Genomic DNA, 144,179 nt, shown 5'->3' on the forward strand with positions numbered 1-144,179 from the left:
AACCACTTTTGCATTCTTCTATATCGCCCAGTTTGTTGTTAATTCCTTCTAATGTGTTTTTCATTTCAGTTTTTGTATTCATCAGCTCTGAGTAGCTCTTTTAAAATATATTTTAGCTCCTGGTTAAGATTCTTACTGTGTTCTTCTTTTCTTTTCCCAAGTTCAACTAACATTCTTATTACTAATGCTTTGAACTCTATCTGGTAAATTATCTCTCTTTTATTAATTGTTCTTTCAGGGTTTTTTCTTGTTCTTTCATTTAAAACAATTTCCTCTGTCTTCTCATTTTGTTTAATTTTCTTTCTCTCTTTGTAAACAGCTACCTATCCTGGTCTTGAAGGAGTGTCTTTGTGTGGGAGTGTTCCTGTGCAGTGTGCTTGTGGCCAGTGACTGTGGTGGGAGAGCTGGATCTGAAGTGAGTATGAGTTGAGTCTTCCCCCTGGGTTTTCTGGCAACTGTCACCTTGGGGTTGGTGAGGTTGGAGAAGGAGTGGCTAGATCCAGGCCAAGTGTGACTAGGAGTGTCTCCTCTGCTCAGTGGCTGTCACTGTCTTATCAGGGGTGGGGTCAGGTGCCAAGGTGTTGGAGAAGAATCCCTGAGGATTGTATCTGATTTGGTTCTGCTCCCTCTAGTATGCCATCCTCCTGGAAACAGCACATTTGCCAGAGGTGAGCAGCACTAGAGCAACAGTGCCCAGAGCTGGTATCCAGTATAGGTTGAGGTGCACAATGGGATGGTCCTGGCACACCAGTCAGAGCTCCAGATAGTTCCCAATTTACTGTCTCCACCTGCAAAAGCTATGGCTACCCTTGTTCAGATGCAGTGTCATGTCTGAGCCAGCTCTGTTCCCCCTGGTGTGCACTCTCCCCGGTAATCACAGCGTCACCCTAGTGGGCGCTGCACCAGAGCTGGAGGGACCGGAGTGGGCATTTGTCAGAAGCCAGGACATATGCTGGGGCAGTCGTGGGACACAGGCCAAGCCCCAGGTATTTTCAATCTGCTTCCTCCGTCTTGTTTCTAGGAGTATGCAATCATGTGTGTGCATTCCTCATGCGTGGTGCTTCAGTTTTTTACAGCCCTCCTGAAAGTCCCACTGGTTTTCAAACCAGTTAAGGGAATTTATCTTCCAGGTGTTAGACCTCAGGGTTGGGGTGCCAGATATGTGATTTGATCCTCTCACTCCCCAGGGAGAATCTTTGAGCCATTGACATCCTTCATTTTCTGGGTCCCCTTCTTGGGGCACAGGTCTCTAATTTATTACTTTTTGCTTCCTACCTGATTTATGTGGATCTTTCCCTTCCTACCTGACTTTGTGTGATGAAGGAATTTGAACATGATATAAAGAAATGGAAATATATCCCCTACTCTTGAATTAAAAGAATTGATATTGTTAAAATGGCCATACTGCACAAAGCAATCTGCAGATTTAATGCAATCCCAATCAAAACATACATGATGTTGTTCACAGGACTAGAAAAAAATGATCCTAAAATTTATATGGAATCACAAAATAGCCAGAATTGCCAAAGCAATCCTGAAGAAAAAGAACGAATCTGAAGGCATAACCCTCACAGACTTCAGACAATACTACAAAAGTACAGGAATCAAAACAGCATCATATTGGCACAAAACAGAAATACAGATCAATGGGACAGAATAGAGAGCCCAGAAATAAACCCACAAACTTTTGGTCAATTAATCTTTGACAAAGGAGGCAAGAATATACAATGGAGAAAAGACAGTCTCCTTTTTATTGTTTGTTTGTTTTTTAAGACAGTCTCTTTGACAAATGGTGTTGGGAAAGTTGGACAGCCATATGTAAATCAGTGAAGTTAGAACACTCTTTCACACCATACACAAACATAAACTCAGAATGGTGCAGGCACCTACGTATAACACATGACACTATAAAATCCTAGAAGAGAACATAGGCAAAACATTCTTGGACAAAAATTGTAGCAGTATTTTCTTAGGTAAGCCTCCCAAGGTGAAATAAATAAAAGCAAAAGTAAACAAATGGTATCCAATTAAACCTAAAAGCTTGTTTACAGCAAGGGAAACCATCAAATTAACAAAAGGACAACCTAAAAAATGGGAGAAAATAGTTGTAAATGATGCAATTGACCAGGGGTTAATATCCAAAATATACGAACAGGTCATACAAGTCAATATCAGGAAACAACCCAGTTAAAATATGGGCAGAAAACACAAAGACATCTCTCCAGTGAAGACATATGGATGCTGAACAGGCACATGAAAAGATGTTCAACATTGCTAATTATTAGAGAAGTGCAAATCAAAACCACACTGAAGTATCACTTAACACTGGTCAGAATTGATGTCATCAGAAAGTTCGCAAATAATAGGGAGTTCTGGTCAAGATAGCAGAGAAGTAGGACCACGAGCTCGCCTCTCCTTGCAACTACAGCAAAACCACAACTGACCGTTGACAACCATCAAAGATAAAAAGACTGGAACCTAGCAAAAAGATTTTCTTCAACCCTAAAAAAAAAAGAGGGAACCACAGGAGGACGGTAGGAGGGGTGTGCTCGCAATAAAATCAGACCCTGTACCTCCTGGGTGGGCAACCTACAAGCTGAAGAATAATTAAGTCGCAGAGCCCCTCCCACAGGAGTGAGAGTTCTGGGCCCCACATCAGTCTCCCCAGCCTGGGGTTCTGGCTTTGGGAGGACGAGACCCCAGGACATCTGATTTTGAAGGCCAGTGTGGCTTTACTCCAGGAGCCCCATGGGGCTGGGGGAAACAGACTTTCTTCTCTTGAGAAGTGCACACAGAATCTCATGTGCACCAGGTCCAAGGGCAGAGGCAGTGATTTCATAGGAACCTGGACCAGACCTGCCTGCTGGGTTTGGAAGGTCTCCTGGGGAGGTAGGGGTGGCTGCGGCTCACCCTGGGGACATAAAAGCTGGTGGCAGACCTTCTGGGAGTGTTCATCTACATCAGCTTTCCTGGAGGCTGACATCTTGACTGGATTAATACCAAGACTCAGCCCCACCCAACAGCCTGTAGGCTTAAAGACTGGGACGCCTCAGGCCGGACAACATACTGGGTGGGAACACAGCCTCACCCATCAGCCGACTTCCTGAGCCACAAATGCCTCTAGGCTGGGCCCTACCCACCAGAGGACCAGCACCAAGCTTCACCCAGCAGTGGGCAGACATTTTTTCCTTCAGCCAGAAAATCTGCATAAGTCTCTTGTCCAGCCTCATCCACCAGGGGGCAGATACCAAAAATAAGAAAACAAACAATCCCAAAGCCTGAGGAAGGAATCCATAAACACAGGCCAGACACTGCCCTGGTACTGGCTGGACCCTGGTCCTTGGATGGCAAAGCAGGTGTGTATTTCTATACACTAACCACAACCATACAAACAACAAGAACTTATTGTATAGCACAGGAATCTATATTCAATATCTTGTAATAATCTCTAATGGAAAATAATCTAAATATATATATATTTTATATGTATATGTAACTGAATCACTTGGCTGTACACCTGAAACTAACATAATATTGTAAATCAACTATACTTCAATAAAAAGAAAGTCTAGCACACACACACACACACAAAGAGTAGAAGTTTAATGTTCTCATCAAAACACAACAAATTCTAATTACTTTAAGTGAATAATGTGTTGACTTACCTTATTATGATAAACATTTTGCAATATATATGTGTATCAAATTATCATATCGTACACCTTAAATTTACACAATGTTATATGTCAATTATATCTCAATAATACTAGAAAAAAAGATAATTGAATAGACTGACACACAAATGTACACATATATAGCAACTTTAGGGTCATTGTTTATTTTACCAAAATACAGACATTCATTATAATGTTTCCCCCACAAACCTTGTCTTCTTCCCCGCAAAACTCCTTCTGGATATCTTTCTAATTATATTGTGTATTTTTAACTCATTCTTTACAATAGCTTTGTAATAGCTCTTTCCGTCATATGGATGAACCACAATTTATTCAGCCATTGTCACATTGGTTGTTGCCAGTCTTTGAGAAAAAAATTCCACAAAAATACATGCAAGTACATATGTTAACTATTGATACTTTTATTTCATTTATTTTGGAAAATTCCCAGAAGGAGAATTCCTGAAAAGAATGTAAAACACAATTTAATTTTAATAAATTGGATTCCAAAAAAGCCATAATAGGAACATTATTACCAGCAACGCTCATAAATGCCATTTTCCACACATCTTATCGACCAATAGATTTTAGTGTGCTTTTTGATGAGCTGAGGGGTGGTAAACTACATATACTATAATTTAAATTTTTTCCTGTGGGGCACAACTTTTGCAATATATTTCACCCATAAAGTTTTATTATGACTCATATGGGCTGATATCAGGACTATTTACATATTTACAGAAAACGAAAGAAAAAACTCTGCATCAAACCTTAGGCCTTATTACTGAGACTCTTACTGCACTACCCATGAACTTAGGACTCTTGCCAAAAAACTTCTACCCAAGTCAAGCAGGGAGAATGGGGTCAACATATTGAGTTTTCTAGGGCATTTGAAAGGAAAAAAAAAATGTGATGTTATCATTGCCCCTGATAAAAACCAATTCTTTTTCACATATCAGTCACATGTGTCTTTCCTAGGATGTTGGTGTTTCTAACAATGGGAATGAACAAGATCTAAAGCACTAATAATACCAAATAAGGCTGAGCCTCAAGGACACTGAAAGATGTCTAAATATTTCAGGTATAAAAAGAAGATTGGAACTTTTTCTATGCTTATGAACTGGTTTCAAGAACAGCAGTTAAATTGATCCATTTTGGAAACAAATGATTAGAAACTGATTGCAAAAATGCTCCTCACAAAGTATTTATGATCGAATTAATATTATCAGTTGAATTCCACAATATGGGGTGCCTACAGAGCTACAGCAAAGTTCCTCACACTGGAAAATGCAACTGTGGATGCTCCTGGAATCTTTGTTCTTGATCTTCCAGATTATTATTCTCCACCTTGACATTTATGTTTTCCATTTAGAGACTGGATGTTTCCTCAGGACTTTCTGAAAAGCTCCAACCACATCTTTATTTCTCAGGCTGTAGATGAGTGGATTGAGCATGGGTGTGAGGACAGTGCAAAATACAGACACAGCCTGCTCCTGATCAGGGGAATGGGAGGAACCAGGTGTCATGTACATATAAACACATGGTCCTAGATAAAAACTTACCACTGTAAGATGGGAGGAGCAGGTGGCCAAGGCTTTGTTCCTGCCTTGGGGAGATTTCATATGAAGGACAGTGAGAAAGATGAAAGTATAGGAAGACATAATGAATCCAAAAGGGATGATGATAAATGCAATGCCCATCACAAAGACCACCACCTCATAAGTGGAAGTGTCTTTGCATGAGATCTTCATGATTGCTGGCATCTCACAAAAGAAATGGTGGATTTCTCTGGAGCCGCAGATAGGCAGATTCATGGTATAGGATGTGTGGACTGTGGAAACTAAAATGCCCCCAGTCCAAGACACTATGACCATTTGCAGACAGATCTCGTGGTTTATGATGACTGCATATCTCAAGGGGTTACAGACAGCTACATATCGGTCATAGGCCATGAGGGTCAAGAGGATACATTCAGCACCCCCAAGAGTGAAAAAGAAAAACATCTGGGTTCCACAGGCAACAATTGTGATATCCTTCCTTCCAGAGAAAAAGTTTACCATCATCTTTGGGACAGTGCTGCTGATGAGGGCCAGGTCTATGAGAGAAAGCTGGCTGAGCAGAAAGTACATTGGAGTGTGGAGCCTCAAGTCCATCCATATCAGAAGAAGCAAGATGAAGTTCCCAATTACTGTGACAAGGTAAATCAAGATGATGATGTAGATAAGGATACTGACATACTTCATATTGGGGAACAGTCCTAAGAGAGTAAAATCTGTTGTCAATGTCTTGTTTTCTTCCTCCATGGCTATGACTGTTCTGGTTGAACCAAAAGAGGAAGAAAAGGAAAATACAAGTCAAATGAAATGCTTTAAAGCCTTTAAAAATATTTTTATTGGTCAGTTATTGCTCTAGTGATGTGAGGTGAAAAATAACTCCACAAATTTCTGTGGCTTTTGACAACAAACATGTATTTTCTTGCTCCCCTATCTTTGAGGCAGGTGGGGCATTTTGCTTGAGGCTGCCAGCAAAGTACGTATATATATACTCCACCATATATATATGTCTCTTGTTCTGGGGCTTGCTCTTCTCAAGGAAGACAGCAGAAGCCAAAATGGGCAAGCAAAAATCACAAGATTTGCCCCTAAGGCCTAAACTTAGAACTGAAATCTATTACTTTCAATCACATTCCACTGACTAGAGCAAGTCACACTGAGAAGTCCAATATCAATGTGGCCAAGAAGTTAACTCCACTCACAGTGAACCATGAAAGGATGAATGAAGAAGGAACTGGAACCAATTAATATGGTCTATTATGTTTCCCAGAGTTCCTTCCACCACCATCCTCAATTTCATGGTCTTGATGCTGGGTTTTCAGATATTTCATAATTTAATTCTTAGTCTTCTGTTAAGCCCCCAAAATAAATATGGGTTTCCTATAATCATAAACTATTTTCACTATGGCAAATGCCTTGAGGTCATATGTAGCCATTTCGATATCCACGCCAAGACATGCAACAGGTAAACACATAAACTTTATTTCTTTGCAGTGCTCTGCCTGTGGATCTGGAAACTATAGATGGGTGCAAAATAGAGTGCCGTGAAATGAATCTGTCCTTCTGCTTGAATAGAATTTGGGAGGTCATTTTCTAAAATAGTACACATCAACCGAGAAACGAAGCAATATACACTGTTGCATTTTCTTTTAGATTTATTCACAGACACTTATATGAACCACATCAGGATAAATTCAGAAATAATAATCAAATCAGATTCCAGAAGCTCTAAGTCAGAAATAAGACTGTGCCTGCATTCAAGAGGAAGAATATACTCCTCCCTACAAGTTTATGGAAATCGAAAAGGAGAATTTTCTACCCTAATCACTAGTTACTCAGATTGTATTTAGGCATCAAAAACCAAAAATCAATCCACAGCAAATCTATAGGGTAGGAAAGTGCAGTTAAGGGATGGGGTGAGGGTCAATTTTTGAAAGGAAAACTCTGATTGGAACAAGAAAAGCCCATTAAAATTTCCCACTTTTCCTCCCTACCAAGTGGTACCTCCTGGTGGCACCAGTGGTGATGTGTAAATTCCTACTGAAGATGAAGATAACACTGAGGATTTACTGTTAATGCTGCTGCTTTGATGTTTACTAGGTTTACTTACCTCTGAGACCCAATACTTATGTTTTCCCACCTGCTGGCTACTAAATTTCCAGGTAGAGATTATGGAAAGCTCCTACGGACAAGGGGGCAGAAATTGAAGAAAGAACCAGATCCAAGAGGTGATTTAATTTAGTAACATCATTCTTAATGTTTGTTCAATACTAAATATTCACCCCTGGCTTCTCAAGTTGCTACAAAGAACTCTATTAAGGGGAAATATTATCCTGAAGCAAGGCAAACCAGTAGATATGATTATTGGAAGCCCAGCCAGTCTGTTCTTCATTTTACCTGTGCTCACTTAAAACCTACACACACTGGATTTTCAACACATCACGCTTGCCCCACGTAGTGGTGCTCCTGGTTACTTTTTGAGGAAGGCTTGGTGTCAGGAGATGTGAGCATTTTGGTTTCCACCTGCAGGCAGTATTTTTGAGGTCATACAGACAATTAAAAGCACACATGACAACAGCAGGTGACCCCAGGAGAATCCTTGAGGCAAATAGGAAACCACAGAGGAAGTGAGTCCCTAGACATCCATTAAAAGATTTGTTTTCCTCTGTTGCGTTGGGTTTTGCTTTCATAATAAAATCTCTCAGCAAATTAGATATAGAACAAACATGACTCAACATAATACAGGCCATATGTGACAAACCCACAGCTAATAGCATACTCAGTGGTAAAGGGTGAAAGTTTTTCCTCTAGGATCAGGAACAAGACAAGGGTGCCCACGTTCACCATTCCTATTCAATATATACTGGAAGTCCTAGCCAAGACAATCAGACAAGAAAAAGAAGTAAAAGGCATTCAAATCACAAAGGAAAACATTGTCTCTGTTTGATGATGACATAATCTTGTGTAAAGGGAATTCTAAAGACTCCAAATTAAAAAGACTTTGACTACTAAATAAATTCAGTAAAGCTTCAGGATACAAAATTAACATGCAAAACTCATTTGCATTTCTATACACTAGCAATGAACTATCTGAAAAAGAATTAAAGAAACATTCTCATTCATAATAGCATCAAAAACAGTAAGATACTTAGGAGTAAATTTAACCAAGGATTTGAAAGCTCTATGCATTAAAAAGTATAAGACATTGACAAAAGAAATTGAAGAGGACAAAAATAAATGGAACTACATCCTTTATTCATAGATTTAACATTGAGTTGATACTGTTAAAATAGCATACTACTCAAGCCATCTATATATTCAAAGAAATCCCTATCAAAATTCTAATGGCATTCTTCAAAGAAATAGAGAACACAATCCTAAAATTTGTAGGAAATCTCAAAAGACCCCGAGTAGACAAAAAAGTCTTGATATAGAAATACAGAACAATATGGAGACATTGTACTTTCTGGTTTCAAACTATATTACAATACTATAGTAATCAAAACAGTATGGCATATGTCTGGCATAAAATCAGACACATAGACCAAAGAAACAGAATCAAGATCCCAAGAATAAATCCATGCATATCTTGTCAACTAACATTTGACAAAGGAGCCAGAAATATTCAGTGGGGGAAGAATAGTATCTTTAACAAATCATGTTGGAAAAACTAGATCTCTACATGCAAAAATAAAATAAAATAAGACCCTATTTAGTTTACCATAATGTATTACACACTTGAAAGTTGTTAAAAAAGTAGATCTTAAATGTTCTTACCATAAAAAAAATAAAGGTAATTATATGACTTGATGGAAGTGTTAGCTAATGGTGGTAATAATTTCACAAATATATATGTGTATCAAATTAACACATTGTACACCTTAACTTACATAATATTATATGTCAATAAAGCTAAAAAAGAACTGATTCCAATTTTATACCACTCACAAAACTTAACTCAAAATGGTTTCAGAACTTAAACCTAAAGTTAAACCTGAAACCCTGAAATTCCTAGAGAAAAGCATAGAAAAAGGGACAGGATTGATACTTGCCATCAGTCTTGGCAACAATTTTTGGATGTGACACCAAAAGCACAAGCAACAAAAGCAAAATTTAAAGTGACTCCATCAAACTTAAAAAGCTGTACACAGCAAAAGAAACAATCAACAAAATTCAAAGACAAGCTACAGATGAGGAGAAAAATACTTGCAAAGGGTTTAATACCCCAAATATACAAGTTTCCTTTGATGTGTGAAAATAGAGCATTCCTGTGAAACCTTTGGCAAGCCAAAATGGCATAAAGGGAAAAGTAGCCCTCACTTTCTGAAAGTTTGTGTTATGCCACGTTTCTTGTACAAAAGACCAGCGTTAGTATACGTTTTCACTAACTGAAAGAAATACAAAAAGGATTTTCACTTTTATGGAAAAAACCATTACTCTACTCATGTATAAGGAACTTTAACAACTCGATAGCAAGAAAACAAACAGTCTGATTAAAAAATGGGCAGAGGAACTGATTAGATGTTTTTCCAAAAGAAGACATGCATGTTGTCCACAAACATACAAAAAGGTGATCTGTATCACTAATCATTAGGAAAATGCAAATCAAAACCACAATGAGGTCTTATCTTACACCTGCCAAGATGGCTATTATCAAAAGGACAAGAGAGAACAAATGCTGTCAAGGGTGTGAAGAAAAGTAGACTGTTGGTGGAATGTAAACTGGTACAGCACTATGGAAAACAGTATGGTGACTCCCGAAAGCATAAAATTAGAATTACCATATGATCCAGCAGTCCTACTTCTGGTTATATATCCAAAGAAGATGAAGTCATTCTATTGAAGAGACATCTCCACTCCACGTTTATTGTAACGTTATTCACAATGGCCAAGATACGGGAACAGTCAGCTGTGTTACTTTTACATTGCCGTTTAGCAAATTAGCATGAACTTAGCAGTTTAAAATTACTCCAATTGATTAATAGTTTGTGGTCAGGAGTCAAGAACGTTTTAGTTGGGTCCTACAAAATCTGAAATCACGGTGTTGTCTAGCTAGGTACTCAGGATCCCTGATATATTTGGAGGCATTATTTTGTCTTCTTGCTCTCAGTTCTAAGGATTTTCTCTTGGTTCCTTAGCATTTGGTTCCTGCATAACATGGTAGCTAGCTGTCTGAGGGCTAGCAGAAGGACCTCTGGTGCTGCCGTTTTCCTCTTTGAAGGATGTTCCTAACAATAACAAGCCACCCAGGACGCTCTCCCTTTTGCTTCACATTAAAATCAACAAATTAGGTACATTAATAGAAACAAAAAACCCCACTTGTCAAGAAATGCTTTCCTACCAGATTTAAGACGTAAATGCATACAACAGTATAATCTGTGAAAACAACAAATAAAGGGGGAAGACTAGAGCTATAAAAGAGCAGAATAATTTAATATTGTCAAAACTGAAGCGTGCTTTAAAGTATAGCTTTTATTATTATTATTTAGCTATGGAAGATCAACAGATTAGGAGACAGTTGTCATTGAAAAAACAGTATGTCATACACAGAGATACCATGAGAAGTGGCCAAGCCATGTCACAGGGGGACCACTCAGGAAAGCAGGAAAGCACTGGTGTCAGTCAGGAGGTACAATGAGCAAGGGGAAAATGTAGGCAAGACGTTTATTGTGGTTTCTGTGAGAAGAAAAGGATAAACCAGGATGAGCGAGCTTAGATTTGGCAAGCTGGGATAATTTCACAGGTTGTGGGATGTAGGAGCTATTCTACTTGTCTGGTATCTGGCCCTAGGATGATTCAAGCAGGTGGATTGTGTATCAGAACGCAAGAGCCCAAAAAGGAGGGAGATGGGGTAAAGTAAAAGGCATTCAATGAGCTCTGGATAGGCTGATTTCTGTTTGAATGGCACTCCCCCAGGAAAACTGTGTACTTTCTTTAGAAACGGGCCAATTATCTAAAGTATCTTGTCCCACCACAATAAAATAAAATGAAAAACCATTTATGTATAAAACCTAGAAAATGCACAAATATGTGGAATTAAACAACATGCTCTTAACCGTGTGTCAAAAAAGGAAGAACAAGAAAAATCAGGAAAATAATTTCATAGGAATGAAAATGAAATAGAACGATACTTATAAATGCAGCACAAGCCATGCTTGGAGAAAATTTTGTCATTGTAAAACTCTGTATTAGAAAGAAAAACAGACCTAAAATCAATAGCATAATATTTCACTTTAAGGAACTAGAAAAAGAAGATCAAACTAAACAAAGATAGAATAAGGAAGAAAATAATAGAGATTAGAGCAGAGATAAATCTTGAAGAGAGAAAATCAACAGAATCTCATGTTGTTTCTTTAAAAGATCAACAAAATGGACAGAACTTTAACTAGACTGATTAAGAAAAGAGATGACTCAAATTACTAAATCATAAATTTAAGAGGGGACATTACTATCCACCTAAAATAAGTAAAAATAATGATAAGAGAATAGTAATGATGAATTATACAACAACAGACTAGATAACTTAGATGAAATGAACAAAACCCAAGAATGATGCAAATTATCCAAATAGTCTCACGAAGAAATAGGCAACCTGAATACACTTACAACAAGTTAGGAGACTGAATCAGTTGTCAAAACCTCCCAAGAAAGAAAAGCCCCGTACCAGATAGTGTCACTGGTGAATTCTGTCCATCATGTAAAGAAAAATTAACATCAGTTTTCTAAAACTCTTCCCAAAAATAGAAGAGGAGAAAAGACTTCCTAATTCATTCTGTAAAGCCAGAAGTATCCGGCCTAATATGGAAGCCAGACAAAGACATTAAAAGAAAAGAAATCTGTAGACCAAATCCCTTATAAATATAAATGCAGATGCCTTAACGAAATACTAGCAGACTGAATCTGGCAACATTTTTAAAAGATTATGAAACATGACCAATGGGACTTATCCCAGGAATTCAAATCTGGATGAACATACAAAAATCAATCAATGTAATACACCAGATTAACAGAATAAAGGAGGAAAAAACCCACATGATTGTCTCAATTAATGTAGTAAAAGTATTTTACAAAATCCAAAACATTTTCATAATTTAAAAAGTTAAACTAAGAATAGAAAGGAAATTCCCCAACATGATGTGGGCATTTGTAAAAAGCCTGCAGCTAACATCCTACTCAGTATTGGAAACTGAAATCTTCCCTCTGAGATCAGCAAGAGGATGCTAGTTTCACCATTTCTATTTAACATATACTGAAGCCATAACCAGAGCAAGTAGGCAGGAAAAGGAAATAACAATCATTCAAAAGGAAAAGAAGAAGTAACTTAACCCAATTCAAAGTTGGCATAATCTTATACATAGAAAATCCTAAAGAATCCACAAAAACCGTTAGACCTAATGAAGAAATTCAGTAAAGTTGCAGACAAGTTTCTTTTTACCATACAGAAATCAGTTGCATGCCTGTAGACTAGCAGTCAGCAATCCAAAAAGGAAATTAATAAAACCATTCCATTTTAAGTGTATTAAAAAAAATACCTAAAAATAAGATTCACCAAAGAAATGAAAGAGTTGTACGCTGCAGTCTACAAAACATTGCTGAAAGAAATTTGAAAAGATGTAAATAAATCAAAAGACAACCCATGTTCATGAATTAGAAGAGTTATTATTGTTAGAATGGCAGTAATACATAAATTTATAAATGCATTCAGTGCAATTGTTATTAAAATTTCAATGGTCTTTTTTGCAGAAATAGAAAAGCTGATGCTGTATTTCAAGACGACCCTCTAACAGCCTTGAGACTTTTGCCTTTATAAACCCCTTACTCTTTCTCTTCCCCAGAATACTTCGTTTTACCCAATATGTCTCCTAAATTGCAATTTCTAAGATTCCCAAATAAAATAATTTGTACCCTTCTGTGTGTGTGTGTGTGGTTGTTTTTTTTTTTTTTTTTTTTTTTGTGGTCAACATTATGGTGTCAGAAGTGAGATACAGAGCAACCTGTCCCCTCCTCCAGCACCACCACTGATTTGAGTAAGGGACCTACAAGAATTCATTGATAAGATAGCATAGAGAGCCTCCTCAGTGATCCTGGATTGTAGTGGTAACTCCTCCTACACCTGAATGCCCTGCCTTGGTAGAGGTTCTAGCTTGTTTAGATGTCCTCTATGGTGGCTTCTGTTCTCAGGACTATATTTCCTGTTTTGTCTTTGTGAGTAATTATTTTTGGAACGATGGGAAGTTCACTGTATAAGGGGAAGTCTGCAAAGCAGCTTCTTCTGGAACTTGCTTTATATACAAGACTTTGGGCCCTCATTCTGCAAGTATTAATCTCACCAGACTATAACTACCTGAGATGACTTACAATTAAATTGGCCAACTTGAGGCTCATTTGGGAATCCTAAATTAGTTTATTTGTGCACTCAGAGAAAAGCTCTGGAACAAAACAACAAGAATGGGGAACACTTTTTTAATTGAAGTATAATTGGTCTACAACACTATGTTAGTTCCAGGTGCACATCATATTGACTTGATATTTCTATACATAACACAATGATTACCATGAGAAACACATTTCAGTTGGTGTTCTGAGGCCTCCAAATGTAATAATGAATCCACTATTGCTTCCCTCAGAGAAAGCAATAATTCACAATTTTCTCAAAGGATTTCTAAATTGGAAAAATCCTCTGAGGCTTCTGAGCAGAATCTCTCTCTAGCTTCCTCTGGTCCTTCCTCTTCCTCTGAATGTCCACCACGATGCTCTTCTCTTTGCTACTCATCTCTCTCTGAACTTCCTTTTTATAATGCTGAGGTCGATCCTCCACGGAAGGTTAGCCGTACTACCCCTCCTGTAACAACTCCTTTTAAAACCAGGCATAACGCAGTTGGATGGGTGGATCTACCAATGATGTAATTTAAGTTACAAATCACAAATTTTTGCAAGACTGGAAATGCAGCTGTAGAGGAAATTCAACTTTCACCCAAAACATCCTCTGTTTATCTCAAAAGTCTTGTCACCTCTATAGGAACCCTTACCTAGACCATCTCCAAGACCTAATACTTACAAGGGGGGAAGAAAAAGAAAAGAGGCCTTTTAAAACACAAACTACTAAAAGAACCCTCTTTCCCAAGCAGCCTTCTTAAAATTGCTTGTCAAGGTTATATACATATGTTAAAAGTCTTCACAAATGCCTGAGCAAGTAGATGATTTATTCTACTGTTATTTATAAACTAGAGAGTTCTGTATCACACCAGATTCATAAGCAAAGTTTTAAAATGAAAACTTAGATCTCTGTCTGTGTCTGTCTGTCTGTCTGTATGGGTATGCATGCACATTTTATTATTATTTTTTATAATTTTGTTGATGTTTTTAATAATTTTATTTTTCTCCATGTGTATTACAAATAGTTGTGTTTCATAAAATTGTCAGCTTTTTTTTTTTTTTAAATGGAAGTACTGGGGATTGAACCGAGGAACATGCACATTTTAGATACGGCATTTTCCCACCTCTGGGAAATTATCAAGTATTATCAAAGTTAATTTGAAAATGATTTCTATTTAATTGTTTTAAAGCAAACAAGTGCCATATAAATTGAGTATACTCTCAGAAATATAATAGAAATTAACTCAAATAAATGTCAGGTTCACGTGATCTGAGAAAATATTTGGTACTAAAGAGAGTTTGAGATTGTTGTTTTAATTAATATGGACATTAGAGTTATCAACACAAAGTATAATACTTTGATTATACCTAGGTTTACTAAAAGTCAAGTAAGTTTATGTTATGTGTTAATAAAATTTGCCTCCAAGAAAAATAACTGTATAATGAGATTTTATAAGTAAATTAAATGTAATTGGTATACAAGTTTTTAGGTGAACTCTTTAAGAATAATTATGTTTTATGCTATGACTACTTAAAAATAACTTCCATAGTCTTTTGGTGACTTGAAACTTTAATATTTTGCTAAGTTAAATATTGGGAATTCATTGAGTGGCTAGATCATTTCCAAATAAGATAAAATACTGAAATAATAATTGCTAAGCAGGTCTAAATTGACCTACTTTTGTCTTATTACAGAAAAACTAAAGATATTTGGGTCTATTAGAAACCTATCTTGTACCACATTGTAAGAAAAAATTATGCTTTGAGGAAATGTCTATGTCTAGAAATAATAAAATGTATTCATAAGTTTGCCAATCCAAAAAAATATATATAACGAACAGTTCACAATTGCTTGCTTCTTAGTTTTTACTATAAATTAAGGTTTCTAAGAGTTAAAAATCCTAATTAATATATGTAATTAAAGCTGCTAATATTAATAAGGATAATATCTTTGTGTGTAAGGAATTTTTTAAAAGTATAAGGAAAGGAAATGCATTTGTTAAGGGAAAAGAATTTTCTTCCTAAAGCTGGTTATTTCTAAATGGGAAGGAAAACAAAGTACAAATAAAATGGATATATAAAGTTGTACAAGGTTTGTGAAAAAGAGAATCTTTATAAAGGAATTTTATGTGTTGTCAGGACTAGCTAAACCTGGAATACATTAAATTAAGTAAATGAGTTTTAACATCAAAAGTAACCTGGTGTAAAATTAAAATTAGCTTTTTCTCTCTGTTCAAAGGAAGAAGTTTTCTTAGATTATTGTTCTGGTCTTAATGAGAAACTGTAATCAAAGGTTTTCTTTACCTTTAGGTAATATGCCTAGGTAGAAAAAAAATCTTCTGTCTTGTCAGAATACTTGTGTTCTGTATTGTTTTATCAGGTCTTTGATTACTTAAGTAAACCTAGTCCTCTTGATATTAAAAGAGTTAAGTTTTTCTTAGAACCATATAACCTTCTATGTTTGTGAAGTCTTTGCCATTTTGGTTGTTTCACAGTGACCTGTGATTCTATCTAAGTGTTTTTAAAACTTTTAGGTATTTTAACAAATTTCCAAGAATCTTAATGCTAAATGAAGAATTTTTGACTTACAAGTAACTTTGAGATATGAGCTATTTCACAGGGCCCCTGATATATCTCAAGATCTGTTCTCTCTCCTTACAGAAAGAAAGATGTTAAAGTAACTAGACTTGATCTGTTAAGTTACATGGGAAGCATTGTCAAATAAAAGCAAACAAGCCTTCTTCATGTTGTGTCTGTATACAGGTATATGTTACAGTATTTCAGAAAGTGTGTGCGATCAGGAATCCGGTATGTCCTGGTATAATGTTATTATTTATAATTCTACTTATTATTTTAAAGTAGTTTGTCCCAGAAATAACCAAACTGCCTTGTCAATTCCGTTACAATGAACTCTCGGATCTTCAATAATGAAAAATTTTGTCTTCTGTCATTTACAGAGAGTCATTGTTTTGCTCCGATGCTTTTACAAATATGTTTTAAATTCAGTAAGATTCATGAAAAGGACACTTACTCTAGAGTACAGGTTTCTGATAAACTTTTGGATCATACCATTGAACTGGTTAAGAATTTATAGAACTCTAACAGAGAAACTGATGGCTTCATAAAACTGCTAACAGAAGATCAAGATCAAGAACAAATTGCATGGAACTGAATAAACTGATGAGGACAGAATAATTTGTATGACGTTTTGTTTTAAGCATTGCTGGTTCTTTTGTGTTTTGCTCTTCCAGATTTAAGGAAACCTTTTCTCTCAAGCTATCTATGACATGCAGTAATTTGATAAAGCAGACCTTTGTAAACAAAGATAAAACATCTATCTTTTTCTTCCTGCCTATTCCTCTAGAATTTGGAAACTCTTAATAAGTGTTCTTATTTTCATGGCAATAGAGTTATTTGCATAAGCTCTTTAAGAATCTGTTCTCTTTATAACAGGACACAGTTGGAAACAATGGTTATAATACCAAGGCTTTGGCTGGTGCGTCATATTTCACTGAGACATGCATTAACTCACATACGATCAGTCAGCTTTAAGGAACAAAGATTGACTTTATGGAGTCAATAAAGACCCTTGAAAAGTCATCCTGGTATCTTGCTTACAGGGTTCCCAGCAGCTAAACCAGGTGAGTAAGGAAAGTCACTTTATGGCAGGTGCAGGAACTCCCAAGATATTGTGGGAACCTAAAGAAGACAGGAATTCTCCCAAATCTATAGTTATTGCAGGTAAAGTCTGATGGCAATTGTTGGCTTGGCTTTCCTGGCCTCGAGAGGCCTTTAAAAGTTCAATCTGAGATTCCTTGGGAAAAGTTCTAATGAAGTAAATTTAAAAGAGCCTATATGATTAATTCCTATTCTTGTTACACTTATGTAAATTATCAGGCCAAGTTTATTGAAACTAGACTAATTTTTGAATCATATTAGTCTTAATTTGGGTATATTTGGTACAAATGATGGTGATTTTAGAGAGAAAAAATATTTTTCAGTAATATAACTTTGTGGATATGAGATTCTGTGCTCATAATTATCTCTGAGGTTTTGGTATTTACCTGAAAACTGGAATAGGTCCTGAATTCTAGTTTCCTCCAATACCTGTCTAGGACAATCCAAACTAATATTTCCAATTTTTTCTCCCATCCTTTTGACTTGGAATTATTAAGAAGTAAAACTGCCCTTTTCCCAAAGCCATTCATGCCAAAAATAGGACATGACATAAAAATCAGAGAAATCACTGTAACAAACAGCTCATATATAGAGACAGTCTTCATGCTGTATGAGTCACTCAGAAATTTTTCCTAAACACCCAGTGACATTATCGGAGACATTTCAAATGGCAAGAGATGCTTTGACCCTAGAAAGCTTCTTCAGTTGGCTTCCCTCTGGACTTGGTACCCTATTGTGATCCAGATTGCAACTAGCTACATTGATTATTGTTTGAATTTGTTCCCTCTTTGCTGTCTTTAAACTGTTTATTCTTTGTGTCTCTCACTGCTGTGCTGTGACATCCTCCACAGGAATAATGATGGGTTGGTGTCTAGAGAGAACTGACCACTCCTGTAAGCTTCCTCCTTATGAAGATCATTAATTCCTCCTATTTCGAACACCACCTAAGACTCACTTCCTAGATGGCTCCTTGCTGCCCAAATGTGGCCAAAAGCTCTCTAAAAGCATACCTCTTTCTTCCTCCGTGGGACATGACTCTCTGATAATGAGCCTTCCCAGCATCAAGGAAGTGGACGCCAATACAAAATAACTAAATGGTTTATCGCCAATGCTTTCCAAAGAAAGGTCTCAGTGAAAAGGGAGAAATGTGGGGGGGAAATGGGGTCACTGTTGCTAAGAGAGCTCTCTACAACGGAGCTGGGAGGAAGCACCTGGGCTGTTGCACTGACCTCCTCAGGAGGGAAGGGCCTTCCCCAAAGGAGATGAGCTCTGGTTCAGGGACGAGGAGGCTGTCTGGCTTCAGACAAGCTTTTGTCTTCGGCTTCTTCCCAAGTGGCCAGCAAAAAAAAGTAACTTGTTTTCCTCTGCCTCTTAAAACCCAACTCTAAAAAAAAAAAACCTCACCTCCACCCAAAAGAGTGACAAAAAATAAAACTCATGTGTTCCATGATCTCAGATTATCCCTCCTAATGGGGCAGTGAACACAGGCATCTCAAGCTAATGATTTTAGCACTTTTCTAAGTATGGGAAGATGCAAGAATCTGGGCTCAGTGAAATTATGCCTTAGATATGCATCTTAACATACAGGGCCAGTGTCCAAAGCACATAGTTCTTCCTGTTTTTCTCTATCCTGAATTCCCTTCAGGGTGCACAGTAGGAGGGTGGAGCTGCAGTAGCTGGCGGCTTGACCCTTGTTTTGCAGAATAACGGGCAAGATGCTTTGTTTACTGGAATGGTGGGCAACACTCCTGGTCCACAGCGGACACCCGGTTGGTGTCAGAGAATCGGTGTCAGGATGGCAGCAGGCTCTTCTCAGCACCTGAACAAGCTGGTTTCCAAGCCCCTGTTCCACTAGGAGTCCAGTCTCTCTTGGGAGGGCAGAAGTGATGAAGTGCACCTTTTACAAGATCTCATTTTGTACCCAGTCCTGAGCTGATGATGTAAACAGGTTAACGCAAGGAGGTCTTTGCCTGTGGTGGTAAGCCATGGAGAAAGCACTGAGAGAATGAACCAGGTATGTGCCCACCCTCTTCCTTCCGACTACGACCTGTGTTCATGCTCAGCCTCTCTGAACCCCAAGACTGCCCACCTGCTTAACACTTTCTCATAGGACAGAGTGTGCCCAAGCCGAAGTTCTCTGCTGTCACCAAAAGCAGCCACATGAAAACCTCCACAGGGACCAGAGACTACCTTAAGGTTGTGGGGTCCCTGGGCTCTCCCACCTCAGTGGCCATCTTTGCTGGAGCACCCGGTTCGGCTTCTATAAATTTGGTGAGTGCACATCTGGTCAGACTCTGCTTCCTGAGCAGATGGTTAGAGGAAGTTGCTAGTTAGGTTTTCAGATCATGACCATAGAATATCATCTTAACATCAGTCGAGACATTTTAGGAAAATATGAGTGGCCAAAGAGGAGACCAAGATAAAATTGGTCCAGCTCCTCTTAGCAACTCCATCCGCAACTCCGTCCCCAACTCCCCTTGCCTGTAACTCAACAAGTTAATGTTTGCTGAAGATACAAAGTGTTGGTATGATTGCCACCTGAATTTATACTCTTTCCTACCTCAGATCCTCTTCTGACGAGATGTAAAAAGACCTGTATACAGTAGGCTAGCATAGACACAACTGTACCAAATTGGTTTTTTTTAGCAGATAAAGGGAAAAGGGTAATCCCCTGCCATGTAGTTGTGTGTGAGGAGACACTGCTTTGTCTTGCGGGGGTTACCAGCCTGCCTGTGACAGCCTTGGCCATAGCCAAGTTATGCAAGGTAAGCCTGGCCTTTCCCACTTCTCTGTATTTCTGAGGAATCTGCTCTTCCATTTCTTCTTAAAAGAGTTCTGCATCTTCTTATGGAGAATTGATAACCCTGCAGTGGACCTTGGTGATTATATGCACGTTAATCCCGGTACCTTGGTTATAGGCTATGGCTGAGAGAGAAGATGAATTTCCCAGTCGGTATGGGATGGTCAAAGTAGGTATAAATGGAACCCCAGGCTTTGCCCTTGAACTTACGATCCCTAATAACCAGCCTGCAGACGCGGGATGCCTTAGCCGTGGGACAGGACTGCAGGAGAGCCTGGTCATCCAGTCTTCCCCCCAGTGCTCCCTTCCTGGCTACACTGCCTTCTCATGCATGTTACCTAACCTGTAGACTTGTTTGCGTTGGAGCACAGATGGGCACTGACCGTTACTTTTAGGACAAGACAGTTATCAAATTTTGTTGCTAATAAGAAATGCACCTGAGCTTGTTTGAGGGAACTGAGGAGGTGACGTAAATGTCATCTAATTCTCTACATTTTGCTGCAAGCAGAAGCGTTTGTGCCTGATCAAAACTCCACTTTCGACAGAGGGAAACCATCTCATGGAAGAAAAGCAACCAGGACCAACCTCCAAGTCCAAGGCAGACCTCGTGCCTTGTCTTCCACTTGTGCAATGATGTCACTTAGGAATGACAAGGTACCTTCTCACTACTGGCCTCATCTTTGTTCTTCCTAGCTGGGGCAAGAGGTTGGGAGACAGAGGATTCATTAAAACGGCAGAGGTTGGTGGCTGCGGTGCGACCAGGAATGCGTCCAACCCCTGGTGTAAAGAAGCAGCTACTTCCTCTCTCCTCTGGTGAGAAATCATTTCAGGTGGCCAGAGCTATCTGAGGCCTAAAAATTTCACCAGATGATGCCTGACATCCAGAGGGGCCGTTTTCAGCACCCTCCCACCTCAGGTTCTCCTTGTCAAGTTAACTCTCTCTCTCAGCTGTGCTGCACATTTTTTAACTAAAATGAAGAGTCTGACACGAATATTGATTCATCGAGTCAAGTTTTTATTATGCACCTGTGAGTTTATGGGAACAATGACAAGGGATCAGAGGAACAGGGGGGACAGATGATTTTCAGTTGTGGGGTCTCTGAACATCCGTGACGAGGTAGAGACGTAGCCCACCTGTCTGCCCAGCCAGCCAGGGAGGGTAAGAAAGGACCAAGCGGGTCGGCTCTCCTGTCTTCTGGAGGAGCCCTCTCCAGCGCCGGTAACCTCACTGGCCGCTTCTGCGTGGGAAGAGCCTGGGATCTGAGCTACATCACCCAGGAAGGTTTCTGAACCCAGGGGCAAGGTGACCTTCTGATTAGTGAGGTGCCTTGGTCAGGTGTGGGTCAATGAGTGGGGGGCTCCCTCAAAATATTTGGTGAGTACTGAACAGACGTACAGCCTCCCCATAGGTCTCAATTCCATTACTTCCCTTTGTCTTATTTATGATACGATTTTATATATAAAATAAACCAAGTAGAGCAGTGTTTCTCTTTTAGACAAATGTTTGAAGTGAGTGGGTTCACAGCCTTCCCCTTAGTGGAATCCTTGGGCAAGAGTGCACAGGTTGGTGGGGGTAAATGTACAAAGAATCTGGCTTATTTGGAATTTTCCACTTCCTTGGCCTTCAGGATTCGTATTTTTCTCTTTTCTTTTGGCAGATCAATCCAAAAGGCAAACTGTTTAGAAACAAAGAGTCCCAACAGTTTTTTCTCGTGTAAGGTATGATTAAATGATTTTATTGCATTTCCTGTTCCTGGGTATACAGACGCATCTACCCCTGCAGAGCAATCGTAAGACCCTGCAACTCTTTCATTGGGTTTGTGGTAGCAGTGCCTCTTACAGTGACAATGAAGTGGGTGACAAAGAGCAAAGGGCCTTGCATTCATGCACCCAGTCTTCCTGCCTGCTGATGGGACCTGACAGACCAACAGAAAACACATGCCTGGTGACTGGCTTTCTGATTCAGCCACTGTTGATTCCACAGCCCCCCTGGTTTCTCTCCACTGAGCCGAGCCAACGTTGCGTCTTCTGGGAACAAGACCATGGTTTTCATTGCTTGAGGTTTCACTACCAATGGTCACTCCCAGTTCAGAATCCCAGGCTATGAACTTTACAGGCTGTCATGCAGAGGACACCCACCCTGGGAGAAGCTTGGGTCTGAATCCTGCTTCCAATGAATTGGGAACAAGCTAACTCGAGTTTGTATTGACTCATCTGTGAATCAGGAATGATATAGCAGCACCTCAGAATTATCTGGTGGTGTGGGCTGGATTGTGTCTCCCCCTTCCCCAAAGTCACACTGAAGTCCTAACCCCAGGATCTCAGAATGTGACCTTATTTGGAAATGGGATCATTGCGGATACAACTAGTTAAAACAGGAAGATACCAGAGCGAAGACCCTAATCCAGTGTGACTGCTGTTTTCATAAAAAGGGCAAATCTGGAGACAGACACGTACACAGGAACATACACAGGAAGGCAGAGACGGGGTGATGCTTCAAGACGCCAAAGAGGATCGATGATTGCTGGCAACCACCAGAAGCTAAAGGAGAGGCATGGAACAGATCCTTCCTTCACAGGGAACCAACCTGGCTGACACCTTGATCTTAGACTTCTGGCTTCCAGAACAGAGACGATGAATTTCTGTGGTTCTAAGCCCCCCAGGTTTTGGTCCTTTGTCACAGCAGCCCTAATGAACCAACAACAGGCACACTAATAATGCATACATAGAACCTGACTTCACCCGCTCAGCTCACCCAAGGAGCCCCTCGTTCACTGGGGCCTGGGCTCCCCTTTCCTAGACAGGACAGAAGCGGAAGGGGGAGCTTAAGTGCCTTCCAAATGGCGGTGACTTCGCTTCTACCCCACAGCCATACACCAGTGACCTTCGGGTTACAGAGGACAGTGTAGAGAGCGTGTTGAAACATAAAATTGGAAGTGTGGGCTTTGCCTTGGATGAGCTCACAATCCCTAATTAAACTACCCGCCATCACAAATGAAAGGTACGACACAGTTGCCCTTCGGCAAGAAGAAACTGTCAAGCCCGCACCAAAGCTTCTGAGCGGGAAAGGGCTATCTGAAAATTGCGACGCGTTCCAGTGGACCAGATGGTGACAGGGACTTGATGACATGGCTTGTTGTGCTTGGCCCTGCTGCCCTTGTGCCCACGGGAAGCACCCTGCCTCACTACCTTCCTCCACGCCCATCAGCCCACCCGCAGCCTCCTGCTGTCAGAGAGAAAGTGCGGTCACCCCCAGGCCTCGGGACGCGGCGGGCCTTCGGACAGGGTGGGGCGGGAGTGTACTGAAAGTGAGTTGGCGAGCGACGGACCTCCACAGGGCCACCGCGGCAGGAGGCGCCCTGGTCCCTCCGCCCGCTTGGGGACCACTGGACTGGGTTCTCCAAGCCCCCAAACCCCAGGCAAGTCCAAGCTGCTGGTGACACGCCCTCCCGGCTTTGGGCACAGCAGAGACAGAACAAATGCTCAGTTGGCCACTATCTCACTTCTACCTGAGAGGAAAGAGCAGGAGGCTGTGGTCTCTGTCCTGGGGAGGAGGCTGGAGCCAGTCCGTCCCAGGCGTGCGCAGGGCGCACTCTGCCCAGGCTGGGGCCGCAGCTGACTCAATAGGAGTTCAGCGCCTGCTTGGACCGGCGTTTCATGTGCAGGCGCTGGTGGCGGAGGAGGTCAGAGTTCTGGAAGAAGCTTTTGACGCAGTACCGGCACTGAAAACGCCGGGGCTTGTCCATGTGAATGTTGCTGCGGTGCCGGGCCAGGTGGTCGTGTCGCTGGAACACCTTCCCGCAGTCACAGCACTGGAAATGCAGCTTGGCCTTGCCCTTGGCCAGCAGGGCGTCGGGCTCCCCGCCCAGGGCCCCTGGTGCCTCCTGCTCTTTCTTCTTCACCACCTCCAGTTTGTCCGGCTGCAGGTGGATCCGCCGGTGGGAGAGCAGGTGGGAGTTGAGGCGGAAGCTCTTCCCGCAGGCGCCGCACCTGAAAGGTTTCTGGGCCTCATGGGACTCCAGGTGCCCGTCTAGGTCCTCGCTGTCGCTGAACAGCTCCCCGCACACCGAGCACTCGTGCGGCTTCTCCAGCTTCCTGCGACTCCGCAGGTGCCGGATGAAGTTGACCCTCCAGCGGAAGATTTTGCCGCAGTTCGGGCACACGTAGGACTTTTTGGAGGAGGCCTGCACCTCGCCTGCTGCCTCGAGGCCGCTCCGGGGGGAGGAGGGGAGGCTGCGCTGCTTCTCCATGGGGCTCCGGGGCTCGTCTGCGCAGTACGAGCCAAGCTGGGAGTCCTCCTCCCCAGAGCTAGACAGGACAATCTCGATGGTCACCTCCTCATCCAGGCTGTTCTCGGGGAACGGCGCACCACCTCCGGCTACCAGAAAGCAAAGTGGAGGTCAGTAGTGCTGCCCCGGCCACGTCCTAGCCCCTGGGAACCCCGCCCAGGGAGGTCCAGCTTGGGTCCAGAAACCCACATTTTTGCAAGCGATCCTCCCCCTGCGTATTACCTCTGGTATAGCCTGTGGGAAGGGAACCCTCAGCACGGGCCACACTGTGCTAGCCCATTCTGGGTACCACTTTCTTGTCTCTGCCTCTTCCCTCCCTTTTATCCTAAGCTCCCAGACCCAGTCCTTTTTTTTTTTTCTTTTCTTTCCTAGCCACTGAAACTCCTCCAAGCTCTAAGAATTTCTATTTGTGTTAAATTAAGTCTTGGCCATCGACACATCACTTCGCAACTGCCTGGCTTAACTAGGCATGGGAAAAAATTCTGTCAGGGCATGTTAAGGGCTCTGAGATAGAAGACGACCCTACATTCTATAAAAAGAGTACCAGGAAGCTGCCAGCTACCATACTTTGGGAACTGAAATGTCCCAGGGGCTGTGCGAAACTGACAACATGCACAGCCCCATTTGCTCCTGCACACAACCTAATACATTATTTGCCACATTATAAACATAGGCAAACTCAGGTGATGTGCCCAAGGGCTCAGGGTTGAAGCAGGGCTGAGCCCTGCTGTGACGTCAGGGCTGTTCAACGGTCCAGGACCACCCAAGGTCATCTCTCCCTCTCAGTGTCGCATCTGAGGCCCACCAGCAGCCACCAGTGGTGATGGGTAGAGGTATTTGGCACTTTATAAATTACACTGAAGCTGGCTCAATGGATCCTGAGTCTGTGATGATGGAGAGCAGTCCGTGGGGAGAAGGTGGGTGAGCACTGGGGAACCAGGTATGAGGGCCTGGCCTACGACCCAGAAGCCCACTGCACAGCTCTCCTCAGGACTGTTTCCTTCCTTTTGTGAAATGTGGGGCTCACGTCTAAGGGGCAGGGGGCAATGCTACCAGGTTCTTCAAGAGACCAGCAGGGCTTCATTGCTGGAGGGAGGAGAGTTCTGGCAAGTTAGGGAAACTAAGGGCAAGTGGAACTGGACAGAGCACGGCAGGAAGACCCAAAGCCACAGAACGCAGGAAAGACACTAGGCTGTGGGCGATTTGTCCATACATCAGAAGACGAGTGTGAGGGGCGCTGGGTAGAACGTGAGACTGCGGAGTGGGAAAGCAAGACTTGAAGATTTAGAAAAATTTCGGTCTATTTATATTGCGAAAAATGAGAAAGTATGTTCTGGAGAGAACACCAAGGGTGGCTGGACAACCATGGATTCAACCATCTCAGAAGCTAGGAATGGAGATGAGAAAATTCAGGAAAGATCTGTAGAGGACCCTCTTGGGACCCTCTTGCCTGACAGCCTGGACCCCTATAAACTGCGTGAGGGGCCAACAATGTTTCTGAGAACGTCATATGAACAGACACACTGACATCCTGGACTTCAAAGGACAGAGACAGGATGACCTGAAGGAAGGCTATCGGACTTCTAGAAAGAACTAGTAGAGCTAATTGGCTGCAAACATGCATTATTCTTGAAGAAAAAGGAAGATGAGCCCCACGGGCAGTTAAGAGGTTGACAGAGCTGTTGCTGCATCTACAGGCCCAGAGGGCGGGCAGAGCACTGAGCAAAGATGACTCCCAAGCCCTAAAATCTAACGGAATCTGCCCTGCTAGGGTTCAGACTCGCTTGGGAGCCGTCAGCCTTCTTTCCCATTTCTCCCTTTTAGAATGAAAATGTCTGCTCTGTGACTGCCTCACTGTTGCATTTTGGAAGCACATAACTTGATGTCTGGTTTCACAGGTTCACAGATGTAAGTGAATGTACCTTGAATCTCACCCAAATCTGATTTAGATGATATTTAGATTAAATTATGGACTCAGAGTTGATGCTGGAATAGATTAGGGGATGTTGGGATAGGGTGAATGTATTTTGCACTTGAGAAGCATGAATTATGGGGGAACAGAGGGTGAACTGTTACATACTGAACTGTATCCCCTTAAAAAGTCATGTTATATGGATCAATGGAATAGAACGGAGAGCCCAGAAATAAACCCACACAACTACAGTCAATCAATCTTTGACAAAGGAGGCAAAAATATACAATGGAGAAAAGACAGTCTCTTCAATAAGTGGTGCTGGGAAAGCTGGTCAGCTACATATAAATCAATGAAATTAAAACATTCCCTCACACCATACACAAAAATAAACTCAAAATGGCTTAAAGACTTAAACATAAGACAGGACACCATAAATCTCCTAGAAGAGAACATAGGCAGTACATCCTCTGACATAAATCGTAGCAATGTTTTCCCAGGTCCATCTCCCAGGGCAATAGAAATAAAAACAAAAATAAACAAATGGGACCTAGTCAAACTTACATAGGTTTTTGCACAGCAAACAAAACCATAAACAAAACAAAAAGACAACCTACAGGTTGGGAGAAAATATTTGCAAACAATGCTATTGACAAGGGTTTAATTTCCAGAATATACAAACAGTTCATACAGCTCAATAAAAGAAAACAAGCAACCCAATCAAAAATGGGCAGAAGACCTAAACAGATACTTATCCAAGGAAGACATACAGATGGCCAACAGGTAAGTAAAAAGATGCTCAATATCGCTAATTATCAGAGAAATGCAAATCAAAACTACAATGAGGTATCACCTCACACTGGTCAGAACAGCCATCATTAAAAAGTCCACAAATGATAAATGCTGGAGAGGGTATGGAGAAGAGGGAACCTCCTACATGGTGGGAATGTAATTTGGTGCAGTCACTATGGAAAACAGTGCCTTAAAAAACTTAGAATAGAGTTACCATATGACCCAGCAATCCCACTCCTGGGATTTGAAAAGATACATGCACCCCAAAGTTCATAGCCGCACTATTTACAATAGCTAAGACATGGAAGTAACCTAAATGTTCATCAACAGAGGACTGGATAAAGAAGTTGTGATATATTTACACAATGGAATACTATACAGCCATTAAAAAGAATGAAATAATGCCATTTGCAGCAGGATGGATGGACCTAGAGATTACCATACTAAGTGAAGTAAGTCAGAGAAAGACAGATATCAAGGATATCACTTATATGTGGAAATCTAAAAAAAAAAATGATACCAATTAAGTTTTTTACAAAACAGAAACAAACTCATAGACCTAGAAAACATACTTATGGTTACCAAAGAGGGAGAGAGAAATTAGGAGTTTGGGATTCACAGACACAAACTACCATATACAGAATGGAGTAACATCAGGGATGCCTCTCAGCTCAGCACTGATAAGTACAAAAGGGTGTGAGGAGGGAGATTGGGGGGAGGGAGCAGAACTGGCTGTTAGGCTAACAGAAGGGAGAACAGGGAAGAGTTACTGGTCTAAGTGCTTTTATATGTATTAAATCATTTAATCCCCAACAATAACTCCACAAGGTGGCTATGGCTCCCATCTCTGACTTACAGGGGAAAATTTAAGAGAGAGAGAGAGAGTTGCCCAAGGTTTCAGGAGAATTGAGCTCAACTGGAAGGGGGTGGTGATGAGTGCGAAAGCCTGTGGCCATGCTGGACCATGGCCAAGGAAGGACCAGTCTGCTGGGTGTGTTCAAAGAGGTTTGCGGGGCAGGCAAAGGCCCATGCCCAGGTGATGGCCAACTCCTCAAGAAGGGCACTGTGACCTGGGAATAAAAGGTCCCCTGTCAGCTGGAGGGGCTAAGGAGAGAAGCAGGGAGAATAGGAAGCTAGACGTGGAGATAGATAGATAGATAGATAGATAGATAGATAGATAGATAGATAGATAGATAGATAGATAGATAGATAGGTTATTAAAAATATATTCTTAAATATTAGGATGGGGAGACTTTCCTAAGCAAGACATAAAATCAAAAAAGAGATGAATTATATTTACAGATTAAAATTACTCTAAAAACTATGTGCCAAAAAGGCATATAAACAAAGTTTAAAAAACAGGAGGAATTATGTGCAAATACACAAGGGACAACAGATTCAAACCTGTAATTTTGAGTTTCTACGAATTCATAGAAAAGGCAAGCTAATGGGGAGCAAAGAACAGTCTGGAGCCCAACCACATGGGTTCAGCTCCTCAGTCTGATACCCTGGGCTGGTGACTTCAGCTCGGGTGCCCAGGCTGCAGAATGGAGACATCATCGTACCCATTATGGGCTGTCTGTGTCTCCCCAAAATTTGTATGTTGAAGCCCTAACTCCCAGTGTGATGGTATGAGGAGGTGAGCCTTTTAGGAGGTAATCAGGTTTCTATGAGGTCTTGAAGGTGAGACCCTTGTGATGGGATCAGTACCCTCATAACAAGAGGAACAGACAAGAGCTCTCTGTCTCCCTGAGGAAGCACCAAGGAAAGATCAGGTGAACACATGGGGAAAGGCAGCCATCTACAAGCCAGGAAGAGAGGCCTCACCACACACCGGGTCTGCAGCTGACTTGATCTTAGGCTTCCCAACCTCCAGAACTGTAGGAACTGAATCTGTTGTTGAATAGAAAATACCTCCATGGTATTCTGCTATGGTAGCCCGTGCTGGCTAAGACAGCGTCTGTCTCAGAAGGTGCCGAGAGGATGCGATGTGTAAAACCACGTGAAGACCTTACACCAGTGCAGTGCTTCGACATTTTAGAGTTAACCAAATGTGAAGGGAAGAAAGGCAAACAAGAAAAAAGGGGCAAAAGACTACTAACTACGCAATTCACAGAGAAAACACGAAAAGATATTCTATCTTAGTGGCAGCATTACAGTGTGCTGGCCGTCTGGACAGACACAAATGGAACTGGCTGGAAGCATCCTTCCTGAGTGTGGGTGTGGGGTGTGGACCCGTCACCTGCTGTCAGAAGGTGTGGGAAGGGCTACCAAATAAAACTGGTGCCTATTCTTGGCAACCCATCGTCTCTCCCTGTTCTCAGATAGCAACCTTTAGCTTCTTGCCATTTCAAAGGAGATTCGGTGTCAGAGCCCAGCAAAGGGAGACTGGAGCTGAAAATTCCTCTGGGGTAATGAACATCCACATTCTAAAAGTATGCTGCCATGGCGGAGAGACATGCTGTGGGCGGGGCAGAAGCCAGAGAGGATTCAAAACGCGTCTTGAGAATGGAGCACTCATCAAGCCTAACTGAGAGTGGGCCACACGTGAGTGATCACCCCGAGCGTGCAGAAGCAGGCTCCCGAGAAAACCAGGGGCGAGCACCTAAGCTTTTAGGGAGGAAGCACTTACTGTCCATCCAGACCTGCGGTCACTTACATAAACGTACAACCCCTCTTGTCTACATAGTACGGGGCGGGGGACGCAAATGGCTGTGACCCTGCGTGGATGTAGGTGGAAATTCCAGAATATTGTGTAAATCTTGCCTCAAAAGGGCATCACAGGTAAAACGGACTGTGCATGAGTCAGTCTTCATAGTTGCAAAAACCTCTATGATACAGTGGGTTTAAGTGACGATCAGAGACTTGAGCATGAGGTTTGGAAGAACTCCTGAACCCAGAGGACATTAAATATGGCGGGATTTTTGTCTTTGCCTCCGGAGGTGGTGATTTTTAACAACATGACTCAGACTCTGAATGGCGGCTACACCTGAGAGCAGCTGGAGTGCACTCTGCAGAGGCGCCCTGCCCCTTTCGGCACCCTGCAGCTTGCTCCTTAGTTCCACTTTGTCCAGGGACTCGGCTCTTCCACGCTCAGGGAGGAAATACGCAAACCCCACACCCTGCCACAACCCACCAGGTACGGCAAGGAGGGGAGGGCTCAGACTGGGGGTTAGCGGGGAGATTCCTAGCAAACAGAACCAGGGCAGGCAGCTGGTAACCCTCCAGGCGCTGCCAGCAGGGATTTTAGAGTTCAATTCCCGAACCTACCACCACCGCCCCCCAGTAGCACAAATGGATATACACACACCACACACATGTATGCATCAACACAACACGTACTTGTGCACACACACACCAGGCACACACACTTTCACAGACACACACATGTACACACACAACACACCAGACACACTATGCACATACACACCACACCACACATGCTGTTACCACATGCATGCACACACATACACAGATGCACACTTAGGCACCACATCACTCCCCAAACTACATGCAAATATGAGCTCACATACACACCATGTACATACACACGCGCAAGCCACACATCACACACATCACACACACACCCACACCCGCCCGGCCCTCCTTTACCTGAGCAGGTGCTCTGAGCAAGCGCTGTCTGCTGGCAGGTCTGGAAGTCGGGAACCTGCAGCTCATCCCGTTTTCTTCTTTCTTCTACCTGGAATGGCTGGAGGCCTGGGAAGTCTTTCCCGAGAAGAAAATGAAAGAATTGATTTTTCCTGCAGCCGCAGCACTACTGGGGAAGGCACCTGAACAGACGCCAGGCTGTGATCCGAGAGCAGGCCTGGGCTCCCGAGAGGGAGGGAGGCCACTCAGTAAATGTTTGTTGAGCATGTGAATTCTGCAGGCAAAATGGGCCAACGCTACGAATGTGGGTTTTGAAGCTAGATCCAGGTTCAGCCCCGTCTACTTGACGGTGGACAAGTGACTGCCAACCCTGTTGTCATTTCCACTTTCTCTGTGCAGACGCTGCCTAAGTGCAGCCTGGACACAGCTTGCTGGGGCAGAGATGGGATGGGAGGCTGGCCACACCAGAGGCCCTGGATGCTTGTTCCAGGTGGGGATGGTGAGCGAAGTCCTGATCTGCTCTGTGCCAGCTTTAGGTCCCAAAGGAGGAGGGGAGTGGGGCTGCTGCCTCTACCATACAAAGGCTTTTCCCCTGAAGGCGCAGGCATCTTGAGGCATTCAGCATGGTAGTTCTGAACACAAGCTCTGGTGACACAGAAAGCTGGGGGTGTGGAGGGTGCCTACATGTGCATCTGTGTATTTCAACTTAGCCCCAGCACCTGTCCGCTTTCCCCACACGACTTGCAGTACGTGGCTGGAAGGAGTAGACAGGTGAGGCGTCCAGAGGCACTGTGCCCAGTGTCCAGCTAAGAGGTGGCATGCCCTCCACCTCTCCTTCCTGACTTTGGAGAGTCCCTGACCTCACTCGTGGAGGGGGCCACTGGGCTGTCGGCACAAGCCAGGTACCACTTATAACAGAGGAGATTTTCCCATCACATCCTAGTCTGTGGTTGGTGGAGTGCAATCCGCACACCTGGCAAAATTAAAACCCCACGTTCTTTCTGTGAGGGATCAGGGAGGAGGCAAGACACATTCTACCAAGACGTGGTCCAGAGGTGACAGAGGGCTGCAGAGAGATGGCACAGGGAGCAGGCCTGCCTCTGGCTGGCGGCAGCCCTCCACCCTGCTCTAGCCGCCCAGTTCTGATGTCATTACTCACCCGAGTAGGACACCTGGGACATGTCCTTCCCCTGGAGGTCCTGCAGCTCTGGAACACGTGGCTCATTCTCCTCTCCCTGGGAGAGACCCAGCTGGGCAGCCGCGTCATCTGTTCACAGGAAAGGGGAGGACACACATTCATCCGTGCTCTGCTCCCCCGGGAAGCCAGGGTAGGAGGAGGGTGGTGACTCTGGGACAGGTCCAGAGGGAGAAGCCAGAGGGGCGCACAATAGGCCATGACATCAACAGGGGCCAGGCAGAGCCACAGAGAAGTGGAAAGTCCAGACAGAGCGAGCAGAAAGAGGGCAGGGGAGGGAGGACGCTGAAGGGCCAGGTGTGGCCTGAGGCATCTTTTAGGCTTATTAGTTTAAAAACCAGCTATAAAGAGAGCCTTCGGATAGGAATGACAGAAGAAAAGCAGTAAAACAGCCAGGCAATAAGCCCAATTTACATGGGACTGCAGCAGGGATGCTCACTCTGCAAAGTGGCCTTGGGGCCACTATGATAGTGACCGCCCATGGGGCTGGGGGGAGGGGTACAATGAGGTCTGAAATGGGCCCCCTCGCCCTGTTCCTTGGTCTCAGGAAGAGAGGGGAGTTAAGTCTTACTTGGAGGCAGTGAGACCCCGCAGTCCTCCCCAATGATGAACTCTCCGTAGAAGCCAGTCTGGGCAGGGTCTAGAAGGGACCAGTCCTCTTCCGAGAAGCAGAAGATCATGTCCTTGAAAGGAGAAACCCGGTTCTGAAACCACAGGAGAACAGGTACACCTCAATCCAGGGACAAGCTAGCGGAGGGATGCTACAAACAAGTGGGAAGCAAGATGGGGCTGAGGCAGAGCTCCCAGCAACGTGTGCAGACAGGAGAAAGAGAAAGCAGGCAGGCTGCTCCGGAGCTCACACTGCTTCCCCAGTTCTAGCCTGAGATCTACCTCGTATGTATCTAGTTTGGCTGGATCCAAACAGTGGATGTCTCCCAGGGTGGCCAAGGATGTATACAGAGAACGGCCCTCCTACGCAGTGCTGGGGAGGCTGCACAGCCACAACTCCCAGGCGGCCAAATGGGGAACACCCACCAAATTAACAATGTGCTCATCCTTCAATGCAGATTCCACTTGTAGAGTTTATTTTTTGCACATGGGCAGTGTGAGGTCTATATGAGCACTTTCACTGCAACATTGATGCAATAAAGATGGAAAACATCTGTGCTTGTCAACAGAGAACTGTGTAAGTGAGCAACAGGACATCCCACAAAGCATGATCACAGCCCTACCAGAAGTAATAAGGGACTCTCTGCACTGAGTAGGAAGCTCTCCAAGGTGTTCTGTTACATGAAAAAGCAGCTGTGCAGAAGGCTGTCTAGATGGCCCCCGTGTGCACCATGCCTAGATATCCTGACTGCTGGCTGCTTCTGTGGGGGTAGCTGGGACCCCCAGGGTCAGGTGCAGCAGGGAGGCTTTTCTTGCACTTCGTGTTACGAACCGTGGGAATGTGTCAAAAATTAACTTTAATTTTTGAAATAATGGCATAGCCACATAATACCAGGAGACCATAAAAATAAAAACATCATTTACAAAATAGAGATATACATTCTTGCCAGTTAGAGCAGGAAGCTAGGTTCTCAAGTTTCCTGCAAATACTAATGAGACAACAGATTGACAGTAATGTAAATGTCATTGAAAAATTCTTCATTTTGTTTGTAATAATCTGGAGCCTTGGTCATTTAATAGAATATCTGGGAGAAGTAAAATGTGAAAGATGAACAACTATTGGTCTAGTTGACACTTGTTTGTACCTTCTAATCCCAGAAGAACAGAAATACATAAATGTATTGTTTCTACTAAGCATGTCACTATTTACTGGCTTCACAGCCACACAGTTTCTGTAGAGTGTTTCAGTCACAAAGCATTTAAAATAAAATTCCATTTTGGGTTAAAAGAAAACAAAACAAAACAAGTCCTTTATAAAGTTAATTGGAAAGGACTTCAAAATAAAATTTTGAAGGGAAAAAATGCAACCCATAGTACTTCTGTATAATATACTAACATCTTTTTTTTTTTTTTTTAAGAATTCATAATAGACACATATCCTTGTATCTAAATCTCTGGAATTACCAGTCCCTGCCATCCGGTTGGTTGCCCTAGGGGCCGGGTGTGGGGGGTGTGGTGCAGGCATGGGAAAGGAGAGTTTTCAATGACTCTGCTCTGATACCTTTGGACTCTTCCTTCTTCACATATACCCTTTAATTTTTAAAATTAAACCTAGAGAAAACAGAGCAATACAAGGAATAGGAGGAGCATACAACTCTTCGACTAGATTCAGTAAATTAACATCGTGCCCTTTGGTCATTTTCCCCCTCTCACATACGTGGTAAGTGGTACGGTGGGTATGTTTACTCATTCTCCTGGATCCCTGGGGACATGCAGGCACCACGACATGGTACCCCCATGTGCCTCAGCATGAATCTCCTGAGAAAAAAGTTACTCCCCTACATCAGCACAATTCTTGTAGCACAGTGGTTCTCAACCAAGGGGGATTGATTCTACACCCAGAGGATATCTGGCAATGTTTAGAGAGATGTTTTTCACCACTAAGGGGTGGGCATTACTGACACTGAGTGGGTGGTGGCCAAGGATGCTGCTCCACACCCCTGGGGCTGCACCTAAGACAGCCCAACGCGACCAAGAACCATCTGGCCAAAATGTCACTAGTGCCACTCTAATACTCCCCAAATTTAATATCAGTTCAGTAATATCATCTAGTGTCTCCTGAATTATGAAACAGCATTACCCTTTCAAGGAAAAAAAAAATTATGAAGAGTTCCACAAGTGACTGACAAGAAGTCAAGATTGGGAGCTGTTGGGTTAAAGCTGTCTCGTGGGCCCCTAGAAATCTTGCCAACCACACATTGTGTCTTAAAATGTCAACCATCAGAATACAAGTGAAATTCAACAGTCTTATATTTACATTACCGCGGGCATACGTTTACAATTATTTATGAGGATTTTTTTTTTTTTCGCCCAAGTCCATTTGATTAGAGAAGATTCAAAGTGTGGTGCTCCCCTGGGCACTTCAGGACGTAGGAAAATAGGCCTTCAAACTCGATTGGGAAGATGCACATTTCTGGGCAATATCTGGGAGAACACAGCAGAAGCATACCCATGCATACGCTGCGATCCAGTAATTCTATTTGTAGGAGATTTTCCTAAGGAAATCATTAGGGATGTGTGCAGAGATGTGTGTAAAGGACGGAGAACACACTGCTTGGCAGAATCGTACGTGAGGTTTCTTTTCTTCTTTACGCTTTTCTCTAGCATCTGAAGGCTCACTCTAAGCATGTATCATTTATATTTTATTATTAAAAATTGAAACAAAATACCCAAGTACCCCCACTAAGGTGTAAAAATTATTAACAGGTAATAGTCTTTGCTTCAGGTTTTCTTTGAAAGGGTGTGGTGCATCACAGGTGGCATTATGGTTTCCTCTGAGCTCCTGGTCCCAGTCTCATCTCTAGACCTTCCTAGAGGTCGGCTGCAGCCTGGATTTGGTGTTTAATATTCTATGTGTGCTTTTTAGACTCCCACTACATCTGAATATAGTTTGAAGTAACAGCCCTGTTTTGTATGTTTTTAATGTTGAACTTACCTTACACTCACCATTCTGTTTAAGATTTATTCATGTTGATACATGTAGGTGTAGTTCACTGACTTTCATGTATTTAGTTTCATAGAATTATTCTACTGTTGACAATGTTCATGTTTTCCCCAGTACTTTGCTATTACAAGCCAACAGCTCGATGAACTCTCTTATCTGTCACCCCATCCATGGGCATCTCTCCAGAGCAGAGATGCAGAGGGAGCATTGGGAATACACATCTTGATGGATATTAAGGATTTCCACATCGTTCTTCAAGTGGGGGACGTAAGGTACACTCCCACTGGCAATGCACTGGCATGTCTGTTTCTATACACATTTGCCAACAACACTGGGTACTGTCAAATGTCTAAGCTTCTAGCAACACTGTGGGTATGAAGCACTCATAAAAGTGTAACTCCTCTTTCCTTGAAGAATAACTCTCTTTGGGGTTTACTGGCCAATTGAATTTTGTCTTCTTTGAGATGCTCATTTATTTTCTTTGCCTATGTTTCTATTTTCTAATCAGTTGCTCTTCCTGTTTTTTTAACCAATTTCTTACAAACTGAAATTCTTTACTATCATAAAAGAAAAGATGACACTATTTCAACTAAAAAAATTGAAACATGTTTCAATCACCTTATGGTGGTATAAATAATCAGTAATATTAGCAATATAGAAAGAACTGCAAGAAAATGTTTAACAAATTGGTAAGGTGACTATTTTATAAAAGAGTACAAAATCAGAAATGTGGTTTGGAACAAAAAAAGGCCAACACAGAAGAGGAGGAAAAGTTCAGAAACAGAATGTGGTACACAAAAAAATTTAACCTATAAGAAAAAACAGAACCTAAATGCTAGAGAGGATGTAGAGACAAGGAACCCTCCTGTACTGTTGGTGGGAATGTTGGTGGGAGTGTAAACTGGTACAGCCACTGTGGAGGACAGTATGGAGTTTCCTTAAAAAAACTAAAAACAGAGTTACCATATGATCCAGCAATCCCACTTCTGGGCATATATCTGGAGAAAACTATAATTTGAAAAGATACATGAACTCCAATGTCCACAGCAGCATTATTTACAATAGCCAAGGCATGGAAACAAACTAAATGTCCATCAACAGATGACTAGATAAAGAAGATGTGGTACAATGGAATATTACTCAGCCATAAAAATAACATAATGCCATTTGCCACAACATGGATGGACCTAGAGATCATACTGAGTTAAGTAAGTCAGATAGAGAAAGACAAATATCATATGATATCACTTACATGTGGAATCTTAAAAAAAAAGATACAAATTCTATTTACAAACCAAACCAAAAACAGACTCACGGACACAGAAAACAAACTATGGTTACCAAAGGGGAATAGGGGGGAGGGATAAATTAGGAGTTGAGGATTAACAGACACACATTATTATACATAAAATAAATAAACAACAAAGACCTGCTGTATAGCACAGAGTACTATATTCAACTTCTTGTAATATATAATGGAAAAGAATCTGAAATGAAAAAAAAATGTATACATATAACTGAATTACTTTGCTGTACACCTGAACACTGAACACAACACTGTAAATCAACTATACTTCCATAAAGATTAAGACAAAAAAGAAAAAAATTTAAGTAAAAGATTTAAATAAGATCCAGAGACTCATAATGCAACATAAAGACATCTAGGTTTCAATAGAAGATCACTCACTATATCAAGAACCAGGAAAATGTCAAACTGAATTTAAAAAAGGACTGTCGTCTAGGTGCCAATAATGAGATGGCAGAGATGTGAGAACTAATGACAAAGGAAGAAGCTGTGATAAAAATGCTGTAATGAGCAATTACAAGAATGCTTAAAACAACTGAAAAAATAAAGAGCAAAGAAATAGAAGGTCTTGGCAAAACAAAAACAAAACACAGAAGATTTAAACAATAACTGGATACATCAACAATATATGGAAACATTAGAACTGAAAACCACAATACTGAAATAAAGAGCTCAGTAGATGGGCTCAATAGCAGAACAGAGGGGCAGAAAAAAGTCAGCCAACTTGAAGGAAAAAAAAGAGAAATTGTCCCAATCTGAAAAACAGAGAAAACAGACCAAGAAAACATGAACAGAGTCTCAGGTTAACTCTGGAATGGCAACAAAAGATGACATCTGTGTCATCAGAGTCCCAGAACTCTCAAGTCAGTGGGACTGAAAAAGTACTCGAAGAGAAAAATGACGCAAGACTTCCCAGATTTGAAAAGAGACATAAGCCCAGAGAATCAAAAAGTGAAGTAAACTCCAAACAGATAAATGCAAAGAAATCCATGCCAAGACATATCATGATAAAGTTCTGAAACCTAAAGACAAAATCAGAAAAACAAAAATCTTAAAAGTAGCCAGAGAAAAATGAAACCTTCCCTACAAGAGAAAAGGAAATTTGAATGATGGCAGGTTTCTGGTCAGAAGTCATGGAGGCCAGAAGGAAGGGACACCGTGTTCTTCAACTGCTGAGAGACAACTGTCAACTGTGGATCCTACATCTGATGACAATACCCTTCAGGGATGAAGGAGGAATTGAGACACCCTCAGATGAGTCAAAAATAAGTACAGCTTATTTATCGCCAGCAGACTTATCCTAAAAGAGTGGCTAAAGAAAATTCTCTAAACATAAAGGAAACAACAAAAGAAGGAACCGTGGAACATAAGAAAGGAAGAAAGAAAATGTTAAGCCGAAATATGAGTAAATACAGGCTTTCCATCCCCCTTTTAAGTTTCCTAAGTCAGGTTTGATAGTTGAAGCAAAGGTTGTAACACTGTCTGACGTGGTTCTAAATGTAGAGAAACTATTTAACTCAACTGAAGTATAAAAGGGGGAGGGGGAAGGGATGTAAAGCATTGTGTTAAGTTATGTATATATAATACTTAGAGCAGTCACTGAAAAGGTATATTGACAAAGATTCTTTGCTTGACCAAACCTTAGTCAGGTTCCTGAACCTTCCCCTGGGCCCATCTGTGCACTTCCGTGTAAAACCCAATTTTAGCATGAGTCAGTTTTAGTAGAACCTCCTGTTTTCCATGTCTGATTGGGTTCCTCATCACTCATCACCCCCTAGGTGATGGTTCATCACCTTGGCCTGTCTTCAGCAAGAATCCTGGTAGGTTGGTCTAGCACGAATCCCTTTTATCTTTATACTTCCCCTTAGTAATTTTCCATCCACCTACCTCCCCCCAACCTGCTCCTTGGCTATAAGCTATAAATTCCCACTTGCTCATGCTGTGTTTGGAGTTAAGCCCCATCTCTCTCCTCTACTGTAAAATCCCACTGCAGTGGTCCCTACATCTACGGCAGTGGTCCTGAATGAAGTCTGCCTTACCATCTTTAACAAGCATCACTGAGCATTTTTTTTTAACAATATAAAGATATACACTTGACAACACACTAGGTAAATCAAAACTGAATTCTTCAAAATGTTTGAGTAACTCACAGGAAGGCAAGGAAAAGAAAAGAAACAAAAAACAGAACAAACAGAAAAAAAAAAAGACTTAAGTCCTAACATGTCAATAATTACATTAAATACAAATGGTCTATGTACATCAGTTAAAATGCAGTGATTGACAGAATGGATTAAAAAATATGACCCAACTATATGCTGTTTAAAAGAAACTTCAAACCTAATGATACAGGCTAAGTGGAAGTGAAAGAATGGAAAATACTTATGCAACTATTAATCAAAAGAAAGAGTAGCTCTATTTACCAGATAAGTAGACATCAGAGTGAAGAAAATCATGAGAGAGAGGAACATTACATAATAATAAAAGGGTCAACCCAACAAGAAGGCACAGCAATCCTAAATGCATATGCCCCAAACAAGCGAGCTGCAGAATGCAGGAAGCAAAAACTGACAGAACTAAAGGGAGACATAGACAAACCAACTACTATAGTTGGAGATTTTAACATCCCTCTTCTCAAAAACGGATAAAACAATCAATTAGAGAATAAGCAAGGATACAGGAGAGCTCAATAGCGCCATCAACCAACAGGATCCAATCAATACTCAGAGAACACGTCACTTATCAACAGCACAGTATGTCTTCTTATTGAAATGCTCACAGAATAGATACCCAGACGGACCATACGCTGGATCATCAAAATCCTGGAAGGAGAGGAGAAACTCCAAACAAATCTGAAAGAGTCGAAATCATAGAGTGTGTTCTCTGAAAGCAATGGAATCAAACTAGAAATCAATAATAGAAAAATTCCCAAGTCCTGGGAAACAGAACACCACACTTCTAAAGAATCCTTGGTTCAAAGAAGAAGGCTCAAGGGAAATTTAAAAATACACTGAAGTGAATGTAGACAAAAATACATTGTATTACAATTTGTGGGCTGTTACTACAGCAGTATGTAGCTAAAGCAGGGAAGCCTATAGCACTAAAATGCTTGTATCAGAAATGCTTACATTTGAGGTAAAGTCTCAAACCAATAATGTAAGCTCCCACCTCAAGAACCTAGAAAGGGAATAGTAAAGCCAACCGAAACACGCTGCATGGAGCAAGTAATGAAGATGAGAACAGAAATCGATGAAATTGAAAATAGAGAAGCAACAGAGAAAAATCAATGGGACAATGAGGTAGTTCTTTGAAAACATCAATAAAATTGAAAACAAGACTGACAAAAAAAAAAAAGTATAAATTTTCAATATCACGAATGAATGAAGGATATTGCAGACCTAACAAAAAGATGATAAAGAAAAACTACAAATAACTCTTCATGCATAAATTTGACTACTTTGATTAAATGAAACAATTCTTTAAAAAAGACACACTATCACAACTCATCCACCACGAAACAGTATAAATAGCCCTATAACCATTCAGGAAGTTGAATCTATAATTAAAATACCACCACCCCACCCCCCCCACCCCCCCAGGTTCATCTGGTTTTACTGGAGAATCCTATCAAATGTTCAAAGAATTAACAACAATTCTACACACTCTCTTTTAGGAAATAAGAAGAGGAGACACTTTCCAATTCATCTTCTGAAGCTAGTATTACCTTGACCAAAACTAGACAAAAACAGCAAAGAAAACAAACAAACAAAACCACTGACCAATATTTCTCATGAATATAGATATACAAATCCTTAACAAAATAATAGCAAATAAAGTTCAGCAATATATAAATAGAACTTTGTACCATGACAAGAAAGGGTTTATTCCAGGGATGCAAGATTGGTTCAATATTCAAAAAGCAACCACTATAACCCACAATATTAACAGCCCAAAGAAAATTCACATGGTCATATCAACTGAAGTAGAAAAGGCTTTGATAAAATTCAATAATCACATATAATAAAAACTCCAGGAAAACAGAAAGTGAGAAACTTCCTCAACCTGTTAAAGAGAATTTACAGAAAATTCACAGCAAACATTATACTTAATTGTGAAAGACTGAATGCTTTCACCCTAAGCAGGAAAAAGGCCAGGATGGATGTCTGCTCTCATCACTGCTGTCTGACACTGTGCTAGAAGTTCTAGCCAATGCAATGAGGCAAGAAAAGGAAATAAAGGCATACAAACTGGAAAAAAAGAAATAAAACTGCCCTTATTTGCAGAAGACATGATTGTCTACATAGAAAATTCAGGACTCTAAACAAACAAACAAAACCCTCCCTAAACTGGGTGCATCAAACCAGCAAGATCACAGAATATAACGTAAACATATAAAAATCAATTTCTTATACTCTAAACAGGTATGTTGTCATCAAAATAAAAAATATGTTATCACTTACAATTGCTCAAAAAATGAACAATCTAGGTATAAATCGAACAAAACACATGAAGAATTTATATGCTGAGAATTACAGAGACAAAAGAGATCAAAGAAATGGATAAACGGAGAGGCAGACTGCATTCACAGACTGAAAGACTCAGATGCCAGAAATGTCAATGCTCCCCAAATTGATATACAGGTTTAACAAAACTCCTATCAAAGTCTCAGTAAGACCTTTTGTAGATACGGACAAGATTATTCTAAAATTCAGAGAAAGGCAAACCAAGTGAAATAGCTAAAATAATTTTTTAAAAAAAGAGTAAAATGGGAGGAATCAATCTACCCAATTTCAATACATAGTGTGTAGTTACAGTAATCAAAATCCTGCAGTACTAAGTAGAAAGAGACAAATAGACCAATGAAACAGAACAGAGAACCCAGGAATCGCCCTGTACAAATATGCATAACTGATTTTTTGACAAAGGAACAAAAGCAATTCAATGGAGGAAAGATAACCTCTTCAACAAATGGTGCTGGAGCAACTGGATATCCACTGGCAAAAAAATACAAAGCTCGACCTAAGTCTCACACCTTACACAAAAATTACAGATCATGGACCTATATGCAAACGGATCACAGATTATGGATTAAATAGATCATTAACTTAAATGTAAAATGTGTAATTATATAACTAAAAAACAGGAGAAAACTCTTTGGGGTCTAAGGCTAAGCAAAGAGTTCTTAGACTTTACACCAAAAACATGATTCTTAAAAGGAAAAACTGACAATCTGGACTGAATGACAATGTAACACTTTTGCTCTGCTAAAAAAAAAAAAAAAACCGTTAAAAGGATGGGAAGCCAAGTTCCAGAGCAAGAGGAAATATTTGCAAAACACATATCCAACGAAGGACAATTATCTAGAATATATAGGGAGCTCTTGAAACAACAGTTAAAAAAAAAAAAAAAAGTAAATGGTTCAATAAGAACATGAAAGTCATGAAAAAACATTTCACAGAAGAGGATATTGGGATGGCAGATAAGCACATGAAAAGATGTCCAGTATCATTAGCCACTAGGGAAAATGCAAATTTAAACCATCATGAGATACCGCTTATCAGAATGGCCAAAATAAAAAAAGTGAGAACAACAAACAGTGGAGGATGTAGAGAATGTCGGTTGGTCATACACTGCTCGTAAGAATGTAAATGGTATCACTGCTCTGGAAAAGGAGATAGTGGTCCTGCAGGACTAAATATGTAGTTGCCACTCAACCCGACAATTGCACGCCTGGGCATTTACCCCGAAGAAATGAAACCTGTAATGATGTAACTGTTTATAGCAGCCTTACACAAAATGGCCCCAAACTGGAAACAAACCTAGATGTCCTTCAACAGGTGAATGGTTAAGCAAACTGCGGTAGAGCCATATTAAGGAATTCTACTCAGCAGTGACACTGGACCACTGATACATGCAAAACCCTAGCTGAAGCTCCACAGAATCATACTGCCTGACAGTCAGTTCCCAAACGTTACATGCTATACAAAGCAGTTTATATAACTTTCTTGAAATGACAACAGTAAACAGACCTTCACCCCAAACAGTCTGAAGTTCTAGTTCGTGTTATTTCAACCATATACATTCCTTTCAATAACTTATTATATACTTTTAACTAATTTAATTTTTTTCTTTCATTGACATAAAGAATCCCTTACATAAAGTTCCTTTGCAGAGAAATCGACTAATGTCAACCTTAAAACTTAACTGCAAAACAATACTACATTCTTACTATTCTTTGAATGAAATGTGTATTTTACACTTAGTGTTATTTCACTAGATTTGTCTTACATTATTAAAACTAAATTAAAAATCACTTAATTCTCTCAAAAGATAAGTATTAGGTGGTTAGCTAATAAATTAATGCTGGGTGAAAAAAGAAGTTACGAAACATTAAAAGTTCCTGCTAATGGATAGTTTGGTCAGGGGGTGTGGGATATCAAGGTTGATAAGATGGAAATGGTCTGCTCTGAGTGTTAACAGTTAAGTGTTGTATTTTCTAAAATTTAAAATAAATATTAAAATCTAAAACCAACATTAACATCATTAAAGGTGTTCTTTTTACTAACAGTATCTGTTGGCAATTCTAAACAATGTCAGTATTAAAATACCCCTTCCCGAAAAAAAATCTTTTGTGGGTCTAGTTCTACGTAATTGTGGCAGTTACCTTTGGACTTCAATTGTGTGTATTAAATACATTTTTGAATATACATATATTCAAATTAGAATGTATTTTAATCTTAAGTTTATCCTTTAATAAACATTGCTTGTATTCTCCAAAGGATTTAATTCAAAAAAACCCCGTTATACAATGCACCTCCCATACATGGACATATGATTATACTGAATCTTGGTTTGTAATAGCTCAAAACCATTAAAGTCTACTTTGGACCAAAAAACAAAACAAAACAAAACAAAACAAAAAGAATTTCATGATGGTTACGGGACTCCTAGCGCACTATGCAGAAACTATCTTCAATAGAGTGATGAAATAGCAATGACTTATCAAAATCCACATCTTCTGTTCACTATGGTATTTACAGGAACCTGGGGAAACTCAAAGACGAGTACCGAAGCTCATTAGATATTAAATTCTCAGTATGTCTTTGTGTGTCATACTGGTCATGTGCATTTCACCTCCTTTGGGTCATATGTCATCAGACATCACAGTACATAGCAGACGCTGAAACACACGTGCAGAGCACCTGGGCCCCTGGGAACAGTGCTGAGGGAGTGGAGACGCCCCATCCCGTGTACCCTGGCTAATTCCTTCCCCTCCTGAGCCCTCTGCACTCCCCAAGTTTAAGGTCTTATCGAATGCACCGTCCTGAGAGCTAGCGTGAGCTGTTTACTGTACAGATGTCCATCAGACAGTCCTCCATCTGCCAGGGACCAAGTAATGAAATGAGGTCCACACCTTCATATAATCTACTTTTGCAGAAGGAGATGCTGTAAAAACTAAATTTCATACCAGCCAACGCAAAGTGTTAAAGGAAAAATGAAGGGGTATGGTTGGAAACCACGGCTGAAGGCAGAAACTGGGCAGGAAAGAGGAGACTGAGAGGACCTGCCAGACTAAGACCAGCCCCTATCCTGCGAGGACACCTGAGAAAGTCAGCCTTGTGTGGAAACGTGGAAGGGGAAAACGCAGAGGAAACTCCCTGAAAACCCACTGCATGGTTGTGGGAGGGTGTTGAAATGATCTGTGTTTTTCCCCTCTGTTTCCTAACATTGCTGAAATAGTTACCACTGTGATTATTACTAAATAAAAAATACACTAGGAAATGAGTGGAGTCTCTTTTTTCACAGGAAAGAAACTCTGAGATGCCAGGAAGACGACAGATGAGGACTCAAGGGCATCTGTCTTCCACCATCACTGTCTGCACAAAGGCTCCAGGAGATGACAAACAGCCAGCACAAGGGAGAGCCAGGACCATGTGGGCGGGAGGGATGCAGGAGGGCACCTTATAAACCCATGTCCTTCCTGTATTAGTCTGTCTGGGCCAGGGCTGAACAGCCTGTGTGGCAGACAGCAAGCTGGCCTGGGGTCCTGGAAAAGTTGCCCTGCAGCTTACAGAGAGGCAAACATGGAGAGGTTCTTAAAGACTCTTGCAGAAATCACTCACCGGGGGCAGCTGGAGGGCAGTCACCTGCTGTGCGTCCCTCAAACTCACTTCCTGAAGAAGGGAAGTGTCTTGCGGAACTGAAAGAGATCAGAAAAGGGTATCTCATAAAATCCTGGGTCTCTTTCCTCACCTGTAGCAAGAAGATTACCAGATCATGCATACAAAAAGTACTTGCAAACCGTAAGCATTTCTGTCACTCTGCTTTCAGACATGTCAACGGGGACTTCAACGCGGAAAGCTTGGGTTCAAGGTGGCTGTCACCAATTAGCTACGTGCCTCCTAGTAGGTCCAGGGACCTCAGCTTTACCACCCACAATATGAAATAAATGTTGGGGAGGAGGGGTATAACCCAGTGGTAGAACTCATGCTTAGCATGCACAAGGTCTTGGGTTCGATCCCCAGTACCTCCATTAAAACCAACAAACCAACCAACTTAATTATCTCCCCGACCCTACAAAAAAAAAAAAAAAAAAAAAAGGTGAAAGCCCCATAAATAAACCTAATTACCACTCCCCACACACCCACAAAAAGGTTAAAGCTCCAGAGTGGAGAGGTCAGTAAGACCTGTTGGCAGTGAAGATTACTGTCATATAAATTTATACATTTATAGGTTTATAAATTGCAAAGCTCCGTAAGAAAGACCGTTATCACTGTTAGATTCTCCTGCAAAAGCACCTGGCGCAGTGCCCTAACCACCATCACACAGAAGCGCAGAGCGTGGTACTGGGGTCATCTCACGCTCCCTTATCCTGGGCGAGCCGGGTCTCAGCTATATTCTGATATGATCTCTCCCCTGACTAGCACTTGCTCAGGCTTGTGCAAGAAGTGAGCCATATACCCAGCCCATGGTGCAGCCGTGTCAAAGTGAGCTTTGTTTCAAAAGGTGCTCCTCCCGCTGAGTAAGACTTGGAAAGCTGCACTGTCATCTCTCAGCTTAGAGAAAATCTAGGAAGTTAACCCCAGGCCATCGTGCAAAACCAGTGTCAAAGCTAACACTAGAAGCCAGCATTCCTCAGCTTTCACACCGGGGGCACAGAGCTTTCGGTCAGCAGCAGGGGCAGGTGCGGCTACTTGTAACAAGAGTCTGAGACAGGAGCCAGCCCAGCCAGCAGCGACATTTGTGGGCGTGGGATGAGGTAGGGGGGTTCCCCTCATCACTCTGCTGCTGGAAGCACAGGCTAGGTGGGCGTGGATTTTAGTAAGAGATGTTTCTTTTTTCCCACTTTTTAAAAATTGAAGTAAAGTCAGTTTACAATGTTTGTCGATTTCTGGTGTACAGCATGTTTCAGTCATACACACACATTACATATATTCCTTTTCAAATTCCTTTTCATTAGAGATTACTACAAGATATTGAATATAGTTTCCTGTTATCTATTTTATATGTAGCAGTTAGAATCTGCAAATCTCGAAACAGAAACTGACTCACAGACACTGAAAATAAACTTACGGTTACCAGCAGGGAAAAAGGGTGGGAAGGGATAAACAGAGTTTAATTCTCCTCTCACATCTGCCATCTTTCGGGAGATAAAATACATCAACATTTTGAAGATTACTTTGGAAAGCTTTTAGACTATACAAAATCTGTATTTGGGGGAAAATCTTCAAGATTACGAACTATATGGCTTTTATTGGAAGTGTTTCGCAATGATAAATCACCTGAATGTTTAAGGTCTTCCTAACAGCTAACTCTCATCATGCCTACTTTGTCCATTTATTATCCCTCAGGGAAACGGAAGAGCTGTGCCTTTTGACCCAAAGCCCATCCATGGTAGCTGGCTTGTCTCAGAACTTCACCAGGACCCGAGAAGGCTGTTACCATTCTTGAAGCTCTTACCCTTCATCCCGAGGGCCCACTCATGGCCACCAACCACCTACAGAACCCAGGCTGCTCGCACGAGCATTGTTTACTTCGGCAAATAGTGGTTTCTCACGGCTGTGGCTATGAGCTGAACTGCATCTCTGCCAAATTCATACTCTGAAGTCCCAACCCCTAGCACCTCAGAATGGGACTATATTTGGGCATAGGGTCTTTCAAGAGGTTAATTAAGTTCAAATGAGGTAAAGGGGGCGGAGCCTAACCCCACATGACTGATGCTCCTCTAATCACAGGAGATTAGGACACAAGATACACAGAAGGAAGACCATGGGAGGACACAGAGAGAGGGCAGCTGTCTAGAAGCCAAGGAGAAAGGCCTTAGGAGAAACCATCTCTGCAGAGACCGTGATCTAGGACTTCCAGCCTTCAGAACTACGAGACAATACATTTCTGTTGTCTAAGCTGCCCACAAGATCTGTGCGATCTTGTGATGGCGGCCCAAGCAAACTAGCACGTCTGTCTTGACTTGTAACCAAAGAGAGGTCAGAGAGGTACTTTGATTTGTACAGAAACCAGGATAGTTTCACAGATAAAGAAATTTAATATGCAACTTTCTCTAAACTGAAAAGCTCAGTATAATGCCAAGGACGCTTTCTTTTTCCATCTAGAACTACAGCACAACATGACCAGTCCTCCTGAACCAACCCTCACACCCTAGAGGCCACCTCCTTCAACCAGAGAGCACCATTTTTTCCCATAACGATCAACTGGAACATCAAGGGCGGCTCAGGCCCCCTGCTCAGGCATACCTTGTTTCACTGAACTTCGCAGATGGTAACATTTTTTAAAAACAAGGTTTGTGGCAACGCTGCATCAGGCTAGTGAATTGGTGCCATTTTCCCAGCAGCATTTGCTTATTTCGTGTCTCCGTGCCGCATTTTGGTAACTCTCGCGATATTTCAAACATTTTCATTATGATTCTATCTGTTACGGTGATCTGTGAACAGTGATCTTTAAGGTTACTGTGGTAATTATTTCAGGGCACCATGAACCGTGTCCATATAAGATGGAGAACCTAATTGATAAATGTTGTGTGTTCTGACTGCTCCACAGACCAGCTGTTCCCCCATTTCTCTTCCTCTCCTCGGGCCTCTCTACTCTGAGACACAACAATACTGAAATTAGGCCAATTAATAACCCTTCAACGGCCTGTAAGTGTTCAAGTGAAAGGAAGAACCACACATCTCTCACTTTAAATCAAAAGATGGAAATGATAAAGCTCAGCGAGAAAGGCATGTCAAAAGATGAGACAGGCTGAAAGCTAGGCCTTTTGCACCAGTCAGCCAAGTTGTGAAGGCAAATGAAAAGTTCTTGAAGGAAACTAAAAGTGCTACTCCAACGAACACACAAATGACACAAAGAAAGCAAAACAGCTGTACTGCTGGTATGGTGTTAAGTTTTAGTGCTCCGAACAGATCAAGCAGCCACGACATTCTCTGAAGCTAAAGTTTAACCCAGAACAAGGCCCTAACTCTCTTCAATCCTATGAAGGCTCAGAGAGGTGAGGAAGCTGCAAAAGAAAAGTCTGAAGTTAGCAGAGGTTGGTTCACAAGGTTTAAGGAAAGATGTCCCCTTAGCAAGTAAGTGCAAGGTGAGGCAGCCAGTGCTGATGGGGAAGCTGCAGCAAGGTATCCGGAAGATCCAGCTCAGATCACTCATGAAGGTGTCTACACCACACAACAGATTTTCAGTGTAGACAAGATAGCCTTATATTAGAAGATGCTGCCTAGGGCTTTCATAGCTAGAGAGAAGTCAATGCCTCGCTTCAGAGCTTCAAAGGCAGGCTGACTCTCGTCAGCAGCTAAAGCAGCTGGTGACTTTACCTTGAAGCCAGTGCTCATTTACCATTCCCAGAATCCTAGAACCCTTAAAAATGATGCTGTATCTACTCTGCCTGAGCTCTATAAATGTGACAACAAAGCCTAGATGACAACACATCTGGTTGCAACATGGTTTACTGAATATTTTAAGCCCACTGTTGAGACCTACCACTCAGAAAAAAGAATCCTTTCAAAATATTACTGCTTATTGACTATGGTCACCCAAGAGCTCTGATGGAGATGGACAAGGGAATTAATGTTTTCATGCCTGCTAACATAATATCCATTCTACAGCCCACAGATCAAAGAGTAGTTTCAACTTTCAAGTCTTATTATTTAATAAATACATTTGATAAGGATATAGCGGCCCTAGACAGTGATTCCTCTGATGGATCTGGACAAAACACATTTTAAACCTCCTAGAAAGGATTCACCATTCTAGATACCATTAAGGGCAACCGTGATTCACTGGAAGAGATCAAGTTATCAACATTAACAGGAATTTGGAAGTAGAGGTTGATTCCAGCCCTCATGGATGGCTTTGAGGGGATCAAGACCTCAGTGCTGGAAGTAAATGCAGATGTGGTGGAAACAGCAAAGAGAACTAGAATTAGAAGCCAAGCCTGAAGATGTGACTGAATTGCTACAACCTCCTGATAAAACTTGAACGGATGAGGAGTTGCTTCTCATGGATGAGCAAAGAGAGCAGTTTCTTGAGATGGAATCCACTCCTGGGAAGATGCTGTGAAGACTGTTGCAATAACAACAAAGGATTTAGATATTCCGTGAACTTAGCTGATAAAGCAATGGCAGGGTTTGAGAGACTCCAATTTTGAAAGGCAAGAAGTCCTATGGGTAAAATGTTATAAAACAGCATCACATGTTACAGAGAAATCATTCCTCAACGGAAGAGTCAATTAATGAGGCAAAACTTCATTGTTGTCTCATCTGAAGAAATTACCAGTCTCCCCAACCTTCAGCAACCACCATCCTGATCAGTCTGCAGCCATCAACACGGAGGCAAGACCTCTAACCAGCAAAAAGATTTCGACTCACTGAAGGCTCACATGATAGTTAGCAATAAAGTATTTTTTCAGCAATAAAGTATTTTTTAATTAAAGTAGGTATATTGGTTTTTTTTTTCAGACCTAATACCATTGCACACTTAATAACTGACTACGGTGTAAACATAAATTTTCTACATACTAGGGAAATAAAAAACTCATGTGACTCACTTTATTACAATATTTGCTTTATTGTGGTGGTCTGTAACTGAACCTACAGTATCTCCAACATACGCTTATAATCCTTTAATCGTCAAAAGAAACACAAAACCCAATAAAGGTGATGATTATCTTCATAGGACAGATCAGGAAACTGAGGCTTGCAGAGTTTAGAAGCATGTCCCAGGTCATGGCTAGAAGAGTCAAAGTCAAGCGTATCTGCTTCCAAAACCACTTGCCTGTAGCCATCAGTGTACTTGGTACAGATACTTAGATATTCTAGGCAACACTCATGCCCCAAGCTATGAAAATATCACTCTGTGCTTCCGGAAGCAGTTTTATATTTCCTTGTAACATTATAACAATACTGAGAGGAGCTGTTTAGATGGAGAAAGAGAGGTTCAGAGAGACAAGAGGACATGTCATACTCATCTCCCCACACAGGCCCTACTGGGACAGTGACAGCGCCTGGCCGCACCCAAACAAAGCCTAGAGATGTGCCCTCAAAGAGGTGAGATGATACAGCCTCAAAAGGTCCCACCTATAGGAGAGGTCCCTCTGGGCAGACCTGGCACCATGAAGAGGATGCTCAGGTGAGATTCCGATTGAATTGCTCTAGGGAAGGACCAGACCCTAAAAATGGTTCAAGGCTACTCAGGGGGCAGGAAAGAACTAAAAATGTCAAGAGCTAGCCAAGTGCACAGGGTGACATATAAATGCCCCTCCCCCACTTCCTTGGACACCCTACCTGGGTCCCCGCTGAGCTGGCCCGATAGTCTGCTTGGAAGCCCGGGACCCTGAGCCAGGGCCAAGGGCTGGGCGTCCTGGCTCTTTGCAAGGTCACTCTGGGGCTCTGCTGGCAGCCGCTCCTGCTCCTGGTCTGGAGGGCTGTCCCCATCGTCAATCACCACAGGGTCTTCACAGTGCTTGAGCTGTAATCCCAGAAAGGGCTTTTCAGAGCTCGGTGGAGAGGGTCCCCGGCCAGGTGAGGCCCAGCGGCTACACCAGGGACTAAGCAAACCCCTCCCTCCCTGGGCCTGCTAACCACTGACTCGGCCACCAGTAGCTCAGCCCCAGCCTTGGACAGCGTTATAAAGGGTAATGGCCACAAATTAGGGCCTTTAGGGAACGGAATCTGCTTTCCTGGGAAACCAAACTTCACTGTGGGCCTCAAGTGATGCACGCAGCTCAGACGGATTCCTCATCCCTGGCCAGGGGATGTGTGACCCCACCAAAGCATCAAAGCACAGGGCGGCCGCCCTCTCTCCATACCTGGCGCCCGGCCCCACTCTCTCCCTCTCCCCTCCCATCCTCCCGGCCAGCCCAGCCCAGCCCAGCCCAGCCCCCTCTGCTCACCCACTGCCAGGGTCTCCCCGGCTCTCGTTCCAGTGCCTCCACAGCGGCCACAGCCTGATCGCCACTCTCGGGCTCCTGGGCCCTCACCCAGCCCTGGATCTCCCGGGGCAGGATGGCCAGGAACTGCTCCAGCACCAGCAGCTCCAGGATCTGTTCCTTGGTGTGCCTCTCAGGCCGCAGCCAGCCCCGGCACAAGTCCCAGAGGCGGTGCAGGGCCTCCCGGGGGCCCGCCGCCTCCTGGTAGCAGAAACGTCGGAAGAGGCGGCGGGAAGACTCAGGGCTGGGAGGCTCACCCTGGGGGCTAGGGTTCTCTCCCGGTGGGCTCCTCATTTTCCTGGGCTCCTCACTTTCCTTTGGAGCCAAGACTCGGGGGCACAGGGCTGTGGGCATGATGGGATTTGATGGGGGTCAGCAGCAAAAGACGACCCTATTTCCAAACAGAAATCACTGGCTTCAATGTTCTGGTCTCCTGCGGTAGTTTTTTTGGGGGTGGTGATGGGGAAAGTGACAAAGCCCACAGAGACCAGCCCTTATTAGAAGCCCTGGGACAGGTGAAAAGTGTCAGTGTGAATGATCCTTACACAAACGGAGAGAAGGAACGACCCCATTCCCCAAAACATCATTATATGATTCCTTTAACTGGGTGACTGGACAAACAAGGCATGGAGTCCAGGAGAAAGCAGTGGCATTTCAACGTGGCATTGGCGTTCCAAGCATCCCAGGAGACCAATGGGGCCGCATGCAGGAGTGAGATGTAATTAACACTGTGTGGTACCTTCGGTGGCCAGGTCCTCCTGGAAAGGGCTTGAAATGGATGAGCTGAGAAGGCCGCTATCTTGAGGCTTTGCAGCAGAAGTCACTGTCCCTGCCCTTGAGACCTTTACAAAAAGAGCTGCGAAGACAAAGACAGACATGCACAGGAAAAGCCTTCAAAGCTGATCCAAGGTGAGAAATCCACCCCTGCTGGTGGCTAGGGCTGACTACTGGTGCTAGACCAATACAGAGCAAGAATCAGCCTTGCTCAGTGGAATACATACTGGGACGCAGGGAATGAAGTGGATAGTCCAGAAGATACCCAGCCAAGGAATGGGGAGAGTCAACGGGGAGAGGCAGCCATATCCTGAGTTTACTAAAGAAAAATAATGCTAGGTATTTAAAAACATCGGTGATTTCAGATGAGCCTCCATCCAACTCACTAAAGTCTGAACAGTCAATTCTAGCATATATTTAAAGATGTCTGGACCTTCCACCTTGCCCCCATCTCTCTTGCCTTCTCTTCTTGCCATCTTCAAAATCATAATGAATAAAACCACACACACCTCACAGCCCTTCCTCAGGCACAGAGATGAGACACAGCCTCCTTATCTGCAGGGTGGGGCTCAGGGGCCACTCCACCTCCCCAGTGAACTCGGTACAGGGTGACATCAGAGTAGCTACCACTACTCCAGACTACAGGACCCAAAGAAAATAAAAGGCAAATGGGGTTGAACACAGTCCCCTCTCCCAGCATCAGGCCTCGGAGATCCTTGGACAAGGTCATTCACTCTCCACACCCAAGCTGAAGAGGCTTCCCAGCACGCCAGCATCTTAACCTGCTCAGCGACCCCTCCATTCGCCTTGCGTTCCATGCAAAGCGCAGGCCTCATTCCCATTTCACAGGAAGACAAATGAGGCCAGAAGAGCAACAAAGCCACTTAATAGCAGTCAGAAAAGCCCAAATCTCTGGAACTCTTTGCTTTCCAACACAAAAACAAATACAGACTGGCATAAAGGGACTCTGAGGGTATCTGGCTGGACACATTACAGCTTGCCCCACCCCACCAGATTTCCTCCAGTGTCTGCCACTGCATCTGAAACCCAATCTCAGCCCTACCCACACCACGTTCCCTTAACGCAGCCATCATACATCTGCTGGACTTCTAAGTTCCTCAGGTCTGCCTCCAAGCTAGGGGGAACCAGTGCCCCACCCTCAGTACTCAGTGGTCGCTGTAAGGTATCTCGCTCTGGGCTCTGCCGCTTATCCCTAACCAGACTGCCACAGCCGTGTTCCTCTTTGTCATCCTGGTAACTGGCACATAAGAGGCTCAAGACTGATTTGTGATGAATGAACTAACGTTAGTCCCAGGAGTATCCCACAGGGGGCGGGGCGTGCTTAAAGCAGCTCTAGGAGGAGGACCAGAGCTGGATCCGCAGAAAGGAAAGGGGATGGGCATTTCATGCTAGGGAAAAGGGGCAAGCTTTTCCTTGCTCCAGTCCTCTCTCCCTCTTCCCTCCCTAACACACATCCACACCCACACACGCCTCCAGTTTAAGCAGCTTCCGGCTCCTCACCTCACAGTCTGGAACTCCTTCCCGGCGTCTAACTCAAATCCCTCCTGCTGTGGCGGAAGTCTACGGCAGCAGCTCCTCATCCTTCCAGCCCGGTCTCCCGGGGGTCCTTCCCGAGGCGGGTTCTCTGCAGCGGCCAGGCTCCCTGGCTAGCCGAGCCCCCGTCTCCTGCTTCTGCAGAAAACCTCGGCTCCGCTCGGGAGGGAAGAAGTGAGAGCAAATGGAGGCACCTGAAAAACAGCATTTGCGTTGTCTTATTCCCTCTGCGCGAAGATTCAGCGCTCGGCTCCTGGGAGGGAGGCCGGAGCGCGCGGGGCCGGGAGCCCGGGGCCGGGGGAGCGCGGAGCCGGGCGCGCGGGAAGGCGCCGAGCGGGCACGCGGGCCGCAGAAGCCCGGGCCGCTCGGGCCGCACTCACCGCCGCGCCGCGTCCCAGTTGGCGGGCCGCGCAGGCCTGGCCGCCTCGGGAGCCCGCCGGACGCGGAGGAAAGGAAAGGCCGAAGCCCTCCGGCTCCCTCCCCTGGGACACTTCCTGCTCCGCTCTAGGACCGAGGAGGTCTCCGCATCTCAGTGGTTCGCTCCCCCGCCCCCCAGCCGAGGTGTGCGCAGGGGGTGACATCCGACACCCCCGGCCCGGCCGGGCCCGCGCGCCCCGCCCTGCCACGCCCCGCTCCGCGCGCGCTCGGGCCTCGGCGCCCGGCCGGGGGGCTTCGTGGGGCCGCCGCGCCACGGCCGCCCGGCCTCCCCACGGGCTTGCGCGGGGGACGCGCGCCGAGGCGGGGACGGAGGCAGGGGCGTCGGAGGCACGGCGGAGACCGCGCCCGCGGGCGGGGGGCCGAGCGGCGGGGGCCGAGGACCGCGTCCGGCGGGAGGGCTCGCGCTGGTGCGCCCTGCCGTGGGAAGGTCGGTCTGGGGGCTCCTGTCTTCGCCGCTCTCCCCTGCAGATTCCCGCAAGGGCATCTGGACGCCTGGAAGGGCCGATCCTGGAGCCGAGGCTGAAGGCTGGAATTGGGAGGAGGGAGTGGAGGAAGAAGACTGCCGCGCACCGTGAGCCGCTCCGTTGCCGGATCCCCGTGTGACCGCCCGCATCCCACGCCCCGGCAGGCCCACCCTCCTTCCAGCCAAACCCCTCCTCTGCGCCGGTCCCGCGGCCGCCGGAGAGGCGAGGAGGGCTGGAGAAAGGAAGACTCCATTCCCCGCTTCGTCCTCTATGGGACATCAAAGGTGTCAGCTTTCGCTTTTTTAGGGTGAAGCGTATTTGCGGAGTTTCACAGCTGCCCGTTACACTTCCCTTCTGAGCATCCGGACAACCCTGAGGGGTGTGCAGAGGGGCTTCGGTCAGCCCCGGCCCCCAGAGCGTGGTCGGGGTGCTCATTGCCCGCTTAAGTGTAGGGTGTACCTAACTGTTCACGTTGAGGCAGAGGGACAGGTTAAGGGACGTTTGACCTGAAGTCAAGTGGCAGTGAGGGGCAAGAAGAACTGGGGCCTCCGGACCCTCAGATAGGGCTATTTGCCACCATCTATGCTGAACATAGTCCAGAGGCTCAGAGGGGTCTTCCTGGGGTCATCCTTAATCTTTCAGGTTCTGGAGCTTACGAGAAAGCGTCCTGAGCAAGCCTGATTCCCACCAACCCTTCTTTTTTTTTCATCTGCCTGGCACTGAAGTTGGACTCTCCCAGGGAAGAAGCCAAAAAACAACAAAAAACCAAAAACAAAAAACCCCTCCATTACCTGAGGGAACATACTACCAAAGATAACTGATTTCCCTCAGATCATTTCAAGGGCAAGCAGACTATACCAGTTCCCCTAGAGGAAGTGACCTGGCTGAGCAGGTGAAAAGGAGGTGGAAGAACTAAGGAAACACATTTCTTAGCGCTGTTGCTTCCTCATTCCATGGACTTGAGCGCCTTTTGTTTCTTCCTATAAATTATGCATAATTACTCCTGACTAGCGGAATTACTGGGAATCACCATTTGTCATATGCTTGGATTCTGTGACTTTTGCAGGAAACGGACCAAAGCAAAGGAGTGAAGCTTAATTTTGTGAAACAGTGATTGTTTCTTCAGATGACAGCCAGATGCAGTCAGGGCCACCCAGAGATCTTACTTAGAAGCTGCAGATACCAGTGAGAACCACCCCCTTCAGACTTAACTGGATTCAGTGTTAACAGGGTTCATGTGCACTCCCTTCTCAGGAGCAGCAGCCAGGCATCATGGCCTGGAGAAGAGACCTGGGGAGGAACCAAGAATCAGCCAAAGCAGGTCAGGCTAAGGTGCTTTAGCAAACAGCCCAGACAGCTCTAGAAGTCCAGATCCTCTGCCTGAGTTCCCAGCCCTGTGACCAGGCAGGGAACAACCTGTGAAGTGTTAGTGATTTGTGCTTATAGTTCTGTCCCCTGCAGTTCTAAAACAGATAAAATGCAGGGCCCAGAAACCTCCAGCACACAGCATCAGTTCAGTCCTCACTGCCCTAACCAGTTCTTTCCCCTGAGCTGACACCTCCCTGCGCACTGTTGTCTCTTTGAAGCTTTGTGTTTATTGTGCATTTTGCTCAGCACAGGAGTTAGTGTCAGAGTGCCTCGGTTAAAACCTGCCTCATTAATTCCTAACTGGGTGATCTCAGGTCTGCTTAACCCATCCGTGCCTCAGTTTCCTCATCCAGGAAATGGATGATGCTGTCTACCTCGCTGAATGTGCAGGACCATGCAGTCACTCAACGAATGGGTTCTGAGTACCCGCTAGGCACTCATGGTGCTAGGTGCCACCCCAGGTCCTCAGAGTACATCTGTGAACACAGTTGGCTGGGGGGATAGGAGGAGGGGTGGGGCAAACAGCAAAATCTACATGACCTGCTATGTTTGATCCACGCTGCAGAGGGAAAAGGAGGTGGAGCGGCATCAGGTATCAGCGGTGCTGGGGACGCGCTAGTGATGGTCACAGTATTAAAGAAGAGGTCAGGGCAGGTTCCATTGTGATGGTGACATCTGAGATGAGGGAGTTGATCAAGCTGAAGCCTAGGTGAGAACAGGGTCCCAGGTGGAGGACACAGTGACAACAAAGGCAACAAAGGTACGGAAGTTCAGCGAGGCAGCCAGTGAGTGAGGGCAGTGGGGTGTTAGTTTAGGATGGAGGTTGGGGTGGGGGACAACTGGAGGCCATGGGAAGGTGCTTTCCTTGACTCCAGATGGGATTGTGACAAATCCCACAAGTGAAGCAACAGAAAGAGAACCCTGAAGGTAAACCCTGCTCAAGTACCATCAAGCCATCTCACACTGATGTGTACATTTCATTTGGTTTATAGTATGTTGCGGATATGAAATGTTTGCTGTGCCACCAATCACTTCAACTTTGGGGAGACCAGTAGTGGACAGAAGATCCTGGCTTCTAGAAGTTGGAAGGGGAATCAGATAATAAATAAATGGCTTTGCAGTATGATGCTATTGGTGATAGACGGCATAAAAAATAAAACAGGGTAAGAAGGAGCCTGGTAGGGTGGTCAGGTAGGACCTTTATGAGAAGGTAACATTTGAGCAGAGAGCAGGTGGAGGGTGAACTGAACAGAAGTGGGCATGAAGAACATTCCAGCAGAGGGAACAGCTCATGCAAAGGCCATGAAGCAGGAGCTTGACCCCCTAGAGAAAGAGGGACTCTGGAATGGAGAGACTGGATTTTACACTTGGAGGGTTTCAAATGAGGACATATCCAGATGACACTTTCACCATGATCACTGTGCAGAACAGACTAGAGCTGGATGGCAGAGGTAGAGGCCATGTTGGAAGCAGCCACAGAAATAGAGGCAGGACATGGTCCATTCCAGAGTCTGGAGGTCTAAGGCTGGTGAGCAATGGTGATTACCCCCAGGGTGTGCTGCTGGGTGTTAAAGAAGTGAGGAACAGCTGTTGTTTTGGTTCCAACTGAGTGATGGGAGGGTCTGCCTGGGAGACTGCAAAGCAGGTTTCTGGGAAGGGTTTGGGAGACAAAGATGGGTTTTGGACTTGCTGGGTCTGAAATGCCCAAAAGACAAATAATTATGACCCTCCTGGGAGAAAGCCAAGGCTAGTGGAGGAAATCTGTTGTCACAGCACAGAGCAGAAGTTGAAACCATGGGGTGGATAAGTGCAGGTGGAGAAGCTGCCTTGGAGAGGGTGGCCCTGCCATGCCAACTTTGGAGACTGGGAAGAGAGGAGGGAAATCTGGAGGAGAAGGGGAAGGAGAAAGTGGGGATGGAGGAGAGAGGCAGGAGGCAGGAAGGAGAGGAGGCAGGAAGAGAAGGAGCAGCCACTGTGAGGTGGAGAGAAATCTGGGCAGTGCTGAGCCTTGGAAACCCAGACAGGCAAATGTGTTTCAAGAAAGAGCGACAGTTGGGGGCAGGGTATAGCTCAAGTGGTAAAGTGCACGCCCAGCACCCAAGAGGTCCCGGGTTCAATTCCTGGTACCTCCTCCAAGCAGAAATCAATGAAGAAACCTAATTACCTCCCCTTCAGTGTGGGGTAAATGCAGGAAAAAGTGGCAGTGGCTGAGGGAACCTGGGTCCCACCTTAAAGATGGGAGAATTACAGTGTGTGCCTTAAAGGAGGGAGGGGTCAGGCTGGAGCCGAGGGGAAGAGCAGGCTCTGGGCCCTGAGGCTGACAGGGAGCAGGGGTGTGAAAGTTCAAATGCTCAGACACTCCTGCAAAATAAATAGCAGGATGGGTGGTTCATTTTATGCGTTAATGAATGACAAGTATTGTCAGCCATATCAGTAAACAGAGGATGCTACAGCCATCAAGTCATCAGCCACTACTACCACCCCTGACAGTGAGCAGAGGGAACTCAGGATGCAGACAAGCAGGCTGCCCAGCCTCTGCTGCCACCCCCAACAGTGCCCCCTGACCCCTCAGGATATAAAAGGACAGGACACTGGCCCTTGATAGCTAGGCGCTTGTCAAAGGAATGATTTCAATGAACCCAGACTTTTGCACCTTCTCATATACAGAAGAGCACTAAATTCCTTAACTTGGGATATCTGGTTTTCTTTAATTAATGGTAATCTTTTGATATTCTGGCTACCTGGTCTTTGTTGCAAAAAACTCATATATATCCTGACTGCTCCCATGCCTCTTCAGAGCAGTCTCTTAGAGTGATCTGAGAGGCTGCCTCCCAGGCTCAAGTCCTCAGAAAATCCGCCAAATTAAAACCTCTCAACTTTTAGGTGGTGCATATTTTTTCAGTCGACAGTGTCAACTTGGCAAGGTCAGGGTGCCCAGATTTTTGATCAGACACTAGTCTAGATTTGCTGTGAAGGTATTTTTCAGACGAGATTAACATTTAAATTAGTAGACTTTGAGTAAAAGCAGATTATGCTCCATAAGGTGGGTGGGCCTCATCTAATCAGTCGAAGGCCTTAAGAGTAAAGACTGATGTTTCTCACACACACACACACACACATGCTTCCTCCTCCCAACCCCAGCCCCAAGAAGGAATTCTGCTGGCAAACTGCTTTCTGTCTTGAGCTGCAACATTACCTGTTCCCTTGGTCTTGTCCCTTGATTGCTGGCCTGCCCTGCAGATTTTGGGCTTTCCAGCCCCCACAATTGCATGAATCCAGCCCTTAAAATCAATCAATCAATCAATCTTAGCCCTTGGCTGAGAGGGATGAGCAGGAGAGAACAGAGGCAAGAGAGGAGGGAGGAGAAGGCTTATCTTGCAGAGTCAGAAGGTGAATGGGCTGTAGCAAAGGAAACCATAAATTATGTCAAACATGGAAAGTAAACTGTGCACTGTGAAGTACCATGTGAGGCTTTCCCCAAACCCAGTATTTAGATACAGAAGGGCAGCAATTACAACTCCTGCTTGGGACCAGGTCATCACTCCACAGAATGTGCTTGTGGACCGACCACAGAGGCAGGTGTGTAAAGATGCATCATGTCACTGTGGTTCCCAGACCAGCCACATCTGCCTTCCTGGGAGCTCACTAGAAATAGAACTCTCAGGCCCCAAGCACAGCCTGCAAGGTTAACCAGATGCCAGGGGCCTCTCTAGCTCTTTACGGTTTGAGAAGCTCTGTTATAAAGGGGTCAGCATGGTTCTGGGCACAGTAGATGCTTGAGAAACTGTAGCTTGACGAGCAGTCCTAGGAATAATAGTGCTGGATATTACTGCGACTTATTCACAGGCTTCCAGCAAACAAGGACAGCAGGGCGTTGACCTGGTACCCAACATCCAGCAGAGGCTCTGGCCCATGAAAAGAGTTCAGTGAGAATCCACTGAGTGAAGGAACTTGGCTTGATCCGTTTTCTCACAATACAGGCCTCCCAGCTGCCATATGAAGGCTGCTCATTTATTTTTATGTTTTTTATTTTTTTTTCCCTTTTGCTGAAGTCAAAAAGACTTGCAGAACTACACAAAGACCAACATAACCAACAACTCAAAAAAGGTTCCAGTGAAAGTACCTCTAAAATGTCCCAGTTGGTCACTGGAAAAAAGTGTCATTCCTTTTCCTTGAAGTCACATGTTGGGTGCTGTTGTCAAGGAAACCAAACCAAGACCCCAGACATCAGTTTGAGGGGAACTGTTCATGAGCATTGGGGTGTTAATGCTGACTCAGCCGAACTACCAGGGACCAGTCTGTATTTTGGCGAGTTCAGTTAACTGAAGCAACCAGATTTATTGTGCTGGTGCCATGAGGGAGGGAGCCCAGAGGAGGCTGGAGTGAGATATGATAAAGCGAGAAGATAAGCGTCTTTTGTAAGGTTTGGTTGCAGCTGAAGGATGGAGGAGGAGGAAGAGGGTATCAGGGAAGTGGGGGTCACTTCTGCTTTGGGCGCCGTTCGGAGGTGGGGTTAACTGAGGGTCATGGGTTGTCAAGAGGTGACGATAACTTAACTGCGGAGTCATGGGTGAGTGTAGCAAGCAGATCTGAGGTGTCCCTGGTAAAGAACGTAAGAGTCAGTCCAAGATGAGTGCACTGTGGCATTTCACAGCTGCTGCAAGACCTGAGGGAAACCCTGTTTCCTGTGAACACACAGCTGCTTCACCGTTTCTGTCCTTCCTGCCTCCCCTCTTCTCTGTCTTCACTGATTTCCAAGCTTTGGCTCCTCGACAGGCTGTGACTCTTTTAGGAGGAAACCAACTCTGGTCACTGCGGTTCTTTGGATGTTTCCACTCATGTAAGTTTCATCTTTTCTGACCTTCTTTTCTGTCTGTTCCTCAAGTGAGGTGAATCCCAGGATCCTGGAATCTCAGAACGGCAACTAAGGCTCTGGGAGGGAGAAGTGGTCAAGGGCCCAGTGCTACAGATGTGTGGGGGTGGGGACGGGAGACACCATGCACAACATGTTCAGTATTCGCTAGGCTTACCACCCGTGCTATATCACGTGATGCACCCCAGAACCCCAGGAAGCTGGAGCCTTAAGGACCACATGAAGAGTTTGGAGTCTGTCCTGTAGGTAAGAGGTGCTCATTGCTTGCTGGATCCCACACTCTGATGCGTGTCCTGGTCCCTTCTCAGCGTACAGACCCTATCCTGGCCCCTTCATCTCCATCTTGCCTCCTGCCCACTCAGGTGCAGTTTAAGTCACATAACCATGGTGTCGCTACCTTGGGTGTTTTCTCTCAGTCTGTCCCAGGAAAGGGGAACTCTTATTTCTGTTCCCTTGCTGTGTAAGTTACTTAGATGCTGGGAGGCAGTGGAAAAGTTTCTCTGTTCATGATATGATAATAGAATACCTGGTTCACATGGATCGAACAAAATTTCTTACCTAAGTACACCCCAGCAGAGAGCCAGAGATACTTAACAGGTATTTATTCATCATAAATACCTTTTCCTCAATTAACTGTATGTGAACTTTTAAACTTTTCAGTGTTCCATACCTCTTATTTTAATTTTTTTAGCGGAGGTCCTAGGGATTGAACCCAGGACCTTGTGCATGCTAAGCATGTGCTCTACCACTGAGCTATCACTGCCCCCCCACCCCATATCTGTTATTTTAGTGTATCTCCGTTTACTTTTCTGTATTTGAGCCCCCAGATGGCACCACCTATTTTTGCTCCAGACACAAAGAATTCTGAATTATTCCCCATTCCTCAAATGCTCCAAGTACATTCACTTAATCTGTTAAACATAGCATGACCTATTCCAGAAGTTTCCTGACACTCTGTAATTACTGGTCCTTGATTTGCCAGTCTCCCTTCACCCCCATCCCCTCAAGCTCAGTTGACTCCATGTGCAGATGGGGATGGCAGTGAGGGTCCTGTAATGGATAGAAATATGTCCCACAACACAATGTACTTCAGTCCTAATCTCTTATTCCTGTGAAAGTGACTACATTTGGAAACAGGGTCTCTGTAGTTGTGAACAGGTTATGATCACACTGCATTAGAGTGAGCCCGAAACCCAGTGATGGGTGTGCTTATACACAGGCATGTGAGGACAGGGTGAAGGCCATGTGACAGGGAGGCCAGAGAGGGGAGTGATGTGTCTACGAGGCCAGGGATCCCATGGATTGCTGGTAATCACCAGAAATTAGGAGAAAGCAAGGGAGGATTCCTCCCTAGAGCTGTCAAACCCAAACCATGGTCCTACCTATGCCCTGATTTCACACTTGGCCTCCAGAACCGTGAGAGAATAAAGTGCTGTTGTTTCAGGTTTGTGCAATCTCTTATGGCAGCCCTAAGAAACTCACACAGGCCGGGAAACCCATCCCCAACCCGCTAACTTGGCCTGTGATATTAACAAACTTGTTGTAGCCTTACTTTTCTGCTTGTTTTATGATTATTTCTAGGCCCTTGTAAATAAATTTGAGACCCTTCCATGAAACTTGGATGTTATCACCTTCAGCTATCCCTTGCTTTTTATCTCCCAGACCTAACTGGTTAAAATTCATAGTCCCCCATCCATCTTCTCCTCTGCGTTCTTGTTGTCTTTGTTGAAGTCATCTCCTTGAAAATATTGAAATAATTGCCAGCAGATGTGCTGTCCCTAATCTCTCTCCTCTTTGAGTTAATTCAGTTTAGCTTTTACAGGGTGTCAACTCAGAGCAGCCCGGCTCAAGGGGTAAGCCAGTGGGGCTTGTTCCGGAAGATGTGAAATCCTCATTGGCACAACACAAAGATGAAATGATTGACCATTATTCAAAACATTTGCTATTTGGGGGGAACTCTGTGACAAATCTGAAGGTGAGGTAAGAGGTCCTCATATACCAGGCTAAAGAATTTGGATTTCACTCTGTAAACTAGTGTTTCTCATGCTTTTTTGCCTGGAACCCAGAGAAATCGTGATTCACCCTGATCATTTCTGCTCTATTCTATTCTGCTAGATAAAGACTGGCCTGTTGTTGGCAGATTCTCTCCTCAGCCAAACTCTACTCAGGTTTCTCTGAGCTTTCTTTCTTTCTTTCTTTTCTTTTCTTCTTCTTTTTTTTTTTTTTTTGCAGATATTGATAAGTTTATTTGAAAATTAACATTGAAAAGCAAAGGACCTAAGAATGTCTAATTCAATTTTCAAAAGAAGAAAAAAATGGAGTAACATTATTTGATTTCATGATTTAATAAAAAGCCACAGTAATCAAGACAACGTGGTATCGGAACAAGCATAGGCACATAGGTCAATGGAAAAGTCCAGAAAGAGAAATATAAATATATATGTTAATCGGTTTGCAACAAAACTTCTAAGTTATCTGAATAGAGAAAGAATAGTCTCTTCTGTAATTATTGCTGGAACACGCATATGTGAAAGAAAAAGTCAAAACCAGAAATTGGGGGGGAACCCTCAAACTCATACTTCTCATAATATACAACTAAATTTTAAAATATTTTCCCCATCATTCTAACCAGCTTTGTCAAATGGACAAATACGCAGTTTGTCCCAAGTATGGTTAGCTCACCATATGCCTAAACACTCTCTGAGCATTTTTTCATCTAGACTTGACTTTTGGACTTTCATTCTTGCTCTGCATCGTCCAATTTTAGCAAGAATCCTGCTAAGTCAGTTTAACCAGAACACCCCACCCTCAAGATTTCTGATCACCCTTGAGATCTCTAATCAGGTCACTCATCCCCCACCATCCCTTAGCTGGTATCTGATCACCATGGCCCGCCTTCAGCAAGAATCCCCTTAGGTCAGGTCAGTTGAGCCAGAATGCCTCTTAACTCCTAATATTTCCTCTTTGTAATATTCTGTCTACTGACTCCCACCCTGCTCCTTGGCTATTAACTCCCACTTTTCCTTCTTATATTCAGAGTTGAGCCCAATCTTTCCCCCATTGCAAAAGCCCACTGCAGTGGTCCATACACCTATCTCCCCTGAACAAAGATTGCCTTATTGTGCTTTATTGAGTGTCATGGATGCTTTCTTTCTTTAACACTATCACAAGCTGTTATGGGTCCTTTAATACAATGGACTGTTGATGAAAGGGTTCTCATCAAGCCAAGGGGATCCTGACAGGTACCAAATTCAGGTAGTATTTTTGGAAGTCCAGGAGAGAGAGGCATGGGCTGCGGGCTCACTGACTCAACAAGAAAATAGACAATTGTTGGTGGGTACAGGAGTTGAAGGCTGGAAAGTCAGCTGCCCCATAACTGCTACTGAGTCCAGTCACTGAAGGGGTGTCCCTTTAATGTCTCAGCCACCGTTAATGCTGTGAAAAGACACGGTCACGAAAACGTTTTCTCCCAGACCTGTGGAATGTCCGGGAACCAAAAACTCTTGGCTTGTGGTAGCTTGCCAAGAAAGCGCGTCCTAAAGCCTGTGTCGTGGGCTTGGGAAATAAGAAAGGTCTGGCTCCTAATCTGAATGGTAAGAACTAGAGTCCTGAACTGTAAGGTGGGCCCCGGGGACTGACTCATGCTAATGACCTTCCTGGGGACACCCCAGCTGTGCCAGGCGTGAGGCTAAGGGGACTGAAAAAATGAGACAGATGCACCAACTATAACTAACTTGATGTGAACACAGCTGCCCTCCGGTGGCTTGGATGATCCAGGTTCCCCACCCTAGGAATAGACCATCTAAATGCTTCTTTGTATTCCCATTTCTTTCTTTACCTTATTTATTCTGGTGTGGAAGGTTAGCATCTACTTGTATCCTTAAGCCTCACTTAAAAAAAAAAAATCTGCCTTTACCCCCCCCCCAACAACTATTTGGTATCATTTCTTTAAAAAGTTGTTTTTGTTTGCTTGTTTGTTTTCTGGTTTTCTTTAAATTTATTATTTTTTTTAATGGAGGTCCTGGGGATTGAGCCCAGGTCCTCATGTATGCTCTCCACCACTGGGCTATTCCCCCCACCCCCTCTGTTTTGTTTTGTTGTTGTTGTTGTTTTTTTAATGTACTTATTCTACTAGCCCAGACTTAACATCCCGAAAAATCCTCAGAAGTTAGCCAGTATCAATCTCCTTTACTGAGTTGAAAACAAAGTTTGGAAAAGTTAAGAACCCACAGGGCGTCTGAGAAATGTTTGGGGACACAAGTGCATCTGACCCTTGGTTTCTGGGCCTCTACAGGGACCGCTGCCTCGTCATTCAGTTCTTATTGAGCCTTCTTGCCGGGGGGCCGGACACGCCATGCCCTTGGCATTGTCTCCTGCTGTCTCAGCTGGACCCTCCCACCTCCTACTCCCACCCGATCTCCGCCTATGGCCTCAGCCCGGGCTCCAGGAGTTTCTGAGGGTCAGTTCCTCCAGCGCTGGCCCACAGATCTTACAAAGCCCTTGAAGCAGAAGGAGGATCTATGTCCTCGCTCTGCCGTCGCTCATTGGGTGGGAAGGCAAGTGTCTTGGTGGTGGGTATGTCAGGCCAAGGATGTGGGCGCCCACGCGGGAATTTCTGAGGGTGGGCACTGAATCTCAAACAGGCTACCCAGGGAATCCCACTTGGGCAGACGGCCAGACCCCCTGAGCCGCCCGCCACTGGAGGTAACCACCAGTCACCAACCTTCTTTCTGGGATTCCGTGGCCAGAAGGGCTCACGCAGAACCTCGCACCCTCGGGGGGATAAAATTGCGGGGTCTCGGTGCCCCCCCCATAGGTGAATGGGAGAGGCCTTAGGGGATGAATGTTTATTTCCAAATTGCCATGCAGAAATTTAAAATCCGAATTAACCAGAATTTCAGTCTTCCCATTTCTAGAGAGAAAAGCTGTTTAAAGAAATTTAAAAGACAAATTGTTTTCCTGGAGCGTCTTCTTTAAAAAGGAAGCTGACATGTTTACCCCTCTCTATTGTTCAGATGCTTTGCCGATGACAGAAATTGAAGGAAAAAGCAGGAACAAAAGGCGTGGAAGCGCGCCGGCTCCGTGCGCCGCTGCTGGCGCGCGCCTGCGTGGATTCCTGTCGTTCGTTAAAGAAAAGCTGGTCTCCCAGAGCTGAGAACCACTGCCGGAGGGCGAATCGCCTTTGACTCTTGAGCTTCCTTCTACTCCTTTTAACTACTATTCCTCACCGAGTTTTGTGAACTGCGGGGCAGTGCAGCCTTCCCTCGCCTTCCCCTTCCAGAGACATCGCTGATACACAGTGCGTTTTGCGCTCATCTTTCCTACTGGGGGCCTGCCTTCCTTCCCTCCCTCCTTCCTTCCTTCCTTCCTTCCTCTCTCTCTTTCTTTCCCTTTCTTCTTTCTTTCTCCCTTCCTTCCTTCCTTCCTTCCTTCCTTCCTTCCTTCCTTCCTTCCTTCCTTCCTTCCTTCCTTTCTTTTCTTTCTTTCTTTTTTTTTAAGATCTGCGAGTTCAGTTTCTCTGGACTGCTGCTTGCCCAGTTCCTGGGGGCCCGCTGAAAGAATGCCACGCAGAACAAAAACAGGGAACCCTTTAAACCTGGAACCTCGCAACACATCCTCCTTTTCTAACAGGACTTAGGCTGGTGTGTTTCACCCTGTGAGTTGTGCGTGGCTTAATCAATGTGGCCAACACCAGTGCTAGTATTTTTTTAAAGAGACTCGTGGAGACTAGATGTCAGAGCATGTTGCTCCAATTTTTGGAAATAAGCCCATAGACTGGTATTTATGAAATAGGGCTTTTGTTTTCTCAAGGTCTGCAAGGAGGGGAGCATCCACCACAAGAAACCACTGGTTACTTCACTACAGTTACCATCTCCATAATTTTATGGGTTCTTTGAGAAAGCAAAAGGAGACCCCCCCAAGTACTTTTGGTTTGGGGATCTACAATCTGTTGGGGAAGTCCTCAAAAGTAAACACACAAGCTATGTTTGAAAAGCTATTCAAGCACACTTTTTGAAATCCACCCTAAAGAACCATAGATAAGGTGGGATTTGCATTTTAAAAGAGATCCAAATATGCATTTAAAAGAGGAGACCGGGAGTCCGGCTTTGTTGGGAACAACAAAGATAAGCGGGACCTTGAGGGAGGAAAATGAAAGGAATATTTTGCTACATTATCTTTTAGGACACGTGACAAACGTCTGATTCTAGAGGGGGCTGCTTTTTCTTATTAGGCTGTGTCGGGGTAATAGGCATCGTTCCCTGAATTTTGTTCTCATTTTATACATGCATGCATATTTACATACACATAAGTACCCATGGACTAGATACAAAGTCAAATGTAATCCTTTGGCTTTCAATTTTTAAAAGCCTGAAAAACAGTAACTATAATTGTAGATTGTGAGTTCTCACAGTATAATGAAAATCCTGATTCCTGGCTGCCTCCAAAAATTCCAGATGGGAAGTACTAGGCAGGAGCCTTTCCAATCTGCATTTTAGTACCGCCGGTCAGTCAGTATTTCTGAGAGCAGGTGGAAACCAGCCTACAGCAAAACCATCTGGGTTTTCCTTTAAAGCCAAGGCTTCCTTAGTCCTAAAATTGCTGGAAGCAGAGCCAAGAAGTCTTCTTTTTCCCTAAGTTCCCCAGCTGAGTTTCTGAAACACAGCAAAAGTTTGAGGACCACTGCTTTAGCTGATGTGAATACATACTAAAAGTTTTTTGGTTATTACCCCATGGACTCTTTATTTTTTTTTCAATTGAGATATAATTGACATATAACATTGCATTAGTTTTAGGTGTAAAACATAATGATTTGATGTATGTATACATCGTGAAGTAAGTTTAATTAATCTTAGTTACATCCGTCACCACACAAAGTTAAAGTTGGGTGTGAACTTTTAAGATCTTCTTTCTAAGCACCTTTCAGATATACAATAGAGTATTGTTAACTACAGTCACCATGATGTACTTTACATCCCTGGAAGTAAACTGGAAGTCTGAACCTTATGGCCGCCTTCATCCATTTCGCTCCCCTCACCCGCAACCATTGTATTTTAATTTGGAACAAAAGGCAAGTTCCCCGGGCGAGGAGGGGCTATAAAGCCTGAAGCATCACTACCGGCTCAAACTGGCGAGGTGGCGCGCCTCTCCACCCTCTCCAAAAATGGGAAGGCAAACGATGCAGCTGGGCATCCCCCGTAGTGGAGCGGGGCGTTTGAAGTTATGAACTTCCTGCACAGTCAGCTCCTATTGCTTATTAGCAGCCGTGCACTGTTACAAAATTAAAGTTGACTGCTGGCTCAAAGGCAGAAAAACATTTTTCTTAAGTGTACTGCCGCGCGCCGCCTCTCTGGGGGGAGAGATATCGGAGAGCCGCCCCCCTGGGCGGAGGAGTTACGTCCTTGCAGTCATGGTCAAAGGTTGTCCTGAAGGGTGCAGGGCATGTGGCCCAGAGCCCGCCGGGAACGCGCACCCAGAGGTCCTAGGAGTGGGCAGGAAATACAGAATGACAAAGGCGCGATCCACTGTGCCGTGAGGGTTCCAGGCCACCGAGGTCTCACGCTGCGCGGTGGTACGGGGACATCACATCCACACCGGATCAGCTGGAACATGCACATGCAGTGAAATGGTGATTCATGGAGAGCCACAAGCTCTGGACGTTTTAAAATACAAACTGGAAGGTCATGCATTTTCCTCCCACAGGAGTCGTAAATCTATTCCTTGCAACTCCCAGTTTAGAAGGAGGTGAATTTTTCTATCAATTTCACTTTGCTGTAACCACTAGAGGGCAGAGAAGATGCTTCGGGCGCTTGGAGGCAACCGCGTTCAAAATCATCTGAGTCCAGACCCTGGGCTAGAAAATTACTGGGGGAGTGTTATCACCACAAAACTCCTTTCGCAGAGCTGACCCGGCTCCTTAAATATGTATTGCTGGAAATGGGGAAGCAACTCACAGGGAGGTGCGTGGCTGGCGCCGGGGCATCCTTGTCCCTGTGCACCGGCCAGGACCGTGAACTCCCTGCTACGCCCGCACGGGTCCACTTGGATGCGGCGCGCTCACACACAGACCCCTAGACCAGGCTCATTGCAGCGCCTAGAAGGGGCCTCTTTTTTCCCTCTGGTCTTTGACTTAGAGCTACAGGATTGACTTCAGCTGAGCAAATCCAGGGCATCTTTCCTACCTCCTCTTGGAAACATGTTGGCTCCTCTGCACATCCATGTCAAAGGGATTCACCCTGACTGTCCTCACGTGAGCCTTTGCTTTGCAGGAGCCAAGGATTGAAAAGGACCTTTCCCCTCTTTTCTTTTTCTTCTTTCTCCCTTCTCCTCTCCCATGCTCCTCCCCCTGCTCCCGTTCCTCTTTCTTCCTCCTCCTACTTTTTCTCCTCCTCCCCTGCCTCCTCATCCTCCTCCTCTCCGAACTTCGCATTAAATCTGGGATTGAAAAGCCTGCGGAGAGAAAGGAGGTTCTGAAGGCCAGGATGGTCTCAGTCTTTCTGACTTTGGCCAGTTTCATGGTTTTTGTCTACAGTTGGTTGTGGCAATGTTGTTAGAAAGAAATAAACCACAAAACTGTAGTACGTATTTGCTGTTTTATATATAATACACAACCAAATGTGAATGTACCCTCATCATATCATTCTTCTGTATAATTGAGTATGGAACTTTCTAGATTTGCCCTTATCTATATTCAGGGGTTTTTCGGGCATACTTTTTATCCAGACTGTTTCTGTTCACAGTCCTGAGGGTTGAGCTGTGATAAAGGCATGCGGGTTTCCTGTACTTTTGCAACTGACTTGTATACGTGTGTGTGTATTACCTGCACAGAAGATTTTTTTAAAAATTATTTTTCTTAAATTGGGTCATAAGATACATATATTTGTCATGGAGCATTCTTCATTTAGTACCGCGTTATTATGTACTCTGTGGATACAATATGAAATAATGATTCTTTATTCATGACCATTATGCTTTTATTCTCTTTGTACAGCAAACAATTCTTCCCTGAGCATCCTTGAACATAAATTGTATGAACATTAGTCAGTATGCTTCAAGAGGGGTACCTAGAAGTAGAGGTTATTGCAAATTGCCCTTTCAATGCACACTTCCAGGACCAGATGTAAGCACACCCACTTGCCTACATTATGGTCAATGATCCATAATATCAAGCTTTTAAAGTTTCTGCTACTCTAATGGCTGAGAAATGGGTTCTTATTGTTATAATTTGCATTACCCAATCACTGGGGAGACAAACATCTTTCTGTATGGATAACCATTTCTCTGTTCATGAAAGCCAGCATCCAAGATGACCCCTATTTCATTCTCTGCTCCTCATATCCTGTGTGGCCTCCTCCCACATGGTACCAGAGGTGGTTTGTGACAGCAACGGTGTAAGGCAGAAGGGATGGTATATCCCTTCCAGGATTAATCTCCTGAAGGCTGTGGCTTTCATTCTGGTAGCTCCCTTGCTCATGTGAATGAAAAATACTGCCAACCATATTAGTAAACAAAGATCGCTGTGTCCATCAAGTCATCAGCTGCTACCGCCACGGCCACCCTCCATCCTCACCCCCCTCAGTGAGTAGAGGGAACTCAGGATGCAGACCAGCAGGCAGCCTGGCCTCTGCTGCCACCCCCAATGGTGGCCCCTGAAGGAACTCAGGATGGGAACAGGATTCTGGCCCTAGAGAGCTAGGTACATATCAAAGGAATTATTTCAAATGAGCCCAGATCTTTGCACCTTCCCAAGCATAGAAAAGTGCTAAATTCCTTAACTTGAGATATCTGGTTTTCTTTAATTAACAGTAATCTTTTGATGTTCTGACTACCTGTTTTTTTACTGCGAAAACTCATATATCCTGGCCTCTACCTTGCCACTCTGGAGCAGCCCCTCTGAGCCGTCTGAAAGGCTGTCACCCTGGGCTTCATTCTTCAGAAATGTCTGCCAAATAAAACACAAGTCTTAACTTTTCGGCTGTGCATTTTATTTCGGTTGATACCCGCTTGTGCTTGTCCTCCATCCCAGCACTTGCTCTGGGGAAGCCACATCTATATCGTGAGCACTTCTTTGGGGAGGGCCTTGTGGCCAAGAACTGAAGACTCTTGCCAGCGGCTGAGTGCCACCTTGGAAGTGGATCCTCTAACCCCAGGCAAGCCTCAGCTTCTGAAGCTCCTGTCTGAGTCTCAAATGCAGCTTCCTGAGAGACCCTGAGCCAGAAGCACTCACTAAGCCACTCCTACAACCCTGAGCCACAGACACACACAAAATTCATTTATTGCTTTAAGCAAATTCTTATATATATGGCAACAGATAACTAAAAAATGTCTTATCTGCATCTTTATTTTTAAGAGCCCTTTACACACTTTGGATGTTAAGAATTTATTATACAAAATGAAAATCTTTTCACAAATACATCCTTCATCATTTGTCTTTTAACGTGATGTATAGCATCTTTTGTCAAATGCAAGACAGAATCTAGGAAATTGAAGCTGATGTTTTGATAAGTGATTGGGGGATAAACATTTTAAATTGAAGAATGGAGAGACTATTATAAAATTGAAGACGATTCTTTGATGGACTGGGAAGCTTAGTGACCAAGAGCCTTGAGACAGATCCACACTCAGCCCTGGGACTCACAGAGAAGGGCGGTTTAAGGGAGTGTTGACAGCAAAGGATTTGGGGCTGCAAGGCTTTATTTAGCATCTCAGCTGCCACTTCCCATGGTGGGATCTCCTGCACTAATGTACTTTTGATACAGGAAAAATGGGGTGTCAGAGAATGGCCGTGTCCCAGGTCTTGGGCGTGTCCCTGGGACGCACCCTGCCAAGTGAGGGTCCTTAGCTACACACAGGAAAGAATTCAAGAGCCAGCCATAGCAGAGTAGACGTTATCTTTCAGAGAGATACATACTCCAAAGACAGAGTGTGGGCCATCTCAGAAGGCCAAAGAGAGCGACTGAGGGGTGTAGGAGATAAACATTCCACGGGCAGAATGAGGACCATCTTACTTAGAAGGGAGAGCAGTGGACTCAGAGCAAAGGGTTGGCTAACGAAATGGGATCTGCTACCAGGTATGGGGTGGTAGTTTTTATGGGCTCAGTAGCTTCATATGCTAACAAATGGGAGGATTATTCCAACTACTTTGGGGAAGGGGCTGGGACTCCCAGGAACTGCGCCACCACCCACTTTTTAACCTTTTATAGTCGACCTTGAAACTGTCATGGTGCCTGCAGGAGGGCCATTGAGCATGCAGTTATATTATAATGAGCGTATAATGAGGCTTGAGGTCTACTGGGAGTTGAATCTTCTGCCATTTTGGTGCTAATTTCTGTGCCATTCTTTTAATGGTTGTGCCCTGCCTCCTTCCCTCCTGTCTTCCTTTCACTGTACCTCCTCACTTGCCAAATAATAGTAATAATAGTTAGTTCTCACCACGTAGGGATTTTGTAGGAATAAAACATTTAATAGATGTGCTACATAATGTAATAACATGTACTAATATATAATACTTCTAGATTATAGACTAGCACCTTATACACAGAGTATGTGTGATTAGATGTGTACTAAAGTGTAATTTAGAATACCATCTACAATATACACAGGACCCTTGCTTACACATAACAGACACTATAAAGAAAGCTCTGATTATTATCTAAATTTCAATTGTCTCATCAATAGAATGAGGATATTGACAATAAGAAATATATATATTTTTATTATTTCTTAGAGTCGGTTTACGATGTTGTGTTAATTTCTGGTGTATACCACAGTGATTCAGTTTTATATATATATATATATATATATATATATATATATATTCCCTATAAGAATATATATTTGATCTTTGTCCCCCATTCCTGACACAGACCTTCTGAAACCCTTAGTATTTCCTGAGTGATACAGCTGAGTATCTCTGTTTAGTCAGAACCCATACCTGAGTTTATGCTAATGAGGTGACTCAAGAAGTAGCTTGAGGCTGGGGACTGGTTGGCACAGGAACCAACCATGAGGGTGGGAAATTTCAGCTCCACCTCCCTATCTCCCAGGAACGGAGAGGGACTGGAGATTGAATCTAATCATCAACAGCCAATATCATAATCATCCATGCCTATATGATGGATCCTAAGTAAAAACCCCGAAGTGGCAGGATTCAGAAGGCTTACAGGTTGGTGAACGTGGTGGGGTATTAGGAGGGTGATGTGCTTGGAGCGGGCATGGAAGCTGTCCCTGCCTCCCCCATATCTTGTCCTAGCTCTCTCTTCAGCTGTTACCGTGTTGTATCCTTTGTAATAAACTAGTAAATACTAGCAAATTATTGAAACTGAGTTGGGGAATGGGCAATGGTAATGCCTGAATTTGTAGCCAGTTGGCCCGAAGTTCCTGGGACAACCTGGACTAGCGATTGGCATTTACAGTGGGGTCAGTCTTGTGAGACTGAGCCTTTAACTTGTGAGTCTGACAATAATTCCAGGTAGATGGTGTCAAAACTGAATTGTAGGACACCCAGTTAGTGTCCAGAGAATTGGAGAATCAGTTGTTGGGTGGAGGAAACCCCCTACATTTGATATCAGATACACGATCCAAAACAAAAATGGTTCTGAGGGTTAAATAGGGTGATGTTAGCAAAATGTTTTGCATGGTCCTGGCACAAGATTTCCTGATGATCACCTTGAAATCACTGAGAAAAAAAGAAACTTAGTGCTTTTTAATTAATGCGTATAATCCAATCAACATTGATTGTGTGTTTACTATTTGCAAAGCTTGGTTCTGACCCGTGGAAGAGGCAGATGAGGAAGCAACCATGCATTAAGATGGACTTTAAATGTGCTCTTGCTATTTAGAAATAAAGGAAATTAGAGAAAATTGGTGAGTGCCTGTTAAAATGTTCATGTTACTGGAAGGTCAAGGGATCGCTAATCATTAACGGCTTATTCAACAAGGGCCCAAAATAATGAGATAGAACAGAACAATTAATAAAGGCGTGCGTATGTTCAAATCTGAGCTCAAGTACACATTTATTTTATTATTTTAAAGAGTATTTAAAATCAATAATAGATAAATGTTTTAAAAATTAATAAAGATGTTGAATTTTATTAAATATATCATCAGCCTTTATGGAAATGATCACGTGATTTTTTTTGTCTTTTTAATATGGTGAATGATATTAACCAATTTACTTCTTTTCTTTCTGTTTTACTGAGATAAAACTGACACACAGCACTGTGTATGTTTAAGGCATACGGCATAAAGACTTGACTTAGATATACTGGGAAATTATTACAATAAGTTTATTTAATATTCATCTCATACGGTTACAAAAAAGAAAAAAAATTAGGATTTACCCTCTTAGCAACTTTCAAACATGCCATACGGCAGGGTTAACTACAGTCATCATGTTGTATATTACATACTTACCTATCTTATAACTGGAAATCTGCACCTTTGACCACCTTCCTTCAGTTCTCCCAGACTCCACCTCTGGTAACCACAAATCTGATCTCTTTTTCTATGACTTTGCCTTTAAATAAAAAACTTTTTTTTTTACTTTATTTTTTTTTGTTTTGACTTTTGGGTCAGTTAATTAGGTTTATTTATTTTTAATGGAGGTACTGGGGCTTGAATCCAGGACCTTGTGTGTTTTTTTGGTTTTTTTTTAATTCCACATACAAGTGATATCATACAATTTTGTCTTTTTCTTTCTGGCTTATTCACTGAGTGATATTCAACCATGTGTCACAAATGGCAGGATATCTTATATTTTATGGCTGAAATATACACGTGTGTGTGTGTGTGTGTGTGTGTGTGTGTGTGTGTGTGTGTGTGTGTCTATATATATAAATCTCACAACTTCTTTATCCAGTCATCTGTTGATAGACACTTAGGTTGCTTCCATGTCTTGGCTATTGTAAATAATGCTGCAAAGAACTAGGGGAGGGGGACAGATGTCTCTTTGACATGGTGATTTCATTTCCTTCAGATATATACCCAGAGGTGCAATTTGCTGGATCATATGGCAGTTCTACTTGTAATTTTTGGAGGAACCTTCACATTGTTTTCTACAGTGGCTGCACAAATTTACCACCAACGGCACAAAATTTATTTTTTTTTAATTAATAACAATTTTATTTAAAAAACTACATGTAGTTAAATTCAAAATCTCTATACAATCACTTCAGTGTAGCAAATAAACAGTGCACAATTTCTTAATATTGGAACATGTCCAGAGTCCCGGAATTAGCTGGGCACCTCGTCCACCACACATCACCCCGCCCCTTCATCTTTTGTTGTGCTACAGGATCTAGGCGTTTGTGTGTGTTTAGCAGTTTTGCAACCATAATCAGCACGTCTGGATTAAGCGTGGAGAAAGGGGGATCTTCTTTGGGATCACGGAGCAGAGGGTATAGGTTGAAGAATGTGGAGCCAAGCAGAACTGAGCAGAGCTGAGAGCTATGGAGAGGCAGAGGGAAACAGGTGGATACCTGACTTTACAGAGCCCTCTCTTCCTTCTGTAGGTCCCAGGACTGAAGAGTTCCTCCCTGTAGTAACCTTTGTCAGATTCCTAATAATGGGATAAAGACTTAAAAAATCCTTAACTCAAAAAGAAAGAAAGAAAGAAAGAAAGAAAATAGGTGGAGGGTACAGCTCAGTGGTGAGCAGGTGCTTAGCATGCATGAGGTCCTGGGTTCAATCCCTATTACCTCCATTAAAAATAAGAAAAGAAAAGAAATAAAAAGTCCTTAACTCACTGGTTGGTCTAAACTGCATGACCTAAACCACTCTGACTACCATTCAATTAAAGGCAGCAGGACTGTGTTTCACCCTAGAATGTATCATATATAATTTCCATATGAAAAACAATTCGATGCCTAAGAACAGCTCCCATCTGGAGTGCCAAGCAACGTGAATATGCTGGAAACCACTATTTGTTTTCACGACCCACAGCAACATCTGTATGTATCTTTCAATATTTTGGTTCAGTTTCTGTGAAGAGAAAACTGACCGTCCTTTCGAAGTGACCCACGCAACCTCTTTTTACAGTTCCAACATCCCTAATGTAGTCTCCAGATTTTTCTACAGAGCTCTAACAGAAATTTTTGTTTTCTAGTAGATAAGAGATAACAGTGTATAATAGTGTCATAGGATGTCCAGGCAGCAGATGGAGATTTGGAAGATCTGGACTCCAGATGGACCCCTACAGCTCTCAAAACGTGGTCAGGAAAACCTGGTGGAACCCTGGCATCCTTTCAAGAGGATCTGTCAGGTCACAACTATGTTCATAATAATATCGAGACACCATTTTTTTTCACTCTCACAAGGGCACAGTGGAATTTTCAGCAGGCTACACGATGTATGATATTGTAACCAAATGAAAGCAGATGTAGGTATGAGAATCCATATTTCTACTAAATTAGACATTAATGAGACGTGCAAAGTGCAAAACAATGTTACTTCTCTCACTAGAATTTCTTTTTTTTGTTGTTTTGAGAAACAGTCATTGTGTTGCCGGTAGATGTAACTGGTATCCAGGTTCTTGTCCCGTCCCAGAAAGAATTGAGAGAGGAGATACAGAGGTTAAGAAAGTAAAAAGGTTTATTAAGGGATGGATAGCACACTCTCAGGGGAAAGCGGGCAGGCTCAGGGGAGCAGCTGCCCTGTTTCTTTGGCAAGTTGGTTACATAGAGAGTAAAAACGAATGGGCGGAATATTCATTGGGGAGGGAAGGGTTTGGGGTCGTATTCCCTGATTTACATCCCAATTCCACCTTCCCGAAGGGAGGAGGGATTTTTGTCCTTATTTAGTCTGGATCAGAAGTGTCATGACGTCGGTGCATGATGGCTACTTCTAATCTGCAAGGCTAGTTTTATTGAAATGAGGTCATAATGAGCAAAAGGTTACATTCAGACACTGGAGATTCCTGCCTCTTTCCACCTTTCTTTGTTGGTCTCCAGGCCACTCATCACTCCAAAAGGTGTGATCGCTTATCAGCCCCAAAGTTCCTGCTTTTCCTTCTCTGCCCTGGGCCCCTGGTGCTTACATGATGTAGGGTTTCCTGCATTTGGCCTGTGCCCCTCCTTTCTGCCCAGTTCCTGCCGTTTGGCCTGTGTCCCCCTTTCTTTGCTCACACCTAGCTATCTGCCTGCTCTAATGATTTTATAAAAAATGTGTTCCGTAGGTTCACATGTTTATTATTGCTATTTTCAATAAATTCATGATTATTTAACATATGTTCTGTTTTGATTTCTGATACAGTAAATATCGATAGATACGACCCTCCCATAAAAGCTCTCTGGGGTTCTTATTTTTGAGAGTGTAAAATGGCCTTGAGTGGTCTCTTATGAGAACTGTTGCTGTAGACTTGAGAGTGTGTTAAACCTTGAGCAAGCTGATCTTTCTAACTCTCTGTGTGTCCTTTTATAAAGGAAGGGTAATACACTGGATACTTTCTACTATCTTTTTATCTCTAAACAATTAAAAGAGACTTGACTTGCAGGTTTACAAGAGCCCTTCTTGGGAAAGGGTTTTGAGGAGAGGTGAACAGAAGGGCATTGGGGTCACCCTAAGTGAGGATGGGGAGGAGGGAGAGGAGGAGCCCCATGAAGGGAAGTGCTCCACAGTGTAGGGCTCTGGATTACAAAGATGGGAGGTTCCTGCTTCCTGGTCTTGCACGGGTCTCAGCCAACCATTCCTCCCTCACACCCTGCGAGTAACTATATTGTTTATCTAGAAAAACAACATCTTTCCCCAACATCCCCATCATTCGTCTCTCCCCTGGAAATTTCAGCACCTCACACGCTCTCTCCTTCAGTGACTAACTTCCTCCTTTCTCTGGTCCTTTACTGGCACTTTCCACTGGTCCTTGCTTTTCTTTTTCAGTCTTGCCTTAATCTGGGGACGAGGGTGGAAGGTTGATTGCTGCTAACACTCACCACCAGCAGAGGGCAGCAGAGAGTAGCAGAAGCAAAGTTTAGGGGGCGCTTGGTCTACCCTAGTTAAGCAATGAGGCCAGCTCTCGGGGGATGCAGACCAGGCCAGGCCAGGCCAGGCCAGGCAGCCACTTTTCCTTAGAGTCCTGAAGCGGAGAGGAGGGGTCAGGCCTAAGAAGTGTTGAGACCCCACCCCTCCCACCCAGCATAAGATGCAGCTGGAAGTAGGTTCTGGAAAGGAGAAGTGCCCAGAATGTGGGCAGGAAAAGTGTTGTGACAACAGTTCCAGGCCACTTCCATTTTTTTTTTCTTTCTTACTTTCTTTTTTTTTTTTTTTTTTTTTTTTGGTTTGAGAATTCCAGTACATTTATAAAAAGAAGAAGTGACAAAGCAGGATTATGAAACTGTGGTGTGTTTTAAACATTTACCTTGAATAACCCTCTTATTTACAGAAAACTCAAGGTTCAGTGCAATGATAGTTTATTTACTTTTCTTTTTTAAACTTTAAAAAATTTTTATTTTTAAAATTAACTTATGCTTGACATACAGTATCATGCTAGTTTCAGGTGTACAACATAGTGATTTAATATTTTTATACATTATGAAATAATCACCACAGTAAATTCAGTGACCATCTGTCACCATTTAGTTATTACACTATTATCGACTACATTCTCTATTCTGAATATTACATTCCATGATTTATTTATTTTATAACTGGAAGTTTGTGCCTCAGTCACTCTCACCTATTTTACTAGCCCTGTAACCACCATTTTTTTTCTCTGTGTCTATGAATCTATTCTTGTTTTGTTTTTCAGATTCCACACAGAAGTGAAATATGGCATTTGTCTTGCTCTGTTTGACATTTCACTTAGCATAATCCCTCCAGGTCCATCCATGTTGTCACAAATGGCAAGATTTCATTCTTTTTTATGGCTGAGTAGTATTCCATGGTCTAGACATATACCACAACTTCTTTATCCAGTCATCTGCTGATGGATGTTTAGGTGGCTTCTGTATCTTGGCTGTTGTAAATAGTGCTGCTATGAACATAGGAGTGCATATATCTTTTCAAATTAGTGTCTTCAGTTTTCTTTGAGTGGGTACCCAGAAGAGAAATTGCTGGATTGCATGGTGTCTCTACTTTTAGTTTTTTGAGGACTCTCCATACTGTCCTCCACAGTGGCTGCACCAGTTTACATTCCCACCGACAGTGCATGAGGGTTCCCTTTTCTCCACACCCTCACCAACAATTGCTGTTTCTGTCTTTTTGATAATAGCCATTCTGACAGATATGAGGTGGTATTTCGTTCTGGTTTCAATTTGCATTTCCCTGATGATTAGTGATGTTGAGCGTTGTTCATGTTCCTGCTGGCCATCTGTATGTCTTCTTTGGAAAAATGTCTGTTCAGGTCCTCTACCCATTTTTAAATTTTTTTTGTTATTTTTGATACTGAGTTGTGTGAATTCTTTTTATGTTTTGGATATCAACCCCTTATTGGATATATTGTTTGCAAATACCTTATGATAGGTGTATTTTGTGCACAAAAAGAGTGATGGAAATTTCTGCCCTGTTGCAAAATGTTGAAGTTTATTTTTTTTTTCAGCACAATGGTCTCACTCTGGGACTCTAGATGAACTGAATTATATTATATCATTAGGAACTTGAGCGACAGCTGTTGTTAAAGAAAGTAATTATTCTGACACTTGTTAAAATGGTAAGGGAGATTTTATAAAGGACAAAATAGAGGTATTGCAATAAGGGAGAGAGATTGATCTTAACTCCATATACAGTAAAGATAGCTGGGGATTTATAGCTGTGAAGAGTGAGGGGGTCAGTAGATGGACAATTCCTAGGAGGAGGCATCAAGGGCAAAGGGATTCTCACTGAACCGACCTAACAAGATTCTTGCCAAAGGCCTGCCAAAGGGCCTGGACATCAAGGGTAGGGGATGAGTAACTTGATCTGATATCCAGGGTGATCAGATATCAAGGATCAGGGGGATGTCTTAGCAGACAGAAGGTGGGATGATGGCCAATTTCAGGGCCTAGTGGAGGAGAAGATGGCTCAAAGGAGCTTGAGTAAATTTTGGCAAGAAGAGGGGTTTTGGTCACTGTTCACCATTACCTGAAAGGCTGGATTTTTTTTTTAATGCATCCTGTCACATTTAGAAGTAGCTTGTAATAATATGTGCTTTGAACAGAACAGTTACAGAAATATGGGAAAGAATATTAGATTTACTGCACTGCAGGCAGTGTGGGCTGAAAATGGACACATGCTTGCTGTTATGTAATAGAAAGAACTGTCTGAATGTGAAGGCCTTCTGAGGGTATAGGAGGAGATGAGAGTTCTTTTGAGAATGAGTGAGAGATATATATTATATTTATATATAATACATGCTATATAAAATATATAACATATTTATATATAAAACTGAATATATTAATATAGTAATAATATAATACATAGTACATTACATTATTTATTATGTATAATATATCATATTATCTATTATATAATATGTAATTACATAATTACATTTATATTACATATTATATTTATATATTTAATATACACAGTATATTAACATATGTGTTAATATATTATAATATAAAATACATAATATATGTATTTAATATTATAATATATATAAAACATTGAACATTTAAAATTTTTATTTATTTTCCCAGCTTTATTGAGATGTAACTGACATACAACATTGTGCATGTTTAAGCTATACAGCAGACTGATTTGATACATTTATATATTGCTAAATGATTACCACCGTAGTGTTAACACCTCCATCATGTCACATAATTATCTTTTTTTTTCTTTGTGGTGAGACTATTTAAAATCTACTCTCTTAGAACTTTCAAGTATGTAATGCAGTACTGTTGACTATCACTCTTGCGCACTTTGGGTAGGAGTGTAAACTGGTTTAGCTACTATGGGAAGCAGTATGGAGGTTCCTCAAAAAATTAAAAATAGAACATCCGTATCATGCAGCTATCCCACTTCTGGGTATATATGCAAATAAAAGCAGGAGTTTGAAGAGATGTCTGCAGTCCCATATCTGCTGCAGCATTATTCACAGTAGCCAAGATACGGAAACCACCTAAGTGTCTGTTAAGGGAGAGTGAGTGGGCTTTGATTTAGTCTGAGGTTTCTTATTCTCTGCGTCATGGAGGGGAGGATGCTTGCGTTCAGTCCAGGGAATAGACAAGCACCATCCTTTCCCTCCCTCTCTTTTCCATGTTTGTTCCCCACACACCCTCCTCCAGCCCTGAGACCTCTCTCCACCTCCCATCAAGGCTAACAACCACGGGCAACGTGACGACAGGCGCTGAGGAGGTCCTCTTAGTTCACATTTCTTTCTAGGCTCTCTCTCCATCCACCATGATTCTTCTTCCAAATACAAAACTCCGCCCTTCGTTTCACCAACATCCATCCCCAGAGGTGGTGCTGGTGGACCACCTAAGTTATGTGAATTTGAGCCTCGGCATTTTTCACAAGGCATGAAAAGGTTTGTTCTCTGAAAAGCCGATTCTGGACTTGATCTGAGAAGCTTGGGGTCTCTCCCTAATGCCCACGCTTTTGGAAGCAGGCCAGTTGCCTAAAAGTCACCTTACACTCGTTTGCCCAATGGTCAATCACATTTGCCCCCAAATTGTACAGTTGAGACTTAACTTTCACATATTTTAGGATAACTTCAGCCTCCTCTGTGATTTTGTGTCTTAGATGGACTTTCCTATTTGTCTGCAATTTATTATTTCCAAGATTTCAAGCCTATATAATACCCAACAGGCTTTACTCTCAGGTACTAATAAGAAATGCAATTCCAGTGCTTAATGTGTGCCTCACTACATCCTATTCGACCCTCCTCCTTGGATTTTGTTCTTTTCAAATGGATATTTACAATACCCCTGCTTTGCCTACTTTCATGGACTTGTGTGGTCCTGTGGGAGGTGGCCTGCACAAGGCCCTGTTTTTTCTCACCTAGGGACACTTGTCTACATTTGGGCCCATGATAGTGAAAAGGGCTTGGAGATTTTCCAGTCACCTTACTGTTCATTTCTGGTTTTAACCATTACTGTAAGAGAGCATGTTCTGTATGATTTAAATTCTTTTAAATTTATTAATTTTTTTAATGGTCCAGGGCCATGGTATACTTTGATAAATGTTCCAGTGTTCCGTGAGCCTTTGGAAAAAAACGTGTTTTCTGCTTTTTGGGGTAGAGTGTTCTATATACGTCTATTCAATTCAATTGGTTGATTTTGGTGTTCAGTTCTTTTATCATCTTGCTGATTTTCTGTTGGTTCAAGTGATTACTGAGAGCTGACATCCCCAGCTGCAACTGTAGGTTCATCTATCTCTTCTTTCAGTCCTGTCTGTTTTGGCATTTTCTTATTTGATGTGTGTACATTTCAGATTGCTATGTCTCCATGGACTGAGCCTTTTATCATTATGTAAAGCCCCTCTTTGCCTAGAGTAGTCTTCTTTTCTTGCAGCATTTTTTGTTTGTGCTGTTGGTGGATCTGGGTTGGAGACGTAGGGGAGGTCAAATTCTTTTTCCTTTACCCTTTTGAATCCTTGATTGGAAACCTTGTAACTAAAGACAGATTAACATGAGAAAAGTGCACAGGATACACTCCCCAATTTAAGGGCAACTTATTAGCAAACTTGATGCATTTGCTGCCTTAAACCCCTTTGCCATGCAAGGTGACTGTATGGGAATTAGCAAGCAGACGTGCTCGAGGAGGCATCACTGTCCCTGTCACTAGTTGCCACCTGCTTTACATCATGCTACTGTATTTAAGAGTTCTTCATTTTCTTTTGTTTGCCAGATGCCTCTTCTTTTGTTTCCCTTCTGCATTATCTTTACATAGTTTCCATGATGGTTCCGTTAGAAAACTATTACTTTTCTTTGAAATAATGGAGTTTCTCTCGGACAGCTCTTTTTGAAAGTAGTGGTGGGGAAGAGCTAGCATTGTATCCCCAAGGCTTTGGTGGATATAGTTCTGTGGGGGAGGTGTCTGTGAACTTGGATGGGAAAATTTTTCATCTTGATTTCCTCTAATGAATGCAGGCAACACCGCCCAGGAGTATTCACGGAACATCTACTTTTGTCACCAGTAGAAATTACATACATTTTTATAACACTTTACAGTTGTTACCGATATACTGAAATATCAGTTATCCTCAGCGTTACTTCCAAATTATACCAGTTATTAGACCTACTGCTAGATCTCATTAATTGATGCATACCACAAAATAAATAATATTTATATTACTTATTAAAAATAATAAATTAATTAAAAATATTTTGGTACCTGCATTTCAATATACGTCTCCCTTTGTAATCTTCTGTGGTTTATTCTATACATTTGAAAATACTCTTCTGAGCAGAGAACCATTCATCTCAGCAGGCTGCAGCCTGGGTCCAGGCTTCCTCCCTTCTGTCCCATCCTCACTGCTCCTCTCTGCTGGGTGTGATCCTCTTGTGAAAAACAGGAAGTCACCTTGACTCATGTCAAAACCCTGCATGTCACAGATTTGGGGGGATTTAGTTTGGATTTCTTGGCTGACCAGCGTCAGCAGGGGATTGGGCTTCTAGAGACTCAACAGTTTTCCCCACACTGGTGATAGAGTACCACCCACTCTTGGAAAACCCATGTTCCTGTTTCATCCCAACATCCTGCCGCTGCTGTGGTCCGCAGGGTTCAAGATGTTTGGTATTCGCCTACCTACCCAGATCTTGCAATACCAAGGAGAGTGGGGCTGGGGTTGCTGTTTCCCCACTGGTGTGTGTTCCCTACTTGGGAAAATCCTGGATTCTCTTCATTTTCCTGCGGTGGGATTCCCCCCACTGTGCCCCTTCTCACTGCAGTGCCAGGTTCCAGGAGCCGAGGGGAACTTTCATGATTGGTGGCTTCACAGAAGTGGAAATTCTTTGTTTCTGTTTGTTGTTCTGGGTTGGTTTCAGGAAGAGTTAGAGGTTTCTCTTCTGCTCTCTTTAATAGGAAATCTTTTTAGCTTTTTTTTTTTTTTTTTAATAACTTTTAAAAAGTTGCTGAAGTTCTTGAGAACAGAGCCAATACAAGAAGTCTCCTCTTTTGTCCTGCACAGTAACCACTTTTAGGGCTGATCTCAAGGCAAAACTATGGTATATGTCTATTTATTTATTTATTTAGTGGCAGGAGGGATATAATTAGGTTTATTTATTTATTCATTCATTTTTTTTTAAAGGAGGTGCTGAGAATTGAACCCAGGACCTTGTACACACTAAGCACATGCTCCACCACTTTGAGCTATACCCCCCCAACTTTTCTCTATATTTAGATAAACATTTTAAGTGTTCAATCTACCTGCAATTTATGTAGATGTAGCTGGTAAAGTGAAACATAATTGCTTAGTTTAACTGTTTGAGTGCTATGGGCAGGATTTATGCTACAGCTCTTCTTTACTCTCTTCTGGGTTAAATGAGAAAAAATCAGGAGTGGAAATATATAAAATAACTGATTTTCTTCTCTTTTATTACTATGAAAAAATATAGCATATAATTTACCATTTTAATAATTTTTAAGTAGATAGTCCAGCCACATCACTTACATTCACATTATCACGCAGCCATTATTACCATCTGTCTCCAGAATGCTTCATCTTGCAAAACAAACTCATTAAACAACAACTCCCCATTTTCCCCTCCTCTGGGTCCCAGCCAACCCCTAGTCTTTTTGTTTCTGTGAATGTAACTAATCTCAGAATCTTACATAAATGGAACAGTATTTGTTTTTTGGTGACTGCCTTCTTTCACTTAGCGTGATGCCATCAGGGTTCATGTTGTGGTATATGTCAGAACTTCCTTCTTTTTCAAGGCTGAATAATATTCCATAGTATGTATATGACACATTCTGTCTATCCATTCATTGGTCAGTGATACTTGGGTTACTTCCACATTTTGGCTATTGCAAATAACACTGCTATAAGACACAGGTGTACTAAAATAACTTTTTTTTTTAATACATATAACTGAACTTTACCAAACAGCCCTTCTTTTTGATAAAGAAATTTGAAATCTTTGTTTTCTTTGTTTACAGATAAGACTTTTATTAAGTTATAAGATACACAAGTTGTGGGGACTGAGTTTTGCTTTGGACTTCTCAATGGAATCTTGTTTGTATTTGGGGGGAAGTAATTAGATTTATTTATTTATATTTATTTATTTTTTAGTGGAGGTACTGGTGATGGACCCCAGGACTTCTTGCATGTGTGCTCTCTACCACTGAGCTGTACCCTCCCTTCTGGACTTTTCAATAGACTCTTGACTTTAAAAGTTTGGGATCTTTGTCACTATGCCTGTACTTTCCTGTCTTGCGTCTGGATTTTGGGTTCAGAACACCCCCATGGCATTTCCTCTTCTCCCACACACAGAACCAGGGCTGGTTCACGTGTCCTTGGAGGTGGGTGGGAGAAGCATGTCTGACCTTGCTTTCTTTCTTTCCCTTTAGTCTTTGGCAGGCTGTTTCTTTGTAGCTTACACCAGCTGTTGATTTCCCAGTAGATTTATTTTCCTTTGGTTTGGTTTCAGTTTCCCATAGTTTATTCAGTTAGAAAGAATTTGTGGCAAATTCGGGTTTGGCAATTTGTGGCAAATTTGAGCTCCGGCCCCTGAGCTCCAGTCTACTCCGCTTTACAGAAGTGAGCTGCAGGAGTTTCATGGGTGTAATTGTCTTTCTTGGGTGCACAGTATTAAATTGTTATTCCCCACGTTTTTAGGAGGCGGTCATGAATAGATAAAATGGAGAATCGTTGTGTTCTATTTTTGTGACCTTTCTTGTGTATTATTTGTGTTGATTCTGATATTCTTATATCTGAAACAGCATGTTTTCTGAATGCAGAGTAACAGGCAAAACATGGTGATTTTGGGGGGGGGTTATGTTTTATACGTGATTAGAGTATCTTTTCAAAGTTCTGGAATGACATTTGAGCATTGCTTTTTTTAGTTTTATTTTTTATTGAAGTGTAGTTGATTTATAGTTAGTTTCAGGTGTACAGCAAAGCGATTCAGTTATACATATACATACACATACATTTTCTTTTCAGACTCTTTTCCATTACAAGAAATTGAACATGGTTCCCTGTGCTATACAGCAGGTCCTTGTTGTTTATCTCTTTTATTAGTAATGTAAACACTGCTTTCTACTTTGCATTTCCCTCTCAGGTATTGTTTGATTTGAGCCTTGCAGAAAAGAGGATGAGCCAGCTGAGAGGTGCAACATGAGTTGGGCATTGGGGTGGTGAAATCGGAAAATCTTGTCTGCTCTTCTTGAGTTTCCCAGTGACTAATGTATTTAAATAATTGCAACCAGTTCAGCTGCATGGGTTTTTTGATTTCCGCTCGGAGGAGGTTCCGGGTTCAATCCCCGGGACCTCATGGGTGCTGAGCATGCGCTGTACCGCTTGAGCAAGACCCTTCCCTCGACTGCATGGGTTTTTTGGAAAAAAAGAAAAAAAAATTTTTTTGAGAGGGATAGGGGGAGGGAGAGAGGAAGGGGTAAATGAATGGATAATGGATGGATAATTTATTGCCAATGACAATCAGTCCAAGTCAGATCTCCTTTCTTCTTCCCATGGACGTTTATGCAATTTCCTCTATGAAATTTCATCACATTGTGTTATATTTTCTGGTTTAACATTTCCCCCCTCAAGGAGAGGCAGGGTCCATGTTTTATTTACCTTTGTAACCCCAGCATCTCAGTTCTCGTTTGTCTCTTAATATAGACATGCACATGATTCTATGTTGAGAAGTGTATACATTTTTAAAATTTATTTTAATTTTTGGGGAGGAGGTAATTAGGTTATTTATTTATTTTAACGGGAGGTGCTGGGGATCGAACCTAAGACCTTGTGCATGCTAACGATGTGCTCTACCACTGAGCTATATCCTCCTCTGGAATATTTCTTCAGTTTCCTAGTTCATGCCAAACCCATTAGAAGGGCTTAAATGAATAAAACACAAAGTGCATGAGGTAATTCATGTTCATGGCCACAAAATAAAAATTCAAACAGCACCGAAAAAGATAAAAGGAAAAGGCAAAATTCCCTCATTCTCAAACAAGCATAACAAACTCTGGCTCCTGTTTTAGCCAATAAGCTCCTTTCCTTTCGAGGATAATTTTTTGTTTGTTTGTTTGTTTGTTTGAGGGGGGAGGTAATTAGGTTTATTTATTCATTGAAGATTTGTTTTATTATTGAAATATAGTCAGTTTACAATGTTGTGTCAATTTCTGGTGTACAGCATAATGTTTCAGTCATACATATACATACATATATTTCTTTTTCATTATAAGTTCCTACAAGATAATGGATATAGTTTCCTGTGTCATATGGTAGAAACGTGGTGGTGGTGTTTTTTTAATGGAGGTACTGGGGCTCGAACCCAGCACCTCTTGCATGCTAAGCATGAACCCTGCCCTTGAGCTATACCCTGCCCCCACCTTTTTCAGCATAATTGATCTGCTGTCTCTCTGTCTCTAGCCTCCACCTCTGGAGTCCTCACTGCTCCTGTGTGCACCGTGGCCCTTAACAACATGCAGGGCTTGAGACTTGGGTCTGCTTTCCCGCCCTGGCTTCAGTAGGAGGAGCTGCCCCTCTCTCGTCTCTCAGAGCATTCTGCACGGAATTCCACAACAACAGTAATAAAGGAGCTAGCCACTGAGTCCAGTTTCTCTGATTCAGGCTCTGTTCCAAAGACCTCACATTCACCCATTTGCTCAACCATCTTCTTTTGGTGCCATGGTTGTCCCATTATACAGATGAGGAAACTGAGGCACAAAGAGACAAAGTCATTTGCCAGCGCCCTTCTGCTAGACTTGGATGATTTTCCTTCTTGCTGCAGGATTCCTGCACTCTCCTGAGGGTGCTGAGTGCCTCTCACTCTTCGTGCTCTATTGAACTCATGGTCTTGTTGGATTGCAGTCCTGCAGCCATGGTGAGAGCTAGGAAAGGAAGTCTAAGTGTTTCTTCTTCCTGCAGCTCCTTCTGGGCAAGGCAAGGTAACTTTCCGCTTTGTGTTCATGCCTGGCACACACCAGCTACTCCAAAAGTATTAGTTGAACAAGTGAGTCAGGGAGTAGAGTTTGTGCCTGTCTAAAGGAGTCAAAATCAGGATTTTTTTTTTTTTTTTTTGAAATTAAGACCTTGAAGAGATACCTGCTCCCATGTTCATTGTGGCATTATTCACAGCAGCCAAGATGTGGAAACGACGTGTCCATAAATAGAGGAATGGAAAAAGACAACCAAAGTGTCCCTCCACAGATGAATGGATAAAGAAGATGTGGTATATATGCACAGTGGAATGTTATTCAGCCACCAGAAAGATGGAAATCCTGCCATTTGCAACAGCATGGCTGGACTTTGATGACATTATGCAAAGTGAAATAAATCAGACAGGAAAGACATACGGAATGGAGTCACTCATACATAGTATCAAAAAATCAGATCTGTAGAAACAGAGAGTAGAATGGAAGTTGTCAGGAGCCAGGGAGAGGCAGAAGGGGGGTGCTAGTCAGAGGGTACAGTTTCTGTCATGCGAGATGACTAAGTCCCAGAGACCTGCTTACAGCATAGAACCTACGGTTAATAATACTGTACCATGTACTTAATAAAAGGGTGGATCTTATGTTATGTGTTCTCATCACACACACAAAATAATAATCATAATCTTAATAGGTGGGGAGACACTTCGTGAGGTGATAAGTGCGCTTAAGGTCTAGATGGTGGTGATGGCTTCACAGGTATAGACTTACCCCAATAAAATGGTTAAAAAAATAACAAGCGATTGTTGTGCTATCTGCTGACTGCCTTCCTGTGATGGCTTAAAAGTGCATAGGATCTGCAGTTTGACGCCAGGCCGTGCCCTTGATTCTCTACCTACCACCTCCAAAGGGCTCCTCCATCCCTCACCTCTCCTTGTTGTCACAGCTCTCACGTGGCTGCTGTCAGAGTCAGAGGGAACATCCACCGAGCAGCAATTTCCTCTCATTCTTCACCCCAGTGGCCACTGAGGAGAGGCCAGATCTCTGTGGCTACAGCCAGGCTCAGCACTGAGAACTTGTTTGGAAAATCCAGCGATGTGAGTAACCGTTAGTCTCTGCCTTTGCCTGTGATGCAAGCGTGCTCACTCCAGACTGAGGCCACATCCTTCCTGCCCCTGCTGGGCTGTGACTGCTATAAATGCATCTAGTTTCCTTTCTGGCTGTTCCTGAGGCTGGCATCTGGGTGAGTCCAGCTCTGTGGAGTGGGGTGGCTGAAAGGCCAGGGGAAGAACGGGGAGAGTGTGCCAAGGGCCAGGACTTGACTGGGGACTTCTTCTGCCAGCCTTCAAGTCTGTTCTTCAACAATGTTTCTCGAATGTTCTTTTATGTTTACCAGTATTTGGGTGCTATGTGTGCAAATGCATGTGTGTGTATGTGGGGGTGGGGGTGGTGGGTGAGGACGGGAACCGCAATCGCAGCTTACGCCCACGGCTCAACAATTGGCCAAGCATTCCCCCAGGGAGTGTTTAAATGGGATGCATACTAGAAAGTGAGCATCTTTAGAAATCAAGGAACAGAGGAGGTAAAGGTCAGAGCGAAGTGCGCTGAGGTAAGAGATAGGGGAGCACAGAGGAGAGGCAGAGTCCTGGTATGGATGGGAAGGTTGATGGAGTAGGACCTGGGAGGGTCTGCAGAGCTGGGGAGTCCCTGGAGTTCCCCCTCCCCTCCCATCACCTGCTAAATACATAAGGGGATGGATTTGGGGGGGGGGGCGGGGTGCATGAGGCCAGGAGTGAAGAGGCAAGAATGGAGATGGAAGGAGAGAGGAGCATGACTGAGATGTCATGAACATGAAACTGCGGTCTTTATAAATTCCAGCTTGGAGATTCCTGCAGCTTCAGGGGCCTTCCCGCTTCCTTTAGCATCACTTACGGCTTTGGGCTGATGTCTTGCTTTACAAATTCAGTGATATGAAGGGATCAATCCGAAACAAAGCCAGCGCATTCCTCCATCCAAAATCTAGGAGATGTGTATGATCAAAAGACGTATAGCGTCGGATTTATAGTCTTTGCGGAACTCGAAGTCTAGTGAGGAAACCTGAGTGGGTGAACACTGTAACAGAAGACTGCCCATGTTAGATCCTGGGAAAGGGCTGCTTTTTAACCACCTATTTTATTGTCTTTATTTCTCCTCCTGTCTGTCTGAGATACCTACTTATATGGCAGAAGAAATGGTCTCACACATTTTCAGGCGGAGAAAAGTGCAATATTAGGGGCATGGCTCAGGAATCAGTGACCCTGGTCTAAATCCTGGCTTTGCTCCTTCCTGTGTCACTCAGCCTGAGACTCAGTCTCTACCTCCACAAAACGGTGCTAAAAATACAAAGCACCTCATCCGGCTTGGTGTGGGCTAGATGAGAAAAGGTATCAGTGTGGCACCTTGCCCATGAGAAGCCCACAATAAATGTGAGTGCTAATATCAATTTTGATTGTGAATTTTGCAAAGAGACATTAAAGAAATGTGTCTGTCATTCTCCCTTAAGCATCTCAACACCATCTCATTTCAGTTTTCATCAGTCCATGGACTGATAAAGGGCTGTTGCAGACCATCCCCTCCTCGGCATGTTTCTCTCTCCTTGTCTGTCTCTAGTTGCTCTTGTTATCACCATAATTACTCATTTCCTGGCCCATTTCTTCTTTTGTCCCTCATTCATCTGTCCTCGGGTCAAAACAGAAACGAGAAACCAGAGTCTTTCAGTTGGAAGGAATGCGAAAAACATCTTTGCCACTCTGGCATTTTATAGATGAGGAAACTGAAGTTGAGGGATAGTGAGGAGCTTGTCCAAGGTCGTGTATACATAGCCAGTAATCACTGGGACCAAAGTTCTCTTGGCAATTGGTCAAGCTGGCATCATGAGGTGGTTGAAGGCGCCCATTGCGTTAACGTGATTGTTTTGGGGGTTTAATTATTATTTCTCTCCAAAGAGACAGCTTTCTTCCATGGCTCAGGACGCACTCTTGGGTCAAGCCAATAGGAAAACCTTCTGGTAAGTATATGGTTCACTTTTCAAAACTAAAGAGGGCAACTTGTTATATAGCCTGGTGATACTTTTCTGGGTTTTTGATAGTTTAGTTCTCTCTGAGAGTGGACTTCTAAAAAAATATGTGTAGAGAGGTCATTAATAGTAAAATATACTTGTATGAGAAATTTCCTTTTTGGTGTGCACACTTTTTTTTTCTGCTCACTTTTAAATTTATTCAGATCTCTGTTCAGATGTCATTTTTGTTTTTATTTTTTGTTCTTGACTTTTTATTGAAGTATAGTCAGTTACAATGTGTCAGTTTCTGGTGCACAGCATTAATGTTTCAGTCACACATACATATACATCTATTCGTTTTCATATTCTTTTTCATTATAGGTTCTTACAAGATATTGCGTACAATTCCCTGTGCCATACAGGGTGCACTTTTAAAAAGACTTCTTACGCATATGCTGTTTTCACCACCTGACTTCCCAGCGTGGACCTACGCTCAGGGACTCTGACCAGGGCTGCATCCAAGCATGGCAAGCATCCGCTGCAAGCTGGCTCGTTACCTGGAGGACCTGGAAGATGTAGACTTTAAGAAATTCAAGATGTACTTAGAAGACTATCCTCCTCAGAAGGGCTACGTCTCACTTCCTCGGGGTCACACAGAGAAAGCAGACCATGTGGATCTAGCCACTCTGATGATCGACTTCAACGGGGAAGAAAAGGCGTGGGCCATGGCCACATGGATTTTTGCTGCAATCAACAGGAGAGACCTTTACGAGAAGGCTAAGAGGGAGGAGCCAGAATGGGGTGAGTGGAAGGAAGACAAGTATTTTTTTTTTAATTGTAATAAAATACAAGTAATATAAAACTTGCTATTGACTGTTTTTAAGTATATGATTCAGTAGTATTAAGCACATTCACATTGTTGTGCAATCTCCAGAACTCTTTTTGATATTGCAAAACTCTGTACCCATTAAACAAGAATTACTCATTCTGCCCTCCCCTCAGCCCCTGGCAACCACCACTTTATGTTACTATGAATTTGACTATTCAAGTATTTTTTAAAAAAATATTGGGGGGGTAATTAGGTTTATTTATTTATTTTTAACTTATTTATTTATTTTTTTAACAGAGGTGCTGGGGATTGAACCCAGGACCTTGTACATGCTAAGCATGTGCTCTACTACTGAGCTATACCCTCCCCATTATTTCGGTACCTTTTATGAGTGGAATCATACAGCATTTGTCTTTTTGTGTCTGTTATTTCACCTAGCATAAACATCCTTAAGCTTCATCCGTGTTGCCACCTTTTTTTTTTTTTTTTTGCCAATAATTTTTATTCAATTGTGGAAGCCTAAGGTAAAAAGCGTAGGCAACAAACTTTACCAATCAATAAAAAGCCATTCTGCCAATCCACTGGTAACATGCTAGACAGAGTTGGAAAACATTCTACTGAAAGCAAAATATTTAGAGAAAATAGACATCCATACAAAATTATAAAATGCTTGCAATTAAAACAAAGGCACCTCCAGGAAGGCACAAGCTTTTCACTCGTAAAGCCAGTGAAAGCCCTAAAAAACTTACATGGACACTGAAACACACAGAAATGTACAATGTGTGTACACGGTGCCCCCAAGCCACGTGAAGTCGGTTTTATAGACATAAGTCTTCTTCTGTTTTCTAACGAATTGTTATGTTTACCGTTTTTATTTCCAACTTTGTATTGTCTACACTGGCATATCTAAAGTCACTTTAAATGTATCTATAGTGCCAAAAAAAAAAAAAAAAAGAATCAGCAAGTCAGGTCAGGAGATGCAACATGAGTGTAACAAGGGAGAGAAAAATAATATGGGGGCAGGAGGCAGGGGTGTGTACACCAGTGGGATGTTTTCAACAAGCCGTGTGTAATAACACAATTATAACTGTGTCAGTGCTTACATACGTAAATAACCAAATTAAACTGTAATCATCACAGTTGCAGAAGTAGTTTGCTGAGCAGTTTTTGTGGGTTTTGTTTATTCCTCACCAGAACCCCAGGAGGCCTGCACTTTTCCGAATGCACTATCAATTTCATTACACTGAGGGAAATTAGCCCGACACAAAAGGACAAATACTTTATGCTTCCATTTATAAGAGGCACCTAGAAGAGTCAAAGTCATAGAGACAGAAAGTGGGGGTTGCCAGGGGCCCTAGGGAGCAGGGAACAGGGAGTTGTTGTTTACTGGGTATAGAGTTTCAGTTTTACAGGATGAAAAAGAATTCCAGAGATGGTTGCACGACCATGTGAAGTGAGCCTGGAAGAGGTGCTGGGTTGTCTGTGGCTCTGTTCTAGTCAGAGCCCAGGCTGGGATTCAGTGCCAAGTGTGTCTTTGGCGGAAGCCTGGCTCTTAACCACTATGCCGTTTGGCTTCCACGTCTGCATTTTGGGAGGGAAGAATTCTAACTAGGGGTAGAAGTATTTTGTGTTTTGTGTGTGTGTGTAGGGGGTCAGTGGCTAAGGTTAGGTTTTAGGTAAGAATTAAGGTTTGATCTTGGTGTGAGTTAATGTTTAGATTTTGTTTTGTGGTTTTGTGTGTGTTGGGTTAATAGCATTTGCACTCAGAATAGGCAGACAAGACACCGATCAGGAATCCTTTATGTAGCGCTTGGGTTCCTGCCCACCGAAAGGCGTCTGTCCCATCTATTTCCCCTGGTACCTGGCTCTTGTTCTGCTGTGTCTAGTTTCTCCCGTAGGACACCTCTTTGGGATGTGTTATTTAGCGATTGTTTAGATTGTGATTGTCAACTGTGGATGCACGTTGGAGCTTTTAGGATATAATGTTGCCTGAACGGAGAGGGTATAGCTCAGTGGTAGAGTGCCTGCTTTGACGCATGAGGCCCTGGGTTCAATCCCCAGTAACTCCATTAAAAATAAATAATAAATAAATAAGAAAATAAAGCTAATTACCTCCCTCACCCCCTCCCCAAAATATAATGGTGCCTGGGCTCCACCTCAGAGAACTGAAAAAGGATCACCGTGGGTGGAGTCCTGGAATCAGTTTTTTTTTTAATTTTATTTTATTGAGTTATAGTCATTTTACAAGGTTGTGTCAAATTCCAGTGTAGAGCACAATTTTTCAGTTATACGTGAACATACATATATTCATTGTAGCATTCTTTTTCACCGTGAGCTGCCACAAGATCTTGTATGTATTTCCCTGTGCTGTACAGTATAATCTTGTGTATCTATTCTACACATTTTTAAAGCTTTCTAGGTGAATCTAAAGTCAGCCGGGATTCTGAATACTGAGTTAGACATAAGCCAGGTTGGTTATTCTTACTCTTGAAGACTCAGAATGTGGGGAAGATGAATTCCAGGCCTTTGGGGTCAAAGAAGGATGATCCTGCTGGCCTTTGGCCATCCTGGGGATATTGGAGAGTGGGGCGCTGGCCTCAAAACCGGAGTACCAGGGAGGGAGTCTGCCAAAGTCAAGTAAGGCTAAAAGAATACTTGCCTGCCTCACATATTTGCCATTTAATTTCCAGGCCTGGGAGGCTGATTCTGTGGCTGGGTACAGTGCGGACACAATGCTATTGCTCTGACGTCAGGAGTACAGGAATGCCCCCAAAGGGACATCGACTGAGCTGTGCTTTGGTTTGGGAGATGTTCAGGGCAGGTGCCTTTGACTGGTGCCAGGTGTCAGATACTAGCTCTCAATTACATCACCTTAATCAGGAGTCCTGGTTTTTGACACTGTGTTTTCCTTCCTTTTATTCTCAGACAATGCCAATGTTTCTGTGATATGCCGGGAAGAAAGCCTTGAAGAGGAGTGGATGGGTTTACTCGGATTCCTTTCCAGAATCTCTGTTTGTAAAAAAAAGAAAGGTAAGCCGGTGGGAGGGGTGAGGGTGGGGCAGGTAGCACTTCCAATTGGGTTTGGAGACCTGGTTCGGTAGGTACTCGAAGCTGGAAAGCTGGATAGCTTGGTGATCCTAACATGTTCCTGCTCCCTGGGGTGCAAAGTCCTGTCTCAGGAAATCCACTTTAGCTGAAGGGATATAGATGAATGTTTGCACGGCTCCTGGCAGTCCCAGAACCAAGGAGAGGCAATCGAGCGTTTCTGGTTTTGAAAGACATGAGCTGCAGACTAACGGAGTAAGACTGAATAGAAAAGGATTTTCTGGCCAGGCGCAGTGCATATAGCTCTTTGCTGTTCTTCTGCTGAACCGTGCATAGGAGGATTTTGACATCCTGGATTTTCTGGGTCCGTCCATACCCAAGCTAGTGGAGAGAAATGGCATCTCATCTCCCGTTTCTCAATTCCAGTGACCGCTCCTTACCGACCCACGGGTCCCTGCTGATAGCTCATCGCTGGGTGGATGTGCTCAGGCTTATTCCAAAGTCTAACTTTCTGTCTCTGCTGCAGATTACTGTAAGAAGTACAGGAATCACGTGCGAAGCAGATTTCAGTGCATCAAAGACAGGAACGCCCGTCTGGGTGAGAGCGTGAACCTCAACAAGCGTTTCACCCGGCTGCGTCTCATCAAGGAGCATCGGAGCCAGCAGGAGAGGGAGCACGAACTCCTGGCCATTGGGAGGACCTCGGCCAAGATGCGGGATGGACCCGTGAGCTCCATGAACTTGGAGACGCTGTTTGATCCCGAGGACCAACACTCTGATCCTGTGCACACGGTGGTATTCCAGGGAGCAGCGGGCATCGGGAAGACAATCCTGGCCAGGAAGATCATGCTGGACTGGGCCTCAGGGAAGCTTTACCAGGACAGATTTGACTACTTGTTTTACATCCACTGCCGGGAGGTGAGCCTCGGGACCCAGAGGAGCCTGGGGGACCTGATTGCCAGCTGCTGCCCTGACCCATACCCACCCATAGGCAAGATCGTGAGCAAGCCTTCCCGGATCCTCTTCCTCATGGACGGCTTCGATGAGCTGCAAGGTGCCTTTGACGAGCACACGGAGGCCCTCTGCACAAACTGGAAGAAGGTGGAGCGGGGAGACATTCTCCTGAGCAGCCTCATTAGAAAAAGACTGCTCCCCGAAGCCTCCCTGCTCATCACCACGAGACCGGTGGCCCTGGAGAAACTTCAGCACTTGCTGGGCCGGGCTCGCCATGTGGAGATCCTGGGTTTCTCAGAGGCCAAGAGGAAAGAATATTTCTTTAAGTATTTCTCAGATGAGCAGCAAGCCAGGGAAGCCTTCCGGCTGATTCAGGAGAATGAGATCCTCTTCACCATGTGCTTTATTCCCCTGGTCTGCTGGATTGTGTGCACTGGGCTGAAACAGCAGATGGACAGTGGCAAGAGTCTTGCTCGGACGTCCAAGACCACCACTGCCGTCTATATATTCTTCCTCTCCAGTCTGTTGCAATCTCAAGGAGGGAGCCGGGAGCACCAGGTCTCCGCCAACCTCCGGGGTCTCTGCTCGTTGGCTGCAGATGGCATCTGGAACCAGAAAATCCTATTTGAGGAGTGCGATCTCAGGAATCACGGCCTGCAGAAGGCAGATATGTCTGCTTTCCTGAGGATGAACCTATTCCAAAAGGAAGTGGACTGTGAGAAATTCTACAGCTTCAACCACATGACTTTCCAGGAGTTCTTTGCTGCCATGTACTACCTGCTCGAGGAGGAGGTTCAGGGGGAGAGGAGGAACACACCGCGGAGCTGTTCCAAGCTTCCCACCCGGGACGTGACCGTCCTTCTTGAAAACTATGGCAAATTTGAAAAGGGGTATCTGATTTTCGTTGTCCGTTTCCTCTTTGGTCTTGTAAACCAGGAGAGAACGTCCTACCTGGAGAAAAAACTGAGTTGCAAGATCTCTCAGAAAATCAGGCTGGAGCTGCTGAAATGGATCGAGGCGAAAGCCACGGCCAAGAAGCTACAAGCTGAGCCCAGCCAGCTGGAACTGTTCTACTGTTTGTATGAGATGCAGGAGGAGGACTTTCTGCAAAGGGCCATGGTCCATTTCCCCCAAATTGAGATCAACCTCTCCACCAGAATGGACCACGTGGTTTCTTCTTTTTGCATTGAGAACTGTCGCCATGTGGAATCACTTTCCCTGAGGTTGCTCCATAACTCACCCAAGGAGGAGGAGGAGGAAGAGGAGGAGGAGAAAGGGGAGGAGGAAGGGGTTCAATACTCTGAAGTGGACCACTGTGTCCCCTCCGAGCCCCCTGTTGCGTATTCTCAGCGGTAAGGTGACAGGAGATGTCTTCTTTCTAGCCACCTTCCCTTGGCACCTGCTCCCTCTCCCCTCTTCTCAGCTGTCTTGTAAATGCAGTTGCCACAGCTACATAATAATGCCACCCCCTCCCATTTCTACCAGACACCTTCATTGGCAGATAGGGGACTAGTAGGGGAAGGGTAGGTGGACAAATGGCTTGAGAAAAAACTCAAGGAACCAATGAGCAAATGTTTGGTGGATGTGAATTTAGCACCAAGTATTATGTGGGGAAAAGAACTGCGTAAAAATGCCAACTCAGATCGCTCGCAACTTACTTGGGGCTTTCGTGCATAATTGCCTGTCAGTACCTAAGGGGCAAAACAGCCCCAGTGACTCTGCCCAGGAACACAGAGGACAGAGGGCTCTTAGCGTTGGCTGCTGGCGGTGGGGGAGGGTCTCGGAGGAGTGAAATTTGAGCCTGCCTTGAAGAATTGATAGGATGTGGGTGAGTGGAGGAGAAGGTAAAGGGATTTTGGCAGTGCAATCTGGTATGAAGTCATCAGTGTGGTCTGAGAAAGAGTATTCATGTTGGGGAAGATGGGGAGGGAATGTGGCTTCCCTGGAACAACCAATGAGGGGAAGTCGAGGGACATGGGGCTGGAAAGGAGAGAGTGCTCCGAGGCCCCCACCTTGTGTTTGCAACCAGGCATTCACCAACAGCCACCCCCTTCAGGCTCTGTTCATCCACCTGCTAGGGAGTTGGAAGCCAATTTGCTGTGGCTGTACAGTGAAGTGGCTGAGTTCCCTGACTTCTAAGTCCCTGCACGGAAACTGTCATAGCTACAGTGGCTATGGGGAGGTGGCGGCTCTGTGAATGCTTGGGGTTTTTTGTTTGTTTTTTTTTAATTGAAGTATAGTCAGTTTACAATGTTGTGTCAGTCTCTGGTGTACAGCAAAAAGGTTCAGTCATACATATACATACATATATTCATTTTCATATTCTTTTTCATTAAAGGTTATTATGAGATATTGAATATAGCTCCCTGTGCTATCCAGTATGAACTTGTTGTTTATCTATTTTATATATGGTAGTTAGTATCTGCAAATTTCAAACTCCCAATTTATCCCTTCCCACCCCCTTTCTCCTCTGGTAACTATAAATTTGTTTTCTATGTCTGTGAGTCTGTTTCTGTTTTGTAAATAAGATCATTTGTGTCTTTTTTTTTCCTTTTTAGAGTCTATATGTAAGTGATATCATATGGTATTGTTCTTTCTCTTTCTGGCTTACTTCATTTAGAATGACGATCTTCAGGTCCATCTATGTTGCTGCAAATGACATTATTTCATTCTTTTTTATGGCTGAGTAGCATTCCGTTGTATAAATATACCACAACTTCTTTATCCAGTCCTCTGTTGATGGACATTTAGGTTGCCTCCATGTATTAGCTATTGTAAATAGTGCTGCTATGAACATTGGGGTGCATGTATCTTTTTGAATTAGAGTTACTTCCAGATATAAGCCCAGGAGGGGGATTGCTAGATCATGGCAAACCTATTTTTAGTTTTTAAAGTAATCTCCATACTGTCCTCCAAAGTGGCTGCACCAATTTACATTCCCACCAGCAGTGTAGGAGGGCTCCCTTTTCTCCACAGCCTCTCCAGCATTTATTGTTTGTAGACCTTTTTAGTGATGACCAGTCTGACTGGTGTGAGGTGACACCTCATTGTAGTTTTGATTTGGAATGCTTGGGTTTAACCTCTATAGAAGACACTCACCATGGGACAAAATTAAGGAGAAAGGCGGCTCACCTTTCTACTGGCAGCAGTAAGTCACAGCTCTCTCTTTGCCTTGGCACCATTAACAGGATGGCCTTTCTATTTATTGTTGGTTCATCAAGGACGGCCTGCTGGGGCTTCACTGGTAGCTAAGACCCAGGTCCTGCTCACAGTGACTTAACAGCTGGGTTGTGGGGACAGTCAGGAGACAAGGGCAGGTGGTAGAGGGGATGGGCTTTGGTGAGAACACTTGTGGGGTGCATCTGAGACGCAGGGGGAGACTTTGACCAGTCGGATCCTTGAAGGATGGGGCACCAGAGGGCCAAGTGTTGGCAGCCCAGACGGAGGGAACAGTGGGTTCAAAGGGTGGGAGCTGGGAAAGCAGGTGCCATTGACAATGACAGATAGTTCAAAATAGCTGTAAAGAAGATGGGAGAGGGGGAGAAAGAGAGAGAGAGAGAGATGGAGTGAGAGAAGAAGACCGGCTTACCAGAGCTCTAAAATTAAGGCTGAGAAAGCAAGACACTTAACCAAGACCACACAGCTGTGAGGAAGGCCGGCAGAGACTCAGACTCAAACTCCTGATGGGAAGCCTGACACCTGTCTTGCTAGATGACAGCTCCCTTCTTCTGAGGGCAGGAGCTTGCTTTGTGTGTTTTAGAACCGTCTAAGGACCAGCAGCGTGGGCTTCTACCCTGTGCCTGTTAGAAGTGCAGGATTGCAGGCCTGATCCTAGGATCTATTAAGTCAGAATCTGCATTTTAATAAGAGCTGCGTGTTGGAACCACCTGGAAGTCTTAAAAATATCAGTGTACTTGGTCCCACCTCAGAGATACTGACTTTATTCCTATGGTGTGGCCTGGCCTAGGGATTTTTGAGAGCACTGCTCACATTATGTGCCAGTACGAGCACTAGCCTCTGGGCCACTCGGCAGAGTGTGCAGGGCCATGGGCAGGGCAGCTGACGGATGAGGGAGGGAGGAGAAGGATGCCAGAGGGAGGGGCCAGAGGGTGCTCACTAAAGTCCTTGGCTCTTTCTTAACTTTTTTATTTTAAATTTTATTTGTTTATCGAGGTATAGTTTATGTACAATATTATTTAAGTTTCAGGTGTACAACATAGTGAGCCACAATTTTTAAAGGTTATATTCCGTTTATAGTTATTATAAAATATTGGTTATATTTTCTGTGCTGTACCATATATTCTTTTTTCCCCCCAATTTTTCTTCAGTGCAACCAGAAGAATTTTGACTAGCTTATCTCTGTGAGCTTTCTTTTTTTTTTTTTAATTGATGTACAGTTGATTTATAATGTGGTAGTTTCTGGTGTACAGCATAGTGATTCAGTTATACATATATATATATATACTTTTTCATTATAGTTTATTACAAGATATTGACTACAGTTCACTGTGCTAAACAGTAGGACCTTGTTGTTTATCTATTTTGTATATAGTCGTTTGTATATACTGATCCCAAACTCCTAATTTATCCCTCCCCCTGCCCTTTCCCCTTTGATAACCGTAAGTTTGTTTCCTATGTCTGTGAGTCTGTTTCTGTTCTGTATGTAAGTTCATTTGTATCATCTTTTAGATTCCATACATAGGTGATATCATATGATATTTGTCTTTCTCTGTGTACCATATATTCTTGTAGCTTATTTATTTTACACATAGTAGTCTGTACCTCTTAAACCCCTACCTTTCTCTTGCCCCGCCCACCTTCTTGCTTCTCACTGGTAACTGCCAGTTCTCTATATCTGTCTGTTTCTTTTTTGTTATATTCACTAGTTGTATGTTTTAGATTCTGCATATAAGTGATATCATACAGTATTTCTTTCACTTATTTCACTCAGTGTAACACCCTCCAAGTCCATCTATGTTGTTGCAAATGATAAAATTGTATTATTTTGTATGGCTGAGTAATATTCCATTGTGTGTGTGTTTATTGCATCTTAATCTATTCACCACAGGCTCTTTCTTTCCCAAGGTGCGCAGAACGGTCTTGCCAAGGCTCCTCTGAACTTTTTCATTCCTCAACGGACAATCTTTGATTCTGTGACTCATTTCTTAAATCCTGGGAGGCCTCTGAACTGGTGTCAGCCACTCCTGGCCCCTGGCTTCAGTTTGCTATTCTTAGAGATTGACTTTGTCTTCTCTCCTTCTTCCTTCCTTCTGATTTCTAGGTTGGTGAACTATCTCACTTCCAGCTTTTGCAGGGGCATCTTCTCAGTTCTGAGCAATAACTGGAACCTCACTGAATTAAACCTCAGTGGCAATAATCTGGGAGACCCAGGGATGAAGGTGTTATGTGAAACACTCCAGCAACCTACCTGCAACATTCGCAGACTGTGGTAAGAAACCACGTGTATGTGTGTGTGTGTGTGTGAGAGAGAGAGAAAGAGACAGAGAGGGAGTAGAACCAGATTAGTGGTTTATTAGTTGTCTGATGCTGCCATAACAAAGTACCAGACACTGGGAGCCTTAAACAACAGAAATTAATCTTCTCATAGTCCTGGAGACTGGAAGTCCGAGATGAAGTTGCCAGCAGGGTTGGTTTCTCCTGAGGCCTCTCTGCTTGGCTTGTAGGTGACTTGTCCTCTCCCTGTATCTTCACATGGTCTTTGTGTGAGTGTCTGATTCCCTCATCTCTCAAGGATACCAGTTACATCGGATTAGGGTCTGCCTCAATGACCCGACTTTAACTTGATTACCTCTTTAACGCCCTATCTCCAAATATAGTCCACATTTGAGGTCCTAGGGGTTGAGACTTCAACATGAAATTTTCTGGGGGATACAATTCAGTCCATAACAAGTGAGAAGGCAAAAATAGATTGGAAGCCAGGAGTTTGGGAAGTTTCAGATAGGGAAGGATAAAGGGGAACTGAAAAGAAGTCACTTGCTGGTGGTATGAAAGGGCATGACTTTTAGGAGCTTTTATTTCTTCATCAGCCACGCTCATAGCTGAGATTGAAGCGCTTCATCATAGAAGCGCCACCTGAGCTGGAACCCATCAAAATATTTTGTGTAGGTTAACTTGTCACAGGGAGTCTCCTGTCGCTTTACTAATAAAATGCTTGCTCTGAGCCCACACTGTGGATCAGACTCACATGCCTTGAGTTGAGCACATAGTTGCATGAGCCATCCCTTCAGCCCTCTTGCATCATGAACCTGCACTTTTGATGAGCTCCGTAGCCAGCGTTGAAGCCCACCACTCCAGGATGTTTTCATACCTTCCTCTCTTGCTCGTCATAACCACCCCATCACAGATCTTACAAATTTTACTTACTGTACAAGCCATTGCCCACTTTTCCTCATCCTCACTCCACCAGCCCAGGTCCAACGACCACCATTATTTGCCTGGATTCTGCAGTGACCTCCAAGACTATCAATTTCTCATGACAGGATTCCTGTTTGTCTTGCAGTTGTCACTATAATGTCTGGACAATCTTCTTACCATGCGTTAGTGCTCAGAAATACATATTGAATGCATCTGGGCTGTTTGGTCTCCCTGCGTCCACTTTGCCACCCATCAGTCATTCTCTGGACAGAAGACAGAGGGTTATTTAGAAAATTATACTTCAAATATGCCATTTCATTACTTAAGTGCTTTTTATTTAATGGCCCCATTTTATTTATTTACTTATTCTGTGGGGGAGGTCATTACGTCTATTTATTTATTATTAGGTTTTTTTTAATGGAGGCACTGGGGATTGAACCCACGACCTCATGCGTGCTAAGCATGCGCGCTACCACTTGAGCTATACCCTCCCCCTATTTGCTCTTTTGATAAACTGTAAAATCTTCTTCTTGTCTTCAGGGGTCTGGCTAGTTTTGACACCCAATCTGCCTCTCCACCTTCATCCCATGCCACTCTACCCATCTCCCTTGTGGGTGCGCCCCTGTGTGATTCCAGAAAGTGAGACACAAACAGGGAGACACGGATGAGAATGAGGTGTTTTGCAGATAAAGATCCAGTTATCCATTTCCTTCTGGTTGGTGTGGAAATGGGGGCAGAAAAGGTGATCCAACAAGTGCTAAGACATTTGAACTATTAGCCTGGAAATGAGCTGGAATATTAGTCTTGCTCCTCTGATAGGGACTAATTGTTGGTGGTAGTGACAGCGAGTGTGTGTGTGTGTGTGTGTGTGTGTGTGTGTGTGTGTGTGTGTGTAAAACAAATCAAGAACCAGACCTTGTTTGCTCCTTCAGTCTGGATAGAGGGCTGGGGTTCAACCATCAAACAGAGTGGGGAGGGTATAGCTCAGTGGTAGAGCACATGCTTAGCGTGCACAAGGTCCTGGGTTCAATCCCCAGTACCTCCATTAAAAAAATAAACCGAATTACCTCCCCCTCCCCCTTAAAAAACCCACGGTGCTTATTTTTTTTTTTTTTTTAATCATCAAACAGAACAGCAGGACAAGGTTGGCCAAGGGAATAGGTAGATAGAAACAACCCTAGAGAGGACATTTGAGAGCTGACCTTTATTTACAGAGGGATCTCCCCAACTGACCTCAGACTGTGAGCCAGCGAGCCTGAGAACTAACTTCCTGATACGTCTTGAACTGTAGTCTTGAAAGATGATGGCTTCATGAAGACTTAGCTATAACTTTCTCTTTGCAACCTGGGAAAGCAAGCGCCCCTGTCTGTGCTGAAAACGAGCACGGACCAGAAGGCAGGGACAGAAAAGCAGAGCCCACGTTCTGACGTTTTCCGTTTCTGTGCTTGGCGTGAAGGCTGGGGCAGTGCTGCCTTTCCCACCAGTGCTGCTTCAACATCTCCTCAGTGCTGAGCAACAACCAGAAGCTGGTGGAGCTGGATCTGAGCCACAATGCCCTGGGAGACTTCGGGATCAGGCTTTTGTGTGTGGGACTCAGGCATCTCTTCTGCAATTTGAAGAAGCTCTGGTGAGTCGGAACTAATTTCCCTTCAGAAGCATGAGCTGTGGCTTCAGTGAGTCCCCGATGGGTTAGAATTTTAGTGTGAGAATGGCCTTGGCTGCTCAGAGGATTCCCTGTGTTTATCTCTGGGTGTTTGTCAATAATTAATTCAGTTAGTGTTTGTTGTGGGAAAAGCCACTTCTGAGCCCTGGAGAAACTTTAATAATGATAATGATGATGATGATGATGATGATGATGATAAACAAACCATGCTTGCCTTTAAGGTATTTAGCTGAGAAAATGAAACCAATGTATTGCATTGCTTTAGAAGAGTTTTGGGACTTCATGGCAAGGCCTTCGTCCACACTGAATAGGAAAAGTGCTAAGACAATGCAGACACTTCACATTCTATGTAGTTCTTTACTGAATGCTTCTGGGAGATTTGAATTTTGAAGAAGAAAAGAAAGCCCTTGAAAATAGTGGGGCTGATTCACACCCATTAGGGTGCCTATTATTAAAAAAAAGCAAAGCAAGACAGGACTTTATACTCAGTAAAAAAAAAAAAAACAATGCAAATATTGTATATGATTCCACTTACATGCAGTACTTAGAATGGGCGAATTCAAAGAGATAGGAGATAGAATGATGGTTTCCAGGGGTTCAGGGGAGGGGAATTGGGAGTTATCGTTTACTGGGTACAGAGTCAATTTGGGAAGATGATAAGAGTTCTGGAGAGGGGTGGTGGTGACAGTTGCACAATAATGTGAATGTACTTAAGTACCACTGAATTGTACACTTACAAATGCTCACAACGGTAAATGTTATGTTACGCAAATTTCACCACAATCATAATAAGTGTAGGGGTCTAGGAAGATGCTGTAACATCACACATGCTTGGAAGGTGTTTATTTGCTATTACAGCAAACAGAAAAGGAAACAAAACATTAATATAGAGCTTGGATGTCCTCCTCCCATGTGCAGACTAGGCTAGAAGCAGGGGCAGGACAAGTGGCTTCCTTGACTCACAGCAGAGTGGAGAGTGGGGTGAGAGAGGTCTTGTGACATTCTGCCATCTCTGTCTGCGAAAGGTTGGTCAGTTGCCATCTCACATCAGCCTGCTGTGAGGATCTCGCGTCCGTCCTGAGCACCAAACACTCCCTGACCAGACTCTACTTGGGAGAAAATGCCCTGGGAGACTCAGGAGTTGGAATATTATGTGAAAAAGCAAAGAATCCACAGTGTAACCTGCAGAAACTGGGGTAAGTCTTCATAAGTGTGTCAGCAATAAAGCAGCTTACCTTCAGGGATGCGTTATTTGGAAAAGGTGAATGGGGGTTACTTCTAGAAAAAGTTAATCAGATGGAGTCGAGGGAAGAGAATGGAAGAGGCAATATGTGTAGCTCGGAGCAGTAGATACTAGGTACTGCTAGTAAGGTAGTTACGTCTACGGGACTGGAGATTCTCAGAGCGGAAAGACACCTTAGGAATTGTGCAGTCCTGTTCACCATTGAGCAAAACACTTGCTTCTATGACATTCACAAGGAGAGTCACCTGTTTTACGTGTGAAAACTTCTAAGCATGCTGGTCATCGCTGCACCACCCACAGTTCTTATTTCCATGCGGCACCTTCTTTGATTTCGGGGCACTGGTCCTCGTTCTCGCTCCAGGGTCTGCTGAGAGATGCTGATCTCAGTTTCTTCAGAGACAACACTCATACTCCAGGTCTTCTCATCTTTTGCCTGGATGTCTCTAAATCCTTAACTGGAACATGGCTTAGCACCTTCACCTATTTAGTTACGCTGTCCTCTTTTCCCCCATCCCCACCACCCCATCCTCTGGTAACCAACATTCTACTCTGTTTCTAAGAATTCAGCTTTTTAAAAAAATTCCCCATATAAGTGAGATTATATGATATTTGTCTTTCTTTGTCTGGCTTATATCACTTAACATAATATCCTCTGGGTTTATTCATGTTGTCACAAATGGCAAGGTTTTCTTTTTTTAAGGCTGAATAATATTCCATTGTGCATGCGTGCGTGCGTGTGTGTGTGTGTGTGTGTGTGTGTATTTTTTTTATGCCACATATTCTCTGCTTCCAATTGATTAGTGTTGGGATGGTGTATCTTTCTCTATCCCTTTACTTTTATTTTTTTATTTTTAATTTTTTCTACCCCTGTACTTTTAATCTGTATTTTATATTTGAAGTGAGTTTCTTATAAACAACATACAGTTGGCTCTTATTTTTTGTTCATTCTACAATATCTGCCTTTTAATTGGTTCATTTAGACCACTGATGTTCAAACTAGTTATTGACATAGTTGGATTAATATCTCATATTTGCTCCTGTGTTCATTTGTTATACTTGTTCTTTGATTCTATTTTTGTCTTCATCTCTTTGCTGCCTTTTGTGACTTTAACTGGACCTTTTATATAATTCCATTTTGTCTTTTCTTAGCATACACATTATACTTTAAAAAAAAACCTTTTCTTAGTGGTTGCTCCAGAGTTTGCAATATGTATTTACAACTAATCCAAATCTACTTTCCAATAAACCACTTCACAGTGTGAATACCTTAAAACAAAGTAACCTTAATTTCTCTTTTCTGTCCCTTGTATAATTGCTGTCATTCATTTATAGATAAGCATATAACACATATAAACATAAATAATTGAATACATTGTTTCTATTATTTTGAACAGGATGTCATCTGTTTGATCATTTAAGAATAAGAATTTTATGTTCACTTGTTCCTTCTCTGCTCTTCCTTTCTTTATGTACATTTGATGTATATTATTTTCCTTCTCTCTAAAGAATGTTTTTAAAAAACACTTCTTGCAAGGCAGTTTATTGGAAACAAATTCCCTCAGTTTTTGTTTGAGAAAGTCTTTATTTGTCTTTCATTTTTGATGACTAATTTCACAGGGTACAGAATTCTAGGTTTGTTTTTTTTTTCTCTCAACACTAAATATTTTACTCCATTCTCTCCTTCTTTGCATATTTTCTGAGGATAAATCAGTTGTAATTTCTATCTTTGCTCCTTAACAAAATATTTTCCCTCCTCTGGCTTCTTTCAGGATTTCTCCTTTATCTTTGATTTTCTGCATTCTGAAAATTATATGCTTAGCTCTCGAGCTACTTTTTTTTTTTTTTTTTAGAATTTACTTTGCTTGGTATTCTCTCAGCCTCCTGGATCTGTGGTTTCATGTGTGAAATTAATTTGGGGGAAATTCCTGGTGGTATTTGTTTCCCATAATCCTTCTCTTCTCACTTCTCCTTCAGGTGTTCCATTACGTGTGTGTTGTGTGTACAACAACTTTTATAGTTATTCCACAGTTCTTGGATATTCTGATGGGTTTTTTTTTCAGTCTTTTTGTTTGTTTGTTTACTTTTTGGTTTTGGATGTTTCTATTGAGATATCGTCAAGCTCAGAGATTCTTTACTCAGCAGTGTCTAGTCTACCAATAATCCCATCAAAGGCAGTCTTCTCTTCTGTTACAGTGTTTCGTTCTGTTTTGTTTTTATCTTTAGAGGTTTTGTTTGTTTGTTTGTTTGTTTGTTTGTTTGTTTCTTGAAATTTCCCTTTCTCTGCTTACATTGCCCATCTGTTCTTCTATCTATTTAATCCATTAGAACTGAAATTTGTAGATACCTACAGGTATCTATCTATAGAATAGATAAACAAGATTATACTGTACAGCACAGGGAAATATATACAAGATGTTGTGGTAGCTCACGGTGAAAAAGAATGTGACAATGAATATATGTATGTTCATGTATAACTGAAAAATTGTGCTTACACTGGAAATTGACACAACGTTGTAAACTGACTAGAACTCAATAAAATGAAATTAAAAAAAAAAGAACCCTTAGGGTATTAATCATAATTGTTTTAAATTCCTGGTCTGGTAATTTCACTTTCTTCTCATATCTGAATCTGTTTCTGGTGTTTTCTCTGTCTCTTCAAACTATTTTTTGCCTTTCAAAATGTCTTGTAATTTATTCCTGATAGCTGGACGTGATGTACTGGATAAAGGGAACTGCTATAAATAAGACTTCAGTAATGTGTTAATGAAGTGTAGGGAAAGGGGAAGCAGTCTATAATCCTATGATTAGGTCTGCCTTTTAGTGAGTTTATACCTCTGGACTGTAACTTCTCAGCACTTTTCAACTGCTTCTTAGTTTTTTCCTCCCTTATTAGTAGAACAGGATGGCTAGTGTGGGCTGAAGTTGAGTATTTGCCTGCCCTAATATCATTTAGGCTCTAATAATATCCCAGCAGGTTAGGCTTTGGGTAACTACCGTCTCCTGAAGACAAATATTATTAAAACAAACAAAGTACTTCTGGTATACAGGCATATGTCAGTTTACTGATCTTTGCTTTATTGTGCTTCACAGATATTGCATTTCTTTTTTTTAAATTAAAGGTTTGTGGCAACCCTGTGTTGAACAATCTGTTCCCACCATTTTCCAATAGCATTTGCTCACTTCAGTGAGTCCCTGGGTCACATCTGGATAATTCTCACAACATTTCAGACTTTTAAATGATTATTATATTTGTTATAACATATATTATTATATTTGTTGTGATCCCGGATCAGCAATTTTTGATGTTTCTGTTGTAATTGTTTTGGAACACCACAGATCACACCCTTAAAAGTATGGTGAACTTAACTGATAAATGCTGTGTGTGTTCTGACTGCTCCACAGACAGGCTGTTCTCATGTCTCTCTCCTTCTCAGTGGGTTTCTTTATTCCCAGAGACACAACAAGATTGAAGTTAGGCCAATTAATAACCGTACAATTCAAGTGAAAGGAACAGTCAGTCAATGTGCCAAACGTCATTGTCGTCTTGTGGCCACAGCCACCTCTAACCCTCAGAAACCACCACCCTGATCAGTCAGCAGCCATCGACACTGAGTCAAGACCCTCCACCAGCCGAGATTATGACTCACTGAAGGCTTGAATGACTGTCAGCATTTTTAGCAATATTTTTAAAGTGTACACATTTTTTTAGACAAAACACTACTGCACATTTAATTGGCTATACTATAGTGTAAACATAACTTTTATATGCACTTGGAAGCTACAGAATGGGTGTGACTCACTTCGCTGTGGTATTTGCTTTATTATGGTAGTCTGGAACTGAACTCACAATATCTCTGAAGTTTGCTTGTATTTTAAAATGGTTCCTTTACTCCTCCCTCTGTTGGAAGCACAGGGGGATTTTTTTCTCTGATATTTAGGGTAATAACCTGGTTGAGCTCCTGGGGGTAAACCTCACAAAAGTATGGTGCCTCCCCTTGTGACTGGGTCCTCCTGGTGTTTTTATCTGTCAGACTTGTCCACAACTAGCCTTTAGCTATTTGTAAATTATAATTCAGGTTTTCCTTCCCGGGCACTGGTTCCCATGGAGGCTTAATTCTGATCCAGGAAGTTGCGATGCTTTGTGTTTGCCTCTGTGTCTCCTCGATTTTAGGGAGAGTAGACTGCGCTGTGACCACACTTCTCTTGTGAACTTAAGAAGAGTTGTTGATTTGTCAGTTCAGCTTTTAACTACTTGCTGTTAGGACGGAATGGTGACTTCTAAGCTCCTCACTTGCTGGCCTAGAAACTGGAAGTCCTGCTTGTGTGAGCTTTTTATTATGAAAGTAATACATGCTTAGTGTGAAAATAGCAAATAACATAGATACATGAAGCAGGAAATGAAAGCTCCTCCTCAGCTCACTTTTGAGAGAGCCAATTACAACAGGCTGACGAGCAAATATCCAGACATTTTGTTATATTGAGCATCCATCCATTTATCTATCCATCTACCCATCCATCTTGACACACTCTGTGTACTGGTTTTGCAGGGCTATTGTAACAAAGTACCACCAAAGGAGTGGCTTAAGCAGCAGACCTTTCTTTTTATTTTTTTCTTTCAATTTTTTTCTCCTTTTTCAGTTTTATTAGGTAGAATTATTGCAGTTCGACGCACATTCTTTGAATGTTTTTGAAATATAATCAACATACAGCACTGTACACATTTAAAGTGCACAGCAGAATGACTTGACATACATGTACTGCAAAATGAGAACCACAGTTAATATCCATCACTTCATATAGTTACAGAAATGTTTCAGAATTTGCTCTTTTAGCAACTTTCAAATATACCATACAGCACTGTTCACTATAGTCATCATGGTGTACATTACATCCCCACGACTTACTTATCTTATGCCTGGACGTTTGTGCCCTTGACCACCTTTATTCAGTTCCCACCACCACCTCCTGACCTCTGGCAATCACAAATCTGATTTCTTTTTCTATGAATTTGGTTTGAGTGTTTTGGCTTTAGCTTCTGCTTTAGATTTGTGAGATTGTACAGTGTTTGTCTTTCTCTGTCTGACTTATTTCACTTAGCATAACCCCCTGAAGGTCCATCCATGTTGTTGCAAATTGCAGGATTTTCTTCTTTATGGCTGAATAGTATTCCATGTTGTTGCAAATTGCAGGATTTTCTTCTTTATGGCTGAATAGTATTCCATTGTGTGTGTGTGTGTGTGTGTGTGTGTGTGTGTATTTTTTAAATATATATATTACATATATATATATGAAAGCTCTGTATCTCTATCTACCTGTCTATCTCACATCTTCATCTTCGTTATCTGTTCATTTGTTTTTTTTTTTTTTTGCTGTGTCACTGTCATAGTATAATCTTTTTTTTTTTTTTTAACACTTTTTTAAATTGAGTTATAGCCATTTTACAATGTTGTGTTACCTGTTCACTTGTTGATGGACACTTAGGTTGTTTCCATGTTTTGTAAATAATGCTGCAATAAACATGGAAGCACAGTTATCTCTTTGAGATAGTGATTTCATTTCCTTTGGCGATATACCCAGAAATAGGGTGGATGGATCCTATGGTCGTTTTATTTTTAAGTTTTTAAGGATCCTCCATACTGTTTTCTGTAGTAGCTGCACCAATTTACAATCCCACCAACAGTGCACCAGGGCTCCCTTTCTCTGCATTTGCCCCAGCATTTGTTAGCATTCATTTTTTTCATGATGGCCATTCTAACAGGCATGAGGTAGTATCTCATTGTGCTTTTAATTTGCATGTCCCTGATGATTAGTCAAGTTGAGCATCTTTTCGTGTACCTGTTGGCTATTTGAATTTCTTCTTTGGAAAAATATCTATTTAGGTCCTTTGCCCTTTTTAACATAGTATTATTTGGTTTTTGTTTGTTTTGTTTTGTTTTGTTTTGTTTCGGCTATTGAGTCGTATGCTTATACGTTTTAGATATGAACCTCTGATCAGATACATGATTTGCAAATATTTTCTCCCATTCTGTAGGTTGCCTTTTCATTTTGTTGGTTATTTCTTTTGCTTTTTCATTTTATGTAGTCCCATTTGTTGATCTTTAATTTTAGTGCTAATGCTTTAGGTGTGAAATTTAAAAAATTGTTCCTAAGACCTATGTCAGGGAGCTTTGTTTCCTATATTTTCTTCCAGGAGTTTTATGGCTTCAGGACTTATATTTAAGTCTATAATCTATTTTGAGTTGATTTTTTTTGAGTGGGGTATGATAGGGGTCTAGTTTCACTCCTTTTTATGTGAATATCTAATTTCCCTTTATTAAAGAGACTGCCTTCTCCACTGAGTATTCTTGGCTCCTTTGTCAAATATTTGTTGACGGAATATTCATGTGTTTATTTCTGGACTCTCAATCCTGTTCCATTGGCGTATTGTCTCTTTTTATGTCACTGTCATACTGTTTTGATTACTATAGCTTTATGTTATACTTTGTGGCCTTTTCTTTTTCACTTAGAGAAGTTCCTTTAACAGTTGTTGTAAAGCTGGTTTGGTGGTGGTCATTTCTTTTAGCTTTTTCTCGTGGGTAATGCTTTTGATTTCTTCATCAAATCTGAATGAGAGCCTTGCTGGGTAGAGAATTCTTGATTATAGGATTTTCTCTTTCATTACTTTAAATATATCACGCCGCTCCCTTGTGGCCTGCAATTTCTGCTGAAAAATCAGCTGACAGCCTCAGAGGAGTCCTCTTGTATGTTATGGATTGCTTTTCCCTTGCTGCTTTTAGTATTCTCTCTTTATCTTTAATTTTTGTCATTTTGATTACAGTGTGTCTTGATGTGTTCCTCTTGGGGTTAATCCTGTATGGGACTCTCTGTGCTTCCTGAAACTGGGTGAATATTTCCTTTCCCAGGTTAGGGAGGTTTTCAGCTATTATCTCTTCAAATATTTTCTCAGGCCCTTTCTCTCTTTCTTCTTCTTCTGAGACCTCTGTGATGCAACTAGTAGTGTGTTTGATGTTATCCCAGAAGTCTCTTAAACTGTAATCATTTCTTTTCATTGTTTTTTCTTTTTTTGTATTCAGTGGCACTGATTTCCACTTTGTCTTCCAGCTCGCTTACCCCTTCTTCTAAATCAGTCTACTGTTGATTCCTTCTAGTGTATTTTTAATTTCAGTTATTGTAGTCTTCACCTGTGTTCAGTTGTTCTTTATATTTTCTAACTCTTTGTTAAAAAACGTCTAACTTCTTGCTCTGTGCTTCCATTCTCCTCCCGAGGTCTTTGATCACCTTTATTTACAATCACGACTCTGAACTCTTTCTTGGATAGATTTCCTGTCTCCACTTTACTTAGCTCTTCTGAGGTTTTATCTTGTTCTTTTGTCTGGAGCTTATTCCTCTGTCACCTCATTTTGTCTAAGTTGCTATTTGTATTTTTATTTAGGTTAGTTATGTTTCTCAACCTTGGAGAGGTGGCCCTCTGTAGGAAGCATCCTATGCATCTCAGCAGTGCACTCCCCTCTCATCACGCAAGATATGTGCTCTAGGAGTTCCCTCTAAGAGGGCTGCATGGGTCCTTCTGTTGCGGTGAGCTGACAATGTGGACAGTCTGGTAGGTTTGGTTGGCCCCTAGTCTGCTTGGTTGCCAGGCCCTGTCTTGTGAGGATGTTGCTGGCTGCTGTGTAGCGGGGCCTGGTCATGAAGTGGCTGGCTGCAGAATCCTGGGGGCCCCAGGACTAGTGCTGGCCCCATGGTGGGCGGAGTCAGTGTCCAAAAGACTCTGGGGCTGTTGCTCACCCACTGGCAGGTGAAGCCAGATCCTGGGGCTAGTGCTGGTCCACTGGCAGACAGAGCTGGATCCTGGAGTCTGGCCAGCTGCAGGGCCCGGGAATCCCAGAGCTCACTTCCCATCACTGAGGTTGGGGGCAGGGGTTGGTTCCTGACACAGTAGGGCTTGGGGTCTGGGATGTGCCAATGGTTGTGTTGGCCTGTTAGTGGTCAGGGCCAGGGCCCAGCTGGTCCCAAGATAGGATCTGCCCTGTCTTGCAGGATCGTAGTTTTCTGGTGTCTGCCCTCTGGTGGGTGAGGCTGATCTAGAGGCTTGTACAGGCTTCCTGGTGAGGGAGGGCCCCGGTGCCTGTCAACTGGCGAGTGGAGCTAGCTCTCTGCCCTCCAGTGGGCTGGGCCATGTGTAGGGGCTAGTCCAGAGGTGGCTGTGTGCTCTTTAGTCTTCAGGCAGCCTCTCTGCTGATGGCTGGGGCTGTGTCCCGCCCAGTTAGTTGTTTGGTCTGAGGGGTCCCAGCACTGCTGCCTGCAGGCTATTGGGTGGGGCGAGGTCTTGGAGCTAATGAGCCAAGATATCAGCTGCCATCAGCAGCAGTGTTCACACATTTGAATGTTCCCCAATATGTCTGCCACCAGTGTTTATATCCCCAGGGTGAGCTGCAGCTGCCCCTCGCCTCTCTAGGAGACTCTCCAAGACCAGCAGGTAGGTTTGACCCAGGCTCCTATCAAATTACTGCTTTTGCCCTGGGTCCCAGTGCACATGAGATTTGGTGTGCCCTTTAGGAGTGAAGTCTCTGTTTCTCTTAGTTCTCTGGGATTCCTGCAATGAAGCCCCACTGGCCTTCAAAGCCAAATGCTTTGGGGTCTTGTCTTCCTGATGCCAGACTCCTGGGCTGGGGAGCCTGACATGGGGCTCAGAACTCTCTCTCCTGTGGGAGAAACTCAGCAATATAATATTCTTCAGTTTGTGGGTTGCTCAACTGGGGAGTATGGGACTTGATTATATTGAGAGTCTGGCCTTCGTACCATCCTGCTGTGGTTCCTTCTTTATGTCTCTAGTTGTAGAAGATCTTTTCTGGTAGGTTTTTTTTTTTTTTTTTTTTCCCATCAATGGTTGTTCTGCAGATAGTTGTGATTTTGGTGTGCTCATGGGAGGAGCTGAACTCAGTGTCTTTCTACTCTGCATCTTGGCCATTCTCCTTTATAATATACTTTGAAATCAGGAAGCTTTATTCTCCTCTCTCATGACTGCTTTGGCTATTCTGAGTCATTTGTGGTTCCATATAAATTTTAGGAGTGTTTTTTTCTGCTTCTGCAAAACATTCCATTGAAGACTTGCTAAGGAAAGCATTTAATCTATAGATGCATTTAAGTACTATAGACATTTTGATAATATTAATTTTTCCAATGCATGGACAAGGGATGTCTTTTCATTTATTTTTGTCTTTCTAAATTTATTTCATCAGGATCTTAGTTTTCAGTGTAGAGATCTTTCATCTCCTGGTTAAGTTTATTCCTAAGTATTTGATGGTTTTTCATGCTACTGTAAATGGATAGGATTTTTTTTTAATTTCTTTTTTTTTCTTCTTGGTGAAGCTTTTTTTTTTTTAATTGAATTATAGTCAGTTTACAATGTTGTGTCCTTTTCTGGTGTACAGCACAATGCTTCAGTCATATATGAATATACACATATTCATTTTCATATTCTTTTTCACTGTAAGCTACTACAAGATATTGAATGTATTTCCCAGTGCTATATAGTATAAACTTGTTTATCTGTTTTATATATACCAGTCAGTAGCTGCAAGTCTCAAACTCCCAGTTTATCCCTTCCCACCCACCTCCCCTCTAGTAACAACAAATCTGTGTAATTTCTTTTTTAGATAATTTGTTATTAGTGTATAGAAATGCTGCTGACTTTTGGAAGGCAGCTATGCTCCCCACCACACCACCAATACTGCATAAAATGCTACTGACATTTATATGTTGATTTTGTATCTTACAACTTTACTGAATTCACTGATTGGATCTAGCAGTTTTTTAGTTGAATCTTTACGATTTTCTATATTAAGTCCTGTCATCTGTAAATAGAGTCAATTTTACTTCTTCTTTTGCAGTTCTGATGCTTTTTATGCTTTTTCTTGCCTGGTTGCTCTGGTTTGGACTTCTAGTACTATGTTGAATAGGAATAGTGAGAGTGGACACCCTTTTCATGTTCCTGATCATACATGAAAATCTTCCAGTCTTTCACCACTGAGTATGATGTTAACGGTGGGCTTGTCATATATGTCCTATGTTATGATGATGTACATTCCTTCTATACCTAATTTGTTAAGACTTTTTATCACGGACAGATGTTGAATTTTGTCAAATGCTTTTTCTGCAGCTATTGAGATGGTCATGATTTTTTTTTATTTTATTAATGTGGTGTATCACACTGATTTGCATTTGTTAACTATTGTTTATTTTTTTAACTGAAGTATAGTCAGTTACAGCATGTCAATTTCTGGTGTACAGCACAATGTCCCAGTCATGCATATACATCATATATTAATTTTCATATTCTTTTTCATTAAAGGTTATTATAAGGTACTGAATATAGTTCCCTGTGCTATACAGAAGAAATTTGTTTGTTTGTTTGTTTTATTCTATGTTGAACTATTCTTGCATCCCAGGGATAAATTCCACTTGATCATGGTGTGTGATTCTTATGTGCTGCTGAATTTGGGTTACTAACATTTTGTTGAGAATTTTTACATCTGTATTCATCAAAGGAATTGGCCTGTGGTTTTTTTTTTTTTTCTTGTAGAGTCTTATCTGGTATCAGGGTAATGTTGGCCTCATAAAATGAGTTTAGAAGTGTTCCTTCCTCCTTGATTTTTGGAAGAGTTTGAGAAGAATTGGTGTTAATTCTTTAAATGTTTAATAAAATTCACCAATGAAGTCATCTCGTCCTGGACGTTTTTTTGTTAGTAGTTTTTTGACTTCTGACTCCATCTTTACACTAGTAATTGGCCGATTTTTATTTTCTGTTTCTTCCTGATTCAGTCTTGATAGTTCGTATGTTTCTAAGAATTCTTCCATTTTTCTAGATTGCCCAATTTGTTGGTTTCACAGCAGTTCTTACGATCTTTTGTCTTTCTGTGGTATCAGTGGTTTTGTATTTGAAAATACGTTTATTTTGTCTGTAGTAACAGTTTTAATGCCTCCTCTTTACTTTATAATTTTGTTGATTTTGGTTCTCTTTTTTATTAGTTTGTCCTGCTGAAGGTTTGTAAATTTTGGTTATCTTTTCAAAGGACTAACTCTTGGTTTTCTATTTTTTCAGTTATTTTTCTGTTCTTTATTTTAGCTATTTCTGCTCTAATCTTTTTAGTTCCCTTCCTTTTGTTACCTTTGAGCTTAGTTTATTCCTCTTCTGGTTTCTTGAGTTGTAAAGTTAGCTGTTTAAGACCTCTCAATTAAAAAAATTCTTTTAATTTTTTAATTAAAAAAATTTTTTATTTAAAAAAATTTAAAAAGGCCTCTCAATTTTATTCATAGATGGATAGCTAGAAACTCTCCCATTAGAACTGATGTTGCTGCATCCTGTAAGTTCTGGTGTCTTGTGTTTTTGTTTGACTCAGGATACTTTTTTATTTCCTCTATGATTTCTTTGACCCACTGGTTGTTCAGAAGAGCACTGTTTAATTTTCACATGTTCTTGAGTTTTTCAGTTTTCCTCCTGTTATGATTTCTAGTTTCATGCCATCGTGGTCAGAGAAAATACTTGGCATGGTTTCAATCTTTCTGAATTTTCCAAGACTTGTTTTGTGGCCTAACATATGATTTATCCTAGAAAATGCTTCGTGTGCACTCGAGAAGAATGTGTATTCTGCTATTGTTACAATGTTCCAACCAAAATTTACTGTCTTAGCAGTGGGGGCTAAAAGATTAAGGTGTTAGCAGGTTTGGTTCCTTCTGACAGCTATGAGTAAGACTGTGTTCTATACTTCTCTTCTAGCTTCTGTTGGTTTGATGGCAATCTTTGACATTCCTTGGCTTATAGGTGTGTCACCTCAATCTCAGTCTTCATCTGTACCTGGTGCTCTCATCTTGTTGGTGTGTGTCTGTCTTTGTGCTTAAATTCCCCCTTTTTATAAGGACATCAGTCTTATTGGATTAGAGCTTATCTTAATGGCCTCATCTTAACTAATTACATATCAATGACTATTTTTTTTTAATTGAGTTATAGTCAGTTTACAATGTTGTGTCAATTTTGGTGTACAGCACAATAGTTCAGTCATACATGAATGTGCATGTATTTCAATGACTCTGTTTCTAAATAAGGCCACATTCTGAAGTCTTGGGGGTAAGACTTCAACATATGAAATTTTGGGGTATACAATTCATCCATAACACTCTGTCCAAACTGGAATCATTGTGTAAATACTCTTCTATGATTTGCTTCTTTCATTTATTGTGGATACATTGCCATGATGGTATATACAAATTTACAGATTTGGGCATAATGCTCCATGTTGTGCATTATGGTAATTTATTTAGCTACTCATTGAGTGATGAGCCTTTGGATGAGTTTCTACTTTTTTTACTATTACAAACAACTCTGAAAAAAGCATGTTTATACATGCAGCTTTGTGTATGTATATTTCTTTTGAGACTGATACCAGTAAGTGGAATTAAGGAGGCAAAACTTTTAGGCATTTTGTGTTTTGTTAAGTATGGCTGAATTTTCTTTTTCTCGAACTTTAGGCCTTTCTTTCTGGCCGCATATTGCCTCTGCCCCCTCCACAGTATTACACAAACACTACATGCTAAGTATTTGCAAAATTCTTTATTTCTTGTAATGTATTTTCCTTTTCCTTGTAACTTATCAATGCCCTCTACATTCTGTCTCATGGAATAGTGGGACTTCCCTGGGACTTTCCTGTGACAAGTAAACAAAGAGTAATTCTAATTTTTTCTTTTTACTTTCAATTCCCTTTACCTTTCTTCTTCCCCCTACATAACACCAGAGGGAACTTTCTAAAATGCAAGTGTGATAATATTGTGCCTTTGTTCAAAAAACTTTCAGAAGTTCTTTTTTTGAAGTCAGAGTGAATTTGATATAGCTTAGCTTGGCACATAAGGCTCTCCCTGACCAGCCGTAGATCACTGCTTCTTCCTTCTCATCTACCATACCCTTTAATCCATTTTGAGTCATGCTGAATTAGCTTCTTAGTTTCAAAAAGGCCCACTCTTTCACCCCTCCTCACCCTTGCATATCCCTTTCCTTCTGCCTGGAGGGTCACCCTTACTCTCCCACTGTCCATCTAGAAAGCTCCTTCTGTTTCTTCAATTAATTTCTTTGATCTTCAGTTTTTCTATTTAAAAACAGAGATAACAACAACACCTATATCTTGGTTTCATAATAACTCAATGAGATAATCTTAAAGTCATCATCACTTACTCAATAAATGTTAAATCTTCTTCCTCAATGTTCTTTGTGAGACGTATTTGTAACATAAGGCATATCATTAGTGCATTTTTTTAAAGCAATGATTTAAGTTAATATAGTACCTGGCAAGATATCTGTGTTCAGTAAATGTAGAACTGAGTTGAATAGATTGGTGGAAACCAAGATATGTGATGTCGGTTACAGTCCTCTAATCTAGTGGATTGGTTGGTGGTTTGATTTTCTGAATATTTCTTTACGCACTCTGTGTATCCATCACTCAGTCTCAGTGGTTACCAACATTTTGATAATTCCACTGTGACTTATTCTTGAGAAAATGACCTTATCGGCATGTAATTGCTGACGCTTCTGTGCGTACTTCTCCTCAAACATCTGTTGCATAATAACTTCTGGCCCTTTTCTGGAAATAGTGGTAAAGCTTACAATTCTGTAACTTTGAAAATATTCTTTCTTCTCCTTTTTGATGACCATCTCTAGTCTGCTGGAATGTTCTTCGTCTTTGCCAGTGTCTTTATCCATTAAGACTGTTATAACAGGGGGCAGTGTATAGCTCAAGTGGTAGAGTATGTGCTTAGCATGCAGGAGGCCCTGGGTTCGATTCCCAGTACTGCCTCTAAAAACAAGTAAATAAATAAACCTAATTACCCCCCCCCAAAATCTCAAATAAATAAAGTAACATTAAGAAAAGACTAATCTGTATTTTTTAAAAACACTGCTATAATAAAAATGCCATAAACTGGGTGGCTCATACAACAAACATTTATTTCTCACAGTTCTGGTGGCTGGAAATCCAAGATCAAGGTGCCTGTAGAGCACCTGGTTCCTGGTGAGGACTCTTTTCCTGGCTTGTGTACAGCCGCCCTAGCTGTGTTTTCATATGGTGACGTTGGGGAGACAGCTCTCTGGGAACTCTTCTATGAGGGCATTAATCCTATCGGGAGGACTTTGCTCCCAAGAGCTAGTCACATTGCAAAATACTCACATTTTAATACCATCGCCTTGGGAGTTAAAATTTCAACGTAGGAAGTTTGGGGGATGCTACATTCAGTCTGTGACAGCCAGGAATCCTGAAAATCCCTTCTGAGGCTCACTAAAGACCCTCTGATAAAAGTCTTCTTAGCCGGAGGTAAGAGCGCTGCAAACCGCTCGGTTGTTTTTGCTTATTCCTCTTGGGCTTCACTTCCCTCTCTGTCTTGCTTGCTCAGTCTTTTTTGCTGCGATTCGTCCTTGACTGGGAAGGTGGAGACCAGCAGATAAACAAGTACTTCTGTTTCCTTTTGGTCATCTGGTCAATGCTATACTTATCTCAATGACTCCTTTTGTTTTTCTATTTTTCTTGATTCTAAGACACTTAGAATTTAAAAGCATGTCACTATTAAGGATCCTGGCAGAAAGGGCTGTGACTGCCTGAGATGTTCTTAAATCAAGGCTTTGCTGAAAGCCTAGCATATGTGACTCTCTGTACACTGTATACGACCCTCTGAGTGTCTATGCAGCAATGACACAGCTGTCTATTTCAGAGCCCTCATGCTCTTGTTAGGTAACAGAATATGTTCAACTTGACCCAAGAGTAGGACATCAAAAATCTTAATTCCACTGAGTAAAATGCAGACCTAGGGCTTTATGCTCTGAGAGGCCCTTTACAGTGCAGAAGGTGGCGTGAAGTGGACACAAGGGGCAACAGAGTGGGGGATGGCGTTAGAAGGCTTAAGTCTGGGTCCCCCTCTACCATATACTTTCTCTTTGACCTTAAGGGAAGCATATGATCTAATGAGCTTCAGATTTCCAGTCTGTAAAAAAAATATGTAAGAGTTACGTAGCTGCGCTGCCACCCTGCCTGGTTGGGATAACAACCAAATAAGGAAAGCCTCTGCAATGTTGTGGGAATTATTAGTCAAAGACAATCTGGAGTGTCTTTCCGGAAGAAGTGGGAGTGAGGAACATGCATGGCCAGAGGGAATATGTATAAAAAGAAGGAGGAATGTGGAGGGAATGTGGATCAGTATGCTTTTGCTCTGTCTCGTCTACTGATCCCAGGAAAGCATCTTCTGAGACCATCTTTGGCTTCTCGTATGGGGCCAGAGATAGGGAGTCATGCTTATATCCAAGAAGCTGGCTCCTGATCTTTAAGTTGAAGGATAAAGCTATTCAGATAAGATGAAATTCCCGTGCTGAGACAGCTGTGCAGTGTCCAAAGAAGGCTGGGACCCTAAGGATTCTTCTCTCTGCTCACTCTACAGGTTGGTGAATTCTGGCCTCACATCAGGTTGCTGTCAGGCTCTGTCCTCAGTGCTCAGCGCTAACCAGAATTTCACGCACCTTTACCTCCGGGGCAACGCTCTTGGAGACATGGGGGTCAAGCTCCTCTGTGAGGGACTCCTGCACCCCAACTGCAAGCTTCAGATGTTGCAGTAAGTATCCTAGCTTGTTATGGTGATGGCAACGCATGGTGGCTGAGGGGAAGGGGGTAGTTTGGGGGAAATGATGACAAACTAACCTGTATCTGAGGAGTGATGGCGTCCTTCTAGGGTGTGGCTTATTACAGGACCATGGGACAGCGAGGAGTTGTACTTTTAGATGGTGTAAAGGCAAATACTGGAGTTCCTTCCACCATAAATCTCTCTCCCACAAAAGAGTGGGAATAGCCCTTGTGTTTTAGGAAAACTTGGGGGGAGACACAGAGTTTGGGAAAAATTAATTCATAAACCGCTATTGCTAATTTAATCTGCACAACCCAGTAGCCTGGAAAAAAAAAATACTCTCATCTGAAAAGGAGGGAAGAATAACCCTTTTTTTTTTTTTTTTTTTTTTTTTTTGCATTTGAAACATTCCAGGCTAAGATCTGGGAGACCTGGCGAGATAATTAAGGGGATATTTTCTTCAAATCACCTCCTTTCTTGCAGGTTAGATAACTGCACCCTCACCTCACACTGCTGCTGGGATCTTTCCACACTGCTGACCTCTAACCGGAGCCTGCGAGAGCTGAGTCTAGGCAGCAACGACCTGGGTGACCTGGGGGTGATGCTACTCTGTGAAGTGCTGAAACAGCAGGGCTGCCTCCTGAAAAACCTGAAGTAAGTGTGCCCTGCGATTTGTCTGGCAGGGCTCACAGTTCTAAGGAAAAGGTGGCCCATTTCCAAACTCCAGTGTGGCTCCATTTTGTGTTCCGGGTGAGATTGGGTCTGGGCTGGTTGCAGATTTTATATGGATATACGGTATGTGTCATGAACTACATATTCGACCTCATCCAGACATTGAGAATAACCAAGGTTCAGTTGGGTGGGAAGAGATTTTCCATCCCAGATTCCAGAAAGAAACACAAGTCGCATTGAAAGTAGCAGAGTAGAGTTATATTTCTATGCAAGGTGTTGCACTTTGTAGAACTAGACCAGTCTATGGGTCATCGTAGTTGTAAATATCCTTGCATAGCGGGGGTGTTGTTAGTCTGGTTTCTGGGGATTTCTAAATGTAAAGTGCTCCAGAAACACCAAGATTTTATAAACTTTGGTCTATCTGCAGTGTGCTGGGATGACTGGCTTCTTTCCACCATCAGTGACACCACGGAGGTATTCATTACCTCTCTAGTTAGAGTTTCTGAGTCAGTTTCATAACTTCTTGTCAGTTCTGATGATCACACTCTCCACTGAAGACATTTCCTTCACTTGGCTTTAGGGACAACACACTCGCCTCTGGATTTGTTCCTACTCCATTAGTTACTTCTGCTCAGTCTTCTCAGGCCTTTCTTCATCATTCTGACCTTTACATGCTGAATCCCCAGGACTCAATCACTGGGTTAATTCTTCTCTATGCTTTCTCCCTTGTTCATATCATCTAGTCCACTGGCTTTCTCATACATGTGCTGTGCCCCTCCCCGCCAGTTCGTATTGTCATGGATTCCATGTGCAAATGTTTGCCTCACTTTCCTACTTGGATGTCCAATAAGCCTCCCAAACTTCACATGTCCAAATCCAAACCTGTGCTGTTTCCCTCTGCCTGAAACCTGCGTCTTCCCCATCTCGGTCAATGGTAGCTCAATCTGAACTGTTCAAGGTCAAAAGAATCCTGGTGTCCTCTCTGACACCTCTTTTTCCTTATGCACATATCCAGCCCGCTGGCATGTCCTGTTAAGTCTGCTTTCACAGCATCCCTACTCATTGACTACTTCTTGGCAGCTTCATGGCTCCCACCCTGGTTTCAAGCCACTGTCACCTCTTGTCTGGGCTGTTCTGGCAGCATTCTGCCAGGCTACTCTGCATCTATTCATCTTACCATAGCAGATGGAGGACGCAGCTAAAATATGAGTCAGATCATACCACTCTTACCAACATGCTCCTATCACATTCGAAGTAAAAGCCACAAACTCACAGCAGTGTCTACAGCCCCACATTATCTGGCCCCTGCTATTTCTGCAAATTCTTCTAACCTGCGTTCCTTCTGCTCACCCACACTGGTCTCCTTGCTGTTTCAAAAAAACACTGTCAAGTCTGAGCCTTTATACTTGCTGTTCCCTCTGCCTGGAACTTTTCTTCCTTTGGTATCCCTGACTTACTCCTGTGCATCCTTGAATTTTCTGCTTAGAGGCCTTCTTTTTGAGTTTGACTGCATCCATCCTACTGAAAATAGCAGCATGTCTTTCCTCTTCTCTGCTTACTTCCCCCCGTAGTGTTGACCACCATCATACATGCCATGTCACTTTCCTGTTAATTTATTATCTATATTTTACCCCAAGATTATAAACTCTACTAGCCCAGAAATTTCTGTCCTTGTCCATGACTTCAAGGCTGAGAACCAGTCAGAATAATAAGAACCAGGTTTTAATATAAACAGAAGTTCAGGTCAGCATTGTATCCTTGTGTGGACGTAGTGGAGCATGTTTGTTCAAGGGAAAGCCATCCCCAGAACTAAGAGAAATAAAGGAACAAAGGGAATTATTGGTCAAGATGAGCTGGGGACATCGCTGAATGTATGCTCATTGACCCAGACCTGATGGACACTTTGCAGATGAAGGAAAGACTCAAAACAGACTGGGGAATCCATGGCTGTAATCAACCTGTCTTGTGAGCTCAGGCTGCCATAACAAAACAGCACAGACTAGGTGTCTTAAACAAACAACAGACATTAGTTTCTCACAGATCTTGGTGATGGAACATCCAAGATTATGGTGCTGGCTAATTTGGTTTCCGGTGAGAGCTTTCTTCTGGGCTTGCTGTGTCCTTATGTGGCACAGAGAGACAGAGACAGAGACAGAGAGACAGAGAGTGCATGCTCCAGTATCTTTTCATTTAAGGACATTAATCCCATCATGAGGACCCACCCCCATGATCTAGTCTAACCTTAATTACACCCCAAAGGCTCCATCTCCAAATGCCCTCACATTGAGGGTTAGGGCTTCAACATTTGAATTTTGAAGGAACACAAACAATCCATAACACAACCAAATCAATACTGCTAGAAATGATGCAAGATAAATGGTACGATTTCTTAGTTCAGTTGCGAGGGAAATTAAAAAAAAAAAAAAGGAAGAACTGATATCAAAGAAGACTTGAGAGGCATCCCAAGCAATTACACTGTGTGGACTTTCTATGGCTCCTGATGAAATGAACGAAATATAAAAATGTTATCAGAAGTTGACGATTTAAACACTGATTAGGCAAATATTGATACTAAAATCTATTAACTTTTTAAGGTATGAAAATGACATTGTGATTATTTTGTAAAAGTCTTCTTTATTTAGTGTCACAGCTAGAAATATTTATAGACGCATGAAATGCTGTGTTTAAGATAATCCACTGATGTAAGCAGTAGGGAGTCAATCGGTGAAACCAAGAGCTGTTAACTGTCAAACTCCGGTAATGGGCATATGGAGATTCATTATACTGTTCTCTTTACAGTTACATGTTTAAACATTTCCAAACTTGAAGCTTACAAATATACCAGAAATCGCATTCGGCATGAAGTGCACCATTGGAAATCTTAGAATGTTAAGTGAAGGGAGGAGATAAGATTTTTAAAGCTCAAAACTCTTGAGTGTTCATTTCAGGAGTATAACCCTAGGCTCTCTGTTTGCTTTTACAGGCTGTGTAAAATGTATTTCAATTATGATACAAAATGTGCGTTAGAAACACTTCGAGAAGAAAAGCCCGGGTTGACCATTGTCTTTGAGCCTTCTCGGTAGTGGCGGAAGCAGGGATACCAGATGCCAGTGCTCTTTGCCCCCCCCCCCCAACCCCCCGCCATCGAGCTATGAGCGGGGTGGTAGTCAGTGCTCCTCCATCAGAGTTAAGACCACCTCTCTGCAATTCTTTGGCTCCAGGGTGGGAGAGTGAAAGCTTGCTGACAGTGCCTTTGTATAGAGAACACGAGGTACCTCTGGGTTGAAGACACCAGGGGAAGAAAATCATCTAAATGGTAACAGTTCTCATCACAGTGCGTCAGTCAGAGGACGAGTTCCTCCTGGTGACCTCATATAACGAACTCATTCAATAAAACACTTTTTCTTTCTTTCTTTCCTTTTACTCTAACTCTCCTTTCCCTTGTATCTTTCCACCTCTTCTTTGTTTTCTGTTTACTTTTAACCATATCATCCCTTCTGCCATCTTTCTCTTAACTGACCATAACAGAATGGGTTAACTGTATATTATGTTGCAATTTTGTGGCAGCCAACTTATTTATTTTTAATTTTTGAACAGTTGTATTTTCTAATAAATTAATTCATGTTTATTGTATTATAGCTGATTGAAGATTCACAAAATATAAAACCTTTTTGTATTTATTAAGTTACATTGTTTCCTTTCCTTAATTAAAAAAAGGTACCGAGCAATATTTTTACTTATTTATCTAAACTACTAAAGATAAATTAAATTGCTTTATGTTTATGCATTAAAAAAAATCTCTTTGCCAAATGATTCAATTGCAATGAATAGAAGAAAAAAAAAAAAAAGCCTCTGCCTAACTCTGATGGTTGAGATTTCTGCTCTGGTAGGACAGGAGGTTGAAAATTATGCAAAGGAAAGTTTTAGAGTAGGTGGAGCCTACGTTCATAAGTAGAAATATTATGTAGAAAATGCATTTTGCCTTCAGTTATAAGAGCTTGTCTTGGATTTAACTCATTTCGGGAGTGGTTCATCTACCACACTTCACATAGCATTAACTCATTCATAAATATGGATTAATTGCTTCTCTACACATGGAGCAACTCTTGGACCACCTGAAATTGTTCAGGAAGGAAATTTACTTCCTTCGTCAAACGAGCCATCCAGACCTCTGCTTGTCAAAGTGTGGCCCGTGGACTGTTGATATAAGGAGTTTATGCAAAAATGCAAATCAGTCACAGTACTAAACATGCTTTTTAGATAGGCTGACTTTTTATTTGTTCTTTTGCATCTTAGTGATTTGAGCTATTGCAGACTGCATCTCTGCTACAAATGCCTTGACACGCAGGAGAAACTAATATAAAACACACAGCTAAACTAGAAAGTCAGAAAGAAAAACTTCTGGGCACTAGGATCTTAAAATTGGATTAAGAGTTTATTTCTCACTGGCTAAGGGGAATATCTGAATAGATAAAGATCCCACAATATAACTGTTAATTTTGAAAAAATCCATAAGGTTTTCCACACTCGCAGAACTAAAAAATAGGTAAAGTTGCTGGATAGAAAATCAATATACCAACATCAGCATAGTAGTTGGAAAGAAATCTTTTTTTTTTTACATAAATTTCACTTTATTAAAAACACATGAAAGAGGGAATTTCAAATCATACTAAACATAGTAAATATAGAACTTGTTTTGTTAAAAATCTACAGTACACATTCAAATAAAGGCTAACCTTCCAATGCCAACTATATCTGAGACTATGTATAGAGAGTAAAAATTGGGTCAGGCTTAGAGCAGTAATGGATGCTAAAACCTAATAGGAAATTTAAATGATGAGCAAGATTCTTGTGCAGTCTGAAATGATCTCTTCACAGTTTGCTAATCAATTATAAAAGAAAAATAGTAACTACATAAAGAGAAGAAATTGGACAGAACCCCAATGAAAAATATCAGTGAGGGCAGAATGGATGTCTGCTTTCAGGTAAGCTGACTTGAGAAGGAACCAATATCACCATTGAGTATTTCTGGTTGAGAACCCGGAATTTAATCATCAGGAAACAAACTTCAAATGAGGAAGTTGTATTAAAAAGGGCAGGGGACTGTATTCTTCAAGAATGTCAATGTCAGTGTTGACAACGGGTAAATCTTGAGGTGGGGGAGTTATGGAATTGTTCTATATATACTATTCTTATTCTTGCATCTTTTATGGACACATGACATTATTTCCAAATAAAAAGTTAAATAATCAAAACAATTAACAGTCTTCATTAGCACTTGCAATTTAACATTTGAAAGATGCCAAGACGTCACTAAGTTGTTAGTTACTAAACAAAAATAGGAAGAATCTTTGCTAAGTCGTATGTTTTCAACTTCACTGTATGAATTCCAGAGACTGCCTTTCCAGGAGCAAGACATAAAAATATAAGTAGCAGAAATAAAGACATTATAAAAGAAACTGATGTGCTATGTAAGAAGAAAAAGAAAAGAACGTGAACTGAGGGAAAAGTAAGATGAAGAATACAAAAGGAAGGGCACCAAAGAGTTCTACCTATGAAGGTTGTCGGTCATCGGTCATCGGCAACACTATGCATTATATTAGCAAAGTGATTTGCAGCTCCTCAAGCTTTTGGAGAAAAATAAACAGATCATAGGACTGGAGCAGGCTGGTCATAGAGACCGGAAGGAGAGAATGATTCCATTGGACCCGAGGTGATTCTGTGAGTTTGCAGAAGGACACGCTCCAGTGAGATGAAGTTGTAGTCACTGTCAGGCTGATTTTATTGTGTGGTAGAGCAGTGCTTACTAAGCGGCTTCGCAAATACATATCACCTGGGATCTGGCTTAAAATTCAGGTTCAGTGTGTCTGGGGTGGGACCTGAGATTCTGCATTTTTTAACATGCTCCAGATAAAACTGACACTGTTTATCGCCCGCTTGAGCAGCAAAGCTTCATGGTCCAGAGAGACGTGCATTTGTTCATGAAATAAGGTAAGCTTTGCACTTAGGTGAGAAAAGTAGTTATTTATCAATATAACTGTAAAAAATTCCTGGGGAACACCACCTCTCTCTGGATGGATCTAATTTTCCAAAGAAAACCCTTGCACACTGTATATAAAAAAAAAAATAAGAAGACTCTGACAGTAGAGAGAAGCAGACAGATTAGCTGGGGGACCTCAGGACTCAAGGAACAACACAGTGGTGAGGGCGTTTGGTTTCTTCCTTGTTTGTTTTGTTTTTGGTTTTGACTCCTAAATCTCATTCTTAGAGCTGGAGCTCTTTTCCACAAATGGTGTGGGAGCAATTGGACAGCCATAAGCTAAATAAATAAATGAAAAATTTACTTTGCCCTAACCTTACATTTTGTGTAAAAACGAACTCAAAATGGATCATAGACTTTAATCTAAAATGTAAAGCCATAAAACTTGAAAAACAACATGGGAGAAGTTTTCTACAGCTTGGATTACAGCTTGGTTTTAGATGTATAGATTTTAGATACGACACCAAATTCATAAACCATAAAAGGAAAAACTGGTAAGTTGCACTTCGTAAAAATTTTAAATGTTTGCTGGGTGTAAACCTTTATTAAGAGGCAAAACAAAAGCTATGGACTGGGAGGAAATATTTCCAAACCACGTGTCTGACAAAAGACTTCTATCTAGAACATATAAGGAATTCTCCAACTCAACAGCAGCAACAAAAATAACAACAACAAAAACAATCAGAAAATAGGCAGAAGGCAAGCGACACTGAAGAACATACGCTGGTGAAAGATGAAAATGTGTCATCATCAATAGCCATTAGGGAAATTCAAATTAAAATCACAGTGAGAGGGGGGTGGGAAGGGATAAACTGGGAGTTCGAGATTTGCAGATACTGACTGGTATAGATAAAATAGATAAACAAGGTTATACTGTATAGCACAGGGATGTAGTAGCTTACAGTGAAAAAGAGTATGAAAACAAATATATGTATATTCATGTATGACTGAAGCATTGTGCTGTACACCAGAAATTAACACAACATTGTAAACTGACTATACTTCAATTAAAAAAATCAGTGAGATATCATTGCACATCTGTCAGAAAGGGTAATATTAAAAACAAAAATGGCAACAACAGCAAATGTTTGCAAGGATGCAGAGAAACTGGATCACTCATCCGTTGCTGGTGTGAATGATAAATGGTACAGCCACTCTAGAGAGGATACGGCAATTCCTTACAAAATTAGACGTGTGTTTACTATAGGACTCAGTAATTGCACCTTGGGCATTTATCCCAGAGAAACACAAATCTAATAGTCACCCAGATGCTTTTTCAGGAATGTTCACAGCAGCTTTTTTTTTCACAATAACCCCACACTGGAAACAACCTAGATGTCCTTCAGTGGGTGAATAACTAGATGAACTGGTACATCAATACCACGGGGCACTGGCAATAAAAAGGAATAAAAGATTGATACATACAACATCCTAGATGACTGGTCAGAGAATTATACTGAATGAAAAAAGCCAATCCCAAAAGGTGATCTACTATATAATTCCATTTGTATAAAATTATTGAATTAATAAAACTACAGGAACACAACAGATTGGTTGATGTCAGGATTTAGGAGGGGTGATGGTGCTGGGAGGGCACAAGGTTCGGCTTTAAAAGGCGACTCGAGGATCCTTTTCGGGATGGAAATACTCTTGTGTGTGTCAATGTCAATACACTGGTTGTGATATGACACTACAGTTTCGCAAGATGTTACTGTTGGGGGCACTGAGTAATGGGTTCATGGGATCTTTTTCTTTTTTCTGCGGGGGGCAGGGAGGACAGGCACAGACTAGAGGTAGACCCCTGCCAGGCGGGCGTGGAGGGTGGCACCTGCCTGCCTGGGACGCTCAGGCCCCAGACAGCCATCCCGGCTCCCAGACCCCTACCCATATATGTAATCTCTATGCAGTTTGTTCCTGGCAGCCACAGGGCCTCTGTGTGTAGAACCAACCATGGACTGGACCTTGTCCAGAATCAGGACATGGCTAGTTCATTACTCCCTTGGTGGCCAAGCCTGAGTGGGAGTCCCGTTCTGTGTGCCCCTCTCAAGCTGTTGCCCCTCAGCCCAGCACCAAGTCACTGGACCATCTCTGGGGCACATGTGGAATCAAGGAGCCTAGGATGTCTGGGAGCTGTGCAGGGCCAAGGCCAAGGGCACCCTGTGCTCTGAGGGGTGGGGAGAATCGCTCGGGTCGAGAGCAGCAACAGGACCCTCAGCCGAGGCTCAGAGGGGCTGAGGCAAAGCTGAGGACGTCCCAGGCTTGAAGGCTCCAAGGGCCGAGGTCCTTGCTGCCATGTGACCCTCAGTCACCCAAGACAAGCATGTCCCCCTCACCCTGGCAGGTCAGGGCTGGGCAGTCTGTGGCCACACATGACCCAAGGAAGGACAGTGCTTCCCAGGGTCTTGCCTGTGAGGCGGGCTCAGCCCAGGAGGCAGCAGCCACACCCTCTGCATCCTCATGTCCACAGGACTCTGAAGGTCTCTCTACCCGACCATGATGGTCAAAGAGATGGGCTTACGCAGCAAGCCGAGGCTGTGTCCCAGATTCCTGGGTGGTGGTGGTGGTGGTGGGCATGTGTTCAAGAGTCTCTCCCCAGGGGGCTCTCCAGTGACCCTCCAGGGAGGGTGCTTTGGTGAGGAGCATTTCCACTCCAAGCCAGTCTTGCTCCTTCTCCACCAGGCATGGGGTTAGGAGGGAGCCCTGCTGAGCTGTGGGAAGACGGGAGAGCTCCTGCCGGTCCTGCACCTCTGAGTCTTTTAGATGTGTTGGGTGAGGGGGCTGTGAGCTTACACCCTCCCCGGACCCCCAAGACCTAGAGGTTGCAGAAGAGCAGGCCCTAAGCCCTTTGGCCTCCAGGTTTTGTTGCTTATCCTTCATTCCCACAGTGGTCCCAGGAGATGGCCAAGGAAAACCAGGCTGCCGGACTCAGGGATGCTGTGGCCACAGGGCCAGCCTTGGTTCAAATTCTCCTTCCTAATTCCTGAATGGGCAGTTCAGGCTTTGCAAACAGTGGAACACTGAGCTGGAGTCCAAGGCAGGCACTGGGCAGGCACTCATGGAGCTTTTTATTCTTATAGTTTCGTATGTATCTACACTTATTTCAACATACAATGTTTAATCTGAAATAAATCTGGTAGAGCAGACACATAATGCCTTTGGTCACCAGGTTGTAACCGTCCGAGATTATTGTTTTCTTTGGGGGTATTTCATGTATAGAACTCATGTATCTGCTGCTCGTCATTGTCCTGATCAGACACGGAGTTCATTCGCAACAGAAAATGAAATGAGGGGATTATACTGATCAGAATCCATAAGCTGATCACTGTTGTGCCTCTCTCTTAATTAGCGCTTTGTAGTTTGGATTCCTTTTGTAGCGTCAAGAGTTAGATGTGCCAGTCATGAGGCCAGTGTCTTCCAGCTCCAAACTCACAGCTGTATCAGTCAGCTCTGCTGTGAGGCTGGGCCTGGGAGCGTGCATGCCGTATTTCTGCTTTGCTTGCTGGTTCCTTATTAGGCTCCAGTCATATTGGGTGAGACGGGCAGATAGGCTGCAGGCTAGGGCTGGGAGAGGAAATCTTTGCTCTTCCTGTTTGTTTTCTGTTCTTGTTCATTTGACCCTATCAGTGTTTTTTGTTTTTTGTTTTGTTTTGTTTTATTTTGTTTTGTTTTGCACACTGCCAGGGTCAGCTGATTAGGTGAGCAGCAGTTGAAGCAAACTGAATCAAGATTCTGCAACAGGCGGCGAGCAGAACCCGTGTCTCCGTGATGACATCAGCACGTCCAGCAATGCCCCATCTCCGAAGTAGGAGGTTTAAGAGTTTGTGCTCTTGGGGCTGTTTCTTTGAATATCGGTTTAAACAATTCCAGTCCATCAGTTTTAACAATTCCAGTCCTTTGCTCCTGTTCCCTCTGTGCTAGGGGTTGCAGCTACTTCCTTTTGCTTTCCTCTCCTTCAACAGCTAGTTAATAATTCTTTGTAATAAATCCTTTCTTCGAAAATAACTGGAATGGTGTCTGTTTTCTGCCGGTAACCTGATGAGAGCAATGTTGCGCTTACATTTACATTTAAGAATAACACCACGAGGTGCATCCAGTTTTACTTTTGATTGCTCTACGTACTGTCTGGGCAAACCAGGCTACTGGCCTTTAGCATTAATGTTGATAATTGAGAGCTCCCCATGCATGAAATATCACATTTTTAATGCGGCGAGCAACTGAACTGGGCAAAAGCTGACCTCTCCTTGAGTCTGAGCTGATTCCGTTACTCCACACTGGATGTTCTGTTTCTGTCTCTCCCAAATAGCTTCTGGAGAGCCTCCTTCATGTCCTTGTTCCTCAAGGTGTAGATGAGGGGATTGAGAGTGGGGGTCACCACAGTGTAGAAAAGAGTCAGAAACTTCCCTCGCTTCTGGGAAAAATGGCTTCGGGGCTGGATGTAGACAGCAGTGGCACTGCAGTAGTAGAGGAAGACGACGGCCAGGTGGGAAGAACAAGTCCGGAACGCCTTGCTCCTCCCCTCGAGGGACTGGATGGCCAGCACTGCCTTGGCAATGTGGCCATAGGAGATGAGGATGAGCAGGATTGGCCCCATTAGGAAGACAGCACCAATCACTGAGATCTGGAGCTCATTGACGTGCGTGTCCCCACAGGCCAGGCGGATCAGTGCAGGGACCTCACAGACAAAGCCATCCACCTGGTGATGATGGCAGAAGGGTAGCTTCATGGTGGTGGGTGACTGCACCAAGGTTCCAAAAATGCCAGTTGCCCAGACCAGGAATGCTAGTTTGTGACACAGGTGTGGGTGCATGATGGCTGCATAGTGTAGGGGTTGGCACACCGCCACATACCGGTCGAAGGCCATGACCAGGAGCAGCACGCACTCAGCAGCAGCCAGTCCCAGGAAGATGTAGAGCTGGACCGCACATCCCAGGTAGCTGATGGTCTTGTCTGGGCCCCAGAGGTTGACCAGCATCTGGGGGATGCTGCTGGTGGTGAAGCAGAGGTCCAAGATGGAGAGGTTGGTGAGGAAGAAGTACATGGGGGTGTGGAGGTGGGGGTCTAGGTGGAACAGGAGTATGATGGTGGTATTGCCCACTAGGGTGACCATGTAAAAGACAGACACAACCACAAAAAGGACCATTTCCAGCCTGGGGTTGTCTGAAAAGCCCAAAAGAATGAAGCCATCTGGGATAGTGTCATTGTCATGTCCATCCAGCACCCACCTGGAAATGCAAGGAGCAACACATCAAAAAGAATGTCACCTAGAGGAGGCAGAGAAAAGTGATTTTAAAAAAATTTTAATTTTAATTTATTAAAAAAATTTTTTTGAAATATAGTTGATTTACAGTGTTGCGTTAGTTTCAGGTACACAGCAGAGTGATTCAATTATACATAGATAACTGAAAAACTTATATATATTTATATATAAAATACACATATTTTATATATAAAATAGAATATAGATATTCTTTTTCAGATTCTTTTCCATTATAGCTTATTACAAGATATTGAATATAGTTCCTTGTGTTATATAATAGGTCCTTGCTGTTTATTTTATATATAGTAGTGTATATGTGCTAATTCCAAATTCCTAATTTATCCCTCCCCCTCCTTTCCCTTTGGTAACCATAAGCTTGTTTTCTATGCCTGAGTCCATTTCTGTTTTGTAAAGGAGTTTATTTGTATCATTTTTTAGATTCCACATGTAAGTGATACATATGATATTTATCTTTGTCTGACTTACTTCATTTAGTACGATAATCTCTAGGTCCATCCATATTGCTGCAAATGGCAATACTTCATTCCTTTTATTTTTACGGCTGAGTAGTATTCCATTATATGAATATACCACCACTTCTTTATCCAGTCATCCGTCGATGGGCTTTTAGGTTGCTTCCATGTCATGGCTATTATAAATAATGCTGCTATGAATATTGGGATGCATGTATCTTTTCAAATTAGGATTTTTATTTTTTCCAGATATATGCTCATGAGTGGGATTGCTGGATCACAGGGTAAGCCTAATTTTAGTTTTTTAAGGAACCTCCACACTGTTCTCCATAGTGGCTGCACCAATTTACATTCCCATCAACAGTGTAGGACAGTTTCCTTTTCTTAACATGAAAAGTCATTTTTGATTTTAGAAAACTGCTTATCTTATTCTGTATTAATAATTTTTCTAACATTTTACTGGCCTTTCTTTAATCTCATCATTTTTTGGACATTTTCATCTTAATTTCTTCAGACTTGGATAATTCTAGTAAACTCTTAGAAGGCAAGAATATAGAAAGTGAATGCTTAAAACTAGCCCTTGCCACTATAATCAACTACATGCTACAAGCTGGACAACCTATAAGAAATTAAAATATTCTTAGAAATAGACAAGCTATCGAGACTGAATCAGGAAGAAACAAAAAACCAAAATAGACCAATTACTGGTAAGGATATTGAATCAGTAATTAAATCTGCCAGTGAAGAGAAGCCCAGGACCAGATGGCTTCACTGGTGAATTTTATCAAACATTTAAGTAAGAAATAATGCCAAACCTTCTCAAACTCTTCCAAAAAATCTAAAAAGAAGGAACACTCTCATACTCATTTTATGAGGCTAGCGATATCCTGATACCAAAGCCAGATAAGGTCACTTCCAGAAATGAAAGCTGCAGATCAATATTCTTGATATACATAGGTGTAAAAATTCTCAATAAAACGCTAGTAAAACAAATTCCCCAGCACATTAAAAGAACCATGCACCATGAACAAGTGGAATTTATCCCTGGAGTGGTAGCCCCACATGTGCAAATCAGTCGATGTGATGTATCACATTAATAAAATGATATAATAAAAATCATATGACCATCTCAATAGACACAGAAAAGCATTCGGCAAAATTCAACATCATTCATGACCAAAAAATCTTAACAAATTAGGTATAGAAGGAAGTACCTCAACATAATGATGGCCATATATGACAAGCCCACAGCTAACATCATACTCAATGGTGAAAGGTTGACAGCTTTTCCTGTAAGATCAGGCATATGACAAGGGTGCACTCCTACTACTCGTAATACTGAAAGTCATAGCCAGAGAAATCAGACAAGAAAAATATGTAAAAGGCATCAGAGTTGGAAAGGAAGAAGTAAAATTATCTTTATTTGCAGATGACATAATTTTATGTCTAGAAAATCCTAAAAACTCCACCATAAAACTGTTAGATGAAATTAGATTGAATTATCTGGAAGAGTAACAAAGAAAAGGATACCATTTACAATAGCATTCGAAGCAATAAAATACTTAGGAATAAACTTAACCAAGAAGTGAAAGATTTCTACTCTAAAAACTGTAAGACTTTGATGAAAGAAATCATAGACTACACAAATAAATGGGTATTTGGTGTTAACGGATTTTAAAAATTAATATTGTTAAAATGTCAATACTACCAGAAGCCATCTATAGATTCGATGCAATTCCTATTAATAGTTCAATGGCATTTTTATAGAAGTAGAAAAAGCATTTATATGGAGACACAAATGATTCCCAAATAGCCAAAGCCACCCTGAGAAAGACAAAGTCAGAGGCATCACACTCCCATTTCAAACTATACTATAAACCTAGATGTGTCAAACAGTGTGGCACTGGCATCTAACCAGACAAATGGATCAATGGAACAGAACGGAGAGCTCAGAAATAAACCTAGTATATACGTTCCACTAATATTTGACAGGAGAGCCAAGAATACTCAATGGAGAAAAGGCAGTCTCTCAATCAGTGGTGCTGGGAAAACTCGATACTCACATGTAAAAGAATGACACCAGGCCCCTTCCTTACACAACTCACAAAAGTTAACTCAAAATGGATTAGAGACTTAAGTGTAAGACCTGAAACCATAAAACCTCTAGAAGAAAACATAGGGGAAAAAATCTTTGGCATAGGTCTTGTCAGTGATTTTCTGAATATGACCCCCAAAGCATAAACAACAAAATAAAAAATAAACAAGTGGGACCACATAAAACCAAAAAACTTCTGCATAGCAAAAGAAATGATTGACAAAATGAAAAGGCAGCCCACGGAATGGGAGAAAATATTTGCAAATCCTGTATCTGATAGAAATTAATACCCAAAGTCTATAAAGAACCCATACAACTCAATAGCCAAAAAATAAAACCCAAACAACCAAGCAAAAAAACTTCAAATAATCCAATTAAAAAGGGCAAATAATCTGAACATTTTCAAAGAAGATATATGAAAGGACAACAGGTACATGAAAGGATGTTCAAAGTCACTAATTATTAGGGAAATGCAAATCAAAACTACAATATCTCCTCATGTATGTTAGAATGGCCATCACAAAAAAGACAAATGTTGGTGAGGTTGTGGAGAAAAGAGAACCCTCCTACACTGTTGATGGGAGTGCAGCCACTATGGAGGACAGTATGGAGGTTCCTTAAAAAACTAAACACAGATTTACCATATGATCCAGCAATCCCACTCCTGGGTATATTTGCAGAGGGAACTCTAATTCAAAAGGACCCCAATACACATTCATAGCAGCACTATTTACAATAGCCAAGACATGGAAACAACCTAAATGTCTACAGCAGGTGAATGGATAAAGAAGATGTGGTACATATATAAAACGGAATACTACTCAGCCATAAAAAAGAATGAAATAATGCTATTTGCAGCAACATGGATGGATCTAGAGTTTATCATACTAAGTGAAGTAATTCAGACAGAGAAAGAAAAATAGCATATGATATCACTTATACGTGGAATCTAAAAAACATGACACAAATGAACTTCTTTATGAAACATAGACAGACTCACAGACATAGAGAACAAACTTACAGTTACCAGAGGGGAGAGGAGGTGGGCAGGGATAAATTGGGAGTTTGGGACTTGCAGATACACACCACTATATATAAAATAGATAAACAATAAGGTCCTACTGTATAACACAGGGAACTATATTCAATAACTTGTAATGGTCTATAATGGAAGAGAATATGAGAAGGAATATATATATGTATCAATAAATTGCTATGCTGTACACCAGAAACTAAAACAACATTGTATATTCACTATATGTTAATTAAATTTAAAAAAAAATAAAATTTGTGTGTTCTAATAGGAACCCTTTCTTCCAAAACAAAAATCAAAAAGACCAGTCCATTTCTGTACTCATCCTGAAGCATGTCAACCTCTTTTCTACTGAGCAGAATATGACATCTAACGTTGTGCCGCTGAGTGCCACTTCCATCAAGCAGCAATGAAGCCATCATGGCTTTGTGAACTGATGGTGTAGTTTACGTCAGTGCACGCTCAGTGCTCATCTATTTCATGTTGTGACAGAGGCTGGCCACTAGCAGCCACTTAGCGGCTTTCTTCCCACATCTGGAAAAGCCTCAGCCAATGGATCTTCCTTCCAGAACATTTTAATGTACTAGATATGCTTGTCCCATTTTGCCCTCTGGTCCATGGAGTTGGCTGTGGTTTTCCTAATAACACGGGTCTATGAGGCTCAATGCTTTTTATGCGATGAATACAAAAATTGCCACAGGGACATTTCCAAACTGCCTGTGTGACCCTGCTGACTTTGGTGCTTCCTTTGATGTCCAATGACCCTGTGTGAGAATGTCTGCAGGTAACCATATTCCAGGCACCGAGGACAACAGACCAAAATCATACTGGTTAATAATCATCATCATCATCATCATCATCATCATCATAAGTGTTTCATGCAGTTTGAGACATGAGAATTAAACATGATAGAATATCATGAGGCATTATTACTACTGTAAAATTGTTCTACTGATGGCCCTGTTAGTGGGAGCTGGGTTAGAAAAAAGCTGAGGACCCTACTCTGTTCATTGCCAAGTTCTTCCTCTGTAACCAGCACTGGGCTGCATTCTGGACCTAAACTCTGCCAAAACTCTGAGGTGCTGGCTTCCTCCGCAAGAAGTCAGTCCCTACACTTGCCTTTCCTTCCCTGTCTTTGTATTTGTCCAGTCTTGATAATTCATGGAAAACCCCATTTAGAGCTCAAAGGGAGTCATACTTATAGGTGGTGGAGGAGACTCGAGGGTCCAGGTGTATTCTTGTTCAATCCAGGCACAGGGGAACAAGAGAAGAGGTACAACATAAGGGGTGTTCACGGACAGAAGGGCAAGGTCTCACCTAGACTTTGTGCATATGCTGGGGAATCAAGAAGTGTTTCTGTGTTGGATATTCTGGACTTAATGATATGAGGCATGGCATAAGGGAGATAATGAAGCTGAGAACACCCTCCTCTCCGTTCCCTGCTAAACACACGTGCTAAATACATGCTCAGAGTTTCCCCTGTGTTACTGGCAGTGCTCTCTGGTTTTTTGCTCTCTGTTGCTTACGACTGATCTTGCCGGACCAGATTCCTTCATGCTGGGGTTCTGCAGAAAGCCCTGCGGTTCACACACGTTCCTATAGGGAACATCTCTTCTATCATCCTCCTCCTGGCTCAGGATCTGCTTTTATAGATTCTCTCCCCATAATGTAAATTTAAATAATTAGTTGAGCAACCATAACTAGGGCCCCTACTTCACCCTGTCCAGTAATCCCTGGTCACTCGCCAACTTCTGCTATCTGCCCCCGGCCACACAGTTCGCTGACATCACTCTGAACCTGTCCGTGTGCAAAGGCACCCACTTCTTCCAATGCCCTTTGGCCACTCTGATGATCACGTCATCATGGTGTCTGCCACCTCTGAGGCTGTACAGAAATTAGTTTTACATCAGTTACTTGGAATTTAGAAAAATGTTATCTCAGTTGGTACCTAACAATTTAATATATTTATTACATTTCTTTCCCCTGTCTACAGCTCAAATACTTGGATTGCCAACAATTTTCAGTTTGAATCATCCAAGCATTCCTATTCTTGTTCTGTTATTAATATTCAATAACTTAAAAATGAATGCATCCTATCTTTTTATACTTTTATTCATCTAATTTTATACATGATCTCATTTTCATTCTTATGAGTTGATTTTCTATATTAGTCTCTTACAAATGGCTATCCTAAATGTTGACACCCTGAAAAATCCCTCACATTGGAAACTCCAAGTAAATACCAGCTTGCTCTGCTCATTAACTGCAGACACTAATATCTCTAAGTAAACCAAAACCACACTGATAAAATAAACATTGCCCCTAAAACTGCAGAGAAACTTTCACTAGGGGAAACACACACAATGATCTCTATCCCTCTGAATAAGAAAGTTCTGATACATGAACATGAGATTTCTAATTCCTCGGAAGACAGGTGAGACACTTGATTCATTTCAGCTTCCTGTAAAGCGACTTGCAGGGTAAAGTACTCACTATATATTCACTGATTTCCAGCTTCAGTCAGACCAGCGCCGTTTCTGAACCACCGGTTTCCTCTCTGCAAAGCAGGTCTCAAAGCACCACCTGTTTCTCATACTTCTCGTAATAATGCCAATATAAGTTATTGCTAAACATTTGGGACTGCATCAATTTGCTTTCCAGCTGATTATCATTGATCCCCAAAACAATCCTTATGATGCATCTCTGTATTGATCTTATTATCCTTCGAGGAGAAATTCCTGTGTTAATCATTTTCTTATCACCCTTCAGTCTGTGAACAATTCTGGCAGGAGTCCCCTACTTGGAGCTACAAGATGAATCTGGAAAGGGCTAGCACAACATGGAACCATGGAAATGCAAGGAGGGAAGAGGTGGTTTCTGGGCCATGCTCCAGGAGGGGTTAAATTTCTTTCTGATGAGCTCCTCCCTCCCTTTTCCATATTCCTTGACTCCTTAGCAGTATTTGATTTGGTCTAAATGATCTGTGTTCCCACGTGGCTACCGGTTTCTGAGTTTCCACCGAACATGATATTGATAAGTGCTCTGCACTTCTGACAGGAGCAGCCTGTAATGGTAGATGCCATGAGATTTGACTGGTGGTCCTACGTTGGCTTCTAAGGAGGTACTCAGGTACCACTTAATGTCTCCATGAACAGTTAATTTTGCCCATCACTATACACTATTTGTGACGTCATCCAGTATTTGCCTTTCTTTTTTTTGAATTTTATTTTATTGAGTTATAGTCAGTTTAGTGTTGTCAATTACCAGTGTAGAGCACAATTTTTTTAGTCATACATAAACATACATATATTCATTGTTGCATTCTTTTTCACCATGAGCTGCCACAAGATCGTGTATTGCCTTTCTCTATTTTGATATCTCCTTTAACATAATGCTTTCAAATTCCACCTGTGTTGTTGCAAATGGCAGGATTTTCTTCTTCCTCATGGCTCAATAATATTCTATCATGTTTGATCCTCATGTCCTCAAACTGCATAAAACACTTCTGATTATTACTATTATTATTACTATTACTATTATTACTATTATTAAGCAGTGTAGTTTTGGTCTATTGTCCTCTGTGCCTGGAATATGGCTACTTTCCCCCTCAACTTACCCAATCATAGCCATTGCCAAAGATATCCAGGTTCCTGTTTCCTTCTCAGGTACATTTTATACTATTTTAGCTCAGGTTTGGTCACAGCCTGAGCAAGTGTACAAACAACTTACCTCCAGGACACCATGGTCACTGAAGAGGGACTGGAATCAGAGACCTGTTTTTATTAGCATCCTGGGGCACAGAACCATGAAGAGATGACAGCAGTGGTGCTCTGGAAATTTCCTGCCTATTTCAGGAAGCCTCAGCTTGCTGAGACTGATAGGCCACTGGGACCCCTTCCCAGATGAAAATCAGCCTTGGGTCTGAATGTCTCCTGTGGTGAGTTCTCCATCCCCTTGGGACCTAACCATGTCTGCTCTGTGCTATTAGAGACGGGAGAGTATCAACCATGAGGGACTTCCCTTCTGTCTTCCATCCCATCTTAAATTAGACTTTTCCGTTCATAAACCAATTCAACAAATTTAAGAATCAATAAACCCTATCGGTCTTTGGCAACTTCTCCTCAGTCTGGCTCCCATTCTCATGCTTTCCTCTGGTCATGTGTTTGGATTCAGAATGTAGTGATTTCTTCCTCATGCATAAAGTGCAAAAGATACTCAGAAAAGACTTTAGAGGCGATTCAGGGAAAAGGATTTCTTTTTTCTTTCCTTATAGAACCAAATGAAGTGTATTTTTTTAAATTCTGAATTTTATGTGTCCTTATAGAAGAAAATTCATTTATAATATATATATGTATATATATATGTGTGTGCGTGTGTATATATATAATATATAACTTTCTCATTCTGACTCTATTCTGTGTCCCTGCAATAGTCGCTGACATGGTTTTAAGTATGTGTGTGCATAAGGACAAATACAAAGTCAACTATATACATATTTTTTCTAAAGGTGGAGATAAAATGATAGGCTGAAAAACATCACGGAGGGGACAGATTTATCCTTAAGTTTTCCCTTTCTTCTACTTAATAGCACAAAGTACAAAAAAAAAAAAATACAAAAGCAAAAAGCCACATCAGGCTAGAGAGGTAACATAGTGTTTTTAAACAGCATAAAAATATTTGCTAAGTTTTCACCTCATGGCAGCAATCACTCAGTTACCAGTTAGAAGCCTGAGAACATCACCTTACTTTTTAGACACTCTGCTTCCTCTCCCTTAATACTGTGGCCTTGGACAAGTGGATTACCTGCACCTGCCCTTTGCCACTTAGATTTTATTATGGCTACACTACCAAGTGGATTACTAATAACAATGGCCTTGATTACAAAGATGCTTAAGGTCTGAGATGAAAACACATGAGGATAGAGAACGCATATGCTGGTACCACTGTGTAACTAGGATTTCAGTCTCTGCAGGAAGGACTCAGAAGTCATCTGCACGGTTGTTTCCAGCTGCTTCCTACTCACCTTTGTCTTCACTTGGTTCTGTAAAAATATGAAGGTGTGGGGCACTAGGAAAAACATTTCCATGCACAAAATTGTCAGGCACCTAAATAAACACCAGCCATAGGGCCAGGAGAGTAGGAAGCAGAGAGGCAGCCGGGGGGCAAGCTTCACCTTGGCCAGCACAGAGACCAACATTCCAGGCACAACCACTAAGGTGCCTGGCTACGATGCTTTCTCATCCCAGGTTGAAGTTGTTCAGCTGGAAAACTCTGTTTGGAGGGCCTAAGAAGGTAAGACGGACAAAAACAACTACCTTGAAGGTAATAAAGAGAACGGAGGAGTGTATGACTGTATATGAGGGCCCCTGACACATGGGAGGAAAATTGATGGAAAATGGTCATTTCCTGTTGAGTTTTGTTTTCTGCTTCTGTTGTCTTAGGTTTGAAAAGTTTGAACGTGGATCCTTTTTCCATGAGCTCTTATGGAACACCGCACCAAGTCAGGGCTCCCGATTCTGATTCTACAGGACTGCACAGATGTCAGTGAAGAACCACTCAGTAGCTTCCTGCCAAAATCCCTGACAGTCAAATAATCATGACCATAGTCTCCATTTAGGTGTTTAAACATAACCGGCAAGATTAAGAACGGTTTCTTTACCCCATTGAAGCAGCAGATGCTTCAACCTCAATAGAGAAGCTCTACGGGCATTAGAAATCACTGGGAAGAAAAAAATGCACCTCAAATATTTTAGAGGAACATCCTAAACAGATAAATCTACAGAGGCAGAAAGTAGATGGCTGCCTAGGGCCAGGGGTGTGGTGGAATGAAAGTTTTGGGGTGATGGCTAACAAGAATGGGGTTTTTTTGAGGTAAAAAAATTACAAAATTGTGATGAATTTACAAACCTGTGAGCATACCAGAACCCAGTGAATTATACATTTCTCCAGTTTTATTGACAAATAGTAGACACACATCACCGTACAAGTTTAGGCATACAGCCTGATGGTTTGATTTACATATTTTGTGAAATGTTTACCACAAAAGGTTTAATAACAACCATCTTCTCATATAGATATAATTTTTTAAAAAATAAAGAAGGAATGAGGAAAAAATACACTTGGGATAAAACTCTCAGGATCTACTCTTAGCAACTTTACTATATATCATACAGCTGTGTTAGCTGTAGCCCTCACGTTGTACCTTATATTCCTATTACTTCTTTATCTTTTAAGTGGAAGTTTGTACCTTTGATCACTTTTCTCCAATTCCCCCTCTCTCCACCTTCCCCCTGTTGTGTACCCAAGACACAAGTCTGGTTGCTTTTTCTATGGTTTTTTTTTTTTTAAATTGAAGTATAGTCAGTTTACAATGTTGTGTCAATTTCTGGTGTACAGCACAGTGCTTCAGTCACACAGGAACATACATATATTCGTTTTCATATTCTTTTTCATCATGAGCTACTACAAGATATTGAATATAGTTCCCTGTGCTATATGGTATAAACTTGTTTATCTGTTTTACATATACCAGTCAGTATCTGCAAATCTCGAACTCCCAGTTTATCCCTTGCCACTCACTTCCTCCCCTTGCCACCCCCAGCCCTGGCAACCATAAGTTTGCTTTCTAAAAATTATATCTCAATAAAACTGTTGGCTTTAAACATAAAGGAAATAAATATTAGAGAGTTATTTCACATCTTTTTTCCCTCAATTTTTAGTCCCTGACATTTTTTCTTTCTATAGAGGATTTTTTTAACTTAGATTTTTATCTTTTATTTTAATGGATGTTATAGAGTAAACTATCAACTGTGATATTCTTCCAAGTAGAAAGATTACTTCATGCTACGGCCTTTCCCAGACATGATGGGTGGTGACATTCCCTGGCGGGGCAGCTGACATCGAGTATGGAAGCGGATGACAATGAATTACCTTCATGGATAGTCAGGCAATGATCTAAAGTGCATTAACAAAGACATGGTTTTAGTTAACTCTTCTGACTTGTCTCTACGTCCAACCTTGACATATTTTGAAGTCTACACTCCACTAGCATTTGTCTCACTTTTCTTTGCACAGATCCTGTGCATCCTCTGCCCTCTTTTACTTTCTGGAGATGCATGGGACTCTACTCAGTAAACAGACTCCCTGAACGTGGAGAGCGCTGAGGCTCCTTGCAGAGGGACTGACTCACTCAAGGCGCCCCCAAGCATCCTGGAAAGATGAGGCCCAGCAGATCGGGCCAAAGGAAGAACAGAGAAAGATGTCACGATGGACAAAAGGAAATGCATCTCCAGAAAGTAAAAGAGGGCAGAAGATGCACAGGATCTGTGTAAAGAAAAGCGAGACAAATGCTAGTGGAGTGCAGACACACATTCTATCCTTTCCTTTTCATGAGTGTTTCTCACTTTTCCACAAAGTACTTTAAAAGCAGAAGAAAGTGAATGTCAGGAAACTTACTGCAAAACAGAGTGAAGCACCAAGAGCATGCAAAATATTGGGTCTCATTATAAAAATTTTATCTATATGTTTATATCTATGTAGTTTATTAAAATGTAAACGTTTCAGTTTGTTTATTAGCTGAATTATTTTAATATTTTTCCCTAAAATGTTGCATAATATCGATGCTTCTGGAAAATTCACCATGTTTATCTTGTAGTTTTATGTAACTCTGACATTGAATATTTTAGAGGTCCCTGGTGTTCCATTTACCTATTGCTGCCTGCCAACCCCCTGTGAAACTTACTGGCTTAGAATCGCAACTATTTTATTGTTATCTTACAATTTTGTGGGTTGGGAATTTGGGCAGAGCTCAGCTGGGAGATTCATCTGCTCCATGTGGTGTCTACTGAGGTCACTGGATGATGTTCAACTGGTGGGCAGGTCTAGGGTAGCTCCACCCAGGTGTGGGAGAGCTGGATGGAAGCCTGGTTTGGGGGAGACTATGGATAACATTCGCCTGCAGTTTCCCTAGCGTGGTGGTCTTAGGGTAGCTGGACATCTTACCTGGCCCCTCAGGGACCCAGAAAGAGTGTTACTAGCTGGAAGCTGCCAGAATTTTCATATGACCTTGCCTTGAAAAAGATCTAGACTATTACTTTTACTTTATTCAAATGGTCAAATGTCACTAATGTCAGTCTTTAAGGAGAAGAAAATTT

General features: G+C 42.4%; 4 protein-coding genes and 1 long non-coding RNA gene across 7 annotated transcripts; 2 read left to right on the forward strand and 3 right to left on the reverse strand.

Moving 5' to 3' along the window:
• Positions 1–5,029: 5,029 nt before the first annotated feature.
• LOC123615437 (olfactory receptor 2T27-like) lies at positions 5,030–5,977 on the reverse strand. The gene has a single exon (XM_045513093.1). It carries the CDS (start codon positions 5,975–5,977, stop codon positions 5,030–5,032), a length of 948 nt encoding a protein of 315 aa, XP_045369049.1.
• A 15,098-nt stretch (positions 5,978–21,075) lies between these two features.
• ZNF496 (zinc finger protein 496) lies at positions 21,076–54,116 on the reverse strand. Of its 2 annotated transcripts, none has more exons than XM_074361045.1 (10): positions 53,940–54,116; positions 53,527–53,753; positions 51,971–52,087; positions 51,196–51,622; positions 50,588–50,771; positions 44,918–44,994; positions 32,450–32,561; positions 31,843–31,950; positions 30,687–30,800; positions 21,076–24,459 (listed from the first exon to the last, which is right to left on the reverse strand). In XM_074361045.1, the coding sequence occupies exons 4-10, from the start codon at positions 51,583–51,585 to the stop codon at positions 23,702–23,704; spliced, it is 1,743 nt and encodes a 580-aa protein (XP_074217146.1). In that variant the 5' UTR covers positions 51,586–51,622; positions 51,971–52,087; positions 53,527–53,753; positions 53,940–54,116; the 3' UTR covers positions 21,076–23,701. The 2 variants fall into 2 exon arrangements, with proteins under 2 accessions (XP_074217146.1, XP_074217145.1); XM_074361044.1 differs by having other exon boundaries at positions 32,450–32,582.
• Positions 54,117–54,607: 491 nt separating this feature from the next.
• LOC123615441 (uncharacterized) lies at positions 54,608–55,461 on the forward strand. The gene is made up of 2 exons (XR_006723014.2): positions 54,608–54,745; positions 55,104–55,461. It is a non-coding gene; the product is annotated as an uncharacterized LOC123615441 (long non-coding RNA).
• Positions 55,462–88,672: 33,211 nt separating this feature from the next.
• NLRP3 (NLR family pyrin domain containing 3) lies at positions 88,673–124,812 on the forward strand. Of its 2 annotated transcripts, none has more exons than XM_074361058.1 (10): positions 88,673–88,905; positions 91,081–91,500; positions 94,454–94,558; positions 95,100–96,879; positions 100,809–100,976; positions 103,359–103,529; positions 104,591–104,761; positions 120,277–120,447; positions 120,940–121,110; positions 124,112–124,812. In XM_074361058.1, exons 2-10 carry the CDS (start codon positions 91,224–91,226, stop codon positions 124,209–124,211), a joined length of 3,114 nt encoding a protein of 1,037 aa, XP_074217159.1. In that variant the 5' UTR covers positions 88,673–88,905; positions 91,081–91,223; the 3' UTR covers positions 124,212–124,812. The 2 variants fall into 2 exon arrangements, with proteins under 2 accessions (XP_074217159.1, XP_010948582.1); XM_010950280.3 differs by lacking the exon at positions 88,673–88,905 and adding an exon at positions 88,990–90,708.
• A 6,617-nt stretch (positions 124,813–131,429) lies between these two features.
• On the reverse strand, positions 131,430–132,323 carry LOC105065246 (olfactory receptor 2H2-like). Its single transcript, XM_010950315.3, has one exon. It carries the CDS (start codon positions 132,306–132,308, stop codon positions 131,430–131,432), a length of 879 nt encoding a protein of 292 aa, XP_010948617.3. The 5' UTR covers positions 132,309–132,323.
• Between the last annotated feature and the right edge of the window lie 11,856 nt (positions 132,324–144,179).

Source organism: Camelus bactrianus, chromosome 3 (assembly GCF_048773025.1).
Source record: "Camelus bactrianus isolate YW-2024 breed Bactrian camel chromosome 3, ASM4877302v1, whole genome shotgun sequence".
Taxonomy (NCBI): domain Eukaryota; kingdom Metazoa; phylum Chordata; class Mammalia; order Artiodactyla; family Camelidae; genus Camelus; species Camelus bactrianus.

Bases quoted from the DNA above. Each gene is read 5' to 3' on its own strand.
- LOC123615437 (XM_045513093.1), bottom strand. From the start codon at position 5,977: ATGGAGGAAGAAAACAAGACATTGACAACAGATTTTACTCTCTTAGGA.
- ZNF496 (XM_074361044.1), bottom strand. From the start codon at position 51,585: ATGCCCACAGCCCTGTGCCCCCGAGTCTTGGCTCCAAAGGAAAGTGAG. The intron at 32,583-44,917 runs GTGAGTGATTTC...CTGTGGTTTCAG, and splicing joins CTGCCCTCCAGCTGCCCCCG to AACCGGGTTTCTCCTTTCAA. The intron at 24,460-30,686 runs GTAAAGGAGGGC...GCTTTCTGGTAG, and splicing joins TGCTCAGAGCACCTGCTCAG to CCGGAGGTGGTGCGCCGTTC.
- NLRP3 (XM_074361058.1), top strand. From the start codon at position 91,224: ATGGCAAGCATCCGCTGCAAGCTGGCTCGTTACCTGGAGGACCTGGAA. The intron at 103,530-104,590 runs GTGAGTCGGAAC...TGTCTGCGAAAG, and splicing joins TGCAATTTGAAGAAGCTCTG to GTTGGTCAGTTGCCATCTCA. The intron at 104,762-120,276 runs GTAAGTCTTCAT...CTCACTCTACAG, and splicing joins TGTAACCTGCAGAAACTGGG to GTTGGTGAATTCTGGCCTCA.
- LOC105065246 (XM_010950315.3), bottom strand. From the start codon at position 132,308: ATGGTCCTTTTTGTGGTTGTGTCTGTCTTTTACATGGTCACCCTAGTG.